The sequence below is a fragment of the Rhipicephalus microplus genome, chromosome 3 (assembly GCF_043290135.1).
Source record: "Rhipicephalus microplus isolate Deutch F79 chromosome 3, USDA_Rmic, whole genome shotgun sequence".
NCBI classification, from domain to species: domain Eukaryota; kingdom Metazoa; phylum Arthropoda; class Arachnida; order Ixodida; family Ixodidae; genus Rhipicephalus; species Rhipicephalus microplus.
Window position 1 is genome coordinate 51,592,823 of NC_134702.1, and position 144,179 is coordinate 51,737,001.

Below are 144,179 nucleotides of genomic sequence, written 5' to 3' on the forward strand. Positions count from 1 at the left end.
CATAAAAAACAACCCTCAACGATTCTGGAAACATTTTCGCTCTGCCGCTGAAACAAAGACGTGTTTAAGCGATAGCGATAAAACAAACCAGGCCAATATTTTCAACGATTATTTTCAATCTGTCTTTACTGATGACAATGGCACCACTCCTGCGGCCTTGCCCACAGCTCGAATTCCCATTGAACCATTAGTTATAAGCGACCCCGGGATTCTTAACCTACTTTTGAATCTAGACACGAAGAAAGCCAGCGGCCCCGATGATATTGCAAATGAATTTCTTTTTCGATACGCAGAACCGTGTAGTAAATACCTCGGCATAATTTATCGCAAATCAATAGAAACAGCAAAACTGCCATCAGAATGGAAAGTAGCAAAGGTGATACCCATACACAAAACCGGAGATACTGCTGTTCCTTCCAATTTTAGACCTATATCCCTCACCAGTACGTCATGTAAGATACTAGAGCATATAATCGCTAAGCATTTAACTATTTTTCTAGAAAACAACAATCTCCTGTCCCCCCATCAACATGGCTTCCGGAAAGGTTTATCAACAATCACGCAGCTTACCGAGGTTGTCCACGACCTTGCACTCAGTATAAACAACCGTGGCCAAACTGACGTAATTCTACTTGATTTAGCAAAAGCGTTCGATCGAGTGTGTCATACTAAACTGATTTCGAAATTGCAGAACATTATTGGGGATGGGGAAATTACGAACTGGGTAAGAGACTTTCTTATAAACCGGTCACAGTTCGTGGTTTTCGAAGGAGTATCGTCGTGGACAGCCCCAGTTAAGTCAGGTGTTCCCCAAGGCTCCGTCCTAGGGCCATTATTATTTCTAATTTACATAAATGACATCACTGATAACATAGACTGCAAAATTAAACTTTTCGCAGACGACTGCATTATTTATAGAGCAATTAACAGTTCGGATGATCATTTATCTTTAAATAATTCATTGAGTAAGATTGCTCACTGGTGTGAGCAGTGGCAAATGTTAATTAACCTAACAAAAACAGTTTGCATGACGGTAACTAGGAAAAAAGAACCCTCCGACTTTACCTATACAATTAACGGCGTACCTTTACAAAGAGTTACGCAGCAGAAGTATCTTGGCGTCACCTTGACTTCCGAATTGAGATGGGATGCGCACATTAACAATGTTACAGCATCGGCTTTGCGTAAACTGTTTTTTCTACGAAGGCGTTTACCCTTCGCGCCGACAGATACTAGGCTCCTAACTTACACCACATTCGTGCGACCAATCTTGGAGTACGCTAACACTGTGTGGTTCCCGCAAGGTGTTACTAATATAGCAAAAGTTGAACGGGTTCAAAGGAAGGCCATTAGGTTTATACATAATAAGTACAAACGCACCGACTCACCCACACACCTTTTAGAAACCTCCGGTCTACCCACTCTTGCAACAAGAGCAAAAATCGCGCGTCTCAAATTTTTACACCACATTCTGCATAACCACAGCCGGATCGATGCATCCAGGTACATATCTTTGGCAGAATCACGAACACTACGACATAAACATGCATACACTATCAAAGAATACTCTTCCAACAACGACTGTTTCAAGCAATCCTTTTTCCCCCTGTCAATCAGCGAATGGAATAGGTTAGATCCCTCCATTACTAACGTAACATCACTGGCAGAATTCACTTCAAAAATTGAGAGTATACTTTGAGACAACGGCTTTCTTCAACCATGACCTCCAATATTGTTTTCCAGTAGTATTTATTTGGATGTATAAGTCTACACAATGCCTTCTCTGTATAAAACTGTATTGATTTTTTTTTTATGCAGCAAAGATTTAGTTTGCTGCTTCCGAAGTGTGAATATTTGGAGTGCATAAATACCTATGTCTAATGTTTCTATGTAACTAGGATTATTATTACTAATTTTAAAATAACTACAGTTCTGTATGCCGCCTGTAAGAAAGTACTTAGCATTCATTGTATTTTGATACTCATGCCCTCCTGCTTTGGTCTCGTAAGAGACTGGCAGTATAGTAAATAAATAAATAAATAAATAAATAAATAAATCTTACCTTCCCATGTTAATATTGGTTCACACCAAGTAAGCACCCAAACGTAAGCGAATAGATAGATAGATAGATAGATAGATAGATAGATAGATAGATAGATAGATAGATAGATAGATAGATAGATAGATAGATAGATAGATAGATAGATAGATAGATAGATAGATAGATAGATAGATAGATAGATAGATAGATAGATAGATAGATAGATAGATAATACGCTCAAAGTTGCCGAATTTCGCTAAGAAATGCTTCGAATTTAATAATGTCACAGTCCCGTCGCGTACGTCATCAAACACCAGAGAGTGGCACATACCGACGGGCGGGTATGTGCCACAGGTGATTGACACTCAGTTTGTACACAGGAACGACGAGAGCACACATGGGCAATATTAACGCGCAACCGTTAAGAAATACGTGACAACAGTGGCGTCGACCCGACGAATGTGCTGGGTAAATATCACGGTCCCAGCTTGAATTGAACCTAAACATTCTGCGTGGCAATGAAGCATTTTGCCACAGAGCTACACCAGGTATCGGAACTACTTTTCAAATAGACGCTAATATTCGTGAAACGTCAGTGGTGGTCGCAGTGCTGCCTACCCAATTTTATAAACATCACATATGTACTATACTCCTTTCATACAGCCGTCACGTCGGGTTAACGTAAATTGTGGCTAGATGCCATGCGCTGAAGATGATTTATGGAGCAGTGTCCAGGGCCAGTAATTTCGCGAGCATCATCGCTTCATATCAGCTTCTGGTGTTGCTAATACGCATGTTTCAGTTGACATCGTTGCGCAAGTGCAAGCGACTGGTTATATAAACATCTGTAACTCTTCAACATATATCTGTGCGTGTAACATTTCTACATATATTGAGCGTAATTTAATGACGTGTCGCTCAATAAAAAAAAAATTGCAACACGGTGACCTTCCCTGCACGTGTTTCGCATAACGTTGATTACCAGGTACGTGGGATCTGCCGAATTTTTTTTTCGATGACAATCTCGCGCAAAACACATATATTTAAAAAAAACAATATTTTATTTCTTCATCATTTTGAATGTATTGACATGTTACATGGTCGGTGCAGTGGTATTTATCGTCCGCGTACTGAAGCGCCTGTAGCAACGTCACGGTGCGCGGACTCCGCCCAGCCCAAAGCTCGCTCCCACCGTCTGTGATCACGTAACAACTGGCTCATCTGCTACTAAGCTGCCTCCGAGCACAGAACGTTGAGGAGGATCTATATATAGGCTGCCTTCTATAGCGCAGTGCGTCGGAGAGCCTCCACGCTTTGCAGCTGATCTACCAATTATCACGTGGTCATAGACGGTGGTGGCGAGCTTTGGGCTGGGCTATATACGTGAAGCGACGTCGCTATACGAGTGCCTCGGTGTGTCGACGGTGCGATATCCTCAGTGAGTCGAAAGCGATATCCTCGCTTTCGACCAGAGACGATCTGGTCGAAAGCGAGGATATCGCTCGCCGCGCCGAATTCTCAAAGCTTGGCTACTTGGCGTACTTCCTGAATGAATTCCACCGCCGAATGCTCTGGTCCCTGACGCAGGGGTTTGAAGTGGGCGCGCAGACACGCCGCGTCCGGTTGAGGGTCAAATAGTTCATTAAGCAGCGCAAGAGCTGCGTCGTACACACTCAGCGCCGTTTCCCGAGTTGGCTGGTCGGCTCCGGCTGCTGCTCATCTTCGGCAGCACGCAGGTAGGCGTTGAGTCTTTCGACGCCTAAGGCGTTCAGGAGCAGCGCCTTTTAGGGGCGGAGCTCCTTATAGCTGCACCCGTTCGTCCGTCGTAGCCGTTGTAGTATGTAACAAGTACATCATTTTGACCTCCAAGGTGGTGTCAGTGAGAGATTTATTCTGTGCGTTGTTGAACAATAAAAAATAGTGCTCAATGTACATGCCAATGGCTGCTAATGGGGAATGAGAGACAGGAGAATTCGGCTTTTAGTTAACGCGCACGCTGCGATCCCCATTAGCAGCCATTGGCATGTACATTGAGCACTATCTGACAGGAAAAAGTTGCTACGTTATACTCGCTGGGCGTAACCTCCTTGGTTTTAGAAAGGTTTAGCGAGCGTTGGGCCGCAGTGCCATGAATACAGTGAACTATAGTATATAGCATGAACTTGAGGTGGTTAAAGGTGTGAAGTAGACCCGAAGCGCAAGCCGTAAGAAAGTGTATGTGTGCCACCTATCGTTTAGTCCTTGGAATGTCCGCTGGATGGAGGTGCTTCTATATGGGGAATATATGATGAAAAGATACGAGATGGTGGTACTTGGAGTGTTGAATAGATGGACGAACGGACACACAGACAGATGCATGGATGGACGCATGAACGGACGCAGGAGTGGATGCATGGACGAACGCAGGGACGAACGCACGTACGGACGGGCGGATGGACGCATGGACGGTCACACAGACGGACGCATGGACGGACGGAAGCAAGAACGAATGGACGGACGAATGCTTCACCCCACTCTCCATCATTCACTCCGTGGATATGCTGCCATTTTTTTTTTGTGCTCCGGCGTAGAAAGCCTTGAAATTCAGCAGATCCCTCGGAACATGCATCCTCAACATCACCGAGAAAGATGGCTCGCCAGGGTTAACATGATCCGGAAAAAACATGACAATGACCCGCAGGCGCGATATGTGGACGCAGCCAAATATCCGGGACGTAATGCCTTCGCGATTACCGTCGCAGATTACAAGGGCGCGGTACTGACATCGGCGACTATCCTCGCTAAACGTGCAGAAACAGCTGAAGAGGCTGCTATAGCACTCGCCACCCAGACGAGTGAGGATCCCATCGTGGTCTTTACCGACTCACAAACAGCGGCACGGAACTACCTAAAAGGCAGAGTCTCCACAGTGGCGATTAGGCTACTAAATCGCATGGACAATCCTCCTCCCTACACATGCATCGTGTGGATTCCGGGTCATGAAGGTCTAGGGGTAAATGAAGCGGCACACACCGCAGCCCGCGAATGCGTCAACCGGGCATTCCCATACGAGATCCGAGGCACCTCCCACTCAACAACAGAATCAGAGGCAAGAGAAGTCATACGACTAACGTACCATGCATTACTGCAACATTATCGGCTCGAACGCAGGTTATACCCTCCGCCACATCCAAAACTCACAAGAGACGAAGGGACTGACTATAGGCGTCTTCAAAGCAACACGTTCACCCACGGCGTACTATTGCACCATATGAGGCCAACGTTGCACAGCTACATCTGCCCTCACTGCAATGTGGCAGACACTCTGGCACACCTCCTACTGCAGTGCAAAGTAAGCGTCCCAAGACTACGAGCAGCAGCACCAGATGCGGACCAAGACCTCCTCAGTGAAGCGTGGGAGGCTGCGATCTCCCAGCCGGACCTGGTCGAGCAGCGTCAACTCGTCGCTCGAGCTCGGCGGGCTGTCCAAGCCAGAGGGTTCCTGGAATAAGGGACCCTCCCACCTTCACTCACAAGCTTCTTTCAATAAATGTTTTCTCTCTCTCTCTCTCTGTGCTCCGGCGTGGCGTCCCTGGCAGCGGCGTCGACGTAGGTCCTTCGAGGTATAGCGCATCCAGGACGGGACAGAGAAGAAAACACAGAACACACTGTCCCGTCCTGGATGCGCTATACCTCGAACAACATGAATAACCAACAAGCCCGCCGTGCAACCTTAGTCGACGTAGGCCTTTAAGACAGGACGCCACTGCTTCCATGAAACAGGCGGTACACCGGGGCACTGAAGAAACAGAGGCGGAGGGATAGCCGCGTTCATGATTGCCGAACAGAGCGTGATAAGGCAGTTCAGGAGAGACGCGCACGTCGGTATAGGCCTCGTGACCGGACTAGCACGGAAAGTGTAGAAAAGTAGAAAAGGATGCAGGAAAAGTAGAAAAGGATGCAGGATGCGAGCGTCGAGCCAACGCACATAAACTGCGTGCAGAAGAATGTGTTGGTTCCCCATTGTGTGGTGTCGATAGATGGTGGACGAACTGGCCTATGGACTGTAAACTGTTCCTCAGAGCCTGTGACACTACCGGATGGTTTGAAATTAGCTTCGGTCAGCAGAGAACACGCAACCTTATCAGTGGTCGAGCTCACAGACGTACTAGAAGAACGTGCCGGAAGTGGTTGTCACAGTTAGGACGGGGCGCTTATGGCAATAATAAAAAAAGTCGTTTAACTGAAGCGAGCGCCGAACTTTAATTATTGTGCTGTCGAAGCACGTTCCGGTATTTGACTTTGCGCAGAAGAACAAAGTATTCTCTATCCGCATGTCTCGAAAGCGCCATACCATCAACACTAGCGCGGCAAGTCTGATTTGGCAAAAACCGTATCGCGTTTCCCCTTCAGGCTAAGTGCAGGAAATGATGCAAAGTGGAGTGACACAAGAGTCAGCCAGTCCGTGGGCAGCACCGGTAATCCTTGTTAAGAAGAAAGATGGATCTTGGAGATTTCGCGTCGGACTATCGCCGACTTAATACCGTGACCAAAAAAGACGTACACCCACTGCCACGTATAGAGGACGCAATAGACTGATTACATTCGGCCTCGTATTTTTCCTCCGTAGACTTACGATCCGGCTATTGGCAAATTCCGATGAACCCAGAGGACAAGGAAAAGACTGTCTTTGCAACCTCTGATGGGCTCTTTCAATTTAACGTGATTTTGACTATGCAATGCTCCGGTAACGTTCGAGATGTTTTGGACACCATTCTGCGTGGCTTGAAGTGTAACATCTGCATGTGCTACCTCGACGACATCGTCATATTTGGCGGCACGTTCAGTGAACACAACTCGCATCTGGATATTGTCTTGAACTGCATCCGAAATACTGGCCTATAGTTTTAAAATCGTACAAATGCCACTTCGGAGACCGCTAGACTTTACTAATGTGATTATTAAAAAGAAAAGAAGAGGGAAGTGAGCCCCGTAACTGTCTGCATCACATTCCGACACCTCAGCTAACGAGGGATGAGGGTAAAGGAGTAATTAAAAAAATAAGATTAAAAGGTAAAGAGATAGAGGCATGAAGGAGAGAGCGAGGCGCAGGGACAGCGAATGGCAGAAAACGACGGAAGTAAAGAGGAGATAGGAAAGATGGACGCGGTCGCAGGAGTACGAGGACGATGCACCACTCGGCGAGAGCTCTTGTCGGCGTCAGGAGATGGCGTAGGGCGAGCCCAGTCGACCAGAGCTGCACTGTCGTCGGAAATCGCGGGGGCTCAACCGGTCAGCACGAAATCCAGAGAGCGAGTCCCCGCTAGACGCTTGTGCTCGAGCATCTCGTTGACAAGGATGGCATCCGCCTGACCCCCAGAAGACAGCAGCAGTTGAGGCATTCAATGCACCGCGTTCCGTCAAGGAACTTCGTAGTTTCCTGGGGCTTTGTTCGTACTTCCACCACTTTATTCCTAAGTGTGACGACGTTGCGTATCCTCTCACATGCCTCATACGAAAGGATAATTCCTTTGAGTGGACTCTGAAGTGCAGTTCTTCATTCCGTCAATCGAAGTTTCTGCTGACGTCATGACCCATCCTTCAGCCCTTAAGTCCTTCTGCTCCAGCGGAACATCATACGTATGCTAGCGGCATAGGTATTGGGGCCATCTTAGTACAACGCTATGGTGACGGCGAACACACCATCGCATACGCAAGTCGCTCCCCCTAAGCTGGCCGGAGCGAAATTACACTGTCACGGAACCAGAATGTCTGGCGGTAATATTTGCAATTCAGTGGTTTCGGTCTTACCTATACGGACACCCATTCACAGTCGTCACCGACCACGACTCGTTGTGTTGGCTTGCCAACCTTCGTGACCCTTGCGGCCGCCTTGCGCGCTGGGCACTCCGGCTGCAAGAACACAGCTTTACCGTCGCTTACAAGAGTAGTCGTCGACGTGCCGATGCTGACTGTCTTTCACGTATGCCACTTAACACAACGGACTGTGAGGCCGATGACCTTGACCACCTGGTAGGGTCTGTGTCGCCTACATTCCCGGACTACCCCAGTTTCAAAGCAGAACAGCGGAAGGACGCTAAACTAGCACCACTCTTCGCCACTGGATTCGCTTCCGCTACTGCACGCCGTTTCCGTATGCGTGATGTACTGTTGTTTAAAAGGAACCTTTCCAGCAGTGGCGCGCGTTTCCTTCTAGTGATCCCAGAGAGCCTGCGAACAGTTATGAGTGTCATGCACGACGACCCTACATCGGGACATGGGTTCGGCGCGGACGCTTCACCGGGCAAGAGAACGCTTTTTTTGGCATGGTATGAAGTTCGTTGAGACTTGTGTGGCCAGCTGCATGCAATGCCAGCTACACAAACGTCCATCTACTGCTCCAGCTGGTCTTCTTCAGCCGATGCCAACTTTAAGCGCACCTTTCGAACTTTCTGGGCCCCTTTCCAAAATCGGCTAAGAGTTACCGATTGATAATTGCTTGCGTGGACTGCCACACACGCTACTGCGAGACGGCGGCCGTCCCCTCCGCAACTGCAAGTGACGTCTCGTCGCTCTTGCTACAGTACGTCATCCTCCGACAGGTCCCACCTCACCTAATTATCAGCGATCGTGGACGACAATTCACAGCGGATATCGTGGAGGAGCTACTTCGTTTGTCTGAATCCCGCCTGCATCACTCGACACCATACCACCCCCAAAAGAATGGGCTGATGGAGCGTACCAACCACACGATTATTAACATGGTGTCTATGTATGTCTCATCTGACCACAAGAACTAGGATGACGCACTCTTGTTCATTACGAACGCGTTCAACACCACGAAACATGACACTACAGGTTATAGCCCCCCTTTTTTTGCTATATGCGCATTCGCCCCGGCACACAATCGACACAATCTTACATTTCTGTGAACACGACAACGTCACTGTCGCTGAGACCCTCTGCCTTGCCGAAGAGGTGCGTCGCATAGCTCGCCTACGCACATTGGCATTGCAAGACAAAGTGAAAGCACGCTATGACATTCACTACCAAAATGTGACTTATCGCCGTGGTGATTTAGTGTGGTTGTGGACTCCGATGCGCACGCGCGTGTTATGTCAAAAGTTTTTGACCACTTACGATTAACCTTTTGTCATTGTCGACATACTTACAGAGGTCACATATGTAATAGCTCGCCTCACGGCGAGTGGTCGACGAGCTGCCAAACTCAAGTGTTTCATGTTGCCCGCCTGAAACTGTACACGCCAAGACATTTAGACTGATTCGTCCAGCGGCCTTTGTCTGCGCGAAGAGGAATGTTGCGCACATGGACGAAAATAACGAAGTGTATACGGTGAACGCACTTCTCGCCCCGAGTTCAAAAAATGGCAGCATATCCACGGGGTGAATGATGGAGAGTGGGGCGAAGCATCCGTACGTCCATTCCTTTTTGCTTCCGTCCATCCATGCGTCCCTCTGTGTGACCGTCCGTGAGTCCATCCGCTGGTCCGTGCGTGCGTCTGTTCGTGCGTCCGCACGTCCACCCATGCGTCCATCCCTGCGTTCATCCATGCATCCGCCCCTGCGTCCGTCCATGCGTCCATCCGTCCGTGCAGCCATCCATGCACCCGTCCATGCATCTGTCTGTCTGTCAGTTCGTCCATCTAGTCAACACTCCAAGTACCACCATACCGCATCTTTTCATCAAATATTCCGCATATAGAAGCACCACCATCCAGCGGACATTCCAAGGACTAAACAAGAGGTGGCACACGCACACTTTCTTACGGCTTCCTATTACTTCCCACCTTTAACCACCTCGATTTCATGGTATATACTAGTTCACTGTATTCATGGCACTGCGGCCCAACGCTCGCTAAACCTTTCTAAAACCAAGGAGGTTACGCCCAGCGAGTATAACTAAGCAACCCTTTCTTGTCGGATAGTGCTCAATGTGCATGCCAATGACTGCTAATGGGAAATGAGAACAGGATAGTTCGGCTTTTAGTTAACGCGCACGCTGCGAATTTTTTATTTTTTTATTGTTCAACAATGCACAGGAGAAATCTCCCACCGGAACCACCTTGCAGATCAATGCGTAAGACGTGTTACGCACTACTACGAGGGATGAACGGGTGCCGCTTTATGGAGCTTCACCCCTAAAAGAAGAAAGAGCATCAGGAGGATCTCTAACCAGTCGGCTGCGTCTGAGCTGCCCCTCACGGCCCAATAAACGGCCCCTTTCAACATCTATACCAGTCTCTTTCAAGCGTAACACTATAAAGAAAAAAAACACAAGGCCTGCGTGTAACGCACAGCACAGTCATATCGAAAGCTGTAAGAGCGGCGTTTCTAGAGCCGTTTTTAAAACTTTCTTTGGCGAACTGCTACAAGAACAGTTGTAGGGTACTTACTACGCAGTAAATAATAATTTTTATGTAGTGGGGAGACATTCACTGTATATTGTTCGCGACTTTTCGGAGAATAGTGGTAACCACTGCACATTTGCTAGAAATTTTGTGCAATTTTTGACGCTATGTCTGACGACAATGAATAATTATGGCCCAGGCTTTTGTAACAAGTTGGAGCATTCGACGAGCCAGCCACTCATCACCCAATTCGCGTTCTTTTGCTGTTCTAAAGAGCTTTTCAACGAGATTCTTTTCCTGACAGGAAGCCTGCCTATAGGGCCAGTTTACCACGGAGTTTCAAGCACCGGCGTGGTTAAGTGGCAAAATGCTCGGCTGGCACACAAGGTTGCCGGGGTCGGGCCCCTTTGTGGCGCTAGAGCTTTTATTTGCTTTTTTCATATTTCTTGTGAAAGCGGTTGCGGACACCGGCGGTGGCGGCAGACAACTATAGGTCGCACGGGACCCTTGTTGTGATCTCATAACAGCTTCCACTGTAAAAATGCATTGTCTGGTTGCGCCGTTGTATACGAATCGGTTACGCCTCAGGGACGCATGTAACAATCACCTTGTCTATAGTTGCTTTGATGCACAGAATAACGTGCTTCTGAGTCTTTGAGCTAACCAGATTGCCAGCTTGTTAGAGCCAATATTTACCTTCTTACAACGAATATGAGAAACAACGAATTCGTTTATGGTTATCTAGCTACTTCGTTGTATCGAGGGTTCGGCTGTAGTACATTTGTTTGGGCTCTTGGATTCTTCTTAGGCGTGCCTGCATTCAAGGCAGTGCTGCAACACCTGTTCCACTGGCAGCAGCGACAGCACAACTACGCCACGAGGCCGCACGTACTCGACAAATGCACCCCGTGGTGCGCGGCCCGGGGCCAGCTGGACATGGCCCTGGAGTCAATGACGCTGTCTCTGGCACTGCGAGCTTGCCTGGCGTGACCGGGCGCCCCGGAACTAGTGCTACCAACGCTGCAGCATTTGGAACCCATGCAGCTCTTACGCGCTAGACCAGTGCGGTGTTAATGGGCGGACGTAGAACAGACCCTCTGCTTTCAGAAGGAAGGCGAGTTAATGGCGCTGTTGATGGCACTGCATGCGCTATTAGTATACGTATGACCAACAAACCCGCCATGAAACCTTATATTCGACTACATTTCTTGTTATGACACTGTGTGTGTGTGTGTGTGTGCGTGCGTGTGTGTGTGCGAGCGTGTGTGTGTGTGTGTGTGTGTTTTGTTTTTCACATTGCCCCGTCTTGGATGCGCTATACCTTCATATGCAAGTGAAGTTTACTGGCACAAGCGGCACTGCTTCGATATGAGGCTCCAGAGTTCAAAAGTCGACACAATACATGTATCATTAGCCGCAGTGCAGATCCAGTCGATATCTTCTGTTTGTGGTTTTCGTTCTGGTTGTGCAAATAGCTGTCAATTCGGGAGTCTGACTTGCGGTGAAAAATAGAAAGGCGTAACTAAAATCCGGGTTACGTCATTTGCATAGTTAGAAAGATAGAATAAAATGAGGGAAAATCAGGGAGGTATACCGAGAAATTAGAGCATTCGGTTTGCTACCCTGCACTAAGAAAAAAGAGAATGGGGAAGAAAGATGAAGAGAAAGCGAATAACAAAATAGACGCGTGAAAATGAAAAAAAAAATGAGCTGAGGTGATATATCCTATATAATAAGCCAATACCACGCAAAAAGTTCAATAAGGCCTTCACTGATTTTCTGTGCGAAGACAGATCATGTTAATTTTCAAGCACTGATTATTATGACAAAGGTCTTTCGTCAAGGCGAGCTAACGCAGTAGCTAGATGCCGTCTTTGCACGCTGTAACGAGGGCAGTGACAGAGAACGTGCTCTATCGTTTCATCGCTGCCGCAATGACCACATGCAGCATTGTCTTCCATGCCAATTCAGAAGCCTGAAACTTTGGTGAAAGCGACACCAAGCCACAGTCAGCAAAGCACCGTTGTCTTAAGTCGAGATAGTCCGGACGGAGGCCGAAGTCGAGGAGACGTGTCCAGCCTATGCAGTCGCATGTGCCGTAAGCACTCAGCGTTCCACAGAGATTTTACTTCGTCATCAATTTTTCAAATTTTCATTGCAGCATCAGTCCTTGAAAAGGATATAGATTTTTCTTCACCATCTTCGTGGGCTGATAGAGCAGCTGAATCCGCATGTTCATTGCCCAATATGCCGCAGTGACTTAGAAGCCACTGAAACGTGATTTTGTGTCATTCATCGTAGAGGTGGTGAAGCAGCTCTCTAATTTCTAGCACTAGTTGTACATGAGGTCCCCGGCGTAAGGCGAACACCAGACACTGTATTGATGCTTTTGAGTCCGTGAACACGCTCCAATTCTTGGCTTCTTGGTGTTTAATGACTTTAACTGCGCTACGTAGAGCAACAAGTTCCGCAGCTGTCGATGACGTCTTGTGAGATAATCGAATCTTCGTCGTTGTCACTGTTGCAGGAAAGATCACCCCTGCAGACCCATATACTTTAGTTGAAGCGTCAGTATATAGATGGGTATGCTCACTGTACTTTTCGTACAAGAGAAGAGAAACCTGCTTTAGCGCTGGAGACAAGAGCCGGGCTTTTGACCGTATGCCTGCAACAATGAGTTCAATATGTGGATGAGTCGTACACCATGGGGGAGAATGCTTGGGTTCGATTCCAGCTGGGACCCGGACATTTATTCTTTACACAGCGCTGACTGCTTTGTCTCCACTGGTGCCCGGCGTGTACACCGAATCCCTGCTGGGCTTACTGCGGCGCCAGCTGTCCAGTGAGATTCGTGCTAGTACGCTGGACTTGGACTGCCAGAAACTCGCGAATCAGCTGAACGACCATGTCTGCTCCGTGCCGTGGGTGGGGCCCGCGCCGAGTTGGCTACGGAACGTCACTTTACGGGTGGCATGCATCTTGGGCTGACGATATTGCCGTATTGGTTGTCGCTGTTGCAGGAAAGATCACCCCTGCCGACCCATATACTTTAGTTGAAGCGTCAGTATATAGATGGGTATGCTCACTGTACTTTTCGTACAAGAGAAGAGAAACCTGCTTTAGCGCTGGAGACAAGATCCGGGCTTTTGACTGTATGCCTGGAACAATGAGTTCAATATGTGGATGAGTCGTACACCATGGGGGAATTACAATTCTGGACGGAGTTGTATATTCCATAGGTATGTGTGTGCGATATGACAAGACTGTCTGGCAAAATTAGGCACGAGGTCTGTTTTCTGGCAGTGAGGCTAGATGATGGGCAGGGGCGCGAGTAAGATGCATCGTGTGCTCTGAGCACTTTCATTAGAATATGCATCTTGAGCGGGTGGTCATTTACGATCGCGATTGTCTCAGCTGTTGATGAACATCGTGGTAGTACCAAACAAACTCGCAGAGCCATAGCCTGGACGCTTTCGAGTGTGCGAATGCTGGTCCCGCAGGTATTGGTCAACACAGGCAAGCTGTATTGCAAATAGCCGAGAAAAAGCGTCTTGTACAATTACATCACTGCATGTACTGAAGGCCCCGAGGTTTTTCCTCCAAGATACTTGAATAAGTTAGCGATGCATGTGAGGGCCCCAGCAGAGGTCTCTGTCAATGAATACGCCTGGAAATCTGCGCTTCCTGACATATGACTTGGCCGTCGATAGTTTTAGCGTATGGTCTCATTGGCTTTTGGCTAAAAGCAATCAATGCTTCATTAAGGTACACTTATACCAACGTCACAGCTTTCTGAAGTCATGCACGTACCTGAGGTCTTGTCACGCTAGATGTCCAGATGCAGATGTCGTCAGCGTACATAGATAGCTTGACCACACTCGCTAGTCGTTCCACAAGACTAATGAGGACGAAGTTTAAAAGGGTTGGACTCAAAATGCCACCTTACGGAACTCCATGATGCATGGGGTGTTGGGAGGTTGGACCATCTGCAGTGTTCACAAATAAGGTCGGCCCTTGTAAATAACTGCGTGTCTAACAATACAGTTGTCCACCTAGGCCCTCTGACTAAATGGCTTCGAGGATGGTGTCATAAAGTCATAAAGAACGTTGTCGTGTGCTCCTTTTACATCGAGGAATATGGCAACATATAATCGTTTTCATGCCTTTTGATGCTGGAAATGCGTGAACAGATCTATAACATTTTCGATGGAACATCGGTGACGGTAAAAACCAGCCATGGCGTTCAGAGATATGTCGTAATACTCAGGGTACCATTCCAGCCTTGCCGAGATAATTCTCTCCATTACCATTCCAACACAACTTGAAAGTGCAATCAGTCGGTAAGAGGCAATATCCAGGGGAGATTCGCCAGGCTTAAGAAGTGGCACCAAGCGGCTAATGTTCCAATCTTGTGGAACAATGCCAGCTCCCCAGGATTCATTCAAAATGCTTAGGAGTGCTTCTCGTGCCCGTTCACCAAGGTGGCACAGCATCTGGTAAGAAATGTCATCCGGGCCAATCGATGACAACTTATTACATAGGATGAACGCCGCATCAAGCACCTGTGATGTAAACGATAGATCCAAGCGCTGGTCTCGTGAGTGAGGAATATGGTTCACTGTATGTAGGCTTGTATACCTTGTATGGCCCACAATCAGCGCAGAAATCTTCTGTTACCTCAATTTCATGTCGGCGATGGAAAAGTGCAAGGACTTTGAAAGGAAAGCGCTGTTCTGGAACAGAACGTAAGCCTCGCACATTTCTCCATATCTGAGACAGTGTTTTAGAAGGATCTGGCGACACACAAAATTTCCACCATCGTTGGGTGTCTACTTTGTCGAGGCGCCATTGTATCTTCTTTTGGATGCGCTGAACTGTTCGTAGATTATCTGTGGATGGTGTCTTCTGTCGGCATGACGACGGATTGCACGAAGTCGCTCTAGCTCGAGGTCAAATGCAGAGTACTTCGTAGAGCATATTATTGGGCGCATAGCCGCATGTGCAGTTTCCTTAATAGCTTGTTGAAGATCGTGGGAGAGGCCTGCGTCTCAAGAATCCTCAAATTGAGTTTTGAACATAGTCCAATCTATTCTTCGTGTCGTGGTAGATGAGTACGTGTTCGAAGTACCTTTGATCTTCAGGGGGGGGGGATGTGGTCGCTTCCGTGTGTTTAATGTCCAAAAACCACTTTACGCATGTAGCGAATCGGCGGGAAGCAAAATACAATTCAAGGCAGCTGCTTTATGTGGTGCCTCGCAAAAACACAGGGCTTGCGTCGCTCAAAAAGAGAGAGACCATGGCTGGAAACCAATGATGCTAGACGTCGTTTCGTTGAATTAACCTTTGAGCTTCCCCAGATGGGATGATGTGCATTGAAGTCCCCGGGGATAACCCAAGGATCCGGATGTACCCTTGATATCCCGTTCAGTTTTTTGGCGTCGAATCGACTTGATTGGGATATATACACACCCAGGAGTGCGAATGTCACCTTTCCTTTTTTAACAGTCAAGCACACTTGCTGATTCTCATCGTGAGGTTGCACTGGCTGGACCACGTAAGTAAGCTCCCAGCGAATAAATACAACAACCTTGCTACTTTCGATGTCACTTGATGAGAAAAGCGGCTCGTAGCCAGATAGACTGATTAGGTGCAATAATTTCGGTTCAAGTATAACCATTATAGGAAATCAGTTCAGATGTGCGAACTGACGGAAATCAGAGATGCGAGATCTAAGACCTCTTGCGTTCCATTGAAAAATCGACGACTCTCTAACCTCTTGTCGAAACGACTTGTGATTCGACCACGACTTTACTGAAGGCTTTCAAGGACTGGGCTCAACTCGTCCAGCACTTGTAGGCCACTCCTAGCAGTTGACATATCTATGCTTGTGCAAAGACATCCGATGACACTTACAATAGATCGCAGCATAGGAATAATTTGACGACGTCTGAGCCTCGTCAAGAGCAGCATTGGCTTTCACTGGAAGCAGAGAGTGGAAAGGCTGCTTAGAAGGCCGTGCGTTCGCAAGCGCTGGTCAGTCTTCAGGGGAGAGAGGCTTCGCCGGTGGAGGTATTCTTGTGCTCTCCGGCTTTCTACTAGATGTTGATGGTGGTGTAGACTTAAGTGGTGCATGAACATCACCATGACTGGAGCGCTTCCGTCGGTGGCGACGTCGACGCCGGATTTTCTCTGAAGTTTTTCTAAAGGTGGAGTTATCCCTGACCATTTGCTTTAGGATGCCCTATTCTTTTTTGAGTCTTGAGCATTCCTTAAACGTGGCTTCATGGGTACCTCGACAATTGCCGCACCTATAAGTTGTTGCACAAGAGGTGTCTACCGTGCACGACTCCGCGCACCGGAGGCATACGGTAGAGTTTGCACAGGCGCCCTTTACATGGCCGATCTTGAAACACTTATGGCACTGAAGCGGCTTTGGGACAAAATGCCGTACCACATGCCGGAAATGTCCCACCTTGACGTGCGTAGGTATAGAGTCTTCCTTAAAGACTATCTCCAAGCAGCGGCAGTTCCCGAAGCGGCTTACATGCCTTAAGACCACTCTTTCGTACGCCGGTTTTATCAGAATGGGCAGATCTGTGTTTGGGATTGCCGAGTCAGTGTCGTAAATGACCCCTGCAGTGCAGGTCCCAGCCATTGTTACGAGCGCTCGTACTTTGACATCTCCAAACTCTGTCATCATTCGAAGCTTCTCCAGCGTGTATGCCCGCGTTGTGTCAACAGCTAAAACGTTCTTACGTGTGTTTAGCCAGACCTCTTCAATTTCATTCTGTGCTATTCCCTCAAGAACAGCGGTGATGGCTTGCCTGTTCAATATTCGAAGGCTGACGGAAGGATCCACGGGCATGAAGAGAATGGTATGCAGCCAGCATTCACTCTTGCCTTCACGGTTGACGTGCTTGCTGGTGAAGACGCCTTGATGAGCCTCCTTTTGGCCTTCCGACTCCTCACAGACATGAAGCTGTCATTCAATGAGTCATCGCCGTCTACTGAGTAAATGTCTGTGTCTTCCCCGGAGCTGCACCAAGAGCCTCGTTTCCTTGTGGAGCTCACGAATGTTGAGCTGTAGGTAGACGGCTCTTCGTCCATAAGCACGAGAGCAGAAGCATCTCTTGAGCCGTCACTAGCTGGTGTTGAACCATGAGCCTTGAGTCACAGAACAGCTTGAAGGCGCCGTCATTTCGCCACGTGGGCCTGTGAAAGTCGCCGTGGCCATCGCTACAAGGCAGGACGCGGAGAGCGTCCCAGGTATTGTGGAAAATATAACGAAAAGTGACAGACGCGTTCTATCACCAAGTGACTTAGTCGTCATCCATTCATTCGCATAGATATGAAGAAGTATGGCATGGGCCTATGTGTCATTTGTCAAATCTTCAATGACCCTAAAGCCACAAACTATCTTGCAAGATTGACTATGACAGGATGTATATACATATATACCGGCAGCCACTAAAAGATTTCACACCCCTACATTGATAAAAATAGGCAGAAGAAAGCTGACTTCAACGTTATCCCTTGTCTGTCTTTAGTGTTGCGGTATTTTTAAAAGATGTGTCAACGTGTCCAGCTCGCCGTTTCAACCCCTGCGCCATATTGTTAGATTCACCATTACGAACTGTTCTGGTTGGTGAATGCATGGGGCACGCCGAGTTGAAACTGTGTACCTTTGATGTGGAATTCTGCGCACGGCTGTGCTTGTTTGAATACTCAAGTTAGCAAGAAGCGTGGATCTGAAGGTCTTCCTGAAATATTGACACCATATTTTTGCAAGAAAGAGGCGTTGGTGTCGCCATCCAAGCGACAGATCCGCTATCTTCACGACATGGATGATGTTGATTCACAAATGTTTAATATATATATATATATATATATATATATATATATATATATATATATATATATATATATATATATATATATATATATATATATATATATATATGTGTGTGTGTGTGTGTGTGTGTGTGTGTGTGTCATTCAAAAGCTCCAGACAAAGTGCCTTTTACTGTACGAGCTTGCCTCAGTTTACCTAACCTAATTGTACTTTTTTGTTGACTAAGAGCAATCGTAACGCTTTTTTGTTAAAGATAGTGAGTATTTGCTAGTGTATAAAGTGTGGAATTCTCGGGCTCTTTCGATAGTGGTTGAATTAAGATTCTTGGGCTTCTCTGCGAATAGTTCTGTTATCATTCTGAAACTATTCAAATAGTATTCGATTAGCAATCGTATTATGTTCTTAGATAGACTATTCAAAAAGTAACTAAGGTTCTAAGATTAACTATTTTCGCACCTCTAGTGCCTAAAACTAAGGCTTTGGCACGCTGAACTCCATGCAGCTGCGCGACGACGGGGCCCGACCCCGTCGTCGCGGCTAAGGGTACAATTTTCGTAGCCTGTGTGATCTGTATGAGTTTGCGCGTTACCAAGTACAGCCATGCACACTGGGGAGGTCGAGCTCTGGACGCATTGAAAATGATAAAAAGGACGCCAGTACAGCAAGTCACTAAAATGTTTTTGTTCAAACTAAACTAAGATCCCACTTTCATGCTAAAGAGAAAAAAAAAAACGAAGTTTCCGCAGGCCACGGAACACTCTCTGCCGACGAAGTGGTCTGTTTCGAGGACGTCCTCTAGAGAGCATTAAAAAGAGCTACCCTTAGATACCCATGGCAATAGGCTTCTGCTGATAAATGACGGTGATAAAGTTCCGTACAGTCAGGTCGAGATTATAGACCTCTACTGTTTATGACGACCATGGCTGGCTACCTTTGTGGCCTGAACGCCCACACGCTCTGGTATGCAGTGGTATGCAGTGGTATTTTGAAGTGTTGATTTTGCACGTGCCTCCTCTGAATGGTAGCCCTAGGTCAAACGCCGTGCAGCCCTTATTATGTTTTAGTGTTGCGATGCACGTTGAGGGTTGTAAATAAAGAAAAATTCGGTATCGAAGTGGTTAAGCTACTAAAGCTTCGAACCCTGAGGACCCGTCAACGGAGATGGCAAGTGGAGATGGTGACATGGTAGCCATCGCCCGAGGCAGAAGGAGCGAAACCCCGATTTGGTCACAGAGCAGCTTAGGCTGGTGACTGGGGCGGAGGACGTCGCAGCTCGGCCCGGCTGGACGCCCCAGCCGGCACCCTGAAGGCCTCCCACAACAGTTCTCCCACAACAGGCCTCCCACAACAGTGGCAAGAGCATATTGGAAATCAGGAACTCTAAAAGCACTCACTATAATACACGAGAACTGGCAATACATTCATTACGCTGGAGACCTTAGGATACTGTTTGTCGATCTACTGTGCAGACAGGCATGCAGTTATTCGCGAGGGAAATCAGAACGCTATGAAGGTACTTACGTCTGTATTGTGGATATCGGTCTTGGTGCGTCCCGTCCGTAGGTAAAGCAAGGACGACGGAGGCTTCCCTTCAAAACAAAGAACATTTATTTACCAGGTAGGGGTTGGAGCATACGCACGCGCATACGAATTTCGACATGCGCACGCACATACGAATTTCGACATGGGGGTTTGAGCTCCACTGTGCCATTGGTGCTCGGTCATGCCGGCCTGAGGCAAGTTTTACAACAAGTTACAAGCACTGGCGTAACTCAGTGGTAGTGTTGAAGGAGAGACGAGACGGCGTCAACGAGCCCGTGCTGAGGTCGCAGCATTTATTGGAGGCGTAGGCGTATGCGGAGTCGCCGCTGCAGCGTCCAGCTAGGCCAGGAGCTAGGCCATTCTGAAATCCCTCGTGCCTCACGCCACACGAACCACGCGGTTCGCTCCTTTTTCGGCATGGCCACCTTGCCAAATCTAGCATGGTGCTACATAGGCTCTCCCCCTAGCGCTTTGCGTGATCGAAAACATATGCACAAAAGAAAAGGAGGGACAGATGCTATATAAATGAACGACAATCCGTAAAGTGTCTATTTGGGAAGTCCGGGTTATCAACGTGTGTGGGCCATCAGGAAGGATCTCCGGCGGGTGGCACTGGGAGAAACGCAGTGGATGGAGATGAAAGCGCCGGGTCGCTGCGGTCATAAACACGTGCATCTAACAACGACACGGCGGGCTCATTCGAAAACGCTCTCGCCGGTTCGAGTGGACGTGGCTGAGAAACGTGCCTGAAGAGCTTGCGCCGGCGATGTGGGCGAAATAGTGTGAAGGATCGAAGCGCATTCATGATGACCCTGAAGTGTCATAGCCACGGCGGGGTCTTGGACAGCGCACAGGGTGCCGAGCATGCTGTCGACAAGGATCAGCGGGCTGATCGTGCTGGTGCGGACGTCTCTGTCGATGGAACACCGACGTCCGCTTGACACTGCGGCAGAGTGCCGGAGCAGATGGCCGAGTCGACGGATGCAGCAAAGCCGTGCATTGCGTTTAGTCATGTGCACGGCAAGAGGTTGGCCATCCCGTCGGGCAAACCTTCTGGGTGCTTGCGCCATCTCGAAGGCTAAGGCTTCAACGCATGGCTGTTTAGCCGGAAGCTTGAAAAAGGGCCGCTCTGTATTATACAGAATGTGATGATTTCGTGGGCATGCTGTCAAGGGTTTAAGACATGAAGTTGTACCACGCGTCGTCACTGTTGTTACCAACCAGCCTGCGTGGCGGGCTGCGTCCGGCGCCAAATGCTCTGGGGAAGGGTTGTGAAGCTCAGAAGACGCTGGCATCGCTGGAGTATCGGGTGGCACACCTGCTCTCGTTGAACGACCATCGGTTGTCCGAGCATGAGGGTTGGCGTGCGGGTCTTCATGATCGATGACAACCTCTACAGCATGCGCGGCATGTGCGGTCTGCTCTGCCATAGGCACCGCAGGTACGTCGTCCTCAGCTGCATCAGTCATAGTCGCAGCGTCTCGGAAGTTAGGCTGTATACAGATGACGGCTTGTGACTTTACCTTGGCTGCGGCAGACTGCGAGGGCGAGGATGGTTGCTGATGGCAGGACGCGTAGAGCATTGACATTCCTGGGGAGACGCCTTCGAACATCGTCGACGCTGAAACCTCCACGACTGGAAGGTGAATAGCGGGCGTTACTATGTCCGCAGTCGTGGTAGACAGGGCATTTGGCGACGTTGCCGCCATGGAACCTGACGCTTCCGAGGTGTTGTGAGCCGTGGAGGTCGGCCAAAGCGAGCGGGTAGTGAACATGCTTAGAGTATCGTCGGCCAAGGACTATGGGCAGCCGGAAGCGGGACTCGCATCGCTAGTGGCCGGACGGGAGGTTGTAGGAGACGTAGCCGGGGAAGCGAAGTCATGGTCGAGGCAGGGTTGATAGCCGGTAGATACCGCTTGCTGTGACTCACGGTAAACCGGGAAGTCACGGGTTTTGACATGCGCACGCGCATACGTATTTTGACATGCGCACGCGCAGTAGATGAGGCAGTAGGAGGCCAGCACCGAAGAGCAGAGGTCGTCGTACGGCTGCGGGCTTGAGTGTGAAGTGGCAGCGAGATGACGCAGTTCTACTGGAAGGTGCTGAGAAGAATGGCGTGCATTAGCGACTGATCTGAGACGCCATTTACCGCAAGAACGGCGTCGAACTGCAGAAACCGTACCTTGGGGTAGGTAGATTGGAACGGCGGCACTGGCGGGCAGAGTCGTGGGAACATGGCAGCCGATGGCTCGTCGAAGGGTGCGTCCTTCAGATCGCCAGGTCTTTCAGGTCCGGAACGGTGGTAGAAGCGGGTCAAAGTGCGGCTGCAAGGTTTGAGCTGGCTGGAACATGGCTGCGAAGCTCAGAGGAAGCAGTGCAGCGCGGGTTGCTTGTCCGTTGGTCCGGGGTCATCATATGTTGAGAAATGGGAGAGACGAGACGGTGGCGACGAGCCTGTGCCGAGGCTTAAGCTTTTATTTTAGACGCAGGCGTAGCCGGAGTCACCGGGCCAGGAGGAGGGCCGTTCTGAAATTCATCGTGGCTCGCGCCACACGAGCCTTTGATTTGATGTGCTTCGCTCTCCTAGATACACGGCATGTACCCACTGCGGGGGATTCGCCAAGAATGCAACGCAGACACTGTTAAATGTTATTTTAGGTAAGCTATGAAATTTCAAACAAAAACAAAGAAACTAAATAGCGATATTACGTAATGTATTCAATTTTACTCTAAGTAATATGTTTTTTAGCCTGTATTCCAGACTGCCGTAATAACCTGACGAGAATAATTTAGAAAACCTAAGTTTTCCCTTAACGAAATGATGAATAATTTTTACTACAAGACTAAAATGGTACTCGTTGAATATTTTTAATGAAATTACACACGGCATCAAAGGCATCCTTGTAGCAGTATCCCAAGCCTGAGGCATCGAAGCTTAAAATATTTTTCTCCGATAAGGTCAAGCCTATTGTTGTAAAAGGAGTAATTAGAAATCGAGTTCTCATACGAGAATGTCTTGCAGATAACAAAAAGTAATGTGGTATATTCACCAGTTCTCCACAGAATTGGCGGAGAGGTGATATCGTGAGACCAGCCCTGTACCAGTTATAGTTTAATGGAGGGACACGACATCAAAATCTGGTGATCATCACTCATGATTGTCGAGAATGGCTCCACTGGGATCTCCATGAATATTTTAGGTGATTATATTCCATCCACGTGGTTTTTGCTTCCATCCTATCTGTGTGGATAGCTCATCTTCTAAACCTGATTGCGGTGAAGTATTTTACCACCGGGAGAACCAGCGTTATTGGGAGATCTAGCGATGAGCGGGCTAAGGCGTCGGCCATTTCATTTAATGTTAACCCACAGTGACCTGGTAACTATACTAATTTCAGGTACTTTAGCTAAGACGGAACTAAAGATCATAACGTCGTGATGCACGAGAGGTATGAGAAGTTGTAAGAGCTGTGCATATCGAGAGCAAATTAGTAATTATCATTGCCTTGTTCTCATTCCTCGGAAGTTTTCGCAGGGACATGATGACTGCCATTAGCTCCGCCTCAAAAACAGGAGTGAAATCGGATAGCCTCAAGGCAAATGACCAGCCAAGTGATTGGGAGACTATTCCTACGCCTGCCCTTTCCGCATACGGAAGCATCTGCGGCTATTATGTTACGTGTCCGTGCATGCTGCAGGAAATCTGCTATCCTGTTCTCTAAAAATTTGCGGGATTGAAATGTAGATTGTGGAGAAAAGATCTCGTCATATTCCATATTAAGAATGTGGTTTTAGATATCAAATGCAATTACCTCACTAATGTTGACATTTATACTTGTTAGTTTCTTTTGTACATAGATTATCTGCGGTTTATGAAAACAAGGCCAATGAGTGAGAAAGAACGAATCTGGGCCACTGATGAAAACGTATTCAGCTCTCCTCACTGGTAAGTTGAGAAATTTTAGAAATGTCTGCACTGTTAACAAGCGGAATCGTCAGAGCAATGTAGGAAGACGCGCTTCCTGAAAAATAATATTTGCTGTAAACCTAGCCACAGACACAAGCGCAGAGCTTCCCGCTCCACTGAGAACCAACGGCTAAGCTTTGTACGCAGGTCCTCCTGATAACAAGACACATCCGAATTCTAATAATGGGCACAAATACACTTTGTATAATATTAACATAATATCTCCACGGCTGATATTTCTACTGAATCAAACGCCTTCTCGTAATCTATGAAGGCTATGTATAGTGGTTGGTTATACTCTGAGCATTTCTCTATTACCTGATTGATAGTATGAATGTGGTCGATTGTTGAGTAGCTTGTTCGAAATCCTGCTTGTTCCTTTGGTTGATTGAATTCTAATGTTTTCTTTACTCTGTTAGCAATTACCTTTGTAAATAGCTTGTATACTACAGAGAGCAAGCTGATCGGCCTGTAATTCTTCAAGTCCTTGTCATCTCCTTTCTCATGTATTAAGATGATGTTAGCGTTCTTCCAAGACTCTGGTACTCTTCCCGTCAGGAGACACCTCGTAAACAGGGTAACTAGTTTTTCTAACACAATCTGTCCTCCATCTTTCAGCAGATCTGATGTTACCTGATCCTAACCAGCAGCTTTGCCTCTTTGCATGCTCTCCAAAGCTTTTCTGACTTCTATCATTACTGGTGGGGTGTCATCTGGGTTACTGCTAGTTCTTATAGTATTAAGGTCTTGGTTGTCTCGGCTACTGTACAGATCTCTGTAAAACTCCTCCGCTATTTTAACTATCCTATCCATATTGGTAGTTATTTTGCCTTCTTTGTCCCTTAGTGCATACATCCGACTTTTGCCTATCCCAAGTTTTCTCTTCACTGCTTTGACGCTTCCTCCATTTTTCAGAGCGTGTTCAATTCTCTCCATGTTATACCTTCTTACATCGCATACCTTACGTCTATTAATCAACTTCGAAAGCTCTGCCAGTTCTATTTTGTCTGTTGTACTTGACACTTTCATGATTTGACGCTTCTTAATTAGGTTCTTCGTTTCCTGGGAAAGCTTGCCAGTGTCCTGTCTAACTACCCTGCCTCCAACTTCCACTGCACACTCCGTAATGATACTCGTCAGATTATCATTCATTGTATCTACGCTAAGGTTGGTTTCCTCACTAAGAGCCGAGTACCTGTTCTGCAGCGACACTCTGAATTCCTGTACTTTCCCTCTCAGTGCTAGCTGATTGATTGGCTTCTTGCGTATCAATTTCTGTCGTTCCTTCTTCAAGTCTAGGCGAATTCGAGGCCGTACCATTTTATGGTCACTGCATCGTACCTTGCCAACCACTTCCACATCCTGCACGATTCCTGGGTGTGCACTCATTATAAAGTCTATTTCGTTCTTATTTTCGCCATTAGGGCTCCTCCATGTCCACTTGCGGTTTTCTCGTTTTCGGTAGAAGGTATTCAAAATCCGTAAATTATTGCGTTCTGCGAATTCCACCAGTAGCTCTCCTCTGGCGTTTCTAGTACCGATGCCATAATCTCCTACTGCCTGGTCTCCAGCCTGCTTCTTCCCTACCTTTGCATTAAAGTCGCCCATCACTATAATTGATTGATGTGTGGGGTTTAACGTCCCAAAACCACCATATGATTATGAGAGACGCCATAGTGGAGGGCTCCGGAAATTTGGACCACCTGGGGTTCTTTAACGTGTGCCCAAATCTGAGCACACGGGCCTACAACATTTCCGCCTCCATCGGAAATGCAGCCGCCGCAGCCGGGAATCGAACCCGCGACCTGCGGGTCAGCAGCCGAGTACCTTAGCCACTAGACCACCGCGGCGGGGCCACCCATCACTATAGTATACTGTGTTTTTACCTTACTCATTGCCGATTCCACGTCTTCATAGAAGCTTTCAACTGAAGCGTCATCATGGGTGGATGTAAGCGCGTAAGCCTGTACTACCTTCATCTTGTATCTTTTATTCAGTTTAATTACGAGACCTACCACCCTTTCATTAATGCTATAGTATTCTTCTATGTTGCCAGCTATGTTTCTGTGAATTAGGAACCCCACTCCCAGTTCTCTTCTGTCTGCCAAGCCCCGATAGCAAAGGACGTGCCCATTCTGTAGCACCGTATAGGCCTCATCTGTCCTCCTAACCTCACTGAGCCCTATATTATATCCCATTTAACACCTTCTAGCTCCTCGAATAGTACAGCTAGACTTCCCTCACTAGATAAGGTTCTAGCGTTAAACGTTGCGAAGTTGAGGTTCCAATGGCGGCCTGTCCGGATCCAGAGATTCTTAGCACCCTCTGCTGCGTTGCAGATCTGACCGCCGCCGTGGTCAGTTGCTTCGCAGCTGCTGGGGACTGAGGGCCGCGAGTTATTTGACGTATGCATGTGAGAGGTAGTGGCCAGATACTGCACCAGGGTGGCCAATCCTTCTCTGGTGAGGGAGTGCGTTCCCGGCGGTGGTTACCGGTGAGGCCGCACCCCAGGCCTCTTAATGCAGTTCCATCAACACGCGGATTTTTTTTTAATCCGGTTGGGAACTGCACGGCACCGGGATTTGAGCCACGGACCTCTTGCATGCGAGGCGTATGCTCTAACCACTACGCCATCGCCGCTCGTACGTTCAGTAGAAATATCAGCCGTCATGCAGACACTGCGGAATCAGGACGTAGATGAAGTATATATAAACATTCTGGAAGAAATCTACAGGGGGTCAACTGCTACCATAGTGCTTCATAAAGAATGCAACAGAATACCAATCAAGAAGGGTGTAAGGCAGGGGGACACAATCTCCCCAATGCTATTTACCACGTGCTTACAGGAGGTTTTCAGAAGCCTAGAATGGTAACAGTTAGGGATAAGAGTTAATGGAGAGTACCTTAGTAACCTACGCTTCGCCGATGACATTGAATTACTGAGTAACTCAGGGGACGCATTGCAACTCATGATTACGGAGTTAGACAAGGAGAGCAGAAAGGTGGGTCTTAAAATTAATCTGCAGAAAACGAAAGTAATGTACAACAACCTCGGAAAGGAGCAGCGCTTCGAGATAGGTAATAGTGCACTTGAAGTTGTAAAGGACTGTCTACTTATGGCAGGTAATAACCGCAGACCCGATTCACGAGATTGAAGTAACTAGAAGAATAACTAGAAGAATAAGAATGGGGTAGAGCACATTCGGCAAGCACTCTCAAATTATGTCAGGTAGATTGCCACTATCCCTCAAGAGGAAGGTATATAACATCTGTATCTTGCCGGTACTTGGCTACGGAGCAGAAACCTGGAGACTTACAAAGAGGGTTCAGCTTAAATTGAGGACGACGCAGCGAGCAATGGAAAGAAAAATGGTAGGTGTAACCTTAAGAGACAAGAAGAGAGCAGAGTGGATTAGGGGACAAACGGGGGTTAAGGATATCATAGTTGAAATAAAGAAGAGGAAATGGACATGGGCCGGGCATGTAGCGCGTAGACAGGATAACCGCTGGTCATTAAGGGTAACTAACTGGATTCCCAGAGAAGGGAAGCGGGTTAGGGGGAGACAGAAGGTTAGGTGGGCAGATGAGATTAAGAAGTTTGCGGGTATAAATTGGCAGCAGCAAGCACAGGACCGGGTTAACTGGCGGAAAATGGGAGAGGCCTTTGTCCTGCAGTGGACGTAGTCAGGCTGATGATGATGAATATCTCCACGTACGCCAAATTTGCGATAACTCATTCTTCGCAGTAAGCCTAAAGCCCGTTGAGCCTTAGCCGTAATGTACTCTCTCTGTGGACTCCAGTTAGGTTTTTCATTGTACAGCACACCCAAATATTTGAAGGAGCCTACTTGCGGAATAGGTTCCTGATTATATACAATATCGATGGAAATGGAATCGGCTATGGGAAACGCCAAGAGAGCACACTTATTTTAATTTAAAGCCATTGAAATCGACTGCAGCCATCTTTCTAGCATGCTCAACTATATTGTAATTTTTGCTGTAGAGCATAAATATCGTTGTCAGCAGAAGAGAAGGTTATATTATCAGCATATATATAGGCATAAGTATCCTGGCAGTTTGGTATGAAACTCAAGAGTATATCAAATAGCAGAGGTGAAAGAACTGCTCCCTGGGAAACTCCGTGATTCTGTTTGTATCTAGATGACGAGCATCCATACTTGACACAATAAAATTGATTTTTTGATTTTCAGAGGACGTCGTAAAGTCTACGATCATATGCCTCTTTTGCTTTAGCGACTGTGTGTTTAAAATTAGCTGCTATAAATTTATAATCAGAGCAGTTTTTAGAGGACTGATTGTGAATAAGCTGCTTCCAAGCTGCCTGGTGACGGCAGTGATCTCGTGTGCAATCTTCATTCCATTAAGGACTAGAGGGCGCCCTTTCGGCCTACTCAACAGTAAATTCAGCTCGTTTATGGGCTCTTATTATAATTGTGTTCAACTTCATCGCTTTTAAATCATTAGTCTTGTCGGAGGAAGTAGATAAAGATGATGTTAGGTTATCTCTAAATTTTTTGTAGTTCACAAAGACTTGAGGGCAAGGAAGGGTTCTAACGAAAAAAATTTCAAAACTTATAGGAAAATGATCTCTAATTGTGGCACAGTTAAGCACTGTCCGGGACGAGCTCGAAATAGTCGAACTTACCAAACTTCAATCTAAGGCTGATCGACATCGATCACGAATAAATAGGGGGGGGGGAGGTTCTGGTGTTTAAGCACGATAGAATAATATCTGTTGCCCACTCACAGAGACGTTTACCACACTGATCAGTTTTTGAAACCCCAACACGTGTGATGAGAGTTAAAACCACCGACTACCATTTTCTCATTACGCCATGATCTGATTGCCATATCCAATCGTCTAGTGTCTTGTACACCGTCCGTAAAGTACAAATTAACTACAGAGAAAGACTGGCAACCAGATAATGTGACGTCCATCGCAAATATTTCGCATTCTGGGGACATATACTTGTTCGAGATTTTGGCCTTTAAACTGATTCTGTTAGAGACGAAAACTGCTAGTCCTCCATCTCTGGACTTGCGGTCTAGCCTGAACAAATGGTAACCGGTTAAATGAAACGATTTATCTACAGAGCCATGTCCCCTGCAATGCAATCACATCTGGGGTCTATTTTGAAGACAAATATTATAGATCAGTTATTGAAGAGTGAATTGATCTGCAATTCCTATGGAGAATCCTAATCGACCCTATTTTTTGAAAAAAATCACCTCCGCGACTGTCTTATCCAGAATGGTTTCTATAAAAAAATTCTATATTTGAGAGGCTTGTCTTGTCCTTTAGGCATTTTTTTTGTTTTCGCATGCTTTAGTGAGGATTTTTATCGATAGAGGAGACCTGGTATGGTTTAGTGATCTAGGGTTCATCTCCATGTCATCACACTCCTCCGTTTCGTCATTTACATCATTTCTTTGGTTCTGGATGTGTCCACTTCATTAATCAGTCGTGGAAGCTCTGCATTCTAAGAGATTAAATCATTCACCGGCGTTCCAAATATATGAGCCATTTTGTTAGTCGAAATTTGAGATAGAGTCTCACAAATGTTTGCAACAAGGCACTCCAAAGTCTTTTCCATTGTTTTTTCGACCACTTCCACTGTGAATTGAGACAAAAATGCATCTGATAACGTGGTATGACGGGCTGCTACACCTGCATAACGCTGACGTCTAGCCTGCATTTCAGCTAAGGCCTATTTTCTGGAGCAGCGTCTGCGATCTACAATTTCGAGAATTTGAATTTCTCGAGCCTTGGTAGAGCAATTTCAATTATCCACACTGTGCGCTTTATTGCATATACGACATTTTTTTCTTTGCTCTGACACTAATTTGCGTCGTGAGGCTCCCCGCACATCTGGCATTCAAGAGCAGACCTACAGCCTTTCACCGTGTACACCAGCATTTTACGCACTGCAGTGGTCGAGGCGGGAGCGGTTCGACTCGATAGATAAGGGGCCACGCCTTCATTTCCATTCGTCAGCTTGATCCAGCGAATGTCACAATCACCGACTTCGTAGGGACTTTGGTCTTATCAACCGCACGGCTACACCTATGAACGGAGATTGCACCAGCTGCTGCAACCATCTCCAGTACCTTCGATTGAGTCAAACTAACGTCTACGCCTCGCACATACCCTTTCACGCATGGTAAGTGATAAAGGATGAATGCGCTCACCGGGTTGGAGGCCAACAGAGCACTTCTGGTGGTCTTGGACACAAAGCTGGTCTGACGACAAAAAGGGGATACCACCCTTGCCGAACTGTCAGACCTCTGAGATACTCTGAAAATGACCTGTGGCTGCTCACAGCTCAGCTTGAATTACTTTCGAATTCTTCATCAGTATGGCACCCTCATATGTTGGGACCAGAGCCACAGGAACTGCATGAAGAGATGCTATTACACAAGAACAGGTCCACGGAGGTCTCCTGCGGTGAAAGAGAAGCGGACCAGAGGAAAGCCCCTGGTCCGGGTGAGGAAAACGGCATGCCTGAACTTACAAGCGCAAAAAGCACTCACTGATCGATAATAGCGCTACAAAGCACTATATAAGAATGAAATTGGGCGGCAAACACGCAAACTATGGCCACAACTCCCAAACGGGTATACGGCTGGTACAAACGCCGGGTCTAGAGAAGACCGGCACGTCGAGGCGGGAAATCAGCCCCGCGCCTCGCTCCTTTTTCGGCGCGGCCACCTGGCCAAATCTAGCGTGGCGCTACAGTATATTACTGGGCTGGCACCCAGCGGACCCGAGTTAAAGCCACACTGTGTCATTGGTGCAAGGTTTTTTTTTATAATTTCGTGTGATGAGGTTACGGACACCGGCAGCGGGGGCGGCGGACAACATGCGACTGCGCGCGACCCGAGTTGTGATCTCATAATAGCTTTAGCTGTAATAAGTAAGAGCTAAACACGGACACACGCGCACACACAAAATCAGTCCACTCAGAGGCGTTCCGACAGGTCAGTAGTTCGCAAGAATCTCAGTAGTGCTTGCACGGCCTCCTTCTGTGATGATGAGTCATGAAGATGGCGCAGTATACTTTCTTTTGACAGCGGCTGGTCATCTAACTTGTTTTGTGTATTAATCGTATTGCCTTTCTAGGTTATATTCTGTGCAGGCACACAGGACGTGTCGAATTGTCTCTTCATCTCAGCACTGTGGCTGTGCACACTACGAAGATGTGTGTTGTCCGTACTAGAGAGAAATATTGATTGGTCGTTGTCTTCTGTATGGGTGGAACGGGAAGCTTGATCAGCCCTGGTCCGGGACGGCTCAACTCACAAAGAGGCCGCTGCCAAAGTACGACGCCAGCGGTATCGTCGTCGGAGACCACTGAAGCAAGGTCTGCACCTCACCAAATGATCGCCGGCATACCACCTCAAGCGTCCAGACACGCCGACCACAAATCATCCAAGAAAGACAAAAGCATCACCGGTTCGCTTGACGCATGGCCAGCGTTGCCGACGATAGACCCGCCGTCAGAGCCACCGCATCGCTCGTCTACAATCACTTCGGAACGTGAACGCGGTGATATTCGAGATAAGGAAATCGTAGCCATTGTAAAGGCCCTCATGAGTGCCATTCTCATGCTCCTCACTAACAGTGACAGTTCGACTGCTAAGAGTGCACTTTAGTTAGTGAATGCGCTGAAGCCGGTTCTATCTAGTCTGGAAAAGCACTATGGCTCCTCCTCCGCAAGCCTTTCGTAAAGGAGTCAAAGAAGCTTAAATTTTTCAGTGGAATGTCCGAGGCCTCTAGCCCCGTATATCTGATATCCGACCATTTGTGTTCACATACCAGTTCCCAATTATTATTATCTGTGAGCCACGGCTACACAATTCAATACGACTATCCAGATACTAAGCCTCCAAGTCCACTACCTGCAATGAACAGAGTAAAGCCGTTGTATATCAGGTGCGACCTTACCTATATCGAGCACTCTGTAGCACGTCACGATGACAACCAGTATGTCTGTGTGACAGTAAAACGTACAGACCTTAATTTCACGCTAGTAGGCGCATATATATCACCTTCAAGCTTTTTTGAATCTGAACGACTACGTGCACTGCTAACAAACACACCTGGACCATGGACTATCACCGGAGATTTCAACCCTCACCAACCACTATGGGGAAGTCAGAAGATAGACCGTCGCGGGAGGCAAGTATTTTCTTTGCTTTGGAGCAGCAGCTGTTTTGTGTAAACTACGAAAGCCCAACGTTTCTGAGGGAAACGATATACAGCAGCTGCCTTGAATTGACATTTGTTGATGATTGATTGATTTGTGGGGTTTAATGTCCCCAAACCACCGTATGATTATGAGAGACGCCGTAGTAGAGGGCTCCAGAAATTTCGAACTCCTGGGGCTCTTTAACGTGCACCCAAATCTGAGCACACGGGCCTACAACATTTCCGCCCTCATCGGAAATGCAGCTGCTAAAGCCGGGATTTGATCCCGCGACCTGCGGGGACTTGACATTTGTGTCATGATGCCTAATTGGAAAGGTTCAGTAGTTCGCAGATTATGAAACTCATAGAAGCAACCACATAACAAGGAAGAAAAGGATGAAGGAAGAAAGAAAGAAAGAAAGAAAGAAAGATTGAAAGGAAGATTGAAAGAAAGAAAGAAAGATTGAAAGAAAGATTGAAAGGAAGAAAGAAAGAAAGAAAGAAAGGATGGATGGAAGGAAGGAAGGAAGGAAGGAAGGAAGGAAGGAAGGAAGGAAGGAAGGAAGGAAGGAAGGAAGGAAGGAACCAAAGGGAGAAGGCAGGGAGGTTAACCAGAAAGGCATCTGTTTGGCTACCCTACACTGGGGAATTAGGGAAGGGCACAAGAAAGACGAGAAAGAGGGAACAGAGGAAAAAAAAAGAGAGACTGACAGTAATTTTACTGCGGCGTCTAGAACTCCACCACATGTCGGAGGCGTTCACACAAACCCGTCTTTCTCAAGAAACACAGCAGGGCTTTCACTGCCTTGTTGGCTGTCGAGGGATGGGGACGTTGCTGTAATAGCACCTGCACAAAAAGAGGACGATCGTCCAGTCACCGCATTGCGTTCGCAAGTACTTGTCTGTCTGAGGCAAATCGAGGACAGTGTGGCACAGCAGGTGTTCGATATTTTCATCGGTGCCGCAAACATCGCATGCCGCACTGTCAGTCATTCCGATTAACGCGGTATAAGCTTTCGTGAAAGCAACTCCCAGCCAAAGCGCCTCTCCCCCTTCTTCAAGAACCACGCATTCATTGTTTGGCGCGGCGTTATTGCAAGTGATTGACATCAAGAGCTAACTCGGTGGCGTGGTTTGCTGCATCCGCCCGTTCGCGATACCCGTTCACAATTTAGCGCGTCTTGGAAGGCTGCCGGATCATCAGTACGCAATGACTGCCGGTGCTCGCCCTCCCGGGCCTGTTTTTGTGCCAGAACGACACCCAGGGCCTGGCAAATGTGAGCTCTCTCACTGTAGGCGCTCTTTTAGAGTTGTCCGTGGCATGCCTATGTGGAAAGTGTCAGGAGAAACTGATGGTGGTGGTGGTGGCGGTAGTGGTTCGTTGAAGAAAGGGAACAAGACGCTTATTTCTGCAGCCCTTAACGGAGCACGGCGCAGCGTCTTGTAGGGGGTGGGAGGAGGGGGGTATAAAAGAATATAGTAAAGATGAAGTAAGAAAAAGAAAAAAGAGGGGCAACGGCGGCAAGGTAGAGAACAAGAAAGAGAACAAGAAAGAGAAGAGATAGAAAAGTTGGGATCCGGTCGAAGGAGTCCAAGGACAGGGCACAGCTCAGTAAGACCTGCACGGCGTCAGGAGACCGCGGAGGGCGAACCAGTTGGCAGGAGCTACGCTGTCGTCGGAGATCGCGGGGGCGCGTCCGATCAGATTGAAATTCTCCGAGCGAATCGAAGCGGATGCACGCGTGCTCTGCACCACAGTGCGACGAGATGGACGACGTCACTCAAAACGCAGCCAATGGCGCGTGTGCTTGAGTACGACACTGAGAATGACGTAACTGATAGGACAGTCATTGAAGACCGCTCGTGAGTGAGAAGAACTTCATTATGGTCCAGTGCAGGCGTTGAGGTTGCCACGCGCCACCTGACTTCGTGTCAAGTGTGCCCGCGCCATGCGCGCGGGCACACTTGACACAATGGCGCGGGCACACAGGACGGCCAGGATTTGGTCCTGAAGTTCTGGGCTGCGTAGAAGCACATCCCACTCGGCTTTGCTGTAAGTCGGTCCAAGTGATCCGTACTCCCAGAGCATGTGTGCTAATGTAGCGCTCTGCCGGCAAGCGGCGCAGGCGGCATCGGGGAATTGGTGAGGATAAATTGCATTCAGGTATGCTAACGACGGGTACGAATGTGTTCGAAGTAAGCGCAACTAGACGGCCTCTGCTCTATTGAGTTTTGATTGTGGCATTGGGAATGCCCGCCTCAACATTTAGTAACGATGTCCCGCGTCGTCGGCACTAGAGCCGTTGCCCAGATCGAGAGCAGCGCGGCCGGTGAGCGCGCACGCTTCTGTGTGGGTCGACTCGTTCGGGTTCAGTGCAACGCCGTTTACGGAGCCGACATGCGTGGGGAACCAATATAAGGTGCGATGGACAATCCTATCGCTGGTTGAGCTCATGAAGATTCTGGTGGCCTGTGTTAATATGCGTCCCTTTTGAAAGGCTTTGACTGCGGATTTGCAGTCGCTGTATACCTGTATACCTCTTCGCACCGACCATTTAGCAGAACGAGTGTGATGGCCACTTGTTCGGCCACCTGGGGGTTCGTTTTGCGTACCGTGGCGCAGTTCGTAGTCGAGCCCGTCTGGTCCACCACCACCGCTGCGAACTTCTTGCCGTCTCGATATGCTGCAGCGTCAACGAAACTTGCCTTTATGCCAGCCTTTTTCAGTTACTTCAAAACTTGCTCGCGCTTGGTGTGCACAACTCTGCTGCCGAGATAGCGGAAACTCAGCAACGCTCGCAGCTGGCTCGGTTGTCCGCTCGTGACACCACTGCTACAGTGACTAGAATAGGGAAGTGTGATGAGCGGCAAGCGGCGCCTATGGATTGCACTAAAGCCTCTGAGGAGGAGCCTCGTGGTGGCGCGCGCAGTCGTTTATACGTTGTTTGCGCGTTTTCGACAGTTTGGTCGGGTGCGTTCGTCCTCATTTTTTGTATTGCGGTGGTACTGTGACACCAATGCTTCTGTATGCACTCTCATGGCACGAAAACAAAGGTCATTGCTTCATCCTGGGTGCACTACAGGCTATACAAGTCAGCTAAAAAGAGGAATGCGTTGTTCGGTGTTCCAAAGCACAAAGCTTTGTTTGCGCAGTGGCAGAGAGCAATCCCGTGCGCTGACAAGCTGCTTCAAGAAAACTCAGCTGTGTGCGAGCTGCATTTTGACGAGAGGTACATCTGCCGGCACTTTGAGCACACTGTGTATGGTGAAATTGTCCGCTTTGAATGGGGTAGGCCCATAGGCGCGCGCAGGACTCCTGTTCAGTTCAGGGGGGGGGGGGGGGTTGAAGTTCAAGTTGAAGTTTATTTTAGGCAAAAGGAAAAGCGGTACAATAAAAGAAGGAAATGCACAAATTGTCTTTTTGTCTAGGGGACCAGGGAAAAGGCTTAAAAGCCTCACAAAGCGCCTGCCCCCTGTAAACTCAAAACCCACCAAAATAACAGAACGCCCAGTGTAAAGTAAACATAAATGTGTTGCTACATGCAAATCACATCTGTGCGAGGATAAAAAAGGTTTATTGTAGCGCCCCCGTCTCCATTAAACCAGTGTATGAGGCAGATTTCGCGCCCCCCCCCCCTTTTAGGTGACTAAAAGAGTGGCCCACCACGCAGTCAATGTATAGAGCAGATTTAGCACCCCCCCCCCCCCGTTCCAGGTGACTAGGGGGGGGGGGGGGGGGGCGCCCACCCCCTCTGCCCCCTCGTGCGGATGCCTATGGGTAGGCCTTCCCGAGAAGCTAATCGCATTTGTAGATGCCCTTGAGACCAGCTTCTCAAAGAGGTTTAGCAATAACGAGCTTCACGGTGACAGCTTGAATGAACGTGTTTCCTGCTTGCTAAAAAAAAAGTGATGCCACACTAAGATGGTCCGATCCTCACCAATTAAGTGAACAAGTTTTTTCTGCTCACGCATTTGCATTTTTACACAAAAGCACTCCACAAGGAGCGAGCATCTTCCCGTCAAAAGAGGAAGTACCTGAAGCTCGGGCGCGTCCCTTAGGCTTGCAGCCCAAGGGAAACACTGTTCTGTGGGGCGCTTGTAGACTATAAAGCTTTTTTTTTCTTAGGGATAAAAACAGACGCGCGACCAATTATTAAGAGTACAATGTTGTAATCAAATTGTGAATCACTACTCGGAAACGCATTGTATGAGGACCATGCAGCAAATGAAAGGTTTTCATCAAGATACTGCATGCTCGTGATTCTCGTCCGAGTTTGACCTCACGAAAGATGGGGCTTTATTTACATATTAGTGCTTGAGGAAATGATGGTTCGCCGTGGAAGGTGCTGCAAGCAACGGCTCACAGGTGAGCTTATCGTTCCACTCTTCTACCACTTAACATCGACAAACTGTTTCAGTGTTGTCATGCGCTCACTTTCGGCACCCTGTCAATATTTTTGTTTAGTCGCACACCCGCGTAGGCATCCTGTAATTCCAGAAGCTTATTAACATATTTTCTCAGTTGCCATTTGAGGCCATGCATGAACAACAAGACATTAAATTTCAAATGTTTTACATTGCCCACACGCGTGGCTGATTCCCGTCTCTGCGCAACGCATAGCCGGCTTGGATGATGTGATGATGATGATGATTTGTGGCTTTGCCCTTTGAAACTGGTGAACACATATATGTTGTGTTCCAGCGGAGGTATATAAAGAAAAGAACATACAAAAAAGATCGAAAGCACAAAGAAGTGTTCCTTTTTGGCACCACTTCTACCACTGTTGGAGGCTTGTCTTTGTGGTGGAAACTGCTTTTGCATTCCTGTCCTTCGAGGCCAGCGCCTGAGGTAGTGTAGTGGCCTCTGGTGGGCCGGGTGAGAGTTTTTGGCATTGTAGCACCAAGTGCTCAACTGTCTCCAGTTCCGCTCTGCGCGCTCCGCATAGGGTCGAGTGGATGCTTGGGTCGAAGTGGCTGCGGTATGTGAGTGTGCGAAGCGGTCCTGCGTGCGCTTCGAAACAGTAGCCCACTTCCACCACTGTTGTCATACACAGATATCGGGGCGATGGCCTCCTTGTATGTACGATACAGCTGAACTGTACTCTTCTGCTGCATCAAGATTTCCCATTGTGCATTTTCGACTTCGCGTATCCGTTTCCGGACTGCTGCTGAAAACTTGTGCTCCATGGTTTCGATTGTTGAGAGGTCCAACATGTCGTATTTGCGTCGAAGAGAGTAGAGTCTGTTCGATTACTGCGTTCTGAGTCCCACGAAGTGCAGGTAGCGGAACATACGATGGTGCCACCGCTTATCGTTCATGAAGCGTATAGGCGTCCTTCATAAACGATCTGGCTCGTGGCTTCCCGCGCCTCGTACGTAGACCAACCCATGTCCCCCTGGATGGCCTCCACTGCAACTTTTCCATAGCAGCTCAATGCCAAACAGCCCACCTCCCTCTGGCCTCGCTCCAGCCACTCACGGGTCTTGCTGGACAGGCATATTATGGCATTTGCAAAGGTCAGACATGGTACATGGATCGATTTCCACAGACCTCGCACCAATACATATCTGTTGCAGCCCCAGAGGCTTCTCCGGAGCAGAATGCAGCTCGCACGCTGGGAGGTCAGCCGCAATCCATCCTCGTGCCTCGAGAATGGGTCTTCTCCCGTGCCTATGGTCACCCCCAGATACCGGTATTCTGTTGAGAAACGCAACATGTCTCCACTAGGAAGTTCTAACGGGAGGTTTGTGTCCACATCTCCAGCAAATTGGACAACATCCGGCTTCTGAGACGTGCAAACGTCTGCCAGCGCCACCTGGTGGTTCTCTCCCAAGGCGGCACGTGCTAGCCAGCGCGTTCATCACACTTCGCTATTCTAGTCACTGTACCACTGCCGGAAAGTTTTTCGCTTCTCCTTGCCATATGCAGCTTTCGCTGTAAAACGCACGTTTCTACATTCACTGGTCGTTATCTTCTGTGTATTGTGGCGTGCTGTGTCCTGTTAGTAATCAAAGCAAGAAGGTTTCAAAGCACAACAAACTATTTAACTATTTGCTACTATGGCCCACAGGGGCGAGGGCCAGGGACGCGGGACGGGGAGGCGAAGTCCATGAGCTGGAGCTGCAGCAATCGGCCAGCACTAGTGGCAGCCTTTATTCTTCGCGCAGTCGATGGAGCTCTCTACGCAGGCTGCCCTTTTTAAACCACGCAGTTGGGACACGCGCTCCACCACTCCGCCGCAGGCGGCGCTATCTCGAGAAAGCCGGCACACGTGATTCGAACAAACCTTATGCAAAAGACGCCACGCCCCACAGCAGACAGATGGCATCATGCTTAGACGCCTGTCGCCTTTAATGTTGTGTGATCTGAATCCCCTCTCCATCCGCCTCGTTATCACCCTCTTCGCGAACCAACCCCCGCATCTTGTGCCCGTCGTGAATAAATTAAGTTTGGACAAAAGGTACGAGTACGGACAGGGTGGGCAGGTTGAACGTGGAGGCGGGGGAGTTGTCTTTGACAAACACAATACCGCTAAAGATCCATAGAGGACGCGGCGACGTATACGTACGAACACTTGTTAGGAGGACCGTCGCCTGTCTTGTTCTCACGCGCTGGAGATGACAATTTCCCGTAGAGTAGCGGACACAAAACAGCGTCGTCACTCTCTTCCTCCTTCTTCCAGGGCACGTGTACTGCGGGAATGCCCCACACCACCACTGCCGCCGCTGCAGACAGGGATTCGTTTTTATCGTCGCACCGGGACCATCTCTGTGTCCGAGCACCGGAACGCGCACCGTCTCGGCCGCTTCCTCTCAGCATTGAAAGAAGCCCGATCGGAGGAAGCCAGTCACTTCTAACGAACCCCGCCTGTACTTGCGTGCTTTGTGCACGGTATATCTTTCCCCACAACGGTCGCTGGCCGCCAGTCACTCAAGGCTTGCGCCTTGCGACGCTTTCGCTCTGCTGCAGCGTGATGAAAGAGACGCCACCGTTTCTCTGATGTTACGACGGCGCCTCAGGCCTAGGTCACTGTTTTAGGCTAGCGACGTAGTCCGTACGTGGCGGTCGTGGACTGGCGTTGTGGCGCACCTCGGGCAGAATGGCGTCAGCTCGAAAGTGCGTGCTGACAAAGCAATCGGCTTTCGTTCGCTCAGTCTCTTGTCTGCGCTTGCTCATTTATGTAATACATTGATAACGTACTTCCCGCACATTTATCAAGATGGAAAGAACAATAGATATATGTCAAAAAAGGCGAATTCGATAACGGCGTCCACATGTTAAGAGAAATGACGAAGTTCATTCCGTATGGTGTTACAGATTGGGGAAGAGGAGACAAGGCGTCACTTAGACCAGCTTAAGCTAACACCCTGATGGTGATGCTGATGGTGTCTCAATACATGGTTCGAGCTCAGCCATTCGTCACTTTCCTTTTCTCACGGTATTTCCTCCCCAACCACCTCTATGTTGCGTGCTTCACCTTCAAGGGACTTCCCACGCATGCATACTTCTTAACACAATCTTCGGCATCCCTTATCGCCACCAGTTGTTTAAAGGCTGACTACTTTGGGAAGAGGCTGGTGACAAAAAGGTTTTAGTGTTATCCGATTAAGATTATCCGACCGCAATGATTATAATCAGAGACAAGGGGCGATCATAGGGAGAAGCAGTGCCTTGTTTACCCGATTACTTGATGAGCGATAAATTGTGTGTTAAATTGACCCTTTTGCGCGCGATGGTTGGCCACATATCTAAAGTTGCTGGTTCGGACTAGAATTCCGGGACGGCTTTCTGCTCTCCCATAGTAGAGTACAACGTACTTTAAATCGTTAAACACTTTTTCTAAACAAAGCCGACACAAAATATGCGTCATAGAGTACGCGCAGTCACTACACAGCATTGAACTTTAATTACAATTAAAAAACATTAAAACCAACCCTTTCTTTTTCTCAAAGTAGCCCACCAGCTTTTAAGCATGAGCCGCTACAGAGGTAGCCCAGAAAGAAGCGAGCACTTATTATCGAGTCCTAGAAGGTAATCCTCGAATCAAATAAGCAAGAGGTTTCGCTGTAGCCTTGCACCGACTGGAGCGCCAATGACGAAGTTCAAAGTCGCCGAGGTATAGAATGAACGCGAGTCGATGGCGAAAGTGACCTTCGTGCGGAGATCAGCGTGAGCAATTCGTTAGAAGGATACACACAGCGTTGCCTCGAAGTCATTTCGAAACTGATATTGTTCATTGGCTGGCCCGCTACGGCATGTCGGCCACGCATCTTCGTTAAGTTATGATACTGAGAAACTGTCGGCGAAAGCCGTCAATGCCTTTCATTTATCTGCGATTTTGTTTTGCCTCTTAAGGATAGCAAAAGGACGACGGCTGCTTGTAAATGCTTTCTGCTTATGAGGCGGTCGGTAGGAATGATTAACAGCAAAGCGTCTGCATGTTTCGGCACATGTAGATGTCTGTACGATCGAATGAAGACGTCCAGCGCTAAGGAACTCGTTCGCCTGTCTTATTAACGCTGTGTTTGCGAAGGCTATTCGCATGAGTCAGATCGCGCAACAGTAAACGATTCGAAGGAATCGATCTTACTCTCTAAATGCTTCTATTTACAGAATATAAACAATGTTAATGGATGAGTCTACACACGGTCATTGACATTGAACATATGACAGCGATTCGGTAGATAGAAGTTCTTTTCCTAATATACGCTTAATGAGAACTAACAGACGATGATGCCCTTGGCATCATTTTTGACGTCTGTTAAAAAAGTTTGGTTAGCCAACGAAGTGAAGGTCCGAGCTGCACGATAGAATGGCAGGTGACCCATCATGCCGATAATAATTTTATACGCGTTCACTACAGGAGCTTTGCCACTCACGCTATCACGCTCGAGGAATGTTGATTACCTTGCCTTAGAATAGTTACCTGGAAACAATGGTGCCCAGACAATCCCGTCTCTTTCCTCATCTGCCCCCTCACACCCACTTTGCCCAACATAACGTATCAATTAATTTCCAGCTCCTTATTGACACTTGCCGTGGATATCTTGCGTCAGTAATTGAAATTATTAGTAAGCATAATCCAGCGTCCATATTCTACGAAAGTCGGCATTTCAACCTATTCCCCCCCCCCCTCCAAAAAAAAGTACTGAAATTGAGATGACCGTGGCTGGATATCTGAATTTCCAACTTTTCTTTGCTCAATATCTTGAAGAAAACGTTTTTTAGAAAACAACAACATCCAAAGAGGCAAGTTACTTTGCCGCATTTGTACGTTCGTAGCCAAATCTTCCAGTTTTAATATATAATCGCAAAAGAGAGCTGCCGTGACCAACAGAATGCAAACACGTTGAATGTATACCAAGGACTACGTCAATGACGAATTATTTAAACGAAGAAAACACAAAATTTTTAACTACCACTCGAACAACGCCGCTTAATTAGCTCGGATGACTCACTGTATTTGTGTTCGTCTTGTAAACAAGTACTTACGGTGCCCTACTGCTAGATTCCTTGTTGCAGTGTTCATGTGGAAGTGTGGGAGGATCGCATCAACAAGAAAACTTCGATTACGCCCAGATTAGGGGAGATAATCCCATTTGTTCATTAATACACACCCGGTGGTTCCACGATTTGGTCTTCAATTTCGCTTCCCCGCGTACGTGTTCTTAACACGTCGTTGAATTCAGGACGATTTGTGTAGCCAACACAGGAGCAGTGACTGGGGTTGTTTGAAGATGTTGCATCTTTTTCTGCTAAAGTTGTTTTACTTGCATTTTGCTGGTTGTAAATTGTACATGCTGCGTAATTGTGTTAGTCATTTGCGTTCATGTGTGTCTGTACATATGCCTTGTATTCCTCTTACCCCCTTTCTCCAGCGTAGGACTAAGCTGGTCTAGGAAGTACCACCCCCAGTTTTTTTTCCTCTCTCATCTTCTTGTTATTTATTTTTGTGTAGTTATTTTAATGGTAGTCACTTTTCACTCTTCTCACTGTGACTAAGTTAACTTGCATGCATTCCGTACGCAGGAAGCCCTAATTGAATTCACCCTCCGACTCTGGGATTTCTTCCCACATGTTCAATTTTCAACGCCAGCTTTACCTTTACGAATAAAAAAATTTAAATCCATCTTTGCGTCACGCATCATCTGCGACACAACTACCTACCTAATTACCACTGCATATAGCCTCACTGCCACTCCTGTGGTGGCTGAGCACCGCGGGCCAACGGCGCTGAAAGGGTGGGGGGAGGGGAAAGGGGCACTCTCGCAGGAAGGGAGCGGTTATTTCATGGTTATTCATGACCTATGAGTAACCCATAGAACGCCACTACAGGATCTCTCTCTCTCTCTACATCATTCGCAAATTTTTGTATGGAAGCCGGGAGACGCGCGCGTCTGCTTGTTTCAATCGCAGGGCCTCCGCCGTCAATATACCTTTATTATTTCTCGTTTATTTTTATGTACTCGTGATTTCGGGCGACTCAGGGCGTGTGCCGTCTGTGTACTCTCGGGTTTTGTGTGAACACGAAGGTCGCCTTGTCCGGGACAAGTTTTTTCTCGCGTTTTTTTTTTTTTTTCATGTCGGGAAGAAAAGAAGTATGAGGTCTCTACGAATGGCGCGCGGTTGACGATGCGAGGTGGCTTCCAGAGAAGTGATTTGCGAGGCCTTTGTGTGTCTGCGCGTAAGCGGGTGAGGTTTGCCGACGAGTTTGCGCGACGGTGTACGCACTCAACGTGGGTGCAAGAGAAGAGAAAAGAAATGCCATTAAAGTTAACCTTACGTGCCGCAAAACGGTTAGTGAACGGACGCCTGCGTTTAGGTCGTCCAGCCATGTGGACGGAGCGTGGATGACCGTACTACGAGTAACGCCTGCCCCGATGACATTTATGCAGGAAACTGGCGCGGCGTAGTGGTGCATCACCGCGGCCCAGCCACTTTACTGGTTATACACGTGGCCGGCCAATTTCGCATACGTAGTTTTGTTTTCAATTTTTTTTAATCACTATCTCATTATGGTGACGCAATTTTTGCGTCTGCATAATTTACCTGCGTTTTGCCTTCTACATGTGTGTTTTTATTTTGCCCTGAGACGAACGCAAGAAAAAGAGAAACGTAATAATTTCACGAGTTTTGCGCACAAAAATCAAGATATAACGATGTGGTTCTGGCAAGTTCGACCACGTGCGCTGCTTTTAACGTGCACCAAACCATTTGTCGGCCATGAAAGTGTGGCCGGATCTAATCCGCGTTCTCGGGGTCAGTATCCAAGCGCCACCGTACTATTGAGGTGGACTCTAGTTAAAACAGCACAAAAACAACGCGTAGTGATGGAAAGAAGAAGGCTAGAGATTATTACTACGTGAATAGGACGCCACAGTCATTCTTTTGCGCTTGAGAGAAACGGGAACAGGGGATAATTGAACACGCTACAACACATCACAGGAACTCATGGATATATGACAACGTAAATGGTGTCGTAGATCGATATAACATGAACACAGTTATTGCCTGTTTCTTGAAGCGCCTACGGTGGTACTGTCGTCGGGATATCAGATATACATCGAGACTGTATATATACTGTGTACGCCAATTGTGTATTTGTAGTGATTTCAATTATGTTCTTTACGTGTTGGTTGTTGGTATTGAGGCCAGGCGCCTATCAGCGGCGGGAATTATAGCGACTGCCATGTGTCAGTGATGAAACGTGGAAGCTAGACGTGTAAAGAGGAAGCTTGGGATGAACCCACACTTGTAGCGAGGTGGGCAGCTATGAATCATGGATTCGATGCCCGTAGTTTTGTGGACAGTCACCGCCGCGGTGTGGTTGCAGCACTGCACATACATGTAAAGAATATGAATTAATGTTCGGGCGTGTTTCTCATGGAAATTGAGTGCGACCGTTGGAGCAGTGATATTGCGTAGCAAAATATCTTCGGGCGAGAAGCCACTTACTAGCCTTTCGCTGACATACCAGGCCAAGTATCCGCACGTTCTTCTAGCACCTCTTCCACGGCAACTGCATAGAGGATTTGAAGGTGGTCATCAATTATCTGCATTTAAACTTGGTCATCAATCATCTGTACGAGTTAAGACGTCGTATTGGGTAAAATATAAGACAAGGAAAGGCAAGTCCCTTAATGAATTGAGTCAACTCCACACGGCAAACAGTTATTCGGACGTCTTGTAGAAGGACGAATGAGAGACAAAATACTGAAAACAAAAAGGCAGTAAGAAGGAAAAAGAAGAAGCAGAGAATGAGAGAGAGAGCGCATGTGCACGGTCAGCGTAGTGCTTTAGTAGATCAACACCTTTGGCGGATGTTTGAAAAAAGAAGAGTTCATGATTCAGAGTACTATACGAAATCTACTATTGAACGCTAAACCAACCCACAAAACGCTTGTTTGTTTATAAAAAAATTACAGCATATCCACGGAGTGCATGAAGATGAGTGGGCTGAAGCGTCCATCCGTCCGTTCATTCTTGCTTCCATTCATCCGTCTGGGCATCCGCCTGTGCGTCCAGCCGTGCGTTCATCCCTGCGTTCATCCGTGCATCTATCCCCGAGTTTCTCCATGTGTCTATCCATCCATCCATCCGTACTTGCTTCTCTCTGTCTGTCCATCCGTCCATCCATCTAGTGAAACCTCCAAGTACCACCATAACGAATCTTTTCATCATCATCTTCAGCATATAAAAGTACCGAGAGGTGGCACTCACGCACTTTCTTACGGCCTGCTGTTGGCGTCTTCCCACCTTTCACCTCCTCTAGTTCATGGCTATATACTAGTTCACTGTATTCATGGCACTGCAGCCAAACACTCGCTAAACCTGTGTGTTTAGAAGAAGTGTTTAACGATTTCAAGTACTTCGTACTCGACTATGGGAGAGCCTAAAGCCGTTCCTCAGGTACTACATTACCGACGAGCTTAACATACTGTGACGTGCACTTTGTTCGCTAAACCTTGCTAAAACCGAGAAGCCAGGTTACGCTTAGCGAGTTTAACATGGCAACACTTTCTGGTCAGATAGTGCTCAAAGGGCGTCCTTCTTATACTAGTTGTTTTTTTCAGTAAGCATCAAATTCAAGGCAAAAGGTATTGAAGATTAAGTCACCACTACTCGTTTTTGCAAGTTATTTCATCAAAAACAACTACCCTTTTATTTATGATTACCGTGCGCTGGTTTCCTCCTCTATTGAAAAGGGTGCGCGTACTACTACTACTACTACTACTACTACTACTACTACTACTGCTACTGCTACTACTGCTACTACTGCTGCTGCTACTACTGCTGCTGCTGCTACTGCTGCTACTGCTACTGCTGCTACTGCTACTGCTGCTACTGCTGCTGCTGCTACTACTGCTGCTGCTACTACTGCTGCTGCTACTGCTACTACTGCTGCTACTGCTACTACTGCTGCTACTACTGCTACTGCTACTGCTACTGCTACTACTACTACTACTACATCGTGGACGCCCGACCCACGGCATAGGGAGTTTCGCCCCCCAAGAAATTTCTGGGGACGCTTAGGACTTTCTTATTGAGGGAAGGCTAATATCTCAGATGCCTCATAAACACGAAATTTGACCGGCGTCTCTCGTCGGCGTCCCGTGTCTGCAGCAACATGAGTCCAGCAAAAAATCATATCGTGATATCGTCACCAAATGACGCCACCGTCGGCAAAATTTGTGGAGTTGGGCAGTGACGTCATCACTTTACAATATTGCTTGGTCGAAAGTGGGCCAGTAGGTATATCCGGGCGGTATATCCAGGAGGTAGGGCTATATTCAGGAAGTAGGGCTAAACAAAGTGATGAGCCGGAAGCTTACGATGTCTGCCATCTTGGAGGCACCGGAAAACCACGTTAAGTCCTGACCACACTTTTTCAAAACGGCAGTAGAGGAAATTTACTATTCACTTTCCTCATCAAGGAAAATCACAAATTTCAGAGTCTGAATGAATGAACTAACGGATGAATGAATGAAAATAACTCCCATTAGGTTCAGCGAGAGGTGACAATGTCGCACCCGGCTTAGTCCGACGCCACCTTCTGAGAAAGGGTTTTTCGCCTTGCGTTTCTAGCCGCCAGGCAGCGCACCGAAGCATGATCATTCCAAACTTCTGTATAAAGCTAGGTATGCAGCTCGTTGTGGTTGTCGGCGTGCTTCAGCTAAACGGCTCCCATCGATGCCACAATACGATCATTGTAACACAAAATACGAGTTTTAACGGAGACTCCGGATTGACGCCACACGTCGTGCTACTCGCCTTTGGCCGCCACGCATTCGAACATCGCATGGCGCACTGTTTCTTTTTTGCCACACTTGGAGCAGCGATCGATGGGAACTGTATACACCCTATTGCGACAGTCTCTGGCGAGTGGGCAACGCGTCTCACCACCGCAGCCGGTCAAATTATCTAACCACTTCCGGCATGTGATTAGTGCGCCATGTTCCCCCCTTGTTGGGCCTACATATCTGTTCCTCGTTGTCGGTAATGGTTCGACCAATCAGCATTTCGCTAATCCGTGCGTGTGCGAATTTCGCAAAACAAGCTTCGATGGAAGCGTTGACGTCAACTGAATGCTCGAGGCGCCCTGTTGCTTTATAAAAGGCATGCGGGTATTCCGCTTGTGGCCTTCAAAGCCTCGCAGATGTCGATGCCGCTCGAATCGTTCTGATTCAGCACAATGATAAGCTAAGGCCAGGATAATCATTAGCCTGGAACAATGTGTGAACTTGTCTAGCTGGCAGTGGCTTTGTGAACGACGGTACATGAGTTAAGAAAACTTAAACATCACAGGCACCAATAACGTTTAAACAGAAAATTTTCTTGTTAGAAATAAATTAACGATGATGACAAAGCAGACTTCGTTTACTACAGAAACATGAGTATGAAATGACGAGGAAAAAACATGTGCGATTGATGTTTCACACAAACGAAAACACGAAAATTGCGTCGTCATGAAAAGACTAGTCCACACACACACACACACACACACACACATATATATACATATATATATACATACATACATATATATACACATACATATACATATATATAAATACACACATATATATACACATGCATATACATATATATACACATACATATACATATATATAAATACACACATATATATATATGTATATATTTATATATATTGCTTTCTAGGGGCGACGTGCGTGTGCCTGACGAGGAAGACGAAACTGGCACAAGTCTACGACAAAGTCTGACTTTGACGAAGTGACACATATTGAAGTATCCAACGTGATTAAACATTTACCCTCTGCGTCTCCTGGCCCAGATGTAATCACAGTACCCACGATTAAAATTCTGTTAAGTTTATCGCCTAGTGCCGTCGCCAATGTTACTCCTTAAAAAAACTCATGGATGCCGCAGGATTGGAGGATAGCAAAGGTCATTCCTATATTAAAAATCCAGGTGTAGGATTAACGGTTGATAATATCAGACCCATCTCCCTAACATCTCACATGGTCAAACTAGTAGAGAGGATCCTACATAGCCGAGAAAGTATCTGGATGGCACACAATTAAGTAATAAAACTAAACCAAATCGGCTTTCGTAGTGATTTCTCTATTTGGTGTGCCCATGCTGATTTAGAGAGCCGAATACAGCTCGCTCGTAAAAGAAGGCAATACGCTGCTTTAGTAACGCTTGACATAGCCAAGGCGTACGCCAGTGTGGAGCACTTCATTTTGTTAAACACGTTAAAGATATTGATTGATATGTGGGGTTTCAGGCTAAAGATATTGAATTTCCCACAATATTTCATTGAGCGGTTGGCAGAATATTTAAAATAAAGAGAATTCTACTGCGTCAAGAATGGATGTTCCTCATCTAGATTTAAACAAACGCGCGGAGTTCCCCAAGGAGCAGTCTGATCTCCAGTGTTACTTCACGCTTTAATGAGCACAATTCCAACAGACCAAGAAGTTACTGTCTACATTTATGCTGATGACATTGCATTCTTTGCTGCTGACTGATATTTGCTTACTACAACTTAAATTACAAAGATATATTGACACGTTAGAAATTGGGTTGTAGTCGATTTCATTATCATTAAATGTCAACAAAAGTGCGCTCTTGATGTTTCCACTTGCCGACCCAATTTCAATTTTAATCCTATATGCCATCCAGCAAGTAGACTCTATAAAATATTTGGGAATCATTCATAATGAAAAACATAGAGTCCGACCATAGAGTACATAACTACTAAGACACAACGGGCCTCAGGCTTACTGCACAGGCTATGTAACCGAAAATATGGGTTACGGAGGCACACCTTGATAATTTTGTACATGTACATGCGCCCTATCATGGAATTCGGGTGCATACTATTCTCGGGTGGTCCTGCTTATAAAAACAAAACCTTTAGTTGCCTTGAAGCGAGAAGCACTGCGAATGTGTCTGGGTCTCCCTAGTTTTGTGGCTATCAACGTACTGTACATGGAAGCGCACTTGCTTACACTACTTTGTCGATTTAGCACTTTGACTGTACAAGTATTTTTAAGATATTAGAGCTTACCGGCAAGAAGATTTCAATATGCTCTTATCACAAACCCAGACACCTTCTTTCTTGCTCATTGGGTACGGTTTCACACACCCCAGATAATGTTTGTACAAAAGAATCTACAAAGTATAAATGTGAACATTAGAAATGTAATTGAGACTAATGACTCGTATTGCCATGTTATAAATTAATATGATGATATTTCTCCCCCAAACGCCAAGTTACAATCTCTCAAATTTTTAAATAACATATTAGATTACTTGGAGCATTCAGAAACTAAAAGTATAATAGTCACAGATGCTTCAGTGAATAATAAAAAAGGCAGGTGTTGGCATTGCTTCTGGTTCGCTTGACTGGTCCTTCTCAATGAGGCTGCCTGATTTTACTCCAGTTTTTGAAGCGGAGCTCGTGGCGATTATTTTAGTTCTTTGAAAACTTCCGTCAAATCAAAACAACGCAGTCATAATGACGCATTCTTTTTCAGCTTGTGAAGCTCTGACATCTTCTGAGAACTCTCGAATTCTAAGGACATTCAGAACATTAGCACCACCACAGTTGAGACTCCTGAGGTTACTATAGGTTCCGGGACACTGTGCATAAAGATTAAATGAACTGGCCGATTCCTCAGGACAAGCTGCACCTGATGGCCCAATTTTATCGATACTGCCAGATGTTGAATATATTACAGCAATAAGATATCGAAAATCAGCAATCTGCACTGATATGATAGAAAAAGTAGCTACATGGACAGAATATAACCACCTCAAGTTTCCATAGCGACCCCACAGGAACCAGTCCAGAAAGCTCGAAGTTTCAATTACCAAATTCCGATGTCGTGTCCCCCCCCCCCCCCCTCTAAACCTGCATCTACACAGAGCTGGTCAGACAATATCACCCCTCTGCGCATTCTGCGGAGAAATGGAATCATAGAACATTATTTTTTGTATTGTCTCCGATAGGCTATACTTAAAAAAAAGGCTTCTAGGTAATCCATTTCTGAAAATAGACGTTACATTGACGGCGGAAACTGCACTAAGCTTTGGTGCCTCAGTTTTGGGACATTGCCACAGGGATGCCTTCAATGCCGTTTGCGAATATATTCAGGCATCCGAACGCGTACCTGTGTGATCTTCAATCAAATAATTATTATTTATTACCCCCCAAAATTCTAAATGGTGAGGAGGAGTAAACGCAGCGGAGTGGTAATCACAACACCTGAAATCTCAAAATTTCTCAACTTGACTTTTCCATTTTTTTTTCGTTTTTTGAACTTCTCTTGTGCCACTGTGCCCAATTTGATGAAGATCGCCGGACTCTCCAGTGTGCCTTGAACAGACTCGATGACCGGCCATTTAATGAAGCAAAGATCTTAGGAGCCTGGTCGCGCAGCACATCAGCACAGAAAGCCACACGAGCCCTCCTGAGATACTTGTCAGCAACTTCATTGAGGGACCGCCTGTGAAACTCGGCATTGTGCGTGTGATGTGACATGTATCTATCCTTCTCTCTCTCTTTTACTCCCCTCTCCCCCTCCTTATGTGTAGGGTAGCAAACTGGACGCATAGTCTAGTTAACCTCCTTACCTTTCCTACATTTCTTCTCTCTCTCCTCTCTTTTTTCGTTTGCTCTCTTTTTATGTGGTTTTTCCTTACATTAGTCCTATTATAATACAAATTCATTACACATAGTTATGATGCTTACGGAAAAAATGCACACGCTTTCTTGGCAAATCCCCCTGTGTGGGTGGCAGCCATGAGTCCAGGGAAACAAACAAACAAGCTCGATTGCTGGTGAACTGGTCACCCCATTACCGCTGGTTTTAAATACATCTAATCTCCAGCCTCATCGATACGGCGTCTCTTCTTTTTCGTAACATATTTGGTGAAGGTGGAACGTTCCCCGTCTTCGCCACGAAGCTTCGCAGTGGCCGCACCATTGAGTCTCCGGCCATGGCTACCAATGACAACAACCCGTCAGCGTCTCCATCTGTAGCTCCAGCCACAACATACCGGACGATGCCCTACCCCCGCGATCCCGGTACATTCTCCGCGCAACCTGGACTTGACGTCAACTACTGGCTCCGTATGTACGAGCGTGTTAGCCAGACACACCTATGGGACCCTACCATGATGCTCGCCAACGTAATATTTCACTTGGACGGCACCCCACGTGTCTGGTTCGACGCCCATGAGACCAAGCTCACCAGCTGAGATATCTTCAAGGAGCGACTGCACGACATCTTTGGGGACCCGTCCGGTGGCCAAATGGAAGCGCGAAAAGAACTCGCCACTCGTGTCCAGTCCTCAACCGAGTCGTGTGTCTCGTACATACAGGACGTGCTCGCGTTGTGCCGGAAAGTGGACGATGAGGTGGGCCATATAGGGTGGGCCACGATAAAGTGATAAGGACGGCCACATACTCAAGAGCGTCGCGGGCGACGCCTTCAACTTGAGTGTGTACACCAACGTCACGACCGTAGATATGATTATTAAGAAATGCCGCCGCTTCGAAATGGCCAAAAGCCGCCGTGTCCTGCCTTAAATTACGCGGCTACCAAACACGGCTGTTAAATCAACCTGCACCAATCTCGGTGCCGCACCACCCAAGCAGTACAGCGTGACAAATATAGTCCAACGGGAGATTGAGGCGTCAAATCCGGCACCACTTCCTCCCCTTCCTCTCCGCCATGGCACCGCATAAACGCCTTCGGTGGTCTCCGTTTCCGTTCCGTTATTCAAGCCGTAGTGAGGCAGTAAATTGAAAAGCTCGGTTTTCCTGGGGCCTGCTCTGTCGATATATATATATATATATATATATATATATATATATATATATATATATATATATATAATATGGCAGTAATATACATGGCATTACTGGCATTACGTACATGGCACTAGGCGTACATGGCATTACTGCCTACACCAACCAATACAAGAGCTAAGTTTAGGAAAAGTTAACGGTTTTAGAGTACTTGGTACTTTACTGTGGGAGAGCAAAAACCTGTCCTGTGGGCCTTACATTTCACGAGGCCGTGTGAGCATGAATGCCTACACTAAGTCACGTGGCGGATAACGAACGGCACATAGGTGGTGCGCTCTTGCGTACTGATTAAAATCCTGTCTATAGGGAGCCCAGCAATGAAAAAATACCCGTGATATACGCGTGGCACGGAAGTTACGCATACAGACGGTAAGAGTAGGCACAAGAAGGAAAAAAAAGGGGGGGGGGGATAGCCACCGTCTCCGCCGCGCCAGCCTGGCGTCAGAAGCCGGCATCAACTTACGCAGAACCGTTCAGCCATGAGCGTGAGCGCGGAAAAGCAAAAGAACCCCCCCCCCCCCCCCCCACGCTAGCTGGGCGCCCGGCGTGACGTTCATCGTCGCCTGCATGCCGTGGCATTCGTGCGTTGCCATTTCGTCCCGCTCTCTTGTGATGGTCGTTTTTCCAAAAGACGGTCTGAGACAGAAACATTTTCCAGTGCTATATGACACACTTTATTCAAGATATCCTACATCTCTCTGCATTTGGGCATACACTGGGATGTGCGGTGCCATTGTTACTCTTTTGAATTCAATGAAAGAGTACAGACAACTGTCCGTTCATCAGTTGTCGAGGTATGACACTGTGTCATGCACTAAATAAAAGAGTACTAGTGCATGCGTGACAGCTTTCTGAAACACTGGCCTATGTATGTTCATGCTCGTGTTCTACCAAACAAGTTGAACTGATGCTTTTGGGAAATCATGGTAAAAAAGAAACGAACCGAAGGCCGCGAGACAGAAAAAGATCAAAATTGAAAATGTATTGGTCGATCTTTGATTAGTGGTTGCGTAATTTGGTGATGAACATCAAGTACAAAAGTCAGAAGTCAGGTGCCGAAGTCGGCAGGAGAGCCCCGCTGCGGTGGTCTAGTGGCTAAGGTACTCGGCTGTTGACCCGGTCGCGGGTTCGAATCCCGGCTGCGGCGGCTGCATTTCCGATGAAGGCGGGAATGTTGTAGGCCCGTGTGCTCAGATTTGGGTGCCCGTTAAAGAACCCCAGGTGGTCGAAATTTCCGGAGCCCTCCACTACGGCGTCTCTAATATTCATATGGTGGTTTTTGGACGTTAAACCCCGCATATCAATCAATCAATCGAAGTCAGCAGGATAGCGTATGTCACTGACATTTGCTCACTCTTTTTAATATTAACTACAGTTCTCATATTCGAGCATGAATTTGTAACAGTGAACCATGACCAAGACAACCAGTGTTTTGCTGTGGAGATAATGTACCAGCTATAAAATCCCACGTTTTTTAAAGAGCAACTGCTAGCAGTAAGAATAAATATTTCGAGGTTCATTCTGCACCATTTCTTGACCCCAACTGCATGCCGACGTTCGCGAAAGAGATGTGCAGAGGACTATTTATTTATTTGGAGGGAGACCGACCTGTTTGTCGCTAATTTGTGTACGTCATACTTAACCTTGGCGCGCGTTTCGGCATTCACATGAACAACGACGTGATTCTGAATAAAGGTAAGAGTAGCCACATCCCATAAATAAGATCAGTTAAATACTGAAAACGAGTGAAAAGCACTATACAGCAAAATGTTGCGCATAAATTCTAATTGCAGAAATAAGTAATCGTTGAAATGCTAAAAAGGTGCTGCTGCCCCAGCCTTCAGCTCACGGCAGTTCGCGCTAACAAAATGCAAATGTTAGAGCAGGCACGCTAAAATACCCATGACCCGTTTACGTGCGAAAGCGCATTGTCTTAAAACAGCTGAGAATAGGCTGCTGTCACTGCCACGCGTGTACTTCCCGACACAAATCAGCAAAATTTCTCACAGCACACGCACGTGGGAGAAACATACGGAGGTTTCGACAGCTAAACACAGCCTCGTCCGCGAATTTCGGTGAGCGTAACACCCGCAGTTCACGGGGAAGCACTAAAACGACGCACAAACACACGTTAATCGTTCTTGCGGAACGGTGCACCATAAACCGAAGTCGGAGCCGAAAGCGCTCGCCGTGGTTGTCTCGAATTCCTGAAGCCCTACAAACTATTCGCCGATCAAATGCATGCACATGGCACAAAAACAGTTCAAGGTTCCGAAGACGGTTTGCAAAAACTCACTTGGTAGATATATACCCCTGCAAAAAGACTCGCCATCATGCGGTGGCGCTGTCGTGCAATAGGGAAAACATTTGCTTCACATGCATGCGGTCCCGAGTTCGATTGCAGAGCTCTGTTTGCTTTTCATGTTAATCTCGGAAATATCGGTAATTGTGATACTAATGGTTTTCTAATTACCTGTAGTCGTAATATCCGCTGCATTCTCGGCGAGAAGCCACTCTGAAAAGTGTATAATAGTACTTTTTTCCCGCCACTGCATCAAGGCCGGGCCGCCTACAGGAAGTCACGGCTAAGCGCAGGCCGAATCTTGAGAAAAAATTTGACCTAAAATCCCGGCTATTCGGAAGGCCACTTCAAATCGGGCCGGTTTCTCTGTAACACGACTACGGAGCCACCTATAGAAGCGGTGATAATTTGACTCGATTTTCTGCCTGCGGGCGTGTATGTAGTCTAGCCAGGATTTGGTTTTGAGTGTGCTGATAAATCGCTAGGGTTGACATCACAGCTAACCTTGACTGTGTTTACACAAAGCGGTCAACGATTTAGAATACTCGGTACTCCACTATTTGGGAGAGCTGAAAGCCATCCCCTGGTCCTTACACTTGAGGCCACATCGGCAAAAATTACGCTCGGGCCGGGCTGACTTCGAGCATGCAAAGCGCTTCGCAATGCGTTCTGAAAAAGTGTTAGACGAGTGCGAGTACTACGTATACTCAACTGCGGGAGAGCAGTGAACCGTCCCCATGACTACAATGACATCAAAAGGACACCGAAATGTGTGACTTGAACAATTGTTGGACGACTAGACAACGAGTTGTTTAAAAAAAAGTTGTTAGCGATTAGCAGTACTTCGTAGGGTACTATGGGAGAGCAAAGAGCCGGCCTGTGGGCCTCACACTCGAAACCCTTCAAAACTGTTTGTGCGTGTTTAGAAAAAGTGGTTAACGATTTCGAATACTGGGTACTCGACTATGGGAGAGCCTAAAGCCATCTCGTGGGCCTCACATATGTACAGTCGACTTCTGTGGAAACACCGTAGCATTCAGCGTTTACTTGCGTGTTTAGAAAAAGGGGTTAACGATTTCGAGTAGTGGGTACTCTACTGTGGGAGAGCATAAGGCCGTCCCGAAAGCATCGTAAAGAGGAGGACTGCTTGTTAGAAAATTGTCTTACTTGTTTCTGCGAGAATGTTTCAGGAATTCTGCACATCTTTTGATAGTGCTTGAGATAGTTGATTTCACCATACGTAAATACATCTGTGTCACTGGTTTCTAAAAGAAATCTTGAACCTTCGAGCATATTCTATCCGAGATTCTGACACCAACGCTCAGAAAAGTATGAATAGTTTCGTCCGAAGAGAGGCCTTTTTTATTTTCCGACGAGCACAATATTGAAACCAGCAAAGAGGGAGTAATTAGGAATTGAGCGAAAATCTGCTGGCACGACTATTTTACAGTGGTGAAAGTCAGCCACACAATGATTCTCTGATTGGAGCGTATTAGGGTTAATGGCTCGTAGTCCGTCTGTGCGTCCATTCGCGCCCTGGAACGGTGCCAGCTGTGGCCCCTCCTTCTTACGCTCTCTCATCAATCAGGTGATTGCCGAGAGAACATAAAAAAAGAAAGAGAAGGCACTGTGTAATCATACTGATGATCACCGGCTTTCGCTAGTCACGCTTTAGAATTTACAAAGTGATCTTCAGTTTTAATTTTTGGGTATTTAATGACGACCCAGTGCAAAGCCATTCCGCAGTACACCGTTCGTCGGCTCTGGCACTCTTCTCTTCGTAGGGCTGCGCCAACAGCATCGCTTTATAGACCGGATCACACATATCTCGCAGCCAGGCGCCTAAGCTGCCGGCGCATACTCCCGCATCCAGACGGCCTTGTTGTTTTGAACTGCCAAGGCGTTTATCTGTGGCTCGAAGGTAATGTGGCAAGCGGTGCCTCTGGAACCTTACCCCCGTATTCTAGAACGTCCCTTCACTCAACGCTTCACCTTCACTTGAGAAAGCCGATGGGAGCGCCATCTTTACGCACGGAAAGTCACTGCATGTCAGCGATAATCTGCTGCGATTCTTGAGTAGCGCAGCGTCATTTCGAGCCGAGCTGTGGTGCAGTGCTCAACTCCGTCAAGTGAAGGGTGAAAGTCTAGTCGAGGAGTGTTTGTGAATACGGGGGTTAGAATACGAGAAAGCGCCTATTCACGCCGCTACCACCTACAAGGAGTCGTCTGGACACCACTGGGCCATCTTTCGATGCAAAATTAATCTGCGCGAGCGGATGGAAATACTCAGCGCTGCCTGGGAAGATCACATCATGACGCGGTAATAGTACCGGTGCGATGTTTTCAGATTGCACAGATTTTCATCCGCAACGACAAAAAGGCGAGCTCCGCCGCCAGTGGATAATCGCAATCAGCAGGAAAAACCCCCGTAAAAGTGTACGAGTAAGCATACTTATTGCGTTTATTCAAGCGCGACGCCAGCTGTCCAGCGCTACCACCAGCGATTTGAAAGCAGTATACCTGTTGTATGCAGCATCAAATAATTGCCGTGCTCTTTCGTAGGTCACTGCTAGTAGTAGGATATATTAAGACTCGCGCGTAGATGCAACAACTGCGCACGTTCAGTACAATTGTAACTTCATACTATCACGTGGCAAGAAACGTGAACGGCGCGGAAACATTTCGACTTAGTCGAACTGCGACATGTTTTGACTGCCGCTAAGCGAATCTGTGCTTTCAGCTGGCGTCACCATAGCACTATAAAATCTAGATCTGGCTTGCACTTTCGCACCACTTGTTTGTTCTGTGTGTCCTACATGACTGGCAAATCGTAAACACACGCGTTGCATGAGCGCAAGCGGGAGAGGGTTTCTAGCGCTACGTTGACGCCGGCTTAAGCACGAATTCCGCCTTACGTCAGCCAAGGCATGTGGCAGTCCGACTGAGTGGAAAGCAACGCTTTCCGCTGTTGGCGTTTCTTTCCACCCTGATAGTGCGTACCTGACGAAGTTGCTTTCGCAGTCGGCAATGCACGTGCTTTAGACGTTTCGGACTGTCGAGGAAGGTCTTCTCGACGTTTCACATGAAAACAGCACAAAATAACAGGAGAGGAAAAGTGCGAAAGATGCTTACAACCAGGCTCGGATTGTGAATTTTCGCGCTTGATTCGCGGAGCATATGCTCGCGTGGCAGTGCAAGGTGTGGCTTCGCCGCGCTTGCAACAGATGGCGCGACACGCATTTTCAATATGGCTGCGCGCACTCAGCTCGCTGTGTTCTCGTGCACAAGCAATTTTATTTGCGATTCAAGGGCCTTGCAGTTTTGCACGGCGTAACGGGAAACTAACAATGTCATAAAATGTCGAACGCAAATGCCCGCTTGCTTTCATGCATGTCAGTTCACCGAAGCACCGTTCCTTCGGCGATGTGTGTACAAAACGGCACAGCCAAGAGGCCAAGATGGCTGCACTCGAACACGTCCGTAAAATTAGCTATATCCGAGAGCTACAATATGTCGTCGAAACAGAGCGACGACGCTGTCGGCTTTATTAGTTGGGAGGCAACCCTTGTATAAAGTGCACATGACCTAGTTGGTTAACGCGTTTCTTTACACCCTGATAGTGTGTACTTGACGAAGTTGCTTCCGCAGTCTGCAATACACGTACTGTAGACATTCCGGACTGTCGAGGAAGGTCTTGTCGACGTTTCACACGAAAAAAGCCCAAAATACCAGGAGAGGAGCGAGAGGCCACTGGTTCGAATGCACGGTGGGTGCCTTGGCATTTTTTTTCTTCTGTAATGTTTCGGTGTGCCTTCACTACATACATACATATCCAGTACATGACCGTGACGGCAAAAATCAGCCGAGAGAGTCTATATAATTGCTATCGCAACAAAACAGGCATACATGTATATTTTGGAGCGAAATGACGTGAACCACTTACCGGGATTTCATGGATGTCCGGAAAGAACACGAGGCTTGCCTGAGTGCTGTTAGCGTGTTGTTTGCGGAGCTTGTGCGCACTGGATTCGGCCATCCGGGAATGGGCGGTCGTCGTCTGCATCAGCATGTGCTTCTGACACGCTTGCACGTTTTTTGAGATTCCGAACGTGTTGTGTCCGCATATTTCAAACTCGATTTTGCACGATATTACGTTACGTTGCCTGGCGGAGCCAAACCATTTCGCATTTCAAGTGCGGAGCGCTTCAGGGGGACGGGCTGCCGTATGGTGCCATATGCGGTCGTCGTCGCCTGGCGTAGCGCTTCCTTTGTGCCATATTGAGCCCGCGCTCGTGCCAAGGAGCCACGTTTTCCCTCTTGTTCTTCGAGTGCCTTGATGATAGATCATTTGTCATCACCAAAAAAATAAAACAATCAACTGTACCTGGCGATAACTTATCGTGACATTGGAGCGAAGGTGATGCAGGAGCAGCTTCCGCGCCTGCATATCACTCCGCAAGTAGTACGCCAGATTGCGGCTCTTATCAGGTTCACTCGCTCGTATTGCTGACGCCTTCACAAAATTATATACACGAAAATGTGTACGAGAGAAGCATTTAGATTGTTCAGTGTATATTTTAGCACGATATCACGAGTATGTTTTTCTTGGAGAACTAACGTAACGGCGCATGTGCGGCTGCGCACTGGCCCACTGCGACATGGACGCCATGTTTACTTTTCAAAATGGATGCGTTGAAAAATGTGTTGTCCAAGAAATGAAAAGAAAAAGAAGGCATTCTTCAAAAGCGAACAATGACTGCTTTTTAGCTACCACTTCCCGCAACTGCTCGAGTCACATGATAAATTAAGCAGCAGTTATTTTAGCAAAGCAAACTAAAAAACGATTTATCTTAAGTATTATTTCTTGGCGTGGCAGAATACGGGCACTTTGGTTCTGTAGCTTCCACTGTTCTAGGAATAAAAGCTGTCCAGTATCCGCAACTCCATGAAACGCTCCGTGTTCTGGCAACAGTGGTAGACAAAATGGCAGCATATCCACGAGGTGAACGATGACGTGTGGGGCGAAGCGGACGGATGAGCAGACAGAAGCAAGGGCGGACGGATGCTTCGCCCTACTCATCATAATTCACTTCGCGGGTACGCTGTGTTTATCGACATGCAATGCACTGCAACTGCTTACTACGACGACGCGGGGCGTTCGACCCACGGCGTAAGAAGCTTCGCCCATAATAAAAACTAAGATAGCTACGCTTAACAGCGTCAACAGCGAACTATAACCACTATACTCAACGCTGCACTTTCGCTTGGCTCTGTGCTGGAGTTTCTTGCAGGCGGACTCGGATCGCGTTCGTTCGTCGAAGGTGATTGATTTGTGGGGTTTAACGTACCAAAACCACCATATGATTATGAGAGACGCCGTAGTGGAGGGCTCCGGAAATTTTGACCACCTGGGGTTCTTTAACGTGCACCCAAATCTGAGTACACGGGCCTACAACATTTCCGCCTCCATCGGAAATGCAGCCGCCACAGCCGGGATTTGATCCCGCGACCTGCGGGTCAGCAGTACCTTAGCCACTAGACCACCGTGGCGGGGCATCGTCGAAGGTGAGGTGCAAGCGCCTACGCGCTGTGTTGATGCAACTGCTACAGGCAAGGTCCTCCAATCATTTTTTTCTAGAGCGAGTTGGCACCTACTAAAGAACATTGAGAGCAGAAAGGCGGGTCTTAAATTTAATATGCAGAAAACGGAAGTGGTGTACAGCAACATCGGAAGAGAGCAGTGCTTCGAGATAGGTAATAGTGCACTTCAAGTTGTAAAAGGCTATGTCTACATAGGGCAGGTAATAACCGCGGAGCCGAACCACGAGATTGAAGTACCTAAAAGAATAACAATGGGGTGGAGCACATTTGGCAAGCACTCTCATATGATGACAGGTAGATTGCCACTATCCCTCACGAGAAAGGTATATAACAGCTGCATCTTGCCGGTACTTAGCTATGGAGAAGAAACCTGGAAACTTACAAAGAGGGTTCTGCCTAAATTGAGGACAATGCAGCAAGCAATCGAAATAAAAATGGTAGGTGTAACCTTGAGAGACAAGAAGAGAGCAGAGTGGATTAGGGAACAAAGGGGGATTAAGGATATCATAGTTAAAATCAAGAAGAGGAAAGAACATAGGCTGGGCATGTAGCACGTAGACAAGATAACCGCTGGTCATTAAGTGTAACTAACTGGATTCCCAGAGAAGGCAAGCGGGTTAGGGGGAGACAGAAGGTTAATTGGGCAGGTGAGATTAAGAAGTTTCTGGGTATGAATCGGCAGCAGCAAGCACAGGACCGAGTTGACTGGCGGAACATGGCAGAGGCATTTGTGCTGCAGTGGACGTAGTCAGGCTGATGATGATGATGATGAAAGAGTTTAGCACTGCAGTCTCATGTCCTCCTTTTTGCTCAAACTTGGCGTATAGTTGAAATGAAAGACTCTTCAAATAAGGTTATTGGCCACTGATATATTCCTTAAGAAACGAGTTATCCGAAACAGCACCGAATAAAAGGAGCTCAAGAAAAGATGAAGAAGAGCTACACCACATATAAAGGCCTTCAAGAGACGCAAGAACAAGAAAACACTGCTGACAGTCCATAATATCACGCTTTTTTTCAGGTAGTATACCACTCACTCTCCAAGTCTACTAATTGTCATTTCGCCCATGAGACGAAGCAAGACACCAACAGGAGCAGTAGGTTGATGTAATTTTTATTGCAAAATATTACTATACCGTACATTCCAATCGTTTTAAAGATAATTACTTATGAGAATACATGAAATAAGTCAAGCCCGAATGAAATGTTTCAATCTATAAAAGCCAGATACAAACTTTACTCTTGAATACCGATGATATTGGGCTACGTGTATAAAATTTAGCCAGAAAACATATTCAAGGTATTAGGGGAGATCCCACCGTGGTCGTCTAGTGGTTAAAGTACTGGGCTGCTAACCCGCAGGTCACGTGATTGAATTCCGGCTGTGTCGGTTGAATTTCCGATGGAGGCGGAAATGTTGTAGGGCTGTGTGCTCAGATTTGGGTGCACGTCATAGAACGCCAGGTGGTGGAAATTTCCGGAGCCCTTCACTACGGCGTCTCTCATAATCATAAGGTGGTTTTGGGACGTTAAATCCCACATATCAATCAATTAGGGGAGAGGGGCATAGTGGCGAAAATTGGCCTAGCAGGCCCGACGATGCTATTGTCAGTAGCAAAAAAAGGGCGTTTTCCTAGTTTCGGTTGAACTGCATTTGGCTATTCAAAACACACACCATACGGCACACATTCGCGTGTACTATTTCATCACTATGCCAGAATGACGTGAACAGTTTTTCTTCCGAGACAACCCAGCATGAATGAGGAAAAAAAACGTTTTTTTATTTTTATACAGTTGAAACAACTGGGTTTGCTGCGTACAACATAATTTAGGTTTAGATTGCTTTTAGCCGCCACTGATAAAATTATAAGCGTCATGCGTGAAAGAAACACTGGGGTCTTTGAGCGTATACCTCCGCATTCACTCAATATAGTCGATAATGATGAAATATAAATTCACAGTGGCAATATTATTTTATCACTCCACCGTGACAGCTTCGCTGGCTTCTATCGTTACTGTAGTGAAACGGCTTTCCATGTTTGTTTTTTTCGTCTTTGTGGAATCCACTGTGTTGTATTATATATAAGCACGATGAAAGTGATGATGATGACATGTGGGGTTTAACCTCCCAAAACCACCGTATGATTACGAGAGACGCCGTAGTGGAGGGTTCCGGAAGCTTTGACCACCTGGGGTTATTTAAGGTGCACCAAAATCTGAGCAAATGGGCTTACAGCATTTTCGCCTCCATCGAAAATGCAGCCGATATTCTATCCCCGCGACCTGCGGGTCAGCAGCCGAGTACCTTGGCCACTAGACCACCACCGCGGGGCCCGGTGAAAGTGAAGGTCTCTGTTCCAAATATGCGGCGACGGAACACGTAAGTGGCACAGGTCGCGACAGAAAAAAAATGTAGTAGGGCGAGCCGAACTGTTCTAAAAACTCTTCCAAGAAGTGCAATAAAACGACGCTCTTAGTCTCGCAACCAGGGCAGGCTAAACGCGCAACCCTGTGGGATCCCAAACTCAGGAACGCGGTCGTAAGCGCGTTAGAGTCAAGTCGGGCTTTGCTCGCTCGAGCAGAGCAGAGTCGTCACACGAGCAGGGGCGGAAGCGTCCTGCGGCGCTGCGCCACGCGTGTGTGTGTGCAACAATGAAATACCCCTCGATGCGACAACATCTCGGTCGCGCAGCCGCTTCACAGAACGTTGTCCCCACGGCAGCCAGGCCCGTTCCCGTAAATAAAAGCAGGACGGAAGCAAGAAAAATAAAAAAAGAAGAACGCAAGACGATTTCGTCGTGCGAAGAAAAGAAAGAGAACAAAATTTAGGCGTCGCGGCTTGCATCCTTAACCCAAATATTAAAACTCATCGCGATTTCCACATTAACTTTTTCTTTTTTTTTGCTATACGTATCTGGAAGGAGCAGACGTTCTTGCGTGAATACAGAAACGGGCAATGAGGAAAAGGCAGTGCAGCGTGAAACAAAAGGAAAATAAAGCGAGGTGAGCTTTAAAGAGCGCGGGACCACAGCGACGGCGCTAAGGTCTGGCGTGCTACGAGCAAGCACTGCGCACGCATCTGTTCCAGTATGTTTGTAATGGCTGTCGCGTTTCGCAAGTAATGGGCGGAATTAGGGCCCCCCACGGGAAATGGCGCCTGTGGAAGGAGAGCGGGAAGGGGTGGGGGGGTGGGGGTGTTCGAAGACGACAGAAGTCAAAAAGGACGGTTTGTGGCGAGGACAGTGGAAAGCATCCGTGGAGACAACTGCAGCTCTTGCGGATACTAGAAGACAGTGTCTACAGCTATGAACTCGGGGAGTAGACAAGGCAGAGCCAGGTCAAAGCCGGTGGCCGTTTCATTTTGCTTAGTTTATTTCAACTTTTAATTGTTTTTTGGTCGTGTGTTCTTATCTTCGAACACGCTACCACAATTACATGCCACGAATGTGTTCCGGTCATTGTGTTTGTTTGTTCAAAAAGGATCTGTGAAGAGGAGGGTAAGAGTAGACAGACTCAGTTCTTTTCGGGAAAAACAAAAACAAGGGAGCCCCGTTCAATCTGACGACGGTCCTGTATAGGCGCCTGCAAAGCCACGGTTGCGCTTCAGACCATGTTCGCATTCGAACAGAACCACACTGGTCCGTTATAAGACGTGAGTGGACGGGGCAATTTTCGGTCTGTCACAATGAAGCGTGCCTTTCCGTTTTCTTCTCTTTGTATTCCATGCGCGAGCTGGCATACCACGACCTTTGGTCTGTGTGGTCCAGCTCGTATGCATACGATACACCCACCGGCGGCGGGCCGTGCCTCCGCACTCTGGTTAGAAGGCTGCCCCTCGCTTCGGTATCGAGGTCTGGTATTAAGCGAGCATGCGCAAACAAAACAATAACAAAGCAAGCGTTCCGGAACCTTGACCTTAAAGGGGGTGCCCTTCCCTCCACAGCAGCTTCTTTTCTTTCTCGTGACAGCTGCTTGGAAAAGCACTGGCGACCAAGGCGGGAACTTCCGTGTGCTCTACTTCCGTGCCTGCAGCAGCGCGCGCTGAGACAAAACCGAGTCCTCTTGTTCGCAGCCGTGGTTTCGATTCACAACACCTCTTTCCACCCTTTCCTCACGGGTTCCTGTCACACAACTCAGATCAATCGGTGCTGATAGCACGCGCAGTCTTGCATGCCATGTGAGTCGTGGTGTGTGCATATAAATGGTGTTGAGGTGGCGAGGGTATGCGCAGGGCCCCGGTGCATCACGGTACACGCGTACCGTTGTTGCCGAATGCGAGAGCCTGCTCGATATGAATGCCGTTTCATTGTTCTTATCGGAATTGGGCCGACGCTGTCGATTGTTGTCTGAAGGTTTCGATGCAAACACGTCAACTCGCCGTGACAACTGTCGATCTTGCGCGCATATCTTGCACACGAGGATGCGAACCGGCGATGCGGTTTGTGAATATAAAGTCGACAGTGTGTACAGCTGGTAACCGGTCATCACACTGCAGTGTGTCAGTATATCACGAGACGTTTCCCTGTGGCCTCAGTAACACCTTCTAACCTTCTCTTGCCTTCTACTTTGCCCAAGATTAATTTTCGTTGGGTCCATTAAACAGAAAGCACTCGTGACATCACAATCAGCGAGAAAGGTTTAGTTTAAAGACATTGCTTGGAACGAACGTTCACGTACTATACTTTTGTTTTATTTATCGCAACTGAATGCCAGGACCATAGCTCAAAAGATGTTTTCTTCGTGTTTTTTCAGGGTTCATGACTTGCAATCCCGCATAAAAAAAACGTTGAAAAACGCAGAAAAGGTGGCAGTGTGCACATGATCTCAACAACAACAACAACAACAACAACAACAACAACAACAACAACAACAACAACAACAACAACAACAACAACAACAACAACAACAACAACAACAACAACAACAACAACAACAACAACTACAGCAACAACAACAACAACAAAAATCGGGTGTTTTGCATTGAGTTGCTCAAAGCTTAACACAGCGAAGCTGGTTCACCATCGTCGTGCTGCAGCAGGGAATCACAATGCCGGCGAAGATCGGATCCAGCGTGGTTAGCAGAAGAAACGGCAGCCAAGAGATGGGGACGGGCAAATCCGAAATACGCGCCAATCTTGCACTGGGATGTGTTGAAATTTACGTCCTCCGCGGTGTAACAGTTATGGTTGCTATGGCAACAGCTTGGCGTCGGCTTGACTATTATCAGCACAGGTGGCGCACAGCTGTGGCGGTTGCTAGAGCAACTGTATATGATATACATGTAGAGAGCACATACAGTTACTCTAGCAATCGCTATGGCAACAGCACGGCAGGGGTTCTTTGTTAACGGACGTCTTGCTGACAGCCTTAACAGCTAGCTTCGCTGTTACAAAAGCCTCACAAGGGGCTTGCCGATGTTCGCCAAATGTTGTAGGAGTCCATGTAATGTTGTGTCGGTAAAGATGTGCCGCAGTATTTATTTATTTTTATTTATTATATTCTCAGGGTGCATACAGGTGTTACAAAGAGAAAGGGTAATACAACAACAAAAAATGCAAGAAATCGTAACATAGAAATACAACAAATCATCGAGAATACATGTTAATGCAACACTAAGTTATTATAGGCTCAAGACGTGATCGGTTTGTGCTGTCTTGAATGATTACGCATCCTCGATGCAGGCGATGGAGAGGAGAAAGCGATTCCACTCAGCACTGGTTTTTGACAAAAAGGGAGTCGGAAAAATCATCAGTGCAGCAGAGAGGAAGGAAAAATTTACGCTGATGATCAACACCTAACGATATGTATGACCGTTCGGAGATGAGTTCCTGTGTAAGTTATTTATCTTAGTAGATGATTTTTAAAAACGACATGGACAAGAAAGGTTTTTTTCAAAGTTTCAAATCCGTTCGTCCAATCTGCGATTCATTGGGGAAATTATTCTACGGTGTCTCGCAACTAATGCTTCAGGTCAGAAGCATATGGGACATCGCCACTGTTTGAGGGTGTTCTCTGCGTATTATAAACACCAGTGACTCTTAAGCGTAGCCGAGACGACACTGTGTCCTTGAGGCTTAAAATCGACTTTTGCTGCGGAGGATTTTTTCCTCATTGCAAGGAATAGCTTGTGCACAGCACATGACTCAATAGCAATCAGCTAACCTGCCTTTCCGATCTCCTTTCCTCGTTCTCCCTGTACATTGGTGCGTGTTATATTGATCGTGGTTATTCTTAACTGGTTAACATTCCGCCCTTTCCCCTCTCTTTTCCTTTATTTATATTGATCACTGCAGCCGAACCTCAGTTAAGATGCGTGTGCGCGCTTTTCATGTACTCTAGCACATTCAAGGCTCCTTCATCGAACGTCACATCACGCGGTTATGCCACACTGAATCAGTGCTCAGTACTAGTACACAGCACATTCTTGAAGTCTGCGTCGCGGACATCTAAACTGAATATATTTTTTCTATACGCATTTCTCTAATGCTATTTTATATTTTAATGTTTCGAAGAGAACGACCAATCTGTCTCCATTTTCATTACTTCCTAGAAATTTAGCTATGATTTCTTCTTTCTTATCATCAGACTGAAACAGGAAACTCCCGCGCCCTCTGGGTGCTTTAGCCACGTGAGGTAGTCTATCATTCTGTAGCCGCTTCGCAGGTCAGTGATATCCTCTCTCGCTTTATAGGTAATGGTTTATTCTCGATCATCGTATTGGCGTGAAATACCGATGATCTGATTTAACGTGACTGATTTGTTTACAATTATGCTTCTTGGTACACGGACACATCTATTATGTTAATACTGGGTAAAATGTTTGGTATATCACCGGTCAGGGAACAAATCGGGGTTAAGGATATCATAGTTGAATTCAAGAAGTGGACATGGGCCGAGTAGTATAGCGCGCAGGCCAGATAACCGCTGGTCAGTAAGGGTAACTTAATGGATTCCCAGAGAAGGAAAACGCACGAGGGGAAAAAAGAAAGTTACGGGCCGATGGGATTACAAAAGTTCGCGGGTATAACGGGGCCGCTGAAAGCACAAGACCGTGCTGATTGGCGGATCATGGGAGAGGTCTTTGTCCTGCAGTGGGCATAGTCAGGCTCCTGCTGCTGCTGCTGCTGACGATGATGTTACCAGCGGAGAGGTGCTTATTTTCACAAGGTTCTTGTTCAGGATGCCCTCACGTCTTACCGGTTAGTCACACCCGGCAGCGAATGCTTACGGGACATGTGCTCCATTGGAAATGCCAATTTATGCTTTGTTGGTGCATGAGTCACATAATTCAATTGACAATGCATGCGTGGGTCATAAGAACTACTAAACGTAGGAACAGTGTAGGTTCTATTTTTAGAAAAAAAAAGCGGCATTATAACCTTCTAGAAAACCGCGCAAACCTTTGTTGGGGGGTGGGGGGGAGGTGCCTGCAACACCAGACATATTTGCTCATATTCATTCAATCGAATGATCAACAGTCACTGTCAGCCACATCCGTTTATTGTTAGTGATTTCTGCAATCGAAATACTTTACGGCTAAAGTGACGTAGCTTTCGCCGATTTCCCGCATCATTTGATCACAGCGAAGAAAGTGGCTGCACGATTGAATAGTCCGTCCTCTCCTGGTTAAACATACGGCAATGAAAAATAAACAAACAAGAAAGACGCAGAACTTGTCCAGAGCTTGTTGTCTAAAGCATCCGTGCAGAATTGTCGCGACCGATACCACGTGACTGACCCCACCATCCTTCCACTTCGTTTTTTTCTCTTGCTTACTTTCACACATGTTTACGTCTACTTCCGCGAGCGATATAACGGCGCACCCTCGCGCTCTGTCTGGCGGATCTGCGAGTTCCCGCCATTACGCAATCACTGCACCACCGCTGTACACACGTTGCGCCAAAGCACGTTCACGGGCGCGCAGAGAAAGCAAGCCGCCGGAGAAGAAAGAGCCTCGCGAAGGATCCGGGATGAACAGGTAGACGTATTTCTCGAGAGTGCACGTGGGTGAAGTCCAGCGTGTCTGCGTGACGGGAAAGAAAGAAGCGAAGAAAGTAAAGAAAAAAAAGGAAAACACGAAAGGATGAAAAATAGAGGCAATCTAGTAAGTTAAAGAGATATTTTATTGTTTTTTTAGACCATCGTCCATATTGGGACTGTGGATAGACGACTTTAACGAACACATCATACCTACCTTCCGCCGTTTTTCTGTACGAAAAGGACAGACAGACAGACAGACAGACAGACAGACAGACAGACAGACAGACAGACAGACAGACAGACAGACAGACAGACAGACAGATAGATAGATAGATAGATAGATAGATAGATAGATAGATAGATAGATAGATAGATAGATAGATAGAATGATTGATTGATTGATTGATTTACGCAGGCAACTGTATTGGTTGATATGTGGGTTTTAACGTCTCAAAACCACCATATGATTATGAGGGACGCCGTAGTGGAGGGCTCCGGAAATTTCGAGCACCTGGGGTTCTTTAACATGCAGGGAACTGTAGGCCTATTCACAGTGAAGAATTCACTTTGCGCCGGTACCCCTTCCACCGTGCCCCTTCTAGACGCATCGCCGAGTATTTAAGCACCACTCTGACTTGATAATTATATATTTGTTTTGAAATTCGTTTTATGCAGCATGTAGCCACCACGTATTGTTAAATTAGCAAGGTAGAAAATGCACGTCCCCAATGCATGCACACACGCGGCCACACGTGTTGCCTTCCTTACCCCTTACATCATTTTGATCTAATGCAATACAGATGTATACTCATTTCTGGTTTGCAAGGTAGACTTGCACATGTCATTAGGAACATGTTGAGGCGAAGCCGCGTATAAACACATGTACATTTATACCTATATATATGCGTACAAATATATACGGCTTTGTTGTTTTACGAGGTATAGGCCGTAGAGACACTGAGACTGATAGTTAACGTAGAGACCGACTTCTGTTCCTGATATATGCTCCACACTCGCTCACCTCAGCTGACGTCCGCGCTCAAAGATGCGTAGGAAAAATAACTTTCCCGCCTTCCTCTGTAGCACGCCATATCACGTATTCGCGTATGCTTATTACCCGTGTTCGCACACGCGCAACCGAAGGTGGCAGTTAAGACTCTCTCCTAACGGAACTTTAACGGCACGCACGCAGAGTGGGACGTCCCGCATTCCCACGAGAGAAGTTACATGGAAGGACCCAAAAGCGGTCACCGCTGGTCAGATCGGCGCAGCTATGTTCTCTCTGCAAGCCGTATCACTGCGCGGGAAATATATGACCCGCTATGATACGTTTCGTGATTACGCGACAAGCTCTGTAGAGAGAGTCTGAGATGAGGCGCCCATAGCGACGCTTACTATCTACAGCGTTCTCAGGCTGATTGTGCTTGCCGGACGTGGTCAGCGAGAAAGCGTGACCCTTCCCGGGCCCCGGTGCGGCATAACAAGCGTGCACGACAGGCCGGCCAAGTCGGTCTGTATGCGAGATATCAGCCGAGACGAATCGAGAGAGTGACAAATACAGTACTACTAACAGGCCATCATATCAGGCACCCATCGCATATCGCCGTGATGCCTTTACTGTACACAGGGCTTTGTATCGTCGTTCACACGTTGTCTTCCTGCCCTGCTACTTCTCCGCCTTATTTTTTTTTCCTTTCCCTTCTCTCTTTGCGGAAGTTTCCTCAGAGGTCGAAGTCGCATTTGCAGTGCACATGCGTACCTGTGTGTATGTTTATGATGAGGAAGAGAGGCGACCGTTTGAGATAATTAATGACTTCCTGCGAACGATCTCGCTTCTTCGGTTAACGAGAGATGGCAGCGGTGTGCGTGACCGCGAAAGGGCCTCTGTGGGCCCCGTCAAAGCACATTAAGAGCAGAGCTGAGATCATACTGGTTAACGCTTAACGAGCTCTGGGTGGACCGTCATGGCGTGCCCTTGAGCGTGCGCTGGTTGTAACGAGTTTAAAAGTAACGACATCGCCCTGTTATCCCTCATAGGGGCAACACGCATCTTCTTCCGCGTTCTTCACATTTTTTTTTTTTGTCATTTCGACACCAGGAAACCTTGTGAACGTATTATTTAACTAGGTGTAACGCGTTTTGTTACCCTTTATACCAATACTTGCTTGCATCGAGAGGAGATAGATTATCAACGCAAAACGACTCGACCACGCAAATCCCGGAGACCTTCTTGATATATTAGGCCTAGCTATTTGTACGGAATGCGCCTGTACATGATAATCACTCTTTATACTTGCTGCGTGCTTATTCATCCCTGAAGTAATGCTAATCGGAAGTCTCTCTCTCTCTCTCTCTCTCTCGTTTCTTTAGTTGATGTTTCCGATTATTGAAAACGCTCGAAGTTAGGCTGCGGCTTGTATGGCATAAATAAAACCGTGGCTTGCTGTGTGATTTTGGGAGTGAGTCCCCGCCACCCCCCACTCACATCCTAACCTTTACACTATGCAGGAAACCTTTCAAGCAGCGACGTGATTATGTGATATAGAATACTAGGCCGGCACGCAGGGAACCTGTGTTCAAATCCCATTATGTCCTCGGTGATTTCTATTCACCAAGATTTTTTTTCTCTCTCATTTCGTGCGATAGTGGTTTCAGACACCGGCGGCGGCGGCGGACAACTTCAGCGCCCGTGATTCTGGTTGTGCTCTCATAGCAGCTTTCGCTGTAAAATCTAAAGCTCACTTATGAAACCGATCACACGGTGAATGTGAAGCTAGCCATTCGTATTTATTCGAATAATAACCGATGTCGTCGTTTAGACGAAAGAGCAATGCGGAGAAGCACACTTGCAAATCACGCTGACAAAGAGAGGGCCAGTGGCGCTATTTGTCGCGTAATAACAACGATTAGTACTGTTCTTCGAAGCTGCTGACGCCCAAGAAGCGTATAATGCTTTACGATCCGTTTGGGTTCTTAACGTTTATCTTCATGTGCCCGTGTCGTCCCTGTCTTTGATGCGTGCTGCCAAAGGCATTCATGAACAAACTAGCCCACCAGCTCGTGTATTAGCTATACAACATGTTCCGATCACCAGCCCCCTGTTCACACACGCGTGTTTGTGTAAACGCTTCTAACTTGCGGTGTAATTCTACACGCTGCAGCGAATTCACACACACACACACACACACACACACACACACACACACACACACACACACACACACACACACACACACACACACACACACACACACACACACACACACACACACACACACACACTCTCTCTCTCTCGCCTTTTTTGTTTTCCTTCTCTTCCCTCATCTCTCTCTTTGTTACACTTCCCTAATCCCTCAGTGTAGCGTAGCCAACCAGAAGTATTTCCTGTTAACCTCTCTGCCTTTTCCCCTTTTCTTTGCTTCCTCCCTTCGCAACTCTAATGCGAATGGAATGAAATGGAATGAAAAAACTTTATTTCGGTCCTGCACGACGCGCTTAGCGCGTAGCGGGCGTCACCCACGTAGGGACCGACAGGGAGTACCTCGCGGCCGCTTCGTGGGCCTGCTGGACGGCCCATTGCTGGTCGGCGAGAAGTGAGCTCCTGAGGGACCTCTCCCACTTGCTTGAGGTAGAGTCGGGAGGAGTTGTTCTACACTCCCAGAGCATGTGTGCGAGTGTCGCTGTGTGTCCACATGATGGGCATGTGTCGCTGGGGTATGCATCAGGATAATAAACGTGAAGCGTGGCAAGGTTTGGGTACGTGTGTGTCTGTAATAGGCGTAGGGTTAATGCCTGCGGTCGGTTAAGTTTCGACTCCAAGCCGGCCATCAAAGCCTTCCAACGCGGAGTCATCTCCGACCAGGCGTTACGTATCCTGCGCAATGCGGACCCGAGTGCCCTGAAGCACCACACTGTCATCTGGTTCCCCGCCCATCTCGGCCAGGTGCCGGGTGCCCTATTCAACCTCAACGAGATCGACCATGATGCAGCGCGCGCACTTACCGACCGCACTGCCACAGGGCAACCTCATCTTGCTGGGTTGGATACCAATCGGGATGCACCAATTACGTACAATGAAATTACAAAGCACTTTTACCTGGAACGCCGCATTTTTCCACACTAATGCGAAAATATAAAGATTTCGTGAATACCACCTCTAACTATAAGTGATAAAGCAGTATGGCTGGCCTCCACAGAATATAGTCTGTGGATTTCAGTTGGCATAAAGACATGTCTGTCGTTGCCAGCAGACGAAACACCACATCCTGTGCGACTACTGACCGGTCTATAATGCTGAGAGATGATTACTGACGTCTTTCCTAGTGCACCTGGACAATAAAACAATTTTTCGTTGAAACTTTTCTTACATGCCATTGACAAAAGACGTCACAGCTGAAAGCAACGAGGGCGTCTACGGATGTTTTTATTTTTTTAACACGTGACGAGCTACGTGTATTCTGTGCTGTCGTTCTGCCTCTTTCCTCTCCATCTGACAATACCCCATCCTGTTGCCATATGTAGGGTAGCAAGCCGGTTGTCCTAAACTGGTTAACCACCATGCCTTTTCATATCTACTATACCTTCTGTTTCTTCTTCTCAAGATTTCCTGCCAATAAGTAAACATTAACCAAATATAATCAATCAAATGGCAGTCTGTGAAATGATCATTTTCGAATGAAACACTGCGATAAAAACAAAACAAACAAACAAACAGAAACTAGAAACAGCTTTCTTCTTCAATTAAGCTGAGATTCATTGCACCGTAGTATGGCGTGCCGTAAGGCTATATTGTTGTCTCGACACTGCAGGTAATGAGGAATCGGCATTTCTCTAAATTACAGCAGATCGAGTTGTTTATGCCCAGGAACTCAGAGCTTGCATGAACGTAGGTGGGCAACGTATATATATATATATATATATATATATATATATATATATATATATATATATATATAATTCATTCGTTTGTTCTTAAAAAGTAAATGATGTATACGTTTTGGCCACATGGTACCGCATAACAACGTACCGTTACAGAAAAGGTCTGAAGCTATGATAGACCGCTCTGTTGTGTCCCTTGTTTGCTGAAAAAAAAAAGAAAATGAAGAGAAGGCGTCTTGGACTTGAGCGTGCCGAAAAGCGAAAGTCAGGTCCTTCACCTCTGAAAGGAAGGAAGGAAGGGTGAACGAGAGCCCATTACCGCGTTACAGCAATTCACGAGTAGCCGCGGCGGCATCCACTTAAGTAACCCTCGTAGACGCAGGCACGAGGCGTCGGAACCATTGGCCAGCCGGCAGAGCGGTCGAACAATCGTCCAGGAGAGCACGGAAGGGCTCTTTCAACTGGTCAGCTTTTTCCTTTTTGTTACCGTTGTTTCTTGTTCGCTTCCAGCCGTACGCCCAGAGGTGCGCACCCTTCTGTTCGCGAATGATCGCCCAGCCAACAACGGCAGCTCTGGCCGCCGTTCGTCTGCGAACAGCGCTGAGGCAATCTGGTTACGAGGAGGGAGAAAGATGTTCTCCCGCGCCACGGGGCCGGCCAGGGGTGTTTCGCCAAATGGCACGACGATGCCCAGTGGAGAAAAGAGAAAAACCGTGCACTCGCATGGCGTGACCGTGAACCGAACGATTTTCTGTCGCTGCGGCCATCCATCCTCAAAGAACGGGCGCATCCCGAGGCGTCGTCGTCATGATCGTCGTTTCAACTTCCTGGTACTGGCTTGTATGTACCGTAACACGTCACATCGCGAAGCTCCTCAATGCGATCGGGTGCAGAGTCACGCGGTTGGCGGTGATGGACGCGGATTCGAAGGCCCGGCAACGAAGCGAAAGCCGAAAGCGACGATGTGCATGGGCGTCCAGGAGAAAGTGGCCACGTCGCCTTCTTCCGGGCCGAGCGCATCTTCGTGAGCTGGGTACACGGTGAAACATTGCGCTTTCTCGAATCACTTGTTCTGCGCTGCGAGCGCTTACCACAAAGATTGCGCGGCAGCGCCTGCGTATACTCTTCTTGCGTTGTTTTGCGCGAAAAGAAAAGGTCGAAACGGGACGGTGTTTAGATAGCCCAGGAGAAGGCGAAAGAGAACGTGACGGCCGAAATCGCCCGCTAACGGAAAACTGCCCTTTACGATAGCGCCAAGAGAAGGGAAGGTGCGTGGGAAGGCGAGAACCTCACGGCCTATAACTGTACTCAGGAGGCCCCGTAAAGGTGCACAGCCAGACACGCACTGACGCTTTCCGTTCCCGAAATTTCGACAGTCGCTGTCCTACAATGAGAGAAATGTGTAGGCGAATGTCGAAAATGTGGCTGAGGTGTAACTCTTGTAAGCCGGGTTGTCACGAAGGAAACATATTGACGACAGGCAGGCTGGCAACTACAGTAGTCAACCTCTGAGGAGGACAACGAAGTAGTTCTGTGTGCGCGTGCTCTGGTCGCGTTTTTGGCCCTTGCGTTACGAAAGTAAACGCCCTATTTTGTACCTGCGTACCTGTGTCCTTGTGACAATATATTAGGCTAGGTTTTGCAAATCGTGCGCTCCGTGGGCTCGCTCAAGGTCGCTGGAACGCGATGAATGACCTTGAGAAACATGTAGTAGTAGGGCTTTAATGTGTGACACCTGTAGCACAGCGCACAGTAGCCCACTGTAAAATAGGTGGGGGGGGGTGCACCAGGGCGTCGAGTTATGAGGTAATTATGTGATTTGTAGCGTAGCCGGTTGCGCTGGCCTGCTGTGCTCTCTTTCATGGCGATGGGCCGGAGTGTGATCCGTTGTCTTGCGCTCTGTGGTTAGCATGTCTGGCGGGGAGTTAAGTGGTGTAGAGTAACATCGTGGGATGCGTTTTGGCCACCGGAGGGGTCATGTCTAGTATGTTGTGGTATTGGTGCCGTGACTTCGTGCGATATAGTGTTTTGTGGTGTTTGGCTCAAAAGTGTGCGTGGCTTGGGCCGTGTATGATTTTGGTCTGTTTATTGTTTTAAATATGATGGCTACAAGGAGTGGAGTTGGGGTATGCTGTGTTGTGATATGCTGTGGAAGCGTAGGACGGAGAGGGGGAAGCGGACCTGATTGAGGAGTACGGTGGAGTTAGGACATTGGGGCATGATGCCGGAGTGCTCTGCCGTATTGTGATGCGGTGTTGTGTGCGGTTTCGAAAAATTGGGAGATCCTTAAGCTTCGCCTTTAAGAGTTGAAAGCGATAGCGAATACCTGCCCCTAGTGCCCCTCTTAACGGCTAAGTGCATAGTTATTAATATGTTTTGTCACACACACACACACACACACACACACACACACACACACGCACGCACACACACACACACACACACACACACACACACACACACACACACACACACACACACGCGCGCGCGCGCGCAAGCACGACGTATATGTAGTAATGGTACCGGTTTTCGATCTATTTAACAGGACTTTTATAACAACTTCAATAAAATATTGTACAGTGATATAGTCACGTGGTCTTGTATTATGAACTGCACGCAGGCGGGACACTTTTATTCGTAAATGGTCACATTTTGTCGTCCATCTTGCGTTAGTTATCAAGCAATTGTTCGAGTTGTTCTTCTGGAGACCTCTTCCGGCCAACCGCAACAAGCATCGCCTTATGGTCGGTGAAATGACAACTGCAGTACTTCACTTTTGTAATGATGTCGTGGGCATGAAAAGCTAAATCTATGCAAGTGTTGCGGTTTGTTGAAATGACATTTCTTTGAAGGGGCATAAAGAGTCTCACAATGCCTCACAGATGGCGGCGCATTATCTAGCGTTTGCTGTTTGCTTGATCAACGCCTCTGGAAAGGCATGATATGTTTTCCGCTAGATGGACATAGGTGTCCATTTTTAGAGCTGTTTGAAAGTTCCTGTGTGTTTTTAGCGGCGATGGCTGCCCTATCCCAGCCTTTTTCGACGTAGTTTGATGGCCTTCCAAATGCGCCTACAAATCGCCGAATGGGCTGGTTTTCGTCGTGACACCTGTCGAACGAAATGCGTTAAAAAGACTCCTTTCACTACAGGACATTTATGTTGTGTTCTTTCCCGAAGCAGCCTTAAGGAACATCATGGCTTTGTGGTAAGACACCTGCTCGCCACGCGAACGGTCCTGGTTCGATCCTCAATGGGATCGACACTTTTATTCTTTATTAATTTGCTTCCTTTTCGATTTCTCGCTCACGGACGATTCTTCTCTCACAACCAACCGTGCCGACGCCGACGGCAGAATTTCTGCGACACGAGCTCTCTAACGCGGTCGCGTTAACATATACGTCTGTCCACAGCCACGAAGAGCTCAGTCATCAATCTACCTCCTCGTTCCCTTCAGCTGTCGCCACCAAGCGCTCCCTCTCGGGAGGCGTTCATCGAGGCATTGCCTCTTGGCAATCTATCGCGTGGCCACGGAAATTATTCGCTCTTTTCCACGGGCCAGCTGAGCACGACAACGGTGACGCCGACGGCTTTTTGGCACCTCAGCGCCTGTGTGGTGGGAATAAAAAAAAGACAATGTACAGAAAAGACAAAATTATTATTGCAATATTTCCAAATCCTAGCACGCTAGTCCTGGTGTTTTAACAATGTGAGAAGGGCAATACAAAACCAACAAATTGTTGCCAAAGCTGTATATATAGCCGAGACACACCTTTTCAAATTATAAAGTTTCTCCGTACGCTCGTAAAAACATAATGCGAATTTGGTTGCTGACGAGAGTGCGAAAATATTAATTACAGATCCATTTAGGTTCACTCTATTTTCATTGAAACGAGTACAGACTGAATAGTAACGATGTTTGTTATATATATATATATATATATATATATATATATATATATATATATATATATATATATATATATATATATATATATATATATATATATATATATATATATAAGGAACATAATAGACGAAGTCAAAGTTTATATATTGGGCATTAATCTACGTCTTACATGAAAAGTGGAGGCATCTAATATGTAGAGACCAATATAAACAGCAAGAGCAAGTACCCTTGAGAAAGTTATCAGATAAGACTAGTTACGGTACTTGACTGATTTCGCAGTGTTCCGAGTTAGTCCACCGAGCCACATGCCATGGATATCACTCGACTGATCATATCTCGAGAATATGGTTCGCACTTAAACTACTATACTTAAACACAAGAGAGAACAAGGTTGAGTGAAAAGCAGGCAGGTTGCTCAGAAGAACATTTCCGGTTTTCTACCCTCCACTGGGACAAACGAAGGGGGACAGAGAGACAAGGAGAGAAAAAGAACGACAGCTTATCAACACAATCAGTACGATGTGCCGCACTCAGGCTACTAAGTCTTGCGTTATGGTCGTTTAACTTTTTTTTTCATTTTTTTATCTTATCGATTTATCGCTGGCGAGCACTTGGAGCAGCTGCATCTCTGTTGTATACGAGGTCTAGTTCGCATGTTACTGTCGAACCGCGCTACCGACGACAACGTTACAAGGCGGTTCCCGTTCCGCAAAGCAAAGATGGGCGCGCGGGCTCTGAAGGAAATACAATGGTCCGCTCTGCTATTCGGCTCACGTCGAAGTCGCGCCGTTTGTCCGCAAAGCGCCGTGAATCTCTCCGTTGCGGCCGACAGGCGGAAGCCGGTTGCCGATTATCCTAGCGCCCGCCGGCGCCCCGCCTGTGCGCGCCAGACTCGCGCATCGATCAGGAGTCGACTGCCGCGTGCACCTTCAAAGCAGGCATTCGCGTAAAGCTATCGTCGGACGGCACTTCTGAAGCGTGCAGTTTCCTTCTCTGCGTTCTCTTCACGCTCTCTCGAACTCTCAGGCGGCTTGCTTAAAAACCGTAATTGAATTTATAACAGAGCGCAATGAAAATTACCTTGCCACAACGAGCCGGCAGACCAGCCAGGGGGCAATGTGCTACGACGCGCCATGTCCGTTCGGCTGTATGTATGTGTGTGTGTATGCATGTGTCTGTATGTATGTGCGTAAGTTTATGTGTATACCTGTCGTGTGAGCGTGCGATGAATGTTGTGCGTTTTCGTGCTTCTTTCGTCTGGGCTGATTTCGCGTCTGGGAAAGTATTTATTGTACCTGTTAGGGTTATGTGTGTGTCTTTACATTTCACCATCACGGCGTGCTGCAGGCGTAACACCTTAGCTGGAAGAACCACTAGGATGGAGGCGGTGTCGTAACGAGCAGCTAAAGTAAACAAGGCTACAACTAGACGGGGTGTCATTTAAACACGCAGTCCTGAGAAACACAGTGCACGCGTAAGTAAACACAGGGCGGCGGAATGTTTATTTTGGGGGTGTTTAATGGTCCATGCACTTTAATGTCGGTGCACTTACGACGTGTTTTTTTTTTCGCGAGAAAAGCGCAATGGTGGGGAGGTGAAACGAGAGTTTTGGGTTACAAAACACGTCGCTCACAAATAATAACAAGAGATAAGGGGATGAATTATGAACTCATTTTCTTTTTTTTTCACTACATGTTTATACAAACACGTATGCACGGGTAGAGGCGAACGCAGGCACAAAGTCGCCGCATTAGCGTACCTTGAGTGCGAATAATAATGACAATAAAAACAACAACAGCAATGACCTAGATGAAACAACAACACTAGGGACTGCACAACGTCGTGAGTATGCACCGGACTTCTACTCGCGCTTTTTTTTTAGTTAGAACAACTATTGAACTGGAACTTTTCTTATGGAACACTTTATTTATTTTTGTACTCTATACTAACAACGAAGGGGAAGGAATCACTGTCGCCAGAGAATGGTCACCGTGTGCTCTCAGATTATTTTCTTTTTATGAAAAAAAACTACAGCAACAAAGATACAACTTCCTAAGGCCGTTACTGAATTTCATGTTTAAATGAAAATCAGGGGCGACAAATGAGTTTCCCACCGGCGTATGGGAACGCCGAGATCGAGGCATGTAATGTGCATACTAGAGCATTTATGTGTAAGACTGCACAAGAGCATTCAGGACTGAGCTTGCGCAACACACATGTGTACACGTCCACCTGCCGGCGCAGTACCGGGTATTTTACCATCCTGTCTTCCCCCGTAGTTCAGTGACGTATACGCCGACATACGTGGCACCTTTTCTGTAAGTTGTGTGACTTCCCTTGCACTGCTGCCTATGCGGCACGTCACACATTAGAAGTGCCTGTTTCTGAAAAAAAAAGTAAACGAAGTATGCGCATACCTAAAGGCAGATGGCACGTAGCGTCGATGACCAGAAAAGCACGTAACCATGTCTTCATCGGTCGAGAACGCTTCGTTTCGCAGAACAGTTGATGTCAGGCATATGATGCCAGTTGAAACGCAATCGATCAGTTACGGCATCACGGGCAATAATTTTTTTGTGTGTGTCCGACTGTTTCATCTTGCAAACGAGCACCTCTCATACTTGCATGTAGTTGGCACGTATAAAAAAAACACAACTTTGTCACAAAAACACAGCAATGAATGCGATAGCCACAACTTGGAATATCACGCGATGAATGGCAAGCAGAGCGAAACGTGCCCCACGTTGCTCACCCGAATAACTGTGTTAGTTGTTACTTAGCTGTGCCTGAAAAGCGCGCGATTTTCGCAAAAGGAGACTCTGCGGCAGTGAGTGCAGTGACCTACCTCTGTGCGACAGAACTACAACAGAATCGTTCCGGTGAAAGCCCAAGGCGTACGATTCTCCCCACCGCGAGATAAGCGTGCGCATGCACGAGCGTCTACCACCCTCCCCTTTCCACGCGGCAAAGTACGCGTGGGAGATGAGAGCCCACGCCGCCACGTCGTGGCGACGCGTGCTCATTCCGCCATCGCTCTAGTAATGGCGAAACCACGATAGTTCCCCCGAGATGGGCGTCGCCAGCGGTATGTGGTTGATACAAACAGCTTGCCGTTTCTACGTTGAAGTTGGTGCACCTTCGTAGCTCAGTGGCTGAGATTCCACTCGTCAGAGTTGTTTTCTATATATATATATATATATATATATATATATATAAGGGAAAGAAGTGTATACCTAAGGCCTCGTTTTTCCGTGTTTTAACACAATATTGATGAGATCTAACAGACAGCAATGCCAAGGAATGTACAGGGGAAGTTATTAGAACCAATGGAATGTAAATAAGAAGAAAGAAAAGTGGGTGGAAAAATAAGCAGCCGTAAGCATATATATATATATATATATATATATATATATATATATATATATATATATATATATATATATATATATATATATATATATATATATATATATATATACACGGTGAATGACGCCTGCGGCAAAATCCAGCCGAGCGTGGTGTCCATTTAATTGCTATGGCAATACAAAAACGACATTATTCTGCCGGCCGTCTTCCGTGCATAGTGTCGCATTTTCAGCGCAGCCTAAGAAACACTGGAGTTTTAAAAAATACGTATCTATTTTCCAATAAAGGAATACACCATCTAATACTTACGTATTGACATTGCGCCTCAGATACGCGTAATAATTGCTTTTTGATCAACACTGTTTGGAAGTATACACAAACGCAACCACCAGTTCAATATGGCTGAGCGTTCAGCAAGTGCTTAATCTTTGACCGGGTAACTGAATCTTGTGACAGGCGGAACAAACTTCCTGCGTTCAAGTCTCCCAAATAAAGACTATCATCCCTAGAAGCGAGCGTGCTCGCTTTCTCTGTAGTGACCAGTGAAACAAATTGTCCCCGTATCCGCATGTTAATCTGAAAATGTTGTCGAAAGACGGTAGTCTTGCGTGTGGAGAGAGTGAAAAAAACATTTATTTGATGTTCTGCGCAAGAAAATTGGTGAATGGTATTCTGGAGGCGCTGAGTTAGAGTGCCGCGAGCGTGCAGCGGAGGCGAACAAGCGCATCAAGTCACGTCACACGTGACACATGAGCGCCATCTGGCAGTTTTCTTACAAAACAAAGGGCATGGCTCTGAGACGGGTGTGCGCGCCTGTTTTAGAGGTGATAAGGTGTAAAACGCAAGGCGACGTAGGTGCCACCACCGCCTAGTCTTGGCAAAGCTTTGGAAACGCTCATCTTTTAGTGCAAGCGTTGCATGGTCAGCGCAGCGTAATAAGCGCTACGGTCCTTAAAATTACCTATGTATGCCTTTTCTAGTAAGCTACCCACATGCAGAATATATACGTGTTGTTATGGTGCCTCGGATATGCGCTATATTTGCTTTTTAATTGACAATGGCACAAGTATGAACGCCGAATTTTGAGCAACATTGGTGGGCGCTGCGGATGGGGTCGGCCGTTTCCAGTACCCGACGCGTTTAAGCGTAGACAAACAGACAAATGTACAGACAGACAGACCAAAATTTTTGCGTCGAAGATGCCCAAGAAAGGGTATCGTCTTTAAAAGAGAAAAAACATAGGGCGAAGTCAGCGATGTAGGAGAGACGCTGGAAGCATGGCACTACTCTCGAAAAAATGTCAGAGACGCATGGGAAGATAGCACGTCACACAACATTCTAAGAATTTGGGGCGATCCCCATACACACGGGGCTCGGACGGTACACCGTGCCTTCTGAAACAAGGCTGCTGACAGGCCGGAGAGCGCCGACACCGTTCGGGTGCTTGACTCCGCCCGGCCCACACACGTCTATCGCAATTGGGATGAACTTGCTCGCCGCGCAAGCATTCTTTATTAGCGCCCACGCCGCGCTCCATAGCTCCCGTCGAAGCGCGTCGAGACAAGGAGGAGGAGGAAGAAAGTTTAAGCGGAAAGACAGGGAGGTTAGCCAGTTCTTAGACCGGCTGGCTACCCTGTGCTGGGGAAAGGGATGAGGGGAATGAAAGATGTTAAAAAGAAATGTTGCGAAGAGAGAGAGAAATTACAAAAAAAATTTGCGACAGAGGAAAGGCAACATCAAAGAGTATAAGACACTAAACACTTTACTTGGCACAAATTGGGTGGGTTGCAGCTGGCGTGAAAGTGGAGAAGGCTGTGGGTTGGCCCGGGTCAGCCGAATTCCTGCCACCATTTTGCTTTTTACTTTTTCTCTTTAGTAAAGTGTAGGTGACCGATGCCGCCCCGTGAGAGTCGTAGAACGCCGGTCATTTTCGAAGGCGTCTCCGGACCCTCCTCTCCCATCCGACGAATTAAGGCAGTATACGCTCTGCCAAAACAAATTGAAGAAGAAGCTTGGCCATATCGATGGTCCCGATAATGGGGTGGCCGCGAGGGCTCATCGAAGGCTAAAAGCCGCATTGTGAAAATGAACTCGGTGAAGAAAAGGGGGGGGGGGGGGCGGGCTGCGTGGAAAGAAAAGCGGCAAACAACGCCGGACAATAGGATGAACAAGGTCGCGACCCTATTTACCACCTTAGAGGATGGCCCTAGCATATGCATGCCAGGCGGTCATGGACTGGCATGAGTAAGTGACCGGGGTTGCAAGGTCGTGGTTTGAGTAAATGTTTCGAAGCGGCCGTGCATGCAGGGAAAAAAAATGAAACATCGAGGTGAAGACAGCCGAGTATCGGTTGTGGCCTTTAACCTTGGTAGGCCTGGCCATACATAATTATTTACGCATTCTCCGTATTCTTTAACTTTCTTTTCTTTTTCCTTCGAGAGCCCAGTTTTACGTTAGGTACATTTGGAAGCGCAGAGTTTGTGGCTGCATTGCAGTCAGTTTTCTATTAGTGGGTCGTGTGAACTTATTCCGTGTTGAAAGCTTTCAATGAATGAATCACTAACCCAAACAAGATCATTAGGATAACGCTTCTGGGATACCCTAGCCTTCGAAAACCGGACACTGCATAATGAGGGGGAGTCAACGCACAGTCGCGAGCAAACGTGTCGGGGTCATGAGATTAGAGAAAGTAACATTAAACTTTGCCCTATAGCACAACTTCACAGCACGGCATTGTTTCAAGGTATTGCATCAGCCTAAAATGAGCAATACCAGTTGATTTCAACCTGCGTACTCTAATTCACATGCTCAGCGTATACAGCGAACAGGAGCTAGAGAGAAAGGTTTTCGCGGCGCTAACTGGCTGTCACAGTTTTTTTTCGTGACTGTACATATAACTGTTGCAGAGCTCATTGTTAGAGCGTTGTAGCATCGCAAATTTCAACAGTGGATTTTCAAAGCTTTGTAACGGCCTAACTACTTGGTCTTAGAAAAATAACTGCACTATACTTTAAAATAAGTACGAAGCTTCAACTATATATATATATATATATATATATATATATATATATATATATATATATATATATATATATATATATATATATATATATATATATATATATATATATATATATATATATATATATATATATATATATCTCGATTGAACTTTGTTGAAAATGATTGGAAACGTGTGCATAAACTTCTCGCAAAGTATGTAACTTTTCAATTTTGAAAAACTCGTTAACACTGTAGTGTAGACGCAGAATCGAAAAACCCTAGCTCTGAAGGATTTCCTTTTTTCTTTTTTTTCTTTTGAAACGTCATATACATAATCATCTTCAAAGAAGCTGCCCATGTGCTACCAGCTCCAAGGAATAATATACCCGTCACAACACGCCTACTGTTTTTTTTTTTCTTTATAGCACACATTCAATTGAGTCGGCGATTAGCCGGCTAAGCGGTCGTTAATCGGTGAGTGACGTTATGCACCGCCAGTGAAGATGTCACTACACACACTTCTCCATCAGATATATATGTGGCTTGTAGCCAAACTATAGACGCGGCAACTTAATTTAGCTACTACCAACAGCCCGCAATTCATTCCTAACGCCGGTGTAAAAGACGCTGAGAACATAGAGGTATACAGCTTCACATTAAGTCTGTCTGCAGATCGGCTCGGAGCACTGTGAATAATGATATTTCTGAAGTATAGCTACGGCGGTGGTTTATTAGCAGGCAATGCTCAAGCTCCTCCGAAAGACAGATGTTACTAGTGTAACGTACCTTGCTTAGTTACTGAAGAACGTTCCGACATCCTCTAATTAGATTAGCTTTTCAGCATTCCCTTGGAGTTACAGAATGAAACAACTCTATATGGTCCACAATAGACGCGAGGTATAGTCACCTGGCTACACTCTCAGAAAAAATTTAGTAAAAAAGGTAGCAACTGCAAGCAAACAGGTAGTAACGGCAGTGCTTACTACCTTTCTCGAACCATTACTACCCTTTTGCAACCTGTTCACTACCTACGTTAGTAAACAGCTACTAGCTGCTGCCGTTACTAACTTTTTGCGACCTGTTTACTACCTATGTTAGTAAACAGTAACTGGAATGAAAGAGGTAGTAACTGCATCCGTTACTACCTTTCTTGCTTCGTTACTACCTGCTGCTGACTACTTAATCCAAAACAGTGTGTGATTCCGATACTGATAATTTATGAGAGGAATCGTCTCGACGTATCATCATTAAACGGAAAAATGACGCAGGAGATATGCATAAATCAAGAAAAAAATTGTTTTAAATTACGCAACCGAAATATGTAAACGTCATTCTGATTGTGTCGAAACAAAGAAGTACAAGTTAACAAACCACAAGAAAGTGCTACACGAGGTGTAATAGACAATTACAACAAACTTAGTAAATTACAAAAAATTAACAGGACCAGTGGATCAAAATAACAAGATGGTCACAATTAATCCGGAGGATGGTCACAATTAATCCACTGCGGCATTCCTCCAAATATTATCGTTCTTTCGGCACGTGAAACCCTAAAAACGATTATTACCTTTTAACCGCTGATATACTAGCTGTGTGAAGCATTCAAATGCACTGAGACTATGTTAATATGTACGGTACCTTGTTCCGGCCACTGTAAATAATGCTTTTTTGTAGCCCTTTTATGATAAAGAGATATGACATATATTTTTTAAAAGTAAGGCTGATTAAAAGAACTTGTGCTACATCCCCAAACACACGTAGCCAGGTAGTATGATATAGTGCTCCAGATTCACGTTTGCTCTAATTAATACAGAAAGACAAGTGCTTCCCTGTGCCATACATGCATCTGCAAAGTAGGGGCTATATATACCACAAGTTTACTTCCTACTTTAGCGTAAAAAAATAGTGAACTTCCTAGGCCTATGTATTCTTCGCGTTCATTGTAGAACACGCAAGATTACCAGAAGCTGTGTAGTAATGAGACATTGATTGACCAACATTGCAAATGAAGAAAAACTATGGCAAGATAAATGAACAGGGTTGTATTGGTTGCTATGCTTTTTTCTTGAAACCTTTAAAAGTTACTACCCATAGGTGGTAACGGCTAGGGTAGTAACCGTTGCTAAATGCTGGTCGTTGAAAGCATAGGTGGTAACAGTTACCACCCTCGCCGTTACTAACTGCGGTTACTACCAGGGTTGTAACATATGTGACAAACCGTTACTACCCCAAAGTTAGTAAGTACTACTACCTTTTTTTTCTAAGAGTGTAGGCGCATTCAGGGATGGTCAGGCTAAACCTGACCACCCTCGCGCGGGACCTCGGGACGACCAAGATTTGAGAGGACAAGCTCTTGGGCTTTAATGAGCTTAATTTCTTTTGGATGGAAAGTGAAACCGACAATAGCACAGCCCGAAAGAACACGCGGGAAGTCCGCATAAATTTGTCCGGGACGTGCGGCTCTCATATCACGCGCATTCTTTCATTGCTTGCTTGTCAGCCAGTAACAGTGCTGTGTTAAGTCATTGGTTGTCTTATATAATGCTACTGTCGCATGTGTGCATCACTGACGCAGGCCGGTACAGCGGCTGGAACATTAGTCTTTTCCTGAGCGATTTTTCTTATGTGCTTTATATATTCTGTTGAACTTTTACGTCCGGGTTCTGTGTTATTTCTTCGTTCAATGTGTGTGTGTGTGTGCGTACGTGTGTTTGTTTGTTTGTTTGTGTGTGTGTGTGTTTGTTTGTTTGTGTGTGTGTGTGTGTGTGTGTGCGTGCGTGCGTGCTTGCGTGTGTGTGTGTGTGAGAGAGAGAGAGAAAGAAAGACACGAAGGGAAGAGAGGGCAATATCCTATGAAAATAAGAGAGGAATTCTACGTAGCTCTTCGGTATTCCTCAAATCCGTATGCAATATACGTTTCCTTACGTGGCATACATTTTTGACGCTGCAGGAAAATGGCGACGCAGCCTACCACGAGCTACTCAGAATGGAGACTTGGGTGTTGAACAGATACAAACAGATTTTGTTTTTCTTTCGACTTTCTTCAAACTTTCCTTGAAATCATTGCTCCTTGAAGTAAAGGTGTACGCTGTAAGCACGTTTTGTCTGCCAAACGTAACTACTGCCAACACATATATGCGCCACCAGTTCAGCCGCCAACGTGAAATGAATAGCGCGACCTGTTGACGCAAAAGCGTTGGCAGAAATCGTATACATGGTCTACCTATAGCAAGTTTTGTTAGCGTAATAAAACTTGGAGAACATGATGTTAAAAGACATCGCACCCGCGAACGCGCCAGCTATTCTTGAACAACTCACATTATTTCTAAGGAAGGAATGCACCATCACCCCCCATCTTTATTTTGTATGCTTGCATGGATGCCAGTGGTTGTGTCAACGCCGCTAAATTTCATTACGATTTTGAGCGTGCCGAAACGACGACATGATTGTGAGGCGCGTCGCATAGCGAAGAACGGCGGATTGATTCTTTCGCGTGCTACGAAATATATGCACGTATATAGCTGCCGTGAAGTGCGGAACCTAACCCGTTTCTTCGAGTTTGATTGATTTATTGATTGACTGATTGATATGTGGAGTTGAACGTCCCAAAATCACTATATGATTATGAGAGACGCTGTAGTGGAGGACTCCGGAAATTTCGACCACCTGCGGTTTTTTTAACGTGCTCCCAAATCTGAGCACACGGGCCTAAAGCATTTTCACCTACATCGGAAATGCAGCCGCCGCAGCCGGGATTCGATCCCGCAACTTGCGGGTCAGCAGCCAAGTATCTTAGCCACTTAGACAACCGTGGCGGGGCGAGTTTAAGAGTGCCATTACTTATTCGATAACCTATGACTGGGGCACATGGAGTTTTTTCATCAAAGTGTATTTCTATAGACATAGAACGCAAAAACTTCCACTTGCCTTGACGTGTGTGCGTGCCAAAGAGACCAATAGTCTGCCTCGGTAGGTGAGGGGCTATATATGGGGTGCTCGGCGGCCGACCCGAAGGTCGCAGGATCGATTCCCGCCAGGGCGGTCGCATTTTGATGGAGGCCAAAAGGTCGAGGCCCGTGCACTGCGTCACGTCAGTAGCACGTTAAAGAACACAAGATGGCGGAAATTTCCGGAGCCCTCCACTATGCCATCTCTCATAATCATAACATGGTTTCGGGACATAAAACCCCAGATATTATTTACTATTATTAAATAAGCCAATATATGAACGAATTTTAATGCAGCGTCAATGTCATGCCTCAAAATGTTTATGTGGCTGTGACTCTAAGACACGTCTGAAATTTACAGGGACCCCAGACAACATTGAACTAGTTCGGCGTTTCCCACGTACTTTGGGAAGCGACGTTATGTGAAGCATGCGGAAAGAAGTTGACCCTATCGTAACTTTTTTTATTGACTGATATGATATGAAATGACGCTAAATGTGTGTACAAATGTTTGATATGTGTGGTTTAACGTCCCGAAACCACCATATGATTATGAGAGACGCCGTAGTGGAGAGCTCCGGAAATTTCGACCACCTGGGGTTCTTTAACGTGCACCCGAATCTGAGCACATGGGCCTACAACATTTCCGCCTCCAACGGAAATGCAGCCGCCGCAGCCGGGATTCGATCCCGCGACCTGTGGGTCAGCAGCCGAGTACCTTAGCCACTCGACCACCTCGGCGAGGCTATGTACAAATGTTACACGCACAGGCATATGTTGAACAGTCACAGATTTTTATACAACCAGTTGTTTGCACTCGGGCACCGATGCCATCAGCAACATAAATATAGCAACACCAGAAGCGATAAGCTGATATGAAGCACTGGTGCTCGCGAGAATGGTATCCCTGGACCATGCTACAATTATAAACATCAGCGGATTACATCTACCTACAATCGGCGTTAACCCGACAATACAGCTGAATCATTGGAGTACATAAGTAATGTTTATAATAGTTGATAGCCACCACTGCAGCCATAATATTTACGCCATACTTACGCTGTACTTGCGACGGTACTTGCTCAGTAACCTTTCGCTCGCTCCTCCTTTTCTTAAAAAAGTTGCCTTCTAAACCTTTGTCAGGCCAAACCTAAAGTATGCGCATGTGATTTTATTACTCACCACAATAACCTCATTAACGTCCTCGAGTGTGTCCAGAACCATGCGGCGCGATTCATACTGTCTAACTATTCATACACCTCAAACATCTTGGCAATAAAAGCAATGATCAACATATCCGATCCGGACAAACGCCGCAAAATCGCACGAATTAGCCTTTATCATTATTTCTTCCATTCTTTGCTTTCAGATACCCCATACATCAGAGGAGCGCATCACATTTCCCGCCACAGTCACTGTATATATCCAGTGCAAGCCCATGCCGTCACCTTTCACCAATCATTTTTTTCTGCGCACAGCCCGAGACTGGAATGACCTGCCCACCGAAGTCGCCACCGCCATCTACACCCAAGCATTCAAGCGGCTCATCGAAACCATCCCATCATAAATACCATTATATTAATAGCATTTCTACCACCCACTGCCCCATGTAATATCCTAACAGGGACCTTTGATGCAATAAAATGAATGAATGAATTGACATGTCACGAACATTAGGGTCTGTTTGCAAAGTTGTTCCAAGACTTGCTGTGGCTCTGAGGTAGAATACTTGATTGCCACGCAGAATGCTGGAGTTCCATTCCTGCGCCCATTTAAGTCGATCAACATGATGCACAGGTGATAATATGAATGACGTGAACTGCCTGCCGCATACGCCATAAAACCCTTTCCACCACTCACATGTGGTCCACACACGCCTAACATGGCACGTGGCATAGGGGTATGAACCACATGTGATTCACAGTGCATATGAACCCATAAACAGCGAGAACTGAAATCAGGAACCTTAACGCTAAAGCTTTAAAGAGCTCACGTCACACGATACCAGTGCCGGCGTTAAAGGTGTTGTCTATGAACAAAAATCCCGGTAGAAGGAGATGATCACAGCTATTTCGATCCGAATTCAAAGCGAGGCACAGCGCACGGCAGACAAGTATTCTACCACAGAGCCACACCCGTTCTTCAAACTTCTTGAGGGAAATACCCTGCACAATCATCAAGTAGGGGGAGCGCATGCAACATTCGCAGCCCACTTTTATCAATATTAAATGATTTGAATGTTAACTGCGCAAGCTCTCGCCGAGAGTTGCTCGAATACGGCGAAGGACGCTGCTTATCATACGCACGTGATCGGACTGCTGAATGCACCTCGTTGCGATGAAACTTAGATCTCTGCTCTAACGTAGGTGCCCACCGTTGCGTCGAACCACGAGCAACCGTCCACACACCAGCATCATCAACGTGCCCTGCCAGCCAATGCACTGACAACTAATAAATTTAAATAAATATATCGACTTTGCTCGTAAGGCTCGGCGCAAGTGAAGAATCTAACGTATAGGCAGTACTCACTCACTACATCGAATGAAGTCGATTCCCACTATATGCGAGGGATCTGCTAGATTATTTCTCGCGTTTTCGACAGTGCGCAAGTGAAGATAACAGCTTGTGGCCGAAAAGTGTGATAATCGGATAAGCTCCTATATAGCTTGGTGCTGACGTTCTACACGCGTTTAATGAACAGGTAAGTGGCGAGAAGGTGATAGCGCCAGCCAGAAAGGTAGCGAAGGCATGAAAGAAACTACTTTCGCACTGACGTAGACAGGGGGACAGTGGAGAGAGTACATCCTTTCCCCGAAATTTTCGATTTTGCATTAATATATACGCGCGCGCTACGATCATACTTAAAGAGTGGTTCACCCCTCCACAGTCTTTTCAAAAAAAAAAAAAAAGTCTGGCTACGCCATTTCACTCTCCCGTACGTCTTTAAGCACGGAGTGCTTTAGCTGTCCCTTAACGGTCACTCACATTTTCCGTCCGTCATATTAACAAGACTAAGATGAATATTGTCGAAAGACGTGCGAGCCATCGAATGCGGCCGTCATGCATCAGTCGCCCCACGTGGAGGCGTGACGACGAGTGCTGCGCGTGGGAAAATAACCACGGCGATCCACCGCGAGATTCGCCAAAGCTGAAACAAGCTCTTCTCACTCGCGACGTCCGTGCGTCGGAAAGACATAAAGGAAAAAAAATAAAAGAAAGAAACACGCGGACAACTGTGCTGGCAAAGCTGAGTGCCTTCCACTAAACTGCGGGCATTGATCACTGCCTACGCGCTCGTGGCGCCCACCTTGTAATCATTAACCAAGCGTGCATCGTTCTTCACGTTTTCTAACGATGCCTTTGCGCTTATTATTGTTAGATTGAATTCGAAGCACTTTTTAAGTCTTCTGTGATCTTGTATCCCACGTGCTGTTTGGACAAGTTTATAGTTATATGCAACATGACGGATGCTGTTTATGGATGCACTGTTGAGACTCAAAAGGCGATCGCTTCTAGGAGGTGTTGCTTAACCAACTGGCGAAATTCCGGTAGGCGTTCGGCACAAAAATGAATCAATCAGTCAATCAATCTATCAATCAACTTTTTACGAGCAGCTAGCGACATCATGCGATGGCGATTGGCACTCGAAAGTCTATGCCATTTAGGAGACGTCGCCAAGTACAAAATAAACGAACTAAAGAGACATACGCTACTCGAAACCGCGCCAGTTTTCGCACAACCTTCAGCGGAATTGATCGCGATAGAGAAAACTCTACCCCATCCTAATTCTGCTGATACGATTAGCCAACGCTATCCACGAGTGGTAAAGCTACATACGAGCGTAAAATTTTGCGAATTCAGCCCATTGGTCATCGCCCTTAAATTACACAGTATAGTACTGAACAAAATAGTTTTGTTGACGACGAACAAGCGGTATATATTCACTGCATTTACCACTGCGAAATCAGCTATCGCAAAAAAAGAAAATAATAAAAATATTAACATAACTGTACCTTTGCATCGTAGTTTGCGCATGATTTGAAGCTTGCACTTTCTCGCTCATTTCTTGTTAACTGAAGTTGCAGTCTGCATTCGTCATGTACAGTGTAAATGTCACGCAGTCACTGAAAAAAAAAGTGCTCCTTAAGCATAAAGAATACCGGTTTATAACATCAGGAACGAGAGTTGCCTTCCACTTAAGTGCGGCCTGCGAGATCGCCACGTGATGAGCAACATTTTCCTCAAAACTTTGTACCGTGTAGACGTTAGATGGCACTTCCTGTCGTGCAAGCGGAGCGGCCATCGACTATGGGTGAAAGTCGTACCACCTAACGCGGCGAAGAAAGCGGCATGTTTGTTTCCATTTCGCCGTACCCTTGGGCCCCTTGGGTGAGTGAACGAAGCCGATAGGGAGAGCGTCGTCATCGGGGATGGTGAACGTGCGCTCGATCTCGGCTTTTGCCAGAGGCGCACGTGACCGCCGCGATGATCTCCTTTAGCCGGAACTCATTCCGTCTTCATGCGAGCTCTGCCGGACACCTTCGGACGTTCCTTTCGCTTATGGGTGACTCAGGGGGGTCGTCCGGCAGTGTCGCCAAGCAGTGACGGAGAGACGAGACACTCCTTTTCCAGTGAGCGGTCTCATATTTCCCTCACTGACGTCACAGAAAAACAAAACTGACGATGAACAAAGATCCCGGTTCCCGGAGTAGACGAACGCGCGCCAGCATTGCGTTCCGAAACAGAGAGAGCGGTGCTCTGGTCTACGTCACACCTTCCGGCAAAACGCGTAGCAGGCGCTTTCTCAGGAGCACGGGTAGACTTTTCCGTGACGTCACACGGGGGGACACCTCGTGACGTTTACACTGAATGCTAGCACCACATCTTGAACGAGCATTGGCGTCTAGCCAGCTTACGGTAGACACAATAACTGTACCCTCCCGCATCTGTAATGGCTAGAAAAACACGGACTGCGTCGTTATCGTAAATTACTTGCGCAGCATCTGCCGACACGATGCCTATACATGATGAACTGGAAGGTTAGTCCTGTAGGACCCCCGCCAGAGCGTTCTACTTACAACGGGTAAAGTAAACGGAGGCAGCCTGCGGAAGCGTCAGAAGTTGCGCAGTCTTGATGTAATGCCCTCGTTTCCAGGAGCCGATAAGCAGCGACCTCAACTCGGGACACATGAAGGGGTTTTCCGGAACCGCCGGGCACTACACGTGCGGTGACTGTTAGTCTTTCGCTTCTTGCTCTTCTTTCTCGTAGGTCGTTCTGGGTATAGAACAGCGACTCCGCCTTGCTTTCGCCTTTCTTTTTCGCCCCGGGCGTTGTTTGCGCCTGTTTCTCGCCGACAGGAACATGAATTAGAACAACGGCAGGCAACGACCGGTGCAAGTGCGGATAACTCTGTACAGGATGAGCGGCCCGTCCGTGAACTTGACCTTGCTAAGGCATCCGGGGATGCGGCTGTTTGCGAGACGAGTGAGAACAAAGAAGAGCTGGTCACGTTGTGGTTATTTCGTTTGAAGCGACTCAAATGGGCGCTGACCCGAGAAGTTTCACTTCTGTTTTGCATCAAAGAAAAGGCCACTCCTTAAAGAGCCTATAGAAGCGTGCTGATAAGCATGAGTGCAACCCGAATAATTAATCACGATATGTATTTAAAAGCTAGTTTTGGTTTCTTCTGCACCCCGACGTCACAGCACGGCATGCGCTTTTCGTCATCACGTTGCGCTGCGTTCCTTCGTTGGCGACGCACGAGCGGCCATTTTGCGTATTTGGTACCTGATGTTACCTCATCTAGCACTGATAAGTGCCAGTGCCAAGAATTGATATTGTACAGCCTGACGTTCCGATAATGCGATGACGTGAAAAAAGTGACCTCAACATAAAAAAAATGAGATGCAATATTGGCATTTACTGAGCTCCAGGCATGCACAGAACCATAATAATACTTGTTGGGGTTGGACGTCTCAGCTCAGAACGATCTCTGTAATCAGATCTATGTGACAGAGTAAACTCTGCTTCGGAAGTATATGGCTTGAATTTGAGCTTGATGGTATATATCCATCATGAAAAAGAAAGGGCCTGAGAAATCCTCGAAACCTTCACGATGATGCGCAAAGGGTGAGCATGTGTTAGCGTTCGTTCGCTTATCCTAGCTGACAAAGAGCGTACAGCTTTCTACAGCATTAATCACGAGGAAAGCATTTGTTCCTACTGCCAATCCAATGAATCAAATCTCTACGTCGGCATTCTTTGTACCTGCATACCAAGCGAGAAAAGCTTTTAAACTCAGCCATTTCACAACATCCACAACGGCAGAACACTATGCAATACTCTGTGCTTTACGCTTCATATGTTTACAGCCAGGTCCACTTCGATGGGTAGTTATCAGTGACTCACAATCCTCATTAGTTTCTTTAAAAGGAATCAGCTTGGGAAACAAAGCTAGTGAGCTCGCATATGAAATACAGAGGATGTACGCTATAGCAAAAAATTTAAACCACACTATAATGTTCCAGTGGGTGCCAAGCCACTGTGGAATCACAGGAAACGACATAGCTGATCACATTGCACGTGCAGCACATGTAGAAAATAATGTATCACTGCTACCTATATCGATGAGCGATGCACCGTGTCTTATAAATAAGATGAGCTGTCAACTGTTTAAAGAAACCTGGTTCGAAAATTGTGCGCAAAACACTCTGTTGTATAACATTAATCCCGGTATAGAATTGAATATTCCGTTAAAGGTTAGCCGATCGGTAGAAACAGTCATCCATAGGCTTCGACTTGGTACAGCCTACACGAAGGCTTTCCTGTATAGAATAAGGAGAGCTGGCAGTCCCACCTGCTCATGTGGAGAAGCTCAAGAAGACGTGGAGCATATTCTTCTGCATTGTAAAAATCATGACGTACCTCGAAAGAACCTTTTTTTCAAAAACTCAATTCTTTGGATAAGCGACCTCCATCAATTGCAAAAATCTTGGGTCCATGGTCAAAAAGAAAGCTACAAGCCACTGCAGCACGTGCAGTCGTTCACTTTCTGGAGGAATCAGAAATAGCTCAAAAGTACTAAACAAAAAACAGATGTTAACCGCGGTATGTTTCAAAGCAGTATTTTCCTGCTTCACTACGATATTTTTGGAAAAACCTTTCCGAAAACATGTCAGTATTTAAGCGACAAGATCACCTTACACGTTTTATTGAACTTTCACTTTTTTGTGTGAACACTTAAATTGGCGTGATTATTGGTGTGGATTTTTTTTTGTTTTTTACAAACTCAGTTTGGTGCGGACACAGTTGTACGCAGTGTGGACTCATTGTTGTGTGGTGTGGAGTGTGGAAAAACGTGAACTCATTGTGTAAGTGTTGTGCTATGTACATATGTATAGCCTTGTGTTTGCTACTGAATGTGCGATGTTGACTTTTGTGCAAGAGAAGAGGAGCAGCCGGCGCCACGCATTGGCACCAACCTCTCCCCACATACATTTAATAATAATAATCTGCATGATAGTTAGTGTTCTTCTTCACGTTCTCTGCGTTTGTTTACGAGCTATGAATTTATTAATCAGCTTTCTTTGCACAAACTATACAAATGACTGGACACTGCGAAAACAATACATAACAAAACACATAAATTCCTGCACGCAGAACAAATGAATTTGAACGAACGAATGGTTTATTCCTGCATTACACGGAAAATGGGCCTCAAGCGATAAGCTACAATGGCAGCTTAAAAAATACACAAGGCCCAGTAGACCAAAAGAAAAAAAAACACATAAAAAAACGTGTGCACATTCACAGTCGAATCACATGTGCGAACTGGTAAGTGAAAAAATGAAAAGATTAAACATTAGCGCTAGTGAAAACAATGACTTCCTGAAATCAGTGAAAACGAAAAACAAGAAATGGCCGTTCAACGGCATGGAAGAATTACTGGTCGAAAACTACCGTGAAGCTCTAAGGGCAATGCTCATCTGTACAAACTAAAGGAAGACAGGGGTTCGTTGGCACCATCACGCTGGCAACACCACGCTCACGCTAACTATTCCCCTCACGAGCGCAGCGCCTACTATCGCTTGGTGGCACGTTAAGGCTAACTGGGACTAACCCGTTAGCTGCTTTCCTCAACTCACTGCGGTGATCTAATGTTATGGTGCTTGCCTGCTGACTCGCAGGTCAAAAGATCGACTCAGACCACGGTGGCCTCATTTATATTGGAGACCGAATGCTTGAGGACCATGGGGTTAGGTTTGCGTGCGTTGAAAAACCACAGTCTGTCAGAACATCTGAAGTCTTGCACTATGGAATCTTTCATAATTATCGTGGTTTTGGGACGTAGTAAAGTTCTAAATATTAGTTAATTGTTTAGCAACTGGTTTTGGGACGTTAAATACCAACAATTATTATTATTGATTAGCCGCCGCTCCTCTAGTATACTGGTCAGTCACCACTCGGTATCTTTGGTGTAGTGTTAAGGTTCGGTACAAGTTGACACCCATAACGCTGTGTTTGCGCTTCAGGGCAGGCACAGAAAAATTGATAAGTATTACCATCGCCATAAGGTATAATGTATAGATTCCCACTTTAGTAACAAGGCTCGCGGCTTGGGCAAACATCGCCAACGAACCGGAAGCAGCTCGATGAAAAGGTGTGCTCACCGAATGCACGCTTGGAAGACGACGGTGCGTTGAATGGCCGTGACCTTGGGCAGCTTCGCGTAGACGGGTCGAAGCTTGCTTGTCTTCGAGCACGCTGACTCACTCATTTGCGTCATTACGCAAATCGCTGCGGCCGCCACGCGGACAACGTCTCCCGAAGGGACGCCTACGCGGCGAGCAAGCGGACGCTAGCTGCGATGCTGCATGCGAGGAGGCGGGTTATGCACGGACCTGTCAACGGGATGTCAGACACCCCATGTGCCTGTCGAATATGACGATGTGGTGTGTTTGCTTCTGTGCCCTCAGCTCCGGCGAGCGGTGTACACAGCGGCGCCTTTCGACGATGGTGTGTATGAGCGAGTAATTATATAGATGGCTTGTACTGAAGTAACTGAAATGGCCTTGTTGTAGTACCTGTATGGTGGAATGCGATGTGCAGTTATTTTATGTTTAATGCACATATGACAAAGACATTCAAACGGCTTCGTAATCACATTGCACCAGGTTAACCATCACGTGATCACGCTGCCTTAATGTCATGAAAGTCGCCATGATGGAGTACTATGACGTCAAGTACAAGCTATCGAAAATTCATCGATATGAAGATTCCATTCAAATTTTATGATATGTATTAAATTCGAGCATATGAAGAGAAAAGACAACAAAAAACAAACCGGCAGTAATAAAAACAACGTGTCTCATGAGCAGCGAGTGCATTTATTGTTCAGGCAAGAGGACCACTAAAGTGATTATCTATGTCAATAAATGAATCCACGCCATTGGTGCACGAGAAAAACACTGACATTTATGTAATAGCAAGTCTAGAGCATATGAAAGCGATAGTTGTGCTCATCGCACACATATCCCTATGATATACTCCATCTGTTAAGGCTGGCAAAATATCGAGGCTATAGCCAACTAATGGGGCATTTCGTTGGGGGAGGAGGGGGGAATGCAGTTGCTAAGAAATATTACGTGAAATTCACCTGCACCTCGGGTGACACAGCAGACAAGAAGCAGCGTTCATCCTGTCTGCTTGTACTCAGATGTCCCGTACGAAAAAGTTGCAATTGTATAGCAATTGTACTGACCTAATGACAAAAGGCCTGTTGACAAAAGCTGCAATTGTATTGACCTAATGACCTTTTTTGTTTTCGTTTTTTTTTCAACTAAGCATGGGCATGCTCTTAGAAAATCACGCGTAGCGTGCAGGCACCGCTTATGTTTATATAATACATCCCAAATCCTTGACTTAACTGTCTGGCACTCGCACTTCGGCGTTCGGGTATACACTGGCGTACCTCCACGGATTAACTTTGCGCTTCATCGTACTGCTGAAGCAGATATCACATGCCCCTTAGAAAGGTGCACTACACGTGGTTAATCTCTACTCCACCAGCTGCCGCACACGTTCTAGCTGCTTCAGAATTGCTCTCTATGCTACCATCGGGTAGCTGCTCAAAAGAAAACAGTCTGCTCTACCAGCGAACACTTTCCTTCAACTATATTCAATAAAGTACCCTCACAGTTATTTGACCCTTATATTACGCGAACTTGTTGTTCAATACAGTGTAACTTATGTTGCGCCTGGATGTTCTTCCACAGCGAGCTCATGTACAGTGCCTCGTAACAATACGTATTTATTTAACACTTAACCTGAACCAGAACTCTCGATCTCGTGCCTGTTTTTTATTTAGGATACTCTTTCTGAATATTCGAAAAACCGGAAGTGAGTGCTTGGTAGGAAACAAGAGTGTCACTCGTCACTCGAGTCGCTAACAAGCTGTAACTTGTTTCTAACTCATCATAACTTATAAGTTAAAACATTTGGGAGATCCCACGTACCTTGGGAATCAACGTTATGCGAAGCATGCGGTGGGAAGATGAGTGCGCTGCAATTTTTTTTATTTAGAGACACGTCATGAAATGACGCTAAACATATGTACAAATGTCGCACGCACAGATATATATTGAAGAGTTTGAGATGTTTATATAACCAGTTGTTTGCACTTGCGCAACGATGCCAACAGGAACATGTGTATTAACAACACCAGAAGCTGAAATGAAGCTCTGATGGCGTCTCTTATAGTCATATGGTGGTTTTGGGACGTTAAACCCCACAAATAAATCATGAAGCTCTGATGCTCGCGAGGATGCTGGCCCTGGACACTGCTACATAAGTCAACATTAGCGCATGTCACCTAACCACAATTGAAGTTAACCAGACGGGACGGCTGTATGAAAGGAGTACATTTGTGATGCTTATAGAATTGGATAGGCAGCACTGCAACCACTATCGACGTTTCACGAAGATTGGTGTCTATTTGAAAAGAAGTTCCGAGACCAGGCTTAGCTCTGTGGTAGAATGCTTCATTGCCACGCAGAATGCTTGGGCTCTATTCCAGCTGGGACCCTGACATTTATTCTTTGCATTATTCGGGTCGACGCTACCAATGTCGGGTATTTCGTAACGCTCGCTCGATGAAATTACCCAAGTGTGTTTTCGTCGTTCCTCGGTAGATACCAAGTGTCAATCACCTGAGTTACATACACGCATATCAGTGCTACATACTCGCCCGTGGGTATGTGCCACTGTCTGGTGGGAAGTGTTTGACAACGTGCGCGACGAGAATGTGACATTATTCATAATTGGACCAGCACGTCATATTCGTGAAACCTACCTCCCATGCTAATTTTGGTTCACGCCAAGATAAAGGGGTGATCTCGAGAGCACCCAAAGGTGAGTGGCTATAGATAGATAGATACGCTTAAGGTCGCCGAAGTGCGCTAAGAAAATCTTCGCATTTATTATTTGGGATTACACTTCTAATCACTGTAATATATAACTTTCGCAAACGCTTTGTTAGCACATACTAAACCGAATCACTTTCCTTCGCTCCCACTTGCTTGCCGTATCCTTAATTTCCCTACAGTTTTCCACATTGCATCTTTTCGTTGGGCATGCATTAATGCTTTCCGAAGACGTCGCAAGCTCTGCGTGCTTTCTACGAAACTCATTTGTTTCTATTTCGTAACGTGTTCTCTGCAAGGCAGCTGTCCGCAGATGACAGGCGCACCTGTGCAGAACCCCGGCGATTGGTGATGCACTGATGCGGATACTGTTTGGAGGTGACCTCGACGAAAGCGGAACGGTGGGTGGACGTTTAAATGACGTCACCAAACATGACGTAATTGAAACGTGAACGCCGATGCGGTAGCGTGTAAAGCGATCCGCTAGTCGGGCCCGACGGCATAAAATGTTAATTCCAGAGTACGGCATATTTGATAGAACGCGATTCGTGTATGTATGCAGTTGTTCTTCAGAAGCCGATAAGTATATTATTTTGTGTGCGAATGTTAATTAATTTTAAGGTCACTAAGTGGGACTTGGCTTTCTGTTTGCGGTTTTCTGTACACGAGCTTTCTTTTTTTCTTTTCTACAAAACATGTGTGCGCAAGGCAATTTGTATTCACAGTCTAAACCACCATAATGCCCCGCCGCGGTGGTCTAGTGGCGAAGGTACTCGGCTGCTGACTCGCAGGTTGCGGGATCGCATCCCGGCTGCGGCGGCTGCATTTTCGATGGAAGTGGAAATGTTGTATGCCCCTGTGCTCAGATTAAGGTGCACGTTAAAGGACCCCAGGTGGTCGAAATTTTCGGAGCCCTCCTTTATGGCGTCTCTCATAATCATATGGTGGTTTTGAGACGTTAATTTCTACATATCAATCAATCAATTGATCAATCAACGACCCTAATGGGGAAGACAATCTTGTGACCTAACAAACGTGCATACAGACGAATAAGCAGACAAGCCAGCTAACAAACAACCAAACAAACAAATTACAAAATGACTATCAAAACTCACTCGTGGTCCTCCTTCTCTCTCCCAACCTTTTGTTTTTGTTTGCACAATCCCGCCTTCAGAAGGAAAGACAAATATAGCTGAGAAAATACGGCAACGACCTTCCACATCATTTTATGCGAAGGTCTTTCGTTGCCTCTCTGAAGTACGCTTCGTGCAGGTTCCATGCGGAGAGCTTACGTCAGTATCTTGTTGCCGTTGTAGGTATGCACATCTACGGGAAAAGTCCGAAGAAATTCAGCTGTTCCTTATTACTGCGCATTGTACATACTGCACGCACGCCTGTGCTCTATTCCAGGACCGCTTCGGTTTCGCTAGGATACATATTGTTTGCATAAGCCAAGGGAAACTTGTCTGACACGCTCAACGGACACAACCGCGGACAACACTTCCGAATACAACCTAGGACAACACCTTGTCGTCGAGCACGGTGGGTATGACTGCTGCGTCCATAGGGCATAGAAGTGGGCACGCACGCACGAACGCAAGCACGCAAGCACACGCACACACAGAGAGATTTGGGCACAGATACCATGTCTCGAGGGTGGACGTTAAATATTTCCCAGTGCCCAACTACACATGAAACACTAGGGTATAAGCCGTTCTTTCCAGCTTATAGTGTACACTTTCAAAAGGGCCAAAGCCCGTAATTCCATAAAGTTCAATTCGACACTGCCAATGTCAATTCGATGCGGAAGGGGCCACCCACAAACTCCGCTGTAGTAGACAGCGCCATCAACGCTGGCTCTCCTCGCGAGATGGAGAGCACACCGTGCAGTACACGACAATGCGACCGATAATGGGTCTCTGGAAGCCATGCGGTTATTTATGCGGCTTCCTCAGACAGCGCGCGAGCAAACGCCATATTAAGAGGCTGCAGGAACGGGAGACGGCTGCTATTACGTGGCGCTGAACACTTTCATCAAGTCACAGAGTAGCGGTGCACCGACGTTGTATGTTCACGCAAGTATAGGAGTCGCGCACTTGCGAAGCTTACAGGCGGAGCAGGACAGTCTTTTCCTGTTACATCTATATTTCTACACGTATCCTAGTGCCTTCATGCAGTTATCCGAAGGGCGTAACGCCGTGTGGTTGCATCTGTGCGTGCCACGATTAAAAGAGGGTGAGGGTGGATGTGGCGGATGACAAATCCTATCCCGCGTGGTATTCCAGGACCAAGAGACACGATGCGCAAGACGTGTGCTTCGAGCCAAGAAGCGCTCCGCGGACGTGCCTCACCGAAGGCGAAGGAGGTACGCGTCAAAAGCTTTCGCTGGTTTCGTCGTCCATGGTCATTCTATAACTTGGCTGCGTGTACTGGTTCCCTTCGTGCTTCACACCACGATGCGCTTGAATCGATCTCTGCAGTGTGTGGTGCAGGCGATGTCAAGTCCATCTCCGGCACACTTGAGGTGCGTCGCCAGCGGGGGACACGGGGGGCTAGAACCGCTCCCCACAAATATTTCCCTCACCTGCCCCCCCCTCTTACCCCCAACGTTGCCCTTGCACTGAGGTAATATATTCATAACGCAATGCCTATGTCCTCCCCTTCTTCCCTTCCTTTAAGGAACTCGTTTATCGAAAGAGCCCGCCCAGTACCAGAATTCTGGCGCCGCCCCAGGCAATCCTTCGTCTTCTCGAAGGTAGTGTATAGTTCACTACGATCTTGCATTGTGCGTGAGTGGGTACGTGATGTACACGCATTTGATGTAAACTTGGGCTGGCCAATCACGGGTCTTTCGAGAAACCACCCATGTCATCTAGAGAATCCCAGTAGATGTACACCGCTAAGAAGCCAACCGAACATCAGAGTATTGAGCAAACACCTAAAGAGCGGGAACCATGATCGGTCCTCTCATGTCACAATGTCAATGGTGCACCTACTTGTTTCGGCACTTTTTTTTTTCTTTTTTTCTTTCTTTCTCTTCTCTTTCCTCTCTCTCTCATCTTTATACCCCCTTTCCATTCCTTCAGCGTAGGGTAGCAAACCGGGAATGTGCCTGGTTAACCTCCTTGCCTTCTCTCTTGTTCTTGTCTCCTGAACGGATGGTATTCTGTAATTAGCGTAACGAGTTTTCTTTCTCAAGCTATGCCTACGAAAAAGCATATCGGCGTCAGCATTGAAGGGTCACAAAGTGAATAAAGTTTCCTTTAAAGGGCAAGCTACTGGTGCCCCGAGGTAAGCGACCAGCTCATTTCATAAAACGGAGGGATTGTGGTGATAGCCTACCCCTGTCAACACGCTGCAGCCGATCCTTGGAAATAGAAATTGCCACCTGCATTTTCCATTGGTCTTCTGTTGGTGATGAGTAGACATTGTCTGTGTGTTCTTGTTTCACTCCCAGATTATGTGGCGTGTGGTGCTTGAAACATTTCATGTATTAGTACAGTGTTATATACCGAGAGAAATTGCATGTCGAGAGAAATTGCATGTGAGAAATTGCATGTCACTAACGGAGCCGAAAGATCCATCCTGAAGAAGTGCACCATGACATAAAAATCTTTTTTAGGTTTATTGCAATGATGTGTACTTTAAAAGAATCTGCTGGGACAGCTTTGGCGCTGTACTTAGTATAGGCCTGGGGTTCACAGAGTGCAATGAGGTAGTTAACATGCCTGATGAAGATGTGTATATCTAAAACCACAAAGTGTGATACCCATAATTCTCTACCTCTACGAATATTGCTAATGCTCATCGTCTGCACATACTTACCGTAGTCGGTGAGTGAAAAAAAGAATCACGATTGCTAACTTCCGAGCTTATAAGTTCAGTCACCATGACTGATGTGGAATGATCGACATGTACCAGTGATCGCTAATTCGGTGTCTATGAAAAGATCTTGAGAGCGTTTACTTAATTTGATTCCACCTAGCTAACAGGTAAAACAGGTAAACACAGCTAACAGGTAAAACAGGTAAACACAGCTAACAGGTAAAACAGGTGAGAACTTCCGTAACTACATTACGCCAACTTACCGTTGTTATGAAGATGCAATAATTTTGCAGCCATGACAGCTCCCGCACGGGTACCTTGGGTAAGTACAGCTCACTGTGGAAATTTCCAAAATCGGTTCTTCGGAAAGGTCCAGGCATGGCAGTCGCACATAATTTCACACCCGGATGCCAATGCAGGGCTTACAGGACAACGACACGACTGAGCATCGCATTGCGTGACGAAAAGTGTTATCACAACGCCTACCCTGACCGCTCTCGCAAAACAACACGCGGACTGCGTTCTTCCTAGCGCGGTTCTACCGAATTCCGTCAAATGAAAGAAAAATAAAAAAAACTGCCGCAAGCACGGTCGATTACCTGGCTCACAAATCACAAACAAAAGAAGCACGCAAAAAATGTTTAGACATAAAAGAGTCACTGTTTGGTACATCGCGCGATCGCTCCTTCTAATGGTAGGCTATCCATTCATCTAGACTCGAGGGGGTAACGTCCGAGATGCATCCTTTCAATTGACCGCGGCGCCTCCGTTGTCTAAGTCTTAAAGTAGACATTTTCTCGCTCTCCCTCCCCGTTTCCCCCTTCTTTTTTTTCGTCCTAACCCTTCGTTTCCAGTCTTTCCGTGCCACCTCGATTTCCGAGAGAACCGTCCCCTCCTCCCAAACACTTCGATAAAATGAAAACAAGACAACAGAAACGCCAGCAAGCGTGTTTGCTTTTCATCGGTATCTGCTCGAAGTAAAGCTCAAAATGGCAGCGCAAGCACCGCTGAATAGACGAAGAAGGCGAAGAAGAAATAACATGCCAACATATACATATCAAGAGAGAACTTCTTCGAACGTCTTTGTCCGGTAGCCTTCTTGCCTTTTGCCGGGTTAAGGGGGGGAGGTTGCAAGGAACGAAAAAAGGAAATGCAAAAGAAGCATAACAGGAGCGTGATATTTGCGGTAAAATGCCAGAAATGACGAGGAGTGGCCGCCGACAGAGGAGGCCGCGAGATTATGATGGAAAAGCGCACCCGACCGATCGCGACGTCATGGTATTCACCCTCGGTGAATGCAAATTATAGTGTCAGTGTTAGCACACGAGAAGGAACACTATCCGGCAAGCATGGCCCGCCTGGTACACGAGAGACGGACGGTCTCGTCACCGCACTTCTTTGTTGCTTTGTTAGCTTGCAGCCGCTCCAGCGGCGGCAGCAGCGGAAGCTCCGTCCTTGAGAGCTTTTCCAGATTTCCCAATGGAGCTAAGGATCGGTTTCGGCTGCCCACGCCGTTACCTGCCTCTGTGAAGGCCTGTGCAGTATATAGGTACACGTATCGGGAAATTGGCGCCGAGACCGGTGCAGCCACACGAACAGCAACACCAGCTTCCATCAAAGCTTCTCCAGATATTTGAGAACCGTACATGCATACACATTTGAGTTCTTATGTGACCTTGGTTCAGGAACTCATGAAAGAACAGCGCGAAAGGCGGGAATGTAAAAACACCCAAGACATGGCCCTGCTTTTATTTTGCTCCTCTTCGCCACAATGAGTCACGAAACAGCGTTGTCGACCGTGCGTTTGTTTATTCCATATCTTGCACTGTTGTACCATAATGTAGTACATTTCTGGCCAGTTTAAAATGCGGATAGGAGGCCGGGAATAAAATATGATCGGAGTTTTCACCTGAGGAGTATACCTTGATTTTGGGTAAGTTAGTGTACGTATACCAAAAGTTAACAAACACAAACGATGACAGTAGAGGCTATATAACGCGACAAACTGGGTCACCATGTGCACTGTCTCCCATGCGTTAGTGACTGGTTTCCTCGTGCTGCGTACAGTTTGTGTTGTAGTGTGCAGCGTCCTCCGCGGTACTCCGTCTGTTTTTACACATACCGACTCTATATACGCTTCGCGCCATCGCCTTGTTTATTGTCTTCTGTGCTTGTTTACATACTAGGTCAAGTTAGGTTTTATTATAATCGTTGACTGCTGGCATCATACGAGTTGCGTAGAGAGAGAGAGAGAGAGAAAAGAGAGAGAAAATAAGGAGAAAGGCAGAGAGGCTACCCAGGGTTGAACCCCGGTAGGCTACCCTGCACTAGGGAAGGGGAGATGGGGAAAGAAATGTATAGAGGAGGAGAAAAAGTCACTGACTGGGCCAACGCGTAAGCTTCACGTTTCAGCTCACAAACGATGAAACAGGCCAGTGTCTTTTTCTGCTTTTCCGGGCACATGGCTGGGCGAATGTCGCACTCTGTTTTTCATTTTATTTTTAGATAAATGTGTACTATATACTTTCAAACTGGACATTTCCTAGGTACGTCTAAATATCAAGATTCCCAATTTCCTCGGATACCTATACTCTTACGACACTTATTCACGTATTAAATTTGTATGATAGCGTATAACAGCCGCGACGCATCACAGAAAAGAAAACGTTTGCACCGTCAGTTTACGGACAGTGAGGTGAAATCATTGCTTTATATACCACTTCATCGCATGGATAGGGCTGGGCCCAGTCAGTGACATGACTCAATTCCCAGAAAGTCGAGCTGTGTGTACACCTAAGTTCTTGCGCGAAATCGGACAGGCCTCAAGCGGTTGATTAAAGTTGCTTTCAAACCAGAAGTGACACGAACATGGTACAGCACAGCAGAATGTTCCCGGAATTATGCCCAGAAGACAAATATAATTTATGCGACGATAGAGGATCCACCTTAAGTTGTAGCATATACTCCGGGATAGGAAAATACTTCAGAAGAAAATTACACTCACTCGGATGAACTAAGGGCGTGGTGGAGAGACGCTCTAGCTGGCTTATAATTCCAGGACCAACTTCGGGCGATCTAGCAAGCTCGGATGCTACGAGATACAACCTTTACGTACGGTTCCAGGAGACGCCTATAGAACCATGCCATCAATTTACAGGGTATTATAAAGTTGTCTCGTTCACTCTAAACACCTTAAAAAGAAATTGTTAGAAGAAGATAGAATAAACTTTAATTAGTCAATATTAGTATACTTAGGTATATTGGGAGAGCATGTCCTATAGTAAATTCGTGTCTTCAGGTTGCCGTAAATATTTCGGGATCAAGTGTTAGCACAAAACAAGAGAACGTTGCGTTGTTTGTTCGTTTTCTTTAGCCTTTTTTCCTCACTCCATCATAGTAGGAGTCACAGGCTGATCACTCCACAAGTACGAAATAGCCAGCTGGCACTGTAAACGAGATCGATTGGCAACCACGCTTTTCCTTCTTTACTTCCGAGCATTTTCCAAAGCGGGAACAGCAGTCCATTCCGGACGAGGCTAAAGCGATTGTTTGCGGGACTAAGAGGTCTCACGCAGAAAAATAAAAGCTGGCGCGTGGGAAGGTGTGTTCAACTTTCATATAGATGACTGCGCCGTCTCACGGAGAACTTGAGCCGAGGAAAGAACTCGGCCAAAGGGGCAGGAGCCACTCCCTCCTTTCCAGAAGGCTCTTTAGTAGGCGGTGATGAAATGAGAAAACACACCGAAAGATGTGAAACGGGAAGTGAAGCGTGCGTGTGAGCCGGCTTCTCTTCTCAGGGTAAAGTGGGCATAACCGCTTGTGCAAACTCATTTTCACGAGCGTGCGCTGGCCACTCATCATCCTACCGTGTACAGTAGCCATAAGCAACTGTTATCGCTTCACGCAACATTTCGTGGCTTTCTACGTGTTTTTTTTCTTTTGAAGGCGAAAGCCTGAGATGTCTCATCAAATTTGAAAAGGGACCGTCGACGTCAGCGGCGTCGATACAAGGAACGCAACAAAGCATCAATATGTTACGAAGTCACCGCACGACACCATCATAGATAGCCGATATGTACGACGTCATCGAGAGGTCACTAAGGCTTTCTCTCTTGACGTCGCAAGGTAGCATAATCGCACGGCTTCGTCGTACGGTCATAGGTGGGCTGCTCCCGCGGAGGCTCATGATGGGCGAAAAGCTAGCAATGCCTCCTATCCCGAAGGCTGGGCAAAGATAGAGAAAGAGGAAGGCTGGGAGGTTAACCAGATATTGACATACAGTTCGCTATACCCAGCACTGGGGGTGTGAAAAGAAGGGCAAGAAAGAGGAGGTAGGTAGAAAGAAAAAAAAGCGCACGTGCACTCATGAGAAAATGAAAACACACACAGGAAGGGCGTTCTGGCTACAACCATTCAGAAAAGCCAGTCGATCACAAAAAGTGCAGTAGTGCTTTAAGGGCTTCTATGAAGTTACATCTTGTCAATATTGTAAAATTCTTTCCTCCGACAGAGGTTGATTATCTAATTTGCTGAGTTCCTTGCGAAGGCATAGTTGTTGTCTACTATACTTTAGGCATTCACAAAGGATATGTTGGATGCTTTCTTCTTTGCCACAGTGGCCACAGGCTGCGGTGTCGGCCATCCCAATGCGGAAAGCGCAGGCGTTGGTAAACGCAACGCCCAACCACAGCCTACATAAAAGGGTCTGGTCCGCTCGGCAAAGACTCGACAGGACTTGAAGACTTAACGTAGGGTCAATCGAGTACAGTCGGACATGCTTGAAGTGCGGCTTATTCCATTGTGATGTGGTTTGCTAGCGAGCAAGCCAGCGGAGCTTTCGTGCAGCATCTGTCCTAGAAAGCGGTAGTAGCAGTTCATGGTCTTCTGCGTGGGCTGAGCGTGCAGCTTGATCGTCCCGTTCATTGCCGATGATTCCGCAGTGACTGGGTAACCAATGAAATGTAATTGGATGCCCTTTCTCAGACAGGTGGTGTATAATTTCTGCTATCTATAGTACCGGCATCTAGTGCGATCCACAGTGTAAGGCTGATATTAGAGACTGCAGTGCCGCCTTCGAGTCGCAGAAAATAATCCACTTGCGTGTAGGTTGATCAACTACAAATTGCAACGCGGCACGAAGTGCTGCCAATTCTGTTCTGCTGTCGTTGATGTTGTTGCGTGAGATGTCTTGAATTTAATTGTCGTGGCCAACCTTGGTATCACTACTGCTCCTGTTGAGCTGTCCGGCTTAACCAATTCGTCAGTGTATATATGTGTGGAGTCTTGGTATTTCTCATACAAGAGAAGTAGAGTGAGCTGTTTAAGAGCCGGTGACGACAAATTGGCCTTTTTTTGGACGCCAGGTATGTTAATATTAATTATTGGTTGAGCGAGGCACCATGGCGGAGTCACAGGTCTAGCGTCAGGAGAGAACGAAGTTGGCATCGACTCGCCATGTGTGGTCACTGTTTTGCAGTAAGATGTGCGTAGTCCAATGGTAGAGATACGTCGGTTTAATGGTAGAGAGGCTAGGTGATGGTGAGGAGTTCGAGCAAGGTGTCGTAAATGTGTCCTCAGCACTCCAACACCAGTGGGGGGGGGGGGGGGTTGCTTAGGTGCTCCCATGCGATGGCGATAGTTGTCATTGTTTATGCCCTTTGGGGCAAGTCTAGACAAATTCGCAGTGCTGGAGCCTGGACACTTTGAACCATTCGTATACTTGTTTTACTTGCGTTGGTTAACGCATGTAGGCTGTACTGAATGAATCCAGGGAAAATAACCCTTTATAGTTGCAACATAGCAGCTGTGGACATTTTCCAGTTCTTTTCAGCGAAGAACTTGAACAAATGGCAGATGCCTGTCAGACGCCTTTTCATGTATGATACATGTGGGCTCCATGAGAAGTCTCTGTCAATAATAACACCTAGGAACTTGTACGATCGGAGGTAAACTATCATTTCACTGTTTTTTCAGAACGCTGTAGTTCTGCATTGGTTTGCACGTAAATGCCACAGGTGCACATTTCTCAGAAGAAATTTCCAGACCTCGTTTAAAGGAGGTAAATAGTAGCTTGAGTGGCAGCTCTCTCAATTCGCGCTCGCAGCTGGAGACGTGTTACTGCATACGTCCGAACGCAGGTGTCGTTCACGTACATTGACAATCTCACAGTACTTGGCAGATGCTCATGGAGAGCGATTAGCGTCAGGTTGAATAGTACAGGGCTAAGTACGCCACCCTGGGAAACACCACGGGAGCTGTAATGTAGCGAAGTGTCACCATACTCGGTACTCACGAAAAAGTATCGCTCAGAGAGATAGCTGCGTAGCCACTGAAACATTGGACCACCCACTCCTGCCTTTTTGATAGCGATGAGGATAGACAGATTGATTCGTGGGGTTTAACGTCACAAAACCACCATATGATTAAGAGAGACGCCATAGTGGAGGGCTCTGGAAATTTCGACCACCTGGGGTTCTTTACCGTGCACCCAAATCTGAGTACACGGGCCTACAACATTTCCGCCTCCATCTGAAATGCAGCCGCCACAGCCGGGATTTGCTACCGCGACCTGCGGGTCAGCAGCCGAGAATCTTAGCCACTAGACCACCGTGGTGGGGCTGCGGTGAGGATAGCTTTAGCTTCATGAGTGACGTTATCAGACGCCCCTTTAACATCAAGAAATAAAGAAGCGCAGAGACGTTTACAGCCTTTTTCTTCTTGCCCGTAGCTGACCAGGTCTATGACGCTATCAAGTGATGATCAGGCATGGCGAGAACCCGTCATAGCGTCTGGGTAGATGTTGTGATGCTCCAGGTGCCATTCTAGCCGTCCCAGTACCATACTCTCCATCATTTTGCCTAAGGAACTAGCCAGTGCAATCGGGCGGTACGATGTGAGCATCAATGGTGACTTGCCAGGCTTCAGTAACGGAACCAAACGTCTGGTCTTCCAGTTAATTGAGTGTGCCCTCTCGCCACGAATCATTGTATATCTTGAAGAGAGCACTTCTCGCACACTCACCAAGGTGACACAGTGCTCTGTAGAATATTCCATCAAGGCTGGAAAAAGCGCTACAGAAAACGTTTGGGGTCCGGAGGATCAATGCATTTGAATCAGAATAAAGAGAAGAAGACAGTGGCTTTTCGTCTTCGAGTAATCTTGGGCGAACGCTGTGAGTTTATGGGAGTGTACCACCAACCTTTACACTTTCCTCTTCCATTTTACGCCGCACCACGCGACAAACAACGTTTAGTTAAGTCGTGTGAGCTTAACTTACAACAGTGAAATAATTGTTCGCAATCGCGAACTTTTCAAAGGCTCCGGTAAACGTAAGATTGACTTGCTCTATTGAAAAGCGAGATAAATGTACTCGCTTACGTACCCTCATGACTACTGTCATGATCATTCATGATCACTTTTACTCTGGTAGGAGAGTCGTGGTAGCCAAAAGAGAGTTAGCGTGTCCCCTTAAAAGGAGTCATCTATGTGGAAAGATAGCACCGACGAAGATAAAAAAAAATAACTTCGTTTTACTCCTCCTTCGGTAGCACTCACTAAAAAGAGTAACAAATACTTTTTTCCCTTGGAGTGATATACACCTCCTGACTCTTGCAGCCAGATAGCTCCGCGTTCATCAATTAGTAAGGGCACAGGCACAACGCTACAAGTGTCACCGCAACGTCACAACGAGAAAGGCAAGGAGAAAAAAAAACGTACGAGAGCAAAATGCACTTCTTCATCGAGGTCTACTAGTATTTTCATCCCCAGAGCGATAGACACCGACGCGAAGATGACGGCCTGAGTAGGGCTACTGCTTTCTTCCCTGCACAGCCGGAATCAAGGAAGCGTAAAACAAAGCGTTCCATTCTTCATCTTCTGCTCCGGGATACGCAAGCATCACGAAACACGATGGAGTAGACGATGGTCCTCCCGGCATTCCGCGTTTCTTCCAAGGCGCGCGCGGCTATGCATATGCGCGGAGTTGAAGGCGCTCAAACGTACGTGGAGGGGACGAGCCAGAGGTTTCCACTAAAGGGCTGCGCAGTGATGCCACTGGCCAGCTATGCATAATTCATCTGTCGCGGCAGCGGCTGGGACTGTGTTGGCGCACTGCTTGCCTATAGCTTGCTTATTCCGCATCGGCGGAGAAGCGCTGGAATGGACATGATCACGCGAAAAGAGGCTCTTTCCCGGCAGCTTCACCTCGACCTTCTAACTCACAACAGTAGACGAGCCAATATAAATATAAAGTGAGCCGAAAAAAATGAGGAAGGAACACGGTACGTGGAAAGAGTGAAAAGTGACTGCAGTGGCCATCGCTTAGTAATAGTGGTGATTATATGCCATGCATCATCTTCGCCAAAGGCTTAATGGGGGAACTTCGTGAACTATGTAAGGCGATGTCAACGCGTCGACAGTGTGCGGAGAAAAGGTGGGTGGGTACGTACACGTGAGCACGCGACTAGCTCAGATCGAAGGAATCCTTGATCGTGGATCATTTCGAAGCTGAAGAGTAAGATGCATTCCTCGACGTTTGTTGCGTTTGAGTGAATTAACGCTCCGCATCCTAAGAAAAAAAGGAAAGGGGTGTATGCATGATTCTTTTTTTAGAGTAATGGCTTTCCATGTATACGACTCTCTTCAAAGAGACACGCTCACTCTTTGTCGGGTCACGCGACTCTTTGAAGAGAGTGCAATGACCCCGAAAAAGAGTTGACGTGCCATTTTAAAAAGAGTAATATACGCGACAAGCCATTACCATCAAGAAAGAGTCAAAGTGTTTTTTTTTTTAAAGTGCACCACGAATTTCCACAAGAACTCGTCTCACGTATCGTTTCGGCATCACGCAATACCCTGTCTCGCGTCGGCGTCTTGCAAATCTCACGACTGATAGGCATAAGCTGTTCAGGCTGCACGTTTGGAATTCGCCGGCGATGCTTGACCGCGACAGTCAGCGTCGCCAAAGTGCTAATTCGTTTGTCTCAGTCAGGGAAGCGGCAGCAAAACACCACCGTCGGGGCTTACAGTTTCGTATGTAGCGTTGACGCAACGCAGGTCCGTTGCTTGATCCGCATTAGTCAACTGACTGACTCACTGAAATACATTTACTTATGAAAGTTATGTATAGCGAGGGTGGGGATGGGCCTTAACTGAGCCAACCTGTCTATAGGTGTGCTTCCTCTTACGGGAGCCCATTGGAGTCGTCTGCGGCCCGGCACCGCTCAGCCAAAACCCGTTAGGCCGTGAGGTTCAAGCAACCGAGCGGGGCTGCCTCCCAGGCCTCCCAGGAAGGGTTGGGTACAGAAGTGAGGTTCTGAGTTCTTTGGCACGCCCACATTGTGTGGAAAATGCCACAGGAATTTCACACACAGTGCGGGTACTTCCCCGTACAAGTGGGGTTGAAGTCTTTTAGGATGCCCGGGCACGATAGAGTTTTGGTGTAAAGGTGAAGGAGAGCTCGGTTTTCGCAATCGCGAGGCCCTCGTGGGGTTTCGGATAGGTGTGATGGTCAGATTGGTAATATTGTGCCATATGGAGTGATAGGCGGGATTGGGTTCGAGGTCCTGATTAGTAGGGGAGGAAAACGGTGCCCTGAGAGTGAGCGCGTGGGCAGTGGCATCGGCCGCCTCATTACATCATTGAGGCCCGTTTGAACCGGAGCCTCACCATGGAAGTGGTCGAGAATCATGTTTCGTCCTCGTTTGCCGTCCCATTCAAGATACTTTTACGGTATACAGACGATTTATGTTGCATTTTGCAACGCGAGGCCTTGCTGGCTTTTACAAATCAGCCGAATTCAATAGAATACTCCATACAATTCAAGGTAAAGGAAGAATCGGAAGGCTGCCTTTCTTTCCCCTACATCTTCGTAAAACGATCGGACAAGGGCTTGAACATGGATTCCTCCCTGTCACAAGCATTCAGTCGTCTCGACACTCTTACAAAGGACTCAGCGGACTTGCATGGTCAAGCGAGACAGACACACGGAGTTTCGTGGAGACCATTCATCGGGTGCTAGCCGCATACGATAAGCCATTCTTATTAAACTAATCAGTCCATAATGAATTTTCACGGCTATTCCAACCAAGAAATTTTTCGGCAAAAAAAAAAAAAGAGCGCCGGTTTCGTATGTTAATTCCGCGCAGCAGCGGGGTACTCGATCGGGAGGATTTTGCACTCCTACGACGTAGAGGTCTCACGTATACCTGCGAGGAAACTTTCAAACAGCCTCATGAACGTCAAGGACCTGTTATAGCGGAAGAAATTTCCAGGTCTCGTGTCTACAGAATCTCACGTGCAGACTGCCCACATGCTTATATCAGTGATACCGGCGATTTCGAGAGAAGGTTGCGCAAGCCTTGTTACGTGAGTCTTGACATGAACAAAAAAAAGATGACGTCAAATGCCCTCGCCAAACATGTTGTATCCGCGAGCCATGTGAACAACGGGGAAGATGCTTCCGTCATTGCCACAGAAAAGCAAATCTTTCCACAGCTCCCTCCAGAATCTTCGTTTATTCCAACCACATGCGCCTACGCCAAACAAGAGGTGTTGTAATCTTCTGCCAGTGCATACTCGTTGCCTCTAACATGGGATTACACTAATAAAACTTGCTACTCACGCTTCAATGTGAACAAGGATTCCGTGCGGGAGCCGAGACGTCTTCTTTGATAATGTATTTTTACTTTGCTCGGCTCTGTCTTTTCTTTGTCCAGCTCGTAAACGAACCTTTGGGGGACGGGGGCACCTAGGTAGTTGCTGTTTTGCAGAATTTTGTAGACCTAGTAATGAAGTATCCCTGTTCAATATTGCGACAGGCACCCTTTGAGTCGGTGATGATGACCCTCGAATCTTGAACTGCGGTGGTTAGTGCGATGGAGATCTCCCCCGCGTGCGTTAATTTTATGCGCACAGAAGGTAGTCCGTTTGTTGAGTTATTTTCGTGGACGACCACGGCCGTGTAGGCAGCCCCGCGGAGTGGGATGGAGACCTCCACGTAGAATACTGCAATTTTGGGACCGTATAGCATCGACGCAAAGCTTCTGCCCACGTGAGGCGTCAGCCACTGCGGTCGTCTCGGCTCATGTTAGCCGGAAGAGGGAGCACATGTACTTACAAACTTCCGCAATCTGTGGGCGCTCTTTAGTGCACGTATGCTGCAATATTGATGTGTAGAGAGATGACACAGGGAGGTTTCGTAAAAGACAGGGAAGTTATATCCGTAAGAAAATTTCCGGTTCGCTACCCTACACTGAAGAAGGGGAAATGTGATAAAAAGGTAAAGAGAGAAAAAGAAAAGTGGAATGGTAAAAAAAAAGGAATCACGCACACACTGAAGCACCGGAGTGTCAGAGTACTTTCGCGAGTCCGGTTGACCGCGCAGGAACTTCAGCAGCGCCCTCTTCGGTTTCTGGCTGGAAGCTATAACGCGCTGGCAGTCTGAATTGACTTTTCCGAAATCGGCCGGTCATCGAACCGTGCTAACGTCGAAAGTAATCGTTTTTTGGAGAGCTGTACTTGGAACAATCACAAAGTAAGTGCGCAATGGTTTTCTCTCTGTCATGGTGATCCCACGCATCGCTGCCTGTCATTCTGATTCGGTGACCAAAACTGACTGATGTGTACAGTAGTGCAAGAAGGGGGCAAACCGATGGCGTCTGGGACAGTCTAGTATATCGTTTGTCAAGTGCGCCTCTCACAGCTCCTTGAAGTTGTTCACCATTCTCAGGCCCAGAAGGCACTAGAGGTGTTCACCGGAAGGTTGATGGGGCGCTTGTATAGAGTTTTCGGAAAATGACTCGGAGTGCATTATCGTCGATCTTGCGTAGGTGGAGGTACGTAACCGGGTACAGGACTATGGTGGTTCGAATGCATGTGCCAGCCGAAAGGCATCTTCGCATCGTACCCCCCACGCATAGAAGTGTGGCAGTTAGGGCTAGTTGGTATGGCATGACGATAGCTATAGCGCGAGAACAGAACGACGACAAAGAGACAAGACGGACGCGAACGCTCGTGTCCTTCTTGTCTCTTTGTCGTCGTCCTGTTCTCGCGCTATAACTATCATTCCCCACGCTTGTTGAAAACCCGGGGTACCACCCAACCCTCCTGGTCTCCCACCTTTAGCAAATTGGCTAACGTAGTGTCTGTTTTGTAATTTTCATGTATGAAGATCCCGAGTAGTACTCTGATGTCGTTGCGTTCAGGCATGGGTCATCTGTGAATCGTTGAACGGGCTGGACGTTTGGAACGTGAGTGCCAGAAAAAGTGTAGGAAAGAGCATATGAACGCAAGAAAATAACACAAACGACCAGATAAACGCAACATAAACGCAAGAAAAATACACGCGTGTCAATGTTCCGTAGTTCGCACAGCGTTAACTAGAGGTGAGTGAAGCAAATTTATTAGGTCGACAATAGACGCGAGTTGACTCAACGTCACCTGGCTAGGCCCCCTCGGGGTGGTCAGGTTCAACCTGACCACCTTCGCGCGGGCACTCGAGACGGCCAGGATTTGAGAGGTAAGGTACTGGGCCTTAATCAGCTTGTTAATTTCCTCTTGTTGCAGCTACAAGACTTCGTTCGCTTGCACGTGACCTCACACTGGTACAGTGGAACTCGACAGACTTCACAAACGCGCGCCTGCATAACTTGGATCCCGATCTGCAGCTTCGTCTTCCCCCAAGGATATCTCGAGCTGAGGAGACTCTTCTATGCCACCTGTGGCTTGGAGTGGCCTTCACGAACGCATACTCTTATCTCATCGGGATGGCCAGCTCTCCTACATGCACTTACTGCACTTGCGAAGAAACCATCGCGCACCTTCTGTGTGAGTGCACCTATTTCAACGTGCAAAGACAAGAACTCACTGCAGCTCTGGATAGACTAGACAATTGGCCTTTGTCGGAACGAAGGATTCTGGGTCATTGGCCGAGCCCATCCTCAGCCCAGAAGGCTTTGAAAGCTTTGCTGCGCTTTTTGCGGACAACTGGCCTCAGAGACAGACTTTAGTGTCTTATACTTTTTGATGTTGCCTTTCCTCTGTCGCAATTTTTTTTGTGACTCTCTCTCTTCGCAACATTTATTTTTAACATCTTTTATTCCCCTCACCCCTTTCCCCAGCACAGGGTAGCCAGCCGGTCTAAGAACTGGCTAACCTCCCTGTCTTTCCGCTTAAACTTTCTTCCTCCTCCTTTTCCTCTTGTTGAAAAGGGGTACCGGCTAAGGCACAGCCCTACTGGACATGCTCCAAGTCCGCATCACCACCACAAAAAGAGCAATCTGGGCTTAGGAATCGGTAGAAGTATATTGTGTGCAGTGCCGCAAGGCTCGGGTATAGGATATATAGTTTTGAGTAGTCCCAGCACAGCGAGGAGTCTGGTAGGGACCGCACTATTCTTGAGAGATAATGGTGCTTGCATATCTCGTTGTACGTGCAGATAGGCTCGGATTGGCCAGGAGATGACGATTTACCCGGCACACGGTCAGTCAAACCTCGTGCAGCCGAGTGCGCCTCCTCGTTTGGATTGTTCACAACACCCTCAATGGTTCCAACGTGTGCAGAAACTCAGACCAATGAGTGATCCAATGAGTGATTTTTTGAGGTTCTTGCTTTTTTGAGGATCTGATGGACTTGGGTAGCCACCAAACCCAATTGGAAATGCCTTGATAGCAGCATTGAAGTCTGAATAAATTGTGAAACTGATTTAGATATTTTTATTATTTTGTTTTCTTGATTCTCTGTACTGGTAATGGCTAACTGCTGCTTGTAATGTGATACTATGAGAAAATATTCAAGTTCCACGTCTATGCGCGCATGAGAATGTGAGTGACAGATATTACGCGATACTTAGTCCGCTGGGACATGATCTTGAGCACTTGAGCAGGACCCTTGTCCTGCACCAGGGAAAGCATGCATGCACCCTCAAAAGGAGTATCTGCGCACTCAGGAAGGTGCCCCCAGAAAAAATTCGGGGTTTTTTGTTCCTCTTTTTTTGTCTTAGTGACGACCACCTACAAGGAAACATAAATATCCGAGCCGAGAAATGTGCGTCGTTTATGAGCTCTGAGTGCGATAATCTGGCGCAATATAGAGTCTGCTGACCCCGAGTTGTTGGGTGTGCTTTAATGGCCTACAAGCCGCCGCAGCGCTGACAGCGTGTCCCCTTAATGTCTCGCTATTTAGTACCCTACACGCAATATTTGCCTAGCCTCAAAGCACGAAAGGCCGTAATTAACGGTGCCACGCTACGCGTTTGCATTTCGTGCCAAGGGAGATTCTCATCCCGACCACTTGCCCGTATACAATCTTATTTTTATTACGGCGCTGCCGCTTTTTTCTAGTTGCTCTCTTGAAGTGATTACGAAAGATAAAAAGCTTTTGAAGAGTTACCAATGACTCGTGCAACATATGCAGTAACAAGACCGCTTGTTTAGCGTTTTGAGTACATGTACGTGAGTTATGGTGATTTGCACATTAGGCTTATTACGCACCGTATAGCACCTACGACTACATACAAGCAATTATCAACATTTTCTGACACGCTTAGATGTTTCTTTAATGTTTTGTATGACTACGCGCTTGTCTCATTTTCGTTGAGGACGTTACCCGAGTGTCTTAGTAGTATACAGCTGACATTCAACTAAGCGCACTACTGTAAAACACACCCGCATCACGTAAACGACAACTGTAGCGTAAAGGACAGCGGGGGGGGGGGGGGGGCAGATAGTTTTGCAACTAGAATGCTTACGATTGATTTCCGGCGTAAAACCTCGTTACTTATTTACATTTAGCATTTGAGATTGTTTACTTCATAATTGTTTCTCGAAAGACCATGTGACCCATAATAAAATTGTGAGCGTAGTCTTTGTACAAGCGTAAAGATCGAAAATTCTTCCGTGTCCTGTTTTGTCTATACTGTAACTGGATTCCTCAGACCTATTAATATTATTCCCACCAAATGCCAACCAAGGTTTTTTTATGATAATGAAAGGAGCGCCTGTCAAAACAACTTTGATTGACATTGTCACTTCATGTACACCTTCGCGCATCAATTGCCCATGAGAGGGCAGGGTGTCCTTTAGGCGAATAAGTAAAAACAAGCATCAAATAGAATATTCTTTCTCAACTCCACGAGTACAAACGGAAATTTAGAGAGATCAAAGGCAGAAAGGAGGTTGCACTGCGCTCACATGCGCTCTTCCCTACACCTACACGCAAGAATAATAAAGGTTACAGTCACTTGCGAGAGTGTGTTACCTCGTCAACAGTCCGACTGTCCGATAGCCGCCTTGCGCTGTCACTTGGGGTTTGAATACACCCCCCCCCCCCACGCGCTCATCCGCTCATTTCCTTCTGCGTGCATGTGCGTTAGCGAGCACACACACACATACACGCACACACACACACACACACACACACACACACACACACACACATATATATATATATATATATATATATATATATATATATATATATATATATATATATATATATATATATATATATATATATATATATATATATATGAACAACCAGTGCACACACTTCGGTTTATATGGCCGCTTCTCACGCGACATCTAGGCGCGTTTCTAAAGTGTACACGAACGTACAAACAACGAACGATGATAGGCGATGGACTGGAATTACCTCGAGAGGTTGTCTCTCTCTCTGTGTCTATAAGACATACACGCAGTGCCCAAAAACGCAAAATGGCCGCGGCCGAACGGAACACACAACCAGCCGTCACCCGGAACAGGAAAGTGAATAGCGGCTCCGTACGCAATAAAGAGGGCGGCGTCAGCAGAGAAGGGTGGGTTTTGAATGTCGGGTTGAACGAGAGACGGGGGGGGGGGGGGGGCAGGTGAAGCCGATGTCCCGAACGACCAATTCCGATGGCATTCCGACCCGATGGCTGGCTGGCCAGAGCCGTTCGCGAATTGGCCTCGGCAAGCGAATGCAGCGGACGAAGAAGAAACGGCCCCGCCGCCGTCGCAGCGGCAGGACGTGCATGCACCCGAGCAGTGTTTGCGTAGAGAGAGGAAGAAGAAGATTGTGCCGCCAGGCAGGCACTTTTATGTCTTCCCGTTAGGACGGATGGCCGTTGCGCGCGCTGGCTGCTCACAACGATGCGTGCGCGTTCTCAGGTCGACGGCCCCTCGGCGTGGCTGTTGGTGGTGTGGCTGCCTGGGTAAGAGCGGGTTAGCCAGTTAGCTGGGACGTGTCGGGGTGGTACCTAGTCTACACGACGCACTTCGCCACCGCTCGAGATTGTGATGCGAAAGACAACAATGCTGCAGGTGAAGTGAGGTTGAGCTTATGTGCATGTATAAGGGGCTCGGGAGCGGGCTAGTTAATCGTGAACTCTTCACTGTGGTCTCTCATATGAGGTGTTACGGTTCAAAATCGATCGATCAGTCATTAAATCAATGAAACAAACAAGCAATCAATGATTTAATGAATGAATGAATCAATCAATCATACTATTATTCGCAAGCACACCAACACCTTCTCATTGCAAGTCCCACAAAGAATCTCGAAATGCGGCAGTATTGAGTGCTCCTTGTATGTATTTCAGGAATGCCTGTAAGGGCCTTTACAACGCAAGTCATGTAAGAATCCCTCAGATAAGGTATTATGTCAAGCACCCTTCTTATGTGGCCCCTTGCGTCGTAAGCAACGTTAGGTATAAGCCCTCCCGCAAGTACGTTCTGCGCCTGCGCGTCTCGGCATGACAGCGATGAGACGGAGTTATCAATAAATAAATCAGCGAGCAAATAAACAAACAAATAAATAAAAAAATAAACAAATAGAATTGTTGGGCTACAGTGCAAGAACGGGTGAGGGCGAGAGCATTGCGTTTTGTGTCTCCCCTCTCCTTCTTTGGGCGCATCGGGAATTCATCATTGCCAAATGAGCGTCTCGCTGTTTCCTTAACTAAGTGAGCCCCCCCCCCCCCCCCCAAGCTACCCACGCCCAGCGCTACTTACGACAGCGGCGGCGGCAACAAGACACCCTGCCCCGGAAAAGGGGTTCCAAAGGGAACAGGACGTGGAAACAAACCGGGCGCCCTCATGTATGCAGACAACAAATCGCATCGCAGAGCTGGTCAATCATATTCCCAACCGCATTCGCGCTGCTCAAGGGGGAAACGTCGGTGCGGCGCCCGACATTCTTGGTGTGGCCGTGCATGCAGACTAAAAGGGGTGCTGCCACCAGTGCCGGCGTCGGAATTCCGGTGGCGGCTCGCTGAGAGAGACAGTGACCTTGCGCAGTAGAGAACCATGCGAGCAGTAAGACACTCACACAGACGCTCACAGCTATACACCTTGTGGTGTATAGCTGTGAGCGTCGCGTTTGGAGAAAATGTCTTCTTCCTGGGACCCCTGCCCCGCCGCGGTGGTCTAGTGGCTAAGGTACTCGGCTGCTGACCCGCAGGGCGCGGGTTCGTATCCCGGCTGCGGCGGCTGCATTTCCGATGGAGGCGGAAATGTTGTAGGCCCGTGTGCTCAGATTTGGGTGCACGTTAAAGAACCCCAGGTGGTCTAAATTTCCGGAGCCCTCCACTACGGCGTCTCTCATAATCATATAGTGGTTTTGGGACGTTAAACCCCACATATCAATCAATTCCTGGGACCCCTTCATCTGTTGTATAATATAGTGATTGTTTCAGGTTTAACGCCCCAAAACCGCGATATGAGAGACGCCGTGGTTTCGGAAAGTTGGACCCACTTGGTTTCTTTGACGTTCACTTTAAATCTGAGCACATATGCCCGAAGCATTTTCCCTCCCGCCGAAAATGCGGCCGTCAAGACCGGGATTCACTCTCGTGGCCTGTGGATCAGCAAACGGGCCCCATAACTAACATGGCGGGTTTTCATACGCAGTGTGTAGTGGCATTGTTCTGTATGTGACCGATTATAGAAGGAATATATGGCAATTTTGAATGGTAGTAAGTTCGCGGAAAAGTCAGCCTGGTATTTTGCCTGCCTTGCGACTCCAGCTGTCGGGTGACAACTGTGGTATAATGTATGACACAGGTAGACACAAACACTTATGTGTAACCAAAATAGTCATTCGTAAAGCTTCGTTAAACCGAGTACTCGAAAAACGCCCAGACCTGTGCGAAAGGTGCGTACAGTCACAGTGAAAGCTTGAAGAACGGCCTGTCAGATCCTTTCCAAACACCCATAGGGTAACTACTGTAAGCACACTTGCTTGTCACCCACTAGGGCATTAATAATAATTTTTTGGGTGGTAAGCCAGCATTCTCTATGCTATTTTTCGTGGTATCCGCTAAACAGTTGGTATCCGCTAAACAGTTGCAAAAAAAAAATTGTGCCAATCGTTCATGCAGTGGCTAACGACGATGAAGAATTATGGCTGAAGTGTGTATGCGCCACACTTAATGATGATGTTTGGTGTTTTGTGGCGCAAGAGCCACTTGATGGCCAAAGAGTGCCAGTTGATGGGACTAGGGATGTGTACAATGATGGTGACAAGCGGCTGTATAGGGGCCCTAAAATTACTCGCGCTAACGCGGGTAAAAACATAGAAGTAATAAAATCAAGACCATGTCGTGAAAAGTGGGTAGTGTATGCGCCACAGTTAATAGGGGTGTAACAAGATAATCGGTCTGCAGACGTTAGATGGTGACGACCCGTTTATTTTTCACGGAGCCCAAGCTGTCCATCTAACGTCTGCGTACCGGTTATTTTGTTACCTTGGGTGCCGAAACCCGGGAACGAACCAGGGACCTTTAACAGCAACAAGGGGAACAAAAACAAGCTTTTGTAATGGGTCGGAGCATTGGACGGCCCACTTGTTACGTTATTCGCATTGTGCGACGAGTGGTTGTTCTTTCTCTGCTTTAAAACGCTTTATAAGTCGTATTAACGCAATTGCTTTCCCGACATCAAGCCTGGCTAAGGTGAATTTGTCGACAAGCCACAATCCCCGGCGTAGCTCAATGGTATAAAACTGGGCTGGCACCCAGCGGACCTGGATTCGAGCCCCACTGTGTCAATGGGGCTAATTTTTTTTTCTGATTTCGTGAAAGGTGGTTACGGACACCAGCGGCGGCGGCAGATTACTGCGCATGACCCGAGTTGTGATCTCATAACAGCTTTCGCTGTAAAACATTAACAGCGCTGTTTTGACACGGCCTTTGGATGTTCCGTGGCTCCAAGCTCACGCTACGTTTCACATGTAGTGCTGCGTTCAGAATCTATATACAGGTCTACGTCGTAACGGGAACAACAGCACAGGACGTGTTTCAAGTCTTCTCAGTTGTATGTGGTGTACATAGCACAGTCCGAATGTTTAACCTTGCGCCTAGAGTACTTTGTAGAGGCCAGTCAATGCATGCTTAATCTTGAGTGATTAGTCCTTGTGGAATATAAGATACACCATGGGTCTGTTTTGCACAATGATCCGTACTGGTTACTTCCGGTGCACTGTGTACTGTAGACTCCATGAAGGCGAAGGAAGACACCACAGCCACTGCGTCTTTTCTTGGGTCATGTTAACTGCCATATGTATTCGCAGCCAGCCAGCATTGGTTAATTTTGGATCGCAAACTACAATGCTCATTGTTATCTTCTTGTGTTGGCTAGAGTGACGGTAAATAGTTATAAATTTTCGGCAATGCTCATGTTTAATAGTTCTGGGCTGTGTTCACACTTACAGAGGCGATGCTGTTGTTATCCAAACTCGATCCAATGACTGACGTCCTTACTTCAACTAACAAGCGCTATGTTCATTGAAATCACTTGTCTGACAAAGTCTATTGCGTGTCATTTGAGCCTCCGAGATAGTCACGTAAAGTTTCGCTTCTTGGTGGAAAACTGCACCCCGAGTTTCACATTCTTTCGTGCCAGCTTATCCAAACTCTCTTGTGGGTCGTACGTTAGGCGATAGAAAACAAACAAACAAACAAACAAAAAGACGCCATCTCTGAGGCAAGAACCCCCTCACATGGCCAGTGCTTTTTACAGATAACGCTACACTAGCACGGTGAAGCAAATCAAGTACGTCACGAACGTCCGCTGTATCTGCGAGTACTTCAATGAACGACCACTTGAAAAAGTGATTTGCAAAAGCGCGTGAGCGTGCGTGGCGTCGTACGTGAATCAGGCGTAGAAGTTCTTAGAGGGAAAAATGAAGAAATGAGCACGGTGTCCATACTGCCCCTATCTACGGAGGACACTTTACAACGCCATGCGGGGGATGGGGGAGAGGGAGTAAAAGAAGAAGGAGAAAAGGACTTTCCCACATGCTCAATATTATTTACCTCCTGATTCTTGCGGTGTACTCGTGGGCCCGATCACACAAGGGGAAACAAATATTTACTGCCCCTGCTTGCAGTGCTTGCATGTGTTCGGATATTTGTCTAGGTGGTAGGCAGTGACAGAACTTGGGTATCAGTTTTCTCGGGAATCGTACCCCACAGATCACTTAAAATGTTCCAAGGCGTAGCTTGGAGGCGACAGGATCCAAACAAATACGGAGCCAAGTAAAATGAAAGAATCGACACAAACGCCTTTCTCCCGTCTTCATGTTTGCCCTCTCAGCTTCTGGTATGGTGCGTCTCCAACTTTCTTTCATTCTGATCTTCCAGGTGAATACGCAAGTCGTGGAGCTGAGGATTTAGACGGAATCATAGGAATCTTACAGGACCCGAGACCGCAACTCCCGTGTTAACTATATATAGTCCACAAAAATGATGTACGAAAATTATGATCATCCTCATCAGCAGAAGCTGCTGCAGCAGCACGCCTTACGTCAACAGCGGAACAAAGTTCCAACCCATTATCTCCAACCCACCTTCTCCTCCAGTAGATGATTTCGTCTTGCTCTTCAAACTTTTTTTTCAGTTTTTTCACTTCGCCTAACCCTATATGGCACCTTCTGCCACACTTTCTATTTCCTGGTATCAATGACGATCTAATTGACCATCTTTTGTGTGTCCTTCTCATGACCTGAGCATCATAGGGTCATTAAAAAATATATTCTCTGCCTCTCTTTTGCTCCCTTATTCCCCTCTCTACCCGTGTATGGTAGCAAACTAAAGGTAGTCTAGTTAACCCACTACCTTTGCTATCTTACATATCTTTCTAAATAGTATCTAATCCAATACGGGGCCTTCTTACGCGCTAGAGTTTGGTCAATATTTTTTCGTTACTAACAAACGTCACCAAATACAACAACGAAACTACAAGAACAAATTTCGCAGATATTTAAACGTGTCTGCAGTGTCTGACTACCCGTTGCGAAAATCACTGAACAAGAGGCGCGTATAAGTCTGTAACCGGTTGAATCTTCTCACATGCCTTCTTCCGTCACGTGATCCGGCCACAAACGGGATCGGGATGTAACGGGGGGCGTACGCGAGTACGCGGCCCTGAACTGTGCGAAGAGGGCTTGGCCGTCACGTATATTCGGCGTTCCTATATCGTATAAAGGAAGGAGGGGGCGGAGGGGGTTAGTGCTCCGAGAGTGATTCTTCTCGTTGCACGGGTATACACAAGATGCGTGCCGCTGCCGAGACAAAACATAAACATGGCGCGCATAATATGCACACGTACACGTGCTTGGCCCGAGTGTCTAGGGGAACAAATGCCGGCCATACCTTCGCGAAGCTTGCGTATAAGAGCGGCCTCTGGTGGCATCAACAACAACAACAACAATGAGGAGAGGACGATGTTGAATGCGCCCTTGACGGATCACCGCAAACGCGGAAGACGTCTCTTCGCTCGCATGCCGCATTATAGCGGGGCCGCTGTGCTTTCGTTCGCGGCACGGCGCGCTAATCTCCGCACGCGATTGAAAACGTGTCGCGCGAAAACGGAACTACTACGTTCATTTCTTTGTCTTTCTCGCTCTCTCTTCGCCTTCTTTCTTTTTTTTTTTATCATCTGGTTGGAGCGATAGGCGCTCGCGTGCGTGCTCGAAAGGGGCGCGGCAAGGCCCTGTACTCGCTTCAAAGCGGCTATATCGCTTCTTTTACGTGCACGCGGGTTTGTGTGCATGCGAAGCTATTAAGTACCGTCCGTTCTATGACAGAGGGCGCGTCTTGGTTATAACGGGACATGTTTTTTTTTTTTTACTTTCAACTTGAAGGGCGGACCGTTAATAATAAAGACAGATAGAGACAGAGATAGATAGATAGATAGATAGATACATAGATAGATAGATAGATAGATAGATAGATAGATAGATAGATAGATAGATAGATAGATAGATAGATAGATATGTAAAACAAGGAAGAGGCACAGCAGACAAGCTCATGTCATGTGGTGATTGATTGATTTGATTGATTTGTGGGGTTGAACGTCCCAAAACCACCATATGATTATGAGAGACGCCGTAGTGGAGGACTCCGGAAATTTCGACCACCTGGGGTTCTTTAACGTGCGCCCAAATCTGAGCACACGGGCCTACAACATTTCCGCCTCCATCGGAAATGCAGCCGCCGCTACCGGGAATTGAACCCGCGACCTGCGGGTCAGCAGCCGAGTACCTTAGCCACTAGACCACCGCGGCGGGGACATGTCATGTGGTGGTTCGGCAGGAAACGGTGACCAAGCCGAAACCCTGAGCCACGGGGCATCACATAATCATGATTATCTATTTATGCGTGCAGAAGCCCATTTAATATTATTTATAGTATGTCTACGTAGGCACACCCGCGTGCACGGCCACAACGTACAGTTTCATTTAGCGGCCGTGTCCTGTGTGTGGGAATTATATTAGGAAAGGGTGTAGTGCTTGAGAAAAACTCCGAAACCTCACCTTCGATTCATTTGAGGGTGCTACACGGACGCTGGTTATGCTTCTTAACGGTGCCTCACGAAACGCTCAAAAGGGAGTTCTTCCCCTTAGGGGATTTCGCCCTCCTATAGTGGAATACTCCCGTCACATAGCAGCAATCGCCGTATATATGCTTCATTAGTATTTGCTTTGTTGAAAACTCGGCCTTGATCGATATGTGGGGTTTAACGTCCTATATGATTATGAGAGACGCCGTAGTGGAGGGCTCCGGAAATTTAGACCACCTGGGGTTCTTTACCGTGCACCCAAATCTGAGCACACGGGCCTACAACATTTCCGCCTCCATCGGAAATGCAGCCGCCACAGCCGGGATTCGAACCCGCGCCCTGCGGGTCAGTAGCCGAGTACCTTAGCCACTAGACCACCGCGGCGGGGCTGAAAACTCGGCCTGCGTTATGGCAATATCAAGAATGCCACGTGCAATTCAAGCAAACACATTTTTCATATTCTGAACGCTTTGGGCGCGCGGCGTTATTGCATGAAAAAGGCGTGCGCTTGACGTGACATTTATTGTTGTGGGTATGACGTCATTTTATTTTTTGACAGCTCTGTTGACAGTGTAGTGAAGGCAGTAAAAGTGGTATAGAATCGTTTACTTGTTTCTTTGTCTTGAGAGAGTATTAAATTAACAATCACGCACTGAAGTATCCGCAATAGGTTACCGAAACGACGAGAGGTGGGTGCATTTATTAATGTGACACAAGCCCACGTTCACTGTTATACCTACGGTTCCATACACCAGTTGGGCAGCTATTCCTACGTCTGGCGGTGTGTGATGAAACTTGCGACACCTGTCACCTACACTGAAATTTTGATTCATACCTTGAAGTTGGCTGCTACGTGCGATTCTTATAGACGGGACGGATTAATGATCAACAGCTGTAAAAACACGAAACAACTTAATTTGATGTTTACGTAGGTCACAGTCAAATAATTAGGAACAACCATTCATTCGTGATCAAGTGCGTGTTCTTAAAAAAACACTGACTGAGCAGTTTAAATTATTTATCCTGAACAACAAAAACATTTAAAATGAATATTTTATTTTTAGAAATGTTAGTTTTCGGTTTTCTTCGCAGTTCACGATTACACACGACGCCGGACTTCTCGAGGGGCATACGACGTGCGGGACACTTTGCTTCGGGTCTCCTCAGCAGCACTTTTCCGAGTGCCCATAGCTGCTGGGGCTTTCTTGAATCTACGGTGTAATGACCTCCAAAGATTCCATCCTATCCAAGCGACACTAAGAAGCAAATAAAAACGTTGGCGAGCATAATCATTTCATCCATCAACGTCTCAAGCCCCAACAGCGTAAGACCTCGGGCCAAACAAATAAAGCGTGACAGTGGACATCCTGACTGAACTGAATAACGATAGAAAAATTCAAGACCCGCAGCTGATCTCACGAGCACACTTCCCCTCAACGATCATGATTGCACTGGCTCATGCGAGAAGGGCATTGATCCAACACGTTTCACATCATGTGACCTAACATACTGACCGGACCAAATGGCGCATCAGTGACCCGCGGGGCGTGAGACCATCAATAACCATTATACTTAGTCGCGGCGTCCAGCCGCGCGCCCCCCCGCGAGTTTGGAAGCGCCTTCTTCGAGTTGAGGGTTCGCCTCTCTATTTTCAGGAGACGCCCGTTTTGCTACCTCTTCCAGCACAGAACGAGCCGGGGGCCCATCAATAAAATGTTTCCGACACGTTGCCGTCGATCCGGTAAGGGGCGCTCTCCAACACCCTTCTTCTGAAGTCCGGGTTCCGTATATATATGCTTGTTCTCGGTTGCTCGGTCGTGCGTAATGCGTGCCTGCGTTATGCAAAGAGGAATGGGTGGCGGCGGTTTGTCGAAATGACTTTAGGGGCAGCACCCTTCCCGCCTCGGCCGTGCCTTCGATTTGTAGGCCCCTGAACCAGTGTCACCGGGGCTGTGGAACGCATTTGAGTCAGCCCTACGATCGCCGCCGAGGCAGGGATTGGCACAGAGCCATTTCACTTTGTTACAGCGCCTTCGAGCGTGTGGAATCGACAAAGCCGGTAACCCCATCGCCGGTCAAGTCACTGATTCCTGTGGACACTTTCGCGTGTGGGGCGCTGGACGATTAGGGCAGTAGAAGTACGCGCGTCATGGTGTAAGATATAGAGACGCGGGCCGATCCCTGATGCAAGATTCGCCGTAAAGACTTAAGTATAGGGGTCAAGATGAAGGGTAAGAACCACGTTCTCCAAATAGAAGTGGACGCCGCTGTTGCCTCAATTTGCTTTCGGTTCTCTGATCACTTCATGGACTTACAAGTTCTTTTTACACTGTTTTGAACATTTTACTTTTTTAGGTATATATTGTTTCACATGCCAAGAATAATGCTGACTTGAAGCAATAAAAAAGTAAAAAAAAATGGCATGCCAATGTTATACCGAACGGTATAGAGACTGTAATACGCCAGCAAAAAAAGCAAGCTGCACAGGTCATTTAGATCATCAGCCCTGTCAAAGGGTATGTTTTGCGAAGCGCAGCTGGTAGTACGAACTTGTTATTGTTAGCTTTGTGTTTTTAGCAAAGAGGGGTATTGATGCGAGAACGATAAACAGCTCGTTTCGCAGAAATACTGGTGTTGGTGTCGGCGCGGTTGGTTGTTAGCAAAAAATCAGCGCTGTCCATGACCTGAAATTCAAGACAAAAGCAAACAACAAAAGAGCAAAAGATATTTAACGCTAGTATCGCGTTAAAACGTAAGTAACAGACACGTTTGGGTTCAGTGGGAATCAAACCCACCACGTCTGCGTTAAAAGCGAGTGTTCTGACATACAGCCACAGTATTGCTTCATTCTGCTTCGTTAAAAAATGCAAAAAAACATATATGAATGTAATGTAGAGGGTGGAGTCCCCCTAAGGCATGTAATATTGCGTGAAAGAAGCGTATAATCGCACCAGCTGCCAAAATGTGGGAATCGCTCAACGTGTTAGAGGCCCAATCACCACAAAGCCCTCAGGCATATTTTATTATCATTTTCAAAACCATAGTCAGCAAAGTGTACAGCTGCGCAGAGCGCGTGGCACACTGCAGATTGGAACTTTGCAACAGTACTTGCAGTATTCTAGAATTGTTTAATATGACCAATGCTACGCCACAGACGTTCGTTTTCTCGCAGCATGGTTGAGGTGTACCCCGAGAACCGATTGAGAAGGTGATGTTCGCGGTAACCGATTCCGCCACCGCGTTCTACCCTTGAAGGCGAAGCTCAAGCTTTGGACTTTTTATGGGCTTTTTTTTTTTCGGTTTACCGTCTTTCAGTTACAGCCCAAGTCTGAAAGCAGCGCCCGTATGAATTCTGAGTACTTGAACTATGCATAACGAGAAATGAAAGACGATTAGTTTGCAGCAACGAATTCACCGTGTTTTTTTTTTTTTTGTCGTACGAATACATTCGCCACGCACAATTGCATTTAAAACAGACATATAGAACTTCAGATTCAAAGGCTAGCAACGCTATACAGAAGGTGGAAACAAGCATTCATTGATTGAATCAGCTTCAGTTCCATAACCAATCCTCCGAATAGGGTAACAGCCAAATTATAAGGGCCAAGCAAGCAAAAAAAAAAAAAACAGTGGCCCTATAGCGAGGTCCAATTTGAACCTGATGAGGGAAGGACTGGGAAACCATAGCTTTGATTTCCTGCCTTCTCCCTTTGTCTGCTTGTCCCTGGCGATAAGCTGTCACTTGTAATCCAGGTGAACAAGGACTAGCGTGGCCTCCCACGTTTCGACTGGGTGTTTTTCACTCTCCTGTGGTGCAGGTTCACGTCCGTTTGCGGTTGCATTTCGCTGTTTGCATGACACTGGCATTGCAAGGGTCAAGTGTGCAGGGGTGTGGAGTACTTTTCAAAGCGGGCAGACATATACGTGGAGCGTCGGGTATAGAGAAGAATACGCGACAGAAATGAACATTTTGACGCTGGGCAACCTAGAAGTTCCTGTCGGCCCAGTTTAAAGGAGAAAAGGTACGCGCACCAACCGTCAACTTTGTATTACAGTATGCAGATGGGCGGCGCTTGCGTTAGCCACTCGCGCTCAAGCCACTGGCTTTTACCGATCTAGATCTATCTACTAGAAACATCTTCAGCCCCATCTGTCACGAAAACCAGTTTCTCCAAAGATCACTATCTGAAGTAAATTAGACGAGACACGCCCCTTCCTGTAAGCTAAGCGTCACTCTTTTGCTCGCACAGCGTCTGCACGCTGACGGCTTATGCAAAGGCACTTCGCCACATCAAAGAGGTCCGCTATCTCCCTTTCTACGGGTCGTGCGTTAACCGAGTCCACGGCTAAAGCTATCACATAGCCGCTCTGTCGAAGCCATCCGTCTGGAAGACGCCGAAACGCAGCCTTCTTACGATTAGCGTACGCTTTTAAGGAAGGCGCAGTGAGGCGATCTCCGACTTACCGGGGTCGTGAATGAAGGTATACTTTTTTTTCTCTCTCGTTTCTTCGACCACAAATGCAAAGAAGGGCAGCTGCGGAGGAAGGGTGAGAAGAGAAAGAATGCATGCGGAACTCTTACAAGAAGCAATTAAAGGAAAATAAAGAAAAGGTGCAAGGCAAGATCTCCGGCGCCAGCCTAATCCGTCGCTCATTCATGCTTTATTTTCCAAGGGAAAATGAAAAGGGGAGGAGTGCGTGAGCCTATTGGAGGACTTCACGTACAGGAAGGATTTCAAGCGAGGATGTGTAGAGTGGACCTCGGGTACGTTGGAACGAATGGCCGCGCCGAGTGCCCGCAGACTGCTGATTATCCGTTAAGACCGACTCTCTGGCCTAGGCGACTTCAACGCGCGTGCCTTGGGCGGCGGTGAAGCGACCGCACCGCAGCCCACGCCGAAGAACCGGCGCTGCCGACAGGACGTGACGTGCCGCACGGTACCTGGTCCGGCTATGCGGTCGCGCAACGCTGATAAGGGCGAATACAAAAGCGCACGCAGTTATGCATATACGGCGGACTGGAACAAAAGACACGATACGTCAAGAGTTGTAGAAAACCGGAGAGAGAGAGAGGTAAGAAAGAGTGTGAAGGCGGCGATGGCGCCAGACCTGCAGACTTCCGGACGGGTAACGGGGCCGGCGAGTGCAAGGAGTTTGAAACGAAAGTTCCGGCTTGGTTGGTGTGAGAGCGATCGAGGGGATCGCTGGGGGCCGCTCGAAGCCAGTTAACACGCCGTTAACCTCGAACTTGAACTTGAAGCGTCCGCGAGACCGCCGCGGTACATATTGCTAGAGACAGTCTCTCGGTCCCACTCAGAGAAGGGTGCGCCGGTTGTTGAGCGACGATCCAGGAAGGAAGTAAAAATATAACGGCTAATAAACCCACTCTGCAAATCCGTCGGTGGGTTATACAGTTCTTTCCTGCCGCAGTAGCGTGCGGCGAGCATTGCATGCAGGCTTCGGGGCGTACTGTGGGAACCTCGAGCCGACAGACGCCTCATCTTCTCTCCCTCTCTTTATTATTTCCGAGGCGTGGTTGCGGTGTTGGAAAGACCACCATCATCGGGGGCAGAGAAACGATGCCGTTCGATTCTGCGCGTTCGCAGTTTACTTGAGGAGCGGTCAGGTTGGGGGTGTATTGTGTGTGTATATATACGACGAATGACATGCTCGCCATAAATGACGACGTTAGGGTCGCTTTCGTTATCCATTGTTGTCGCCGGAAGCGAAACCTTCCGATACGGCGTTCGGAGAAGATACTTAACGGTCATCGATTCGCATTGTCCCCGAAAACCATACGTATAGGAGGATCTTTCGAGATGACTTCATCGCTGTTTATGTAGACTTGCGTGTTTCGTTTTGCTTTATTCTTAGAAGTCATTCGCCTTGCACTGATGACATTGCTTCGCGCAGAGGGGAGGTCAGTGTACTCTAGGTCAACGCTTTTTCCAGGTTGACATTGCCATTGTGAGCGTGAATCCAAACAAAAGAGACCAAAAATATAAAAAATACGGTAATGTTTCTTATGACCTTGTCAATGCAGTTTTTCCTTGTTGGGATGCGGGGGAAGTCTTTTAGTATATATGATCCGCTGGTGAGCCAAAAATCAGAAACTCCAGCTGCTTGTCTATCTCCCTTCCTTTTTTTTTTTTCAAAACAAAAAATTTGGTCATGCACTTCGGGAAATTGAGTATTAGACTGTTGAGCTATAATTAAGCAAGCAAGGTTGTAAGCCTAGTGACATTTTACGTTGGTGGCCCCTGGATGAATCAGAAAACATGTGAGTACCATGGGTGTGCTACTGCTCCAGTCATATTAAGGCCAACAAAAAAAAAAAAAAATTGGCTACGACTTGTCAATGAAAACTATGCTGACAAAGCTAACCAGCTTATTGCTCACGTGGACGTGACTACAGTAACGAGAGCAGAGTACAAGAAACGTTATGTTATCGCTTTCCAGGCACTGGTATAGGTGTGCTACTCCAGCAGCGTCATACTCCAGGAAAATTGGCCTCTTAATATCGCAGGTTATAGTTGTAGCGGCAAAGGAAGTGCACATTGGCCCCCCCGCTGGATAGTATACCAAGGACACATGTTTACATGTGTAGTTTGAGTCACAACACCCAGCGCATATTTGGCATCGGGACGTAATTGTGTCACGACTAAGGACTTTCTCCGTATACCGGCGACTCCTCGAATACACATCTCCGCGAGCACTGATCGTATTACTGATCGCAATTCTTCGCCTGCCTTTCCATCGATCCTTATCTATTCTTTTCCTCCCATTTCGTTCTTCTCCCGTGTAGGGTATACCAAACAGGGAAGAACCTGGTCAACTTCCCTGCATTTTATTTGCTTTTTCTTTCTCTTTCTCTCACCGCAGCTGTTTAAAACTTCGCAACGTCAGTATGGTTGATTTGGCGAGTTGTTGGTGCATGATTGTTTTGACAGGGAAACGCTTGTCTCTGTCTTTCTGTCTGCGTTTTAGTAGTTCGCAACGTGTTTCATTAAGCCGAGCTGCCTATTACGTCACGGAGGGCGTGGGTGAGATACTTCCGTTCTTTCTCCTGAATGCTGCAGTGGTGGCTGATCTTTCGGGTGTGATGCTACTTTTATTACGATAGCAATTATGCGGACACTCTCAGCTGGGTTTTGCCGCGAGCGTTGGCGTCGGCGTGGACATCGCCGTCACTCACCGTATACGTATCTATATATATTTATTTTATTTATTTTATTTTATTATTTCTTTTATTTCCAGAATAAACGAAAACATTACATTCTGGATGGTCTCCTGGGCTAAAAGCTGTAATGAAACAGCTTGACTAGGGCCCAGAAGACCAATGACATGGCAACAAGTGACCGGTAAAATATTTGCACCAAATTACAAGATATATCACACATTGTACAAAAATATTTACAAAAACAAAGCATATAACAATATCTGTGTAAGCGTAACAGGGAATGATTTTTTGACTAAAACACATCTCTAACAACGAACAAGACCAACAGAATACCAAAATTTAATTACAGAAAAGAAATTTTTAATACTACAAGTACAAGGAACACAGTCAATAGTACACCTGTAATAGTACAAGCAATAGTACACCTGTAATTCTAGCAGTAAACTACACGAAACACTAATATCAACACAATATAATAATAGAAAGCATGATAGCTAATCATATACAACAATATACAGTGAAATGTAGTACAACATTAACAAATAATTGAAATACATTAGTAATTCAGAAATATTTCACGTAATGTATTTAGCGCAGGTTTATGTAAATGATTATGCTTTTTAAGAATGCATGGGAGGTTATATTTCAATGACTGCAGTTTATAGTCAGTGCGAAAGCGCGGTATGAGCCATCCTCCTACATTACGAGTATTGATAGCATGACTGTTGCGTTGCAGTGCAGCAGTTAACTCGATAAATTGTTTAAATGAAGAAGAACATATGTAAAATGATCGTAGGATACGGAACTCGTACATATATTGGATTTTAATTATACTGTACTTGCGAAAATATGTCGATGTCGGTGATAAATAACCAGTGTTGGCAATGTGACGGACAGCTTTCTTCTGCAAAACCAATATTCTGTTGATGTTGCGTTGAGTTGTAGTAAGCCAAACCAGACTGCAGTAACTTATATGTGATTGAAACAGTGCTTGATATATGCTGACTTTTATTTGTGTAGGGAGAATTTCTCGACAACGCGACAGAGCTCCCGCTGTAAAAGAAAGTTTCTTGCATAAATGACTTACGTGAGAGTCCCAACTTAGATGAGATGAAAATGTTACACCGAGAATTTTGTGTTCTTCTACAATATCTATTTTTTGATCTGCACAAATAATATCTTGTTTAACGTTCAGAAATTTATTTCTAGCTCTAAATATTATAACCTTCGTTTTCTTAGGGTTAATTTTAAGTTTATTTGATAGTGACCATGATGTAATATTGCAAAAGAAACGATTACAACTTTCTATCAACCTATCTGTATCTGCGCCGGAAAACAAGACCGTGGCATCATCAGCATATATTATAAATTTTACCAACTTGTTGATATTAACAATATCATTTATAAAAACATTGAAAAGAAGGGGCCCTAATACACTTCCCTGCGGGACACCTCTACTGACAGGCAATGAAGATGAGTGATGGTTACCTAAACACACACATTGTGATCGTTCTGCTAAATATGATTTTATTAAAGCCAGGGGAGTGCCTCGAACACCATAGATTTCTAACTTAAGAAGTAACGTGCTATGGTCAATGGAATCGAAAGCCTTGGTGAAATCAATGAACAAACCTAATGTAAATAGCCTGTTTTCGATGTTCTCTAAAATAATTTCTTTTAGCCTTAACAAAGCTAACTCCGTAGACCTTCCTTTACGGAAACCAAACTGAGCGTCGCTTATAATGTCACTTCTAGTGAAAAAGTTGGATAATCTGGAATGTAGCATTTTTTCGAAACCCTTAGCAAACACCGGAATAATCGATATTGGGCGATAATTTCCCAGCATGTTTTTGTCGCCACCTTTAAACAGAACAGACACACGAGAGCGCTTCATTTCACGGGGAAATTCCCCGGACTCTACTGCTAAATTAAATATGTACACAAGTACAGGGGCTAAGTGCTCTAAAACAAATTTTATGGGACCGATCTGAAGATTGTCAATATCTAATGCACTGCTATTTTTAAGACTCATAAATGTTCTGAATACTTCTGGTTCGTCTGCCGGGTTGAGAAATATGCTTTCAGCATTTCTAATAATTGAGCTAGTCATTTGCAGGGTATTCTTAACTGGCGGTATACCAGAAGTGAAATATTTATTGAAAGAATCGGCAAGTAGTGCACCAGTTAGTACACGATTATTTAACGTAATTTCACGTGGCATGAAGTCTGCCTTGTGGCGTCCTAAAACACTGTTTATTGCTTTCCAAGCTGCATCGGGGTACCTTGTACAGATACCAGAAAACAATTTTTCATAATACGCTATCTTCGCCTTTCGAAGAGCGCTGTTTAGTTTATTTCTGAAAGCTTTATACTGCTGTAGTAATTCTTCCTCTCGCGATTTCAAGAATGCATGGAAAAGCTTATTTTTTCGGTTTATCAAACGCCTAATAGCAAATGTGACCCAAGGTTTTCTTATTTTCTTTGACGGTTTAAACGTTTTAAAAGGAAAATGAGTGAGGTAGATATTTGTAAAAGATTCTATAAATTTTAAGTACGCTTCATGAACATCTCTAATCATATAAACGAAAGACCAGTCATGCATGCTAACGGCACGCTTGAAAGCCTGCAGTGACCCATCAGTGATATTTTGTACTTGTACAGTCTGATGTTGACGCCTCTTTTCTGTTTTTGAGGAACTGTATTGCATGAACACTGGACAGTGGTCACTTATGTCTGATGAAATAGTACCGGCGTTAGAAACAAGTGTGTCAGCATTCGTAATCATCATGTCTAACAGTGATGAACTGGTTATTGTGATACGAGTTGGCGTTGATATTAGATTTGTAAATCCAGATGAGTGAAGGCACGATATGAACTCGCACGTGCTTTGAGTGTCTTCCAGAAGGTTTATATTAAAATCACCACCGCACACAAACCGATATTTGTTTGAGTTGATATATTCTAAGAAAGACTCAAAAAAATTAAGAAAATTCACGATGTTCCCATTTGGGGGACGGTAAATAGCAGCAACAATTTCTGAGTCAGTTTTAAGTGTTAAAAATTCAAAGTCATCCGTAATCACAGAAAAATCGGAAACAAGTTCATGGGTCCGATAAGCGTCAACAAAGATGCAAACGCCCCCTCCTCGGCGATTCGGACGATTAATAAAAAATCGCGAGTAACCGTCCAGACGAAGCATATCACAGCCATCGTAGTACCATGTCTCTGTCATCATGATTATGTCAAACTTAAACGAGAACTGGTTGATAAAGCAAGTAATGTCATCTTTTTTCCCAACTGCGGAACGTGCATTCAGATGTAAAGTGGTTTTCTGCAATCGACAATGTAGCGAGATATTTTGTGGTAGAGCAAGGTTATGGTAGTTCATTTCAATCCCTTTTTTTTTTTTTTTTCTGTACAGGACGTGATACTTCTACTAGTTTATTTTTTCAAGATCAGCTTCGCGAGATATCTGTATGGCATCTGAATCATCAGACTTCCGCGCAAAAATTTTACCACTGAAACACCAAACAGACTTCCAGTGCTTTTCATGCCTGCGCTTTACTGCCATGCCTAGAAGACGCTTCAGAGCAGGACAGAGATGCTCATTTATGTAGATCTGCGCAGAGTCTGACACTCCGATGTCATTGTTGCGGATGCGCATCTTCTTTCCTTTTTTTAGTACAAGGTCTCGTTTCGCCCGGGACTTAAACTGAACTATAATATTACTGCGGTCCGGATTTCGGGTAGGCACCCGATGACATGTTTCTATGTCAGACCCCTGAACAGGCTCACCAATAGCCTCCCCGATTTTTGAGAGGACACTCAGAACATCCTCATTTTCTTCTTTTCGAACACCCTGAATTTCGATGTTTGAGTTTCTGGAATACTGCTCTAGGTGAACCAGCCGTCTCTCTAGGTCCCCTGTATGGGTCTCAAGAGTCTGGCATTTCACCTGCAGTTCCTTGTTTCTCGTGGTTAATTCAGCATTTTTTGCTGCTGCAGCAGCCAGCTGGATTTTCAAATCCTCTATAGTTTTATAAGCAAACTCAAGGCTCTGAGCAACGTTGCGTTGTTCAGTTCGAAATTCACGCATTTCATTTCTGAGTTCCCTCTCGAACGATTCCCGCGACATCTTCATTTCCTGTTTAAACTCATCTCTTAGTTTCAAGAGATCGTTCTTGACATCTTCCTTAATCTTTGCAATTTCTTTCGACATGACAAAAAGAAACTACGGGTAACAAAAATAGCACACAACACACGGCAAAATATAACAGAAATGACGCAGCTTGGCAGCAGTGACAATGTATCTTTGAAAAATATAAACGGAACAGTAAAAGTCTTTGCACCAACCTGCGGCAAGAATGCAGAAAAATGCCTTAGACGCTGTGAACGTAGTTCGCCACTGCTGCCAAATGAAGGCCTCGATGCTTGAGACGGTGCTTTTATGGCAGTCGCACTCGCGCAGAAACACTGACGCGGCCGCTGTCAACGCCCCCTTGTGCTGCACGGAGTCGGTGAAAATCGGCCGACACGTGTCCAACTGTCCAGGAAGATCGGGTGCGCTGTGCAGGCTGCGCAGAAGTGATCTGCGGCAAGAATGCAGAAAAATGCCTTAGACGCTGTGAACGTAGTTCGCCACTGCTGCCAAATGAAGGCCTCGATGCTTGAGACGGTGCTTTTATGGCAGTCGCACTCGCGCAGAAACACTGACGCGGCCGCTGTCAACGCCCCCTTGTGCTGCACGGAGTCGGTGAAAATCGGCCGACACGTGTCCAACTGTCCAGGAAGATCGGGTGCGCTGTGCAGGCTGCGCAGAAGTGATCTGCGGCAAGAATGCAGAAAAATGCCTTAGACGCTGTGAACGTAGTTCGCCACTGCTGCCAAAAAAATATGAAAACGAAAGAAATAAAAAAAATCCAGAAAAAGACTCTGATGCGCGGAATCAAACGTGGGACCTCCGCGTCGTGAATGCGTAAACCTAATTCAACGTTCAAACGGCAAGCTACCACTGACCGCTGTTGGCGGGCATCTCGGGTGGGGGGGGGAACTACCGTGTTTTCGGCATTATCAGCAAGATGGCGCAATGAGCGCGCAGTGGCTCTCATCTCTCACGCTTGCTTTGGCCCATGGAGAGGGGGGGGGGGTGTACAATCTCTCGCATGCCCTTATCTCCCGGGGCGAGGGGGAGGATCATACGTCTTTGCTGGCGTTGGGCTTGCACTGGAATGATTCTGTTGTAGTTATGGGGCGCACAAAGGTCACTACAATCGTTGCACAGCCTCCGTTCGCGAAGAGGGCGCGCTTTTCAGGCACAGCGAAGTAACAACAGACGATTATTTGCGTTCATCTGTACTTGTAAGTACGGTTTCGTGCGTCATTTGCGCGTGAGCAACGCGGGGCACGTTTCGATCTGCTTGCCATTCTGCGCATGACCTTCCAATTTGTTGCTATCGCGTTCATTGCTTCGCCTTTGCGGCAAAGCTGTGACTTTTAGGCTAACCACCGTACGAAGAAGCGAGCGCACGAGAGTGCACAGATGCACAACAGTTGCCTGAGTAGATTCGAAACGCCCTACTGTGTGGGCACTAGACCCCGTTGTAAGCACACCGGGAACCAACACCGATGCAGAGGGGGTGTGTCTCTCATAATCATAGAGTGGTTTTGGGACGTTAAACCCCACATATCAATCATCAACCGATGCAGAGGAGACCAACAGAGGCGCACTAGCATCCTCGGAAGCTGTTGTCAGTGATCAATGGGAAACCAACCTGTTGGCAACTCGTCCGTTACTTCATTAAAGCATAGTTTAATAAATAAGCACATGCGCTTGTGCAAGAGAGCATTTTCGTCCAGGACGCGTCCTCCACCTGTTGCTTCGCGCAGAAAGGTGAAGCGGTCGATCACGCCCAGGTCGATGGTTCTCTTGAACTGCAAACTGAGAGACCAGCTGGCACAGTCGCCCACAGCGTGGAAGATAGATATCGCGGAGCGGGAAGCACCAAGACTGCAATGTACTCCGCTTTGCGAGCAGTGAGTCTAATCGCTGCTCGCTTGAATGACGCGACATAGACTACGCACGAATTCAGACCTGTTGGGCCAAGAAACAAAGTTTGTTTATGACCCGCAAACTTTTATGGGTACTAGTCTCCTTTCTTCGAAGGAAGTGAGTGTTGAGTCACTTTTGAGGTTGCAGAACTAAATCGCGAAGCCCAGTGCAGAAAACGGAAGTTCAAATGTCAGCTCCTATTATAAATCAGCCACGAAAGCACTTTGGATTTTCTTCATCGCCGGTTCTTATCTCGAATTGGGCTATCGTGAGTGAGTCGCAACTAATTCATATTCTAATCTTTATGGTCATTGTCCAACTTTTAAACATTTACTAGGAGAATGACTAAGTATACCGAGAGGAACGAAAGCTGGCTTTTGTTTGTGCACGTCACTTGACTACACTAACTCTCAAAACTGCTTACAAAGCACTCTTTTGAGCGCCTGCGAAAACAAAAAAAGCTGCAGCTACTATAAATTACGTCACGGGGCTGGCAGCTAGACAGCACAGCGTAGCGATTACATCTGTAGGGACTCAAAGACGTGAGCTGCCTCAGGTGGAATCGGACGACATTCCGATAAGCGCACACACGTTCGAATCCTGCTCGTTTTGATATCTGGCTAGAGAGGTGACGCGATTGCAGTTTCGCCCTTGGTAATGACACTAAGGTCACGATAAAGTAGTTGCCAACCTTACCGCATCGCTTGTCGGCACCGTCATCGGCAGATATCACTTCAGAAGCCTCGGCCTTGGTTACGATGCTAAGGTCACGATGAAGCCGATGCCAAGCTTACCGCACCGCTTTTCGGCACCATCGTCGGGACATATTAATTCAGAAGCCTCGGGAGATCCGCCCGCCGAGATCGATAAGGCCCCATCTCGGCTAAGACCACATTGAAAACGTTCGATACAGCTGATGCTGCTTACTTTTTCATCAACGCCGCATAACAGCCGTTCGAGACGAAATGCCGATGTCGGGACGAGATTGGGGACGTTGTTATTGAAGCCGTGTAGAGAGTAAGTAACCAGGGCGGACAGAGGTATAAAACGCCAGTGACACGAGTAAGTATACTCGCAAACGGTTTATCCGCGCCCATTGGGTTCGCTGTCTCTGCGCCGCAGCTTATCTCCTTCCGGGGTCCACTTGATTCCTCCTGCGCTAGCGAGGAGTTCGAGGGCAAGGTCAGTGCCGGAATGCTTGCGTCCCTGATGTGCCTCATACAGGCGAGACGGTACCGGCTGGATCACGGTCTGTGCGCACATGTTCAGCTTGTTAAATACCGTGCCCTCTACATTCTTCGTAGCAACATCGCCTCAAGCTAGAGAAAGCACTTTTTCTTGCAAAGTTCAATGACATGCGTGAAAAAAGAAATTGAGCGACATCACGAGAACTTGGGTTCTGCGTAGTTGATGCTGACTGTCCGACATCTTTACCACCCAAAAAAGACGAGGACAGGGGGAGGTACGATGACATGGGAGGTATAAATAATAAACTTGTTCTCTCATAGAAAGACGTAACAATATATAGCGAGTTATAGCATGCACAGACACAGTTACAGCCGTTAATCAGCCCAGTGGGACAGCCAGTTATCTAAATAGACACATTTCTGATTTATATAACCTAATATATGTGTCACTGACACAACCAACACCTTTCTTTCTATCGGAAGGAATGAAGGAGGTAGAGGAAGGAAACGTCGCAAGGTCAACCAGGCGAGCGTTTGGTTTGCTATTCTACACTGGGGGAAGGGGACTGAGGGGATTTCTAACATTATAAGCTTCTAATGGCTCTTGAGCTGTTTGATCTAGGCTTATGGCCAGAACACTTATCCCCTGAAAACATGGTTCACACGTGCCGTCTTGACAGTGAGAAGGCAGGAGCACCAAATCGCGTTTTTTAATATGAATCATATCTTTGCGTACCGCAAGCACCTTTGCAATCTATCTATCTATCTATCTATCTATCTATCTATCTATCTATCTATCTATCTATCTATCTATCTATCTATCTATCTATCTATCTATCTATCTATCTATCTATCTATCTATCTATCTATCTATCTATCTATCTATCTATCTATCTATCTATCTATCTATCTATCTATCTATCTATCTATCTATCTATCTATCTATCTATCTATCTAACTTCGTCAAACACTTCCCTCCAGACAGTCGCACCTGGCCTCCCACGGGGATGTGCTATTGGTATGCGGGTATGTGCCACAGGTGATTGACACTTAGCATCTACCGAAGAACGACAAGAGCACATATCTATCTTAAGACGTGAGTGTTTTGACTGACCTAACACCAGCAGCTTTGACCCGATAAATGCAAATTATTAATATTTGGGTCCCAGCAGGAATTGAACGAAAGCATTCTGCGTGGCAATCAAGCATTATACCACAGAGACATGGCAGGTTTCAGAACTAGTTTTCAATTAGACATTAATGTTCGTGAAGCGTCAACTGCGGTTGCAGTCCTGTGGCTATGCGTTTTCACACACACACACACACACACACACACACACACACACACACACACACACACACACACACACACACACACACACACACACACACACACACACACATATATATATATATATATATATATATATATATATATATATATATATATATATATATATATATATATATATATATATATATATATATATATAGACTACCGCCGTCACGTCGGGTTAACGAAAATTGTACTTAAGTGTCATGCGCCGAGGTTGCTTTATGGACCAATGTCGAAGGCTACTAACCTTGTGGGCACCAGCACTTCAATCAGCTTATCTCTTCTGGTGTTGCTGATACTCATGTTCCAGTTAGAACCGATGGGAAAGTGCATACAACTGGTTATATAAACATTTGCAACTTTTCAGCCCCGCCGAGGTGGTCTAGTGGCTAAGGTACTCGGGTGCCGAACCACAGGTCGCGGGATCGAATTCCGGCGGCGGCGGCTGCATTTTTGATGGAGTCGAAAGTGTTGCAGGCCCGTGTGCTCATGTCGAAGAACCCCAGGTGGTCGACATTTCCGGAGCCCTCCACTACGGGGTCCCTCATAATCATATGGTGGTTTTGGAACGTTAAACCACACATGTCTATTTAATCAAGCAACTTTTCAACATATATGTGTGCGTGTAACATTTGTACATGTATTTAACGTCACTTCATGAGGTGTCGCTGAATAAAAAAATTACAACACGGTCACCTTCCCTCCACATGCCTCGCATAACGTCGATTTCTAAGGTGCGTAGGATCTGTCGAATTTCGTGGATGTGCTTCGGTGCCACTGTATTGGTCTGTTTGCTGTCTTTTATACGTATCGTACAGTGCTACGGTTGACGCATATACTATGCTTAGACCACATTGGAATTCGGTTCGGCTTAGGTTGGCGCATTCGACGTTTCTTGAAGTTGTTAACTGCACGTCACCATTACACACAGTCACAAAAGGAAATCATTCGTTAAACAGCCGAACAAGACGGCGCTTATAAGTGGAGTGTAAAACAGTTTATAGAGCTGTTGTCTTTTTTTTTTCCACGGAGCGCTGTAACCAGCACGGATGCTTCGAACTGGCTTGGTGAACCGAATGGCCCGAGAGTACACAGAACAGCCAGACAGGGCAGTGCAGTAGGCCGCGGCACCTTCCGCATTTTAGTGCTTGCTACCTTGGGTAACCTAAGGGTGGCGGCCTCGCCAGGAGAGAGAGAGAACCTCCTCCTCTCTCTTTCTACCAGCAGACGGATTGAAGACGCCGCGCGCGTCTCGCATGCAATCCAAGCAGCCAGCGAGGCGCGCTTGCTCGCTCGCGTTCCACGCAGTCGGCATTCCGGAGCTGCCGCTACGATTATATAGGAAGCCAGAGAGCAACGGCGGGTTTCTGCCCAACCTGTCTCCGCTTGCAGTTGCCGCCTGACGTCTTGACGATTGAGCGAATTTCACAACAGCCGTCGTCGCCACGCCACGTCTTGGACATGCGAGCGCTCCCAGTCGGACTCCACCGGTCGCCGCTGCCGGCTTTGGCCATGCAAGCAGTTCGGAGACGCATTCGGCTGGCTATGCCTCCACTGCGCGACTCAGAGAATATATCTTTTTCTTTGTTTAGTGTCGTGGACATTTTCGCCTCGAGGAAGAGAGTGGCGTTGTGGACGAGCAGGAGTCTTAACGTCCACCATAATGTGAACTGAGCGGCCTGCTGGTCCTTCTACTTGCCACTCTATTTTTCTTCGTAGATTCGCTTTTTTTTTCCTTGCCAGTTCTCTGGAGGAATCCGCGGCATCTTGAGGGTTCAACGCTTCGTTGGATCGGCTGGCACGCGACCGTGCGCGAGGATAACTTGTCCGCTCACGGAAATGTTAGCGCGCGCGCGCCGGTGGTGCGTTGTCAACCATCCAACTCCAGAGTCTCGTTGTGAAACCTTGAGGTGCTTAAGTACCATAAAGACATAGCGCTCTCCCAGAAAGGTGTAGCGTAATTTGAAAGTTCAGGGTGCAAGGTGTCGAATGCCACCCCCGTATGACAAGAGTTTAAATGGCGATACCTATACGTGGACAGACTAGGGTTGGATACGCAGCGAGTGAGAGTGGGACCGTTGTAAGTAATGCGCTGGGGTCCCTACCCCAGCAGGTTTACTTGAACCACATAGGCCAAACCACGTGGGGCATGGTCTCTTACCATACGCATTCAAATCAGAAGGCATGGATCGAGACACAATTTCCGTTCTTCCTCTCCTTCTATATGTCGATTGTACTGAAACTACCTCTTCTTACCTGCTCTCTCAAGCTTTCTCCTCCTACCCTGAGCTAACGTGCTCTTGCACTGACTGCGGGGTCGGCGAACCTTTCACCAAGTGACGACACTCTGCGATTGTGTCTTATTACGTCACGATTTGTTACATAATGGTATAATAAGATGATGATGCTTTCCGCATCACTTAGTGTGAACGCCGCCAACACTGACGGCCACTTTTCGCGTTTTATATGGCTTCTAAGAAGACCTTCGCCTGACGGACCGCAAAATGACCACTTGGTATACCACGAGATATTTCTGTACGAGCGCAGCGCACAGAGACATCGAGTGTCAAAGAGCTATGATGACCATTGGCGAATGAGCGAGCGTGGAAAAGAGGAGTGACAGCTCAGCCTGACAGCCACAGCAGTCATTTGCAAGACAGAAAATAGAAACAGAAGTGCAGGAATAAAATCAAGTGGTGAGAGGTGGGTCACGCCTCTAGAAGGGCAACGTAGGGTGTTCTTAGACCCCACGACCATTGGCCAAGGTGGCTGGAATACTCGAACGTTGCGTCAGTAAACATTTTCACCGCATCCTCGCTTCAGGCACCTTCCCCGTCACAATCGTGCTATTTAACCACTGGTGTGCATTTACGTTCGCGATCACCCATTGTGGTTATGTTTCACGGGTCTTGTTAAAGGTGTGGCATCGACCCCAATCGAGGTTTGGATTTATGCAAGAGTGTTTTTCACCCGTTCGCGCAACCTATTATCTACAATTGCTTTTTTTGTTGGTGCTTGTCCATACAGATCAGTTCTCTTTGATGTGCCTCAAAAAAAGGCCATTGCGTGCGAATGACTTCGTCTTTCCACGCTTCGATGGAAAATAAATAGTACTCTCAAAAGTATACCACAACATCGCAGTATGTGCGTGCAACCTACAGTAATAAAAAAAAACATTAATTCCCAGATCATCCCATTGTCAGTCTCGGGGCTTTGCCAATCCATCAGAGGCCGCCAGCAGGGTTGATCACCTTGGACGCTCGGCTTGAACTTGCGAATCCGTCAAGCCTTGCGGGCTTCATCAAGTCATCCGTGGTCGCTCAAGTCATCTCGCCCTCGAAGACTGCGTTGAACTTGCTACTTATTAACGGCACAACCAACGTAATTGCAAATAGCTTCCCGTCATTCAGTGGCGCTGTTACGCTGTGCTCGGTTTTATTAACGGACTGTTTAAGGAATGGAGAAAAGATACACGAGGAGGAGGTGAGCGATGATGATGATGCTCAGGAGGAGGAAGATAAGAGAAGGAAGATGACGACGAACAACTACATCAACAACCGCAAACAACGATGGCCATAATAAAAGAGAATCACAACAACGTCAAGGACCTCTGTGCTCCCGGAACAACGCACGGGGACCTTGAAAAAAAAAGTACCCAACGGGCTTCTTAAGTCCCATCTGCGAGCTATTATTCCGTTTGGCTCGCTCGCGCCTTGTGATGAGCAATTACGGCGTGTGCATGTACGCCGCCCGCGGGGCACTGCTGCGGCGTCGTCGTTCTCTTCCGACTGCGGCGGCGGCGGCGTGGACACGAGAGGCGACGGGCTGCTGGTGTCGCTCTTCACTTCACACGTGACTGCGCGCGCGGTCACCGCAGTTCTTCACCTCCCAGCGTCATCCCCAACGCCACGTCCACATCGTCTCCTAAACTACACCTCTCGGTGTTCTCTCTTTCCGCGCCCCTTTCTTGGCTGCTTCACAGGCGTCACCAGCGCCACCTGCGTATCACTACTCGAAGGCGTGCGCTCGGCGCGTCCTGCCGAGAGAGGAGAGAAT

General features: G+C 46.9%; 1 protein-coding gene and 1 long non-coding RNA gene across 3 annotated transcripts; both read right to left on the bottom strand.

Annotated features, from left to right (window-relative positions):
* Positions 1 to 19,831: 19,831 nt before the first annotated feature.
* On the bottom strand, positions 19,832 to 30,240 carry LOC142803050 (uncharacterized). 2 transcript variants are annotated; one of them, XM_075888157.1, is made up of 3 exons: positions 29,961 to 30,240; positions 21,966 to 22,309; positions 19,832 to 21,885 (listed from the first exon to the last, which is right to left on the bottom strand). In XM_075888157.1, the coding sequence occupies exon 3, from the start codon at positions 21,556 to 21,558 to the stop codon at positions 20,479 to 20,481; it is 1,080 nt and encodes a 359-aa protein (XP_075744272.1). In that variant the 5' UTR covers positions 21,559 to 21,885; positions 21,966 to 22,309; positions 29,961 to 30,240; the 3' UTR covers positions 19,832 to 20,478. The 2 variants fall into 2 exon arrangements, with proteins under 2 accessions (XP_075744272.1, XP_075744273.1); XM_075888158.1 differs by lacking the exon at positions 29,961 to 30,240 and having other exon boundaries at positions 21,966 to 22,555.
* Positions 30,241 to 43,285: 13,045 nt separating this feature from the next.
* LOC142803051 (uncharacterized) lies at positions 43,286 to 58,019 on the bottom strand. The gene is made up of 2 exons (XR_012893995.1): positions 57,569 to 58,019; positions 43,286 to 43,979 (listed from the first exon to the last, which is right to left on the bottom strand). It is a non-coding gene; the product is annotated as an uncharacterized LOC142803051 (long non-coding RNA).
* Positions 58,020 to 144,179: the final 86,160 nt, after the last annotated feature.

Coding starts and splice junctions, on each gene's coding strand:
- LOC142803050 (XM_075888157.1), bottom strand. CDS start 21,558: ATGTTCACTACCCGCTCGCTTTGGCCGACCTCCACGGCTCACAACACC.